The 144,179-nt window shown below is 29.3% G+C and overlaps 6 protein-coding genes and 1 long non-coding RNA gene across 23 annotated transcripts; 3 read left to right on the top strand and 4 right to left on the bottom strand.

The window, feature by feature from the left end:
- Positions 1–14,588: 14,588 nt before the first annotated feature.
- Positions 14,589–22,149, bottom strand: LOC129319903 (uncharacterized). 4 transcript variants are annotated; one of them, XR_008595549.1, is made up of 6 exons: positions 20,529–22,144; positions 17,236–17,377; positions 16,954–17,141; positions 15,500–15,720; positions 14,828–15,287; positions 14,589–14,726 (listed from the first exon to the last, which is right to left on the bottom strand). It is a non-coding gene; the product is annotated as an uncharacterized LOC129319903 (long non-coding RNA). The 4 variants fall into 4 exon arrangements; XR_008595547.1 differs by having other exon boundaries at positions 14,629–15,287; positions 20,529–22,149; XR_008595550.1 differs by having other exon boundaries at positions 14,629–15,287; positions 16,954–17,078; positions 20,529–22,148.
- Positions 22,150–26,467: 4,318 nt separating this feature from the next.
- LOC129320923 (uncharacterized) lies at positions 26,468–32,483 on the top strand. 4 transcript variants are annotated; one of them, XR_008595848.1, is made up of 13 exons: positions 26,468–26,650; positions 27,069–27,190; positions 27,477–27,548; positions 28,009–28,068; positions 28,146–28,196; positions 28,945–29,007; positions 29,125–29,187; positions 29,314–29,478; positions 29,580–29,741; positions 29,825–29,980; positions 30,567–30,634; positions 31,822–31,883; positions 32,046–32,483. XR_008595848.1 is itself a non-coding variant. In XM_054966606.1 (13 exons), the coding sequence occupies exons 1-13, from the start codon at positions 26,500–26,502 to the stop codon at positions 32,054–32,056; spliced, it is 1,176 nt and encodes a 391-aa protein (XP_054822581.1). In that variant the 5' UTR covers positions 26,468–26,499; the 3' UTR covers positions 32,057–32,483. The 4 variants fall into 4 exon arrangements, 3 of the variants coding, with proteins under 3 accessions (XP_054822581.1, XP_054822580.1, XP_054822582.1); XM_054966606.1 differs by lacking the exon at positions 30,567–30,634 and adding an exon at positions 30,460–30,518 and having other exon boundaries at positions 29,146–29,187; XM_054966605.1 differs by lacking the exon at positions 30,567–30,634 and adding an exon at positions 30,460–30,518.
- A 2,166-nt stretch (positions 32,484–34,649) lies between these two features.
- Positions 34,650–41,962, top strand: LOC129320745 (glycosyltransferase BC10-like). Its single transcript, XM_054966325.1, has 11 exons — positions 34,650–34,993; positions 36,164–36,671; positions 37,730–37,828; positions 38,951–39,051; positions 39,144–39,215; positions 39,321–39,411; positions 40,271–40,351; positions 40,840–40,899; positions 40,981–41,103; positions 41,278–41,316; positions 41,401–41,962. The coding sequence occupies exons 2-11, from the start codon at positions 36,291–36,293 to the stop codon at positions 41,527–41,529; spliced, it is 1,176 nt and encodes a 391-aa protein (XP_054822300.1). The 5' UTR covers positions 34,650–34,993; positions 36,164–36,290; the 3' UTR covers positions 41,530–41,962.
- An 8,159-nt stretch (positions 41,963–50,121) lies between these two features.
- On the top strand, positions 50,122–50,991 carry LOC129319231 (uncharacterized). The gene has a single exon (XM_054964232.1). The coding sequence runs from the start codon at positions 50,264–50,266 to the stop codon at positions 50,834–50,836; it is 573 nt and encodes a 190-aa protein (XP_054820207.1). The 5' UTR covers positions 50,122–50,263; the 3' UTR covers positions 50,837–50,991.
- A 5,390-nt stretch (positions 50,992–56,381) lies between these two features.
- On the bottom strand, positions 56,382–92,483 carry LOC129319897 (oxysterol-binding protein-related protein 4C-like). 3 transcript variants are annotated; one of them, XM_054965005.1, is made up of 7 exons: positions 92,367–92,483; positions 92,063–92,221; positions 91,212–91,457; positions 87,202–87,298; positions 57,148–57,439; positions 56,925–57,027; positions 56,382–56,777 (listed from the first exon to the last, which is right to left on the bottom strand). In XM_054965005.1, exons 1-7 carry the CDS (start codon positions 92,367–92,369, stop codon positions 56,526–56,528), a joined length of 1,152 nt encoding a protein of 383 aa, XP_054820980.1. In that variant the 5' UTR covers positions 92,370–92,483; the 3' UTR covers positions 56,382–56,525. The 3 variants fall into 3 exon arrangements, with proteins under 3 accessions (XP_054820980.1, XP_054820979.1, XP_054820981.1); XM_054965004.1 differs by lacking the exons at positions 56,382–56,777; positions 56,925–57,027; positions 57,148–57,439 and adding exons at positions 84,017–84,470; positions 85,707–85,809; positions 85,912–86,203; XM_054965006.1 differs by lacking the exons at positions 56,382–56,777; positions 56,925–57,027; positions 57,148–57,439 and adding exons at positions 84,017–84,470; positions 85,707–85,809; positions 85,912–86,203 and having other exon boundaries at positions 91,212–91,418.
- Positions 92,484–104,672: 12,189 nt separating this feature from the next.
- Positions 104,673–111,942, bottom strand: LOC129320921 (oxysterol-binding protein-related protein 4C-like). Of its 2 annotated transcripts, XM_054966601.1 has the most exons (8): positions 111,783–111,942; positions 111,498–111,656; positions 111,069–111,314; positions 108,750–108,846; positions 107,528–107,819; positions 107,314–107,416; positions 105,518–105,794; positions 104,673–104,915 (listed from the first exon to the last, which is right to left on the bottom strand). In XM_054966601.1, the coding sequence occupies exons 1-7, from the start codon at positions 111,783–111,785 to the stop codon at positions 105,543–105,545; spliced, it is 1,152 nt and encodes a 383-aa protein (XP_054822576.1). In that variant the 5' UTR covers positions 111,786–111,942; the 3' UTR covers positions 104,673–104,915; positions 105,518–105,542. The 2 variants fall into 2 exon arrangements, with proteins under 2 accessions (XP_054822576.1, XP_054822575.1); XM_054966600.1 differs by lacking the exon at positions 104,673–104,915 and having other exon boundaries at positions 104,957–105,794; positions 111,783–111,941.
- Positions 111,943–117,192: 5,250 nt separating this feature from the next.
- LOC129320479 (subtilisin-like protease SBT2.5) lies at positions 117,193–125,100 on the bottom strand. Of its 8 annotated transcripts, none has more exons than XM_054965955.1 (12): positions 124,779–125,100; positions 124,489–124,627; positions 123,600–123,815; positions 122,558–122,702; positions 122,052–122,446; positions 121,254–121,349; positions 121,091–121,163; positions 120,354–120,639; positions 119,665–119,990; positions 119,165–119,432; positions 118,432–118,713; positions 117,193–117,837 (listed from the first exon to the last, which is right to left on the bottom strand). In XM_054965955.1, the coding sequence occupies exons 3-12, from the start codon at positions 123,773–123,775 to the stop codon at positions 117,431–117,433; spliced, it is 2,454 nt and encodes an 817-aa protein (XP_054821930.1). In that variant the 5' UTR covers positions 123,776–123,815; positions 124,489–124,627; positions 124,779–125,100; the 3' UTR covers positions 117,193–117,430. The 8 variants fall into 8 exon arrangements, with proteins under 8 accessions (XP_054821930.1, XP_054821929.1, XP_054821931.1 ...); XM_054965954.1 differs by having other exon boundaries at positions 123,600–123,809; XM_054965956.1 differs by having other exon boundaries at positions 123,600–123,809; positions 124,561–124,627.
- Between the last annotated feature and the right edge of the window lie 19,079 nt (positions 125,101–144,179).

Raw genomic sequence — 144,179 nt, 5'->3', positions numbered from 1 at the left:
TTAGAAATAAGCTTTTGCCTCTTTGATCATTATCTACTCACTAATTTAGTTCAGGGGCGGAAGATGATGAAAGAGTTTTTTATTTGGTTTTACTGATCTCTTGTATCTGTTGTCTTTACATTAATGGATTTCCAGTTTTTACTAAAAAAAAAAAAAGGCCCAATGAATGTTGAATTTTCTTTTCATTGGTCATTTGTATTCTTCTCCAATTTTCGGGCTTCGTTTTCCATACTGTTTCATTTTCGGGTTGTTCTACAATTATTACAAGTAATATCAAAACCTATTTATTTCGTTTGAAACCCAAAAATAGGATGTTTTATTTATAAATTGTGTGTCACATCGTTTGAATAGGAACAACTAATGATCACTTTTTACCGGGGAAAAAAACAAAAACTAAGGATCTCTGAGGTTTCATGCTTGAATTATTTCTTTTTCAAGTATCCAAACTGAAGTTTAGATATGATTAATTATCATAATAATTGTGACCTTAGTAAGCTTTGGTCATAAACAGGATAACTGTAGTGCTTCTTCAACACGCGAGAATTATAATACTTATATGAACTATATGCCTAATGGTTTGAACAAATTGATTCCATGTATTTTAATAGAGCTAATAATTCAAATAGACAAGCTTATTTGAGTCAAATTTAATTTAGGTTAGCCTTATTTAGATAGAACTTGAAATACTTGAACATAGAAAAAAGAAATCATATGATTAAGTTTAGTCCTAAGTCCTAACACTTCAAGAGCTCGACTTATTTGAACTAGTTCAAATACTCTAATTGTCAAATTTTAGTTTTTCTTTTTGAATCAATTTTAATCTTTATTTTAAAAATTAAGGTTTCAATTGTTATTATATTTTAATTTTATTTATTAATAATAAAAATAATTTTGATGTTCAAGTTAAAATTATTTAGGTTTGGACCATACTCGAATTTCTTTGAGCTTATTCAGGCAATCTGAATAAGCTTGAAGTAAATAAAAATTTTTAAACTTTTAATATAGCTTTACAATTTTTTAACTTTATTCAAGCCAATTCATCAAGTTTGCCCAAATTACCATCTCAAATCTTGACAAGGGTCATGCGGATTTTATTTTGAATGATTGACACAAGCCATATATAATACACATTCCTAATTAAAGTTAGAAGGTATCTCAATTTTTTTTTGAATTACAAGAGATAAAATAAAACAAAGTACTAGAGTACAACTAATTAGTAACAAGAGAGAAAATTTCTCTCTTTCATCATCCACCGCTTCACTACAATAGGAAAGTGGTTGATCAAATATATACCAAGACTAGCATTTCTAGCAAGAAAATGAACACAAAAATTAGCCTATCTCAATATAAAGTTAATCATAACGTGCCACTCTCTATTGAAGAGTGACTTAACCTATTAAATAATGTCTCTGAACGAATATTGTTCCACGTTGCTTTGGTAGATTAACTTGATGACTTCAACACATTTAATAAAAAGTTTGACTCTGCAAAAGCCTCTGGCCCAGCATACCAAGACTGGATTTAACTTTGTTAAGTGTAGCAAAACCTAACCCAGTCTCAAATTTGAACGTAATGACAATATCGAAATCAATTGAATTAGGTAAAAAGTAATTGATATTAGATAAAAAATAATATTTATTAAAACTATCAACAACTATATTCTTTTAATTAGAATCCTTAATCATGGTTCAAACTAAAGTCCGTTGTCGTCCCGTAATAAAGAAGGGCTATCTTTTTTCTTTCTTTTTTTGTGATGTAACTTGACATCAATATTTTGTCAAACCACCAAATATTTCATTCTTCAATTACATATAGTGGCATGAGAGAGACACTTCATTAACAAAAAAGAAAAAAGAAAAAGTCAACGCGAATTCCAATTCATGATGATGACGAGTTTTCATAATTTAATACTCTGTCTATGTTAAATTATAAAATAATTTAAGATAATATTATGTAATATCAATATAACATAATAGGAATAACAATATTTTATTAATTTACTTTTTCGTAACAAAATTCAATTTTCTCCTCACGTAAAAAATAATATTAAAAAAATATAATTAATAAAATTTTGATTTTCTCAAAATATTTTATATGTTGAGATAAAAATTTTTTTTAATGAATTACTTAATTTGATTGATTGTAAGTTGTGCTATAGACTTTCTTTTCCTTCCACTAATAGTCATTCTGAGGAATAACTTTCCAATTTCCACTGGCATTGTATGATCTTTAAGCAACATTAATTTAGAGGTGGAATCAATATCTAATACTCCATTTAGTTTTTATTATATAACACTTTTAACTGTTTTATTTATATTAAAAAATTAATTTTTGTCTTGATATTATAAAAAAGTGATATATACTTTTATTTTTATTTTTATTTTTAAATAATAATACAACTATATTAAATATTTTTATACTAATTATGAAAAGATGAAACTGGAAAAATGATTTAATCATTACAAAATATTCTATATTTTAAATTAAAAATTATTTTTAAAAAATATCTTACAAATAGAACGGGCGGAGTAACGAGGGAAACTGAGTGTTTTTTTTTTTATTTACCCAAAAAAGTCATTTTCATCGACATGAAAAAATCATTGCACGCACTATAATACAAGCAAAGCTCGGGCCGCAAACAAAAGGAAACAAACCTGCATACAACAAATAAACTAGAAATAAACAAGGCAAATAAATCAACTCATATAACCTCAGAAAAAAAAATAGGGGCAAAAGTACAAACAATAAACCAAAGAAAAGTAGAAAATTCTATAATACTACAAAGATTTTATAAAATTTTTGTAACACACACACGATACTAAAAAAAAAAAAATTAATGATTTGGAGGGGCCTTGGCCGCTAGCTAGTCCCCTCCCTCTACCACGGAAAATTATCTAATTTTGAGATACCATGTTGATCATGTTTTGGAAAAATTTCAGTCATCCTCCATTGTCCCAACATAATTTCAGCCAATCCCTTCCAGAACTCTAAAATTGCATCATTCATTTGGGAGAGTGAAATGAAATTAAAAAGATAACTCAAATGATCTTATTATCTTTGATGAAGTTAGATGCACAAGTAACTTGTGTAGGGTGAACAATTGACTTAGATAAAATGAAAGTTGTGAATTCATATTGGTGTTATGCTATTAATAAGAGCTATAAATTACAAATATATCAGTTGTTTATTTTTCCTGCACGAGTTCTTTATGTGCGTATCTTCACTAGGAATAATAAGATCATTTGAGTCATCTATTTAATTTCATTTCATTTCCCTGAATCTGTAGTAAAATTTCAGAGTGTTGGGAGTTGACGGAAATTATATTGGGTCAAGCAAAGCTAACTAAAATTTTTCCTGCTGTTTTTCTAACAAGTTTTATAAACTATGTTCTGATGCTTTTACAGTTTTTTTGTATCCTCCTATATGTCTTCAAGTTGAATTGTAATGAACTTCAAGAAGTTTTTTTTTTCCAAGGCTAAACAGCTCCTTCATTTATCTTTACACAATATTTTATTTTATTTTTTAGTCTTTTAATACTAATACCGTTTAGTTTCATCAACAAAAAACTCCTAAATTAAATTTCTGAATATTAATAAAATATTATCAAATTTTAATATATTAAATTTAATTTTTTAAAATAATAATAATTGACATAAAAAATAATTATTTAAAAAAATTTAAATAGATTTCATTCAAAATAAAGTTGAATATCAACATCAGTTGCAGCGTTTGGTCAAAGAGGGTTGCATTAATTTGCTCTCTTTCCTCTTTCATATGACACTTATTTAGAGCTCCAATTAACCATTCACCACTGTATCTCATTATTCAACCCGCGCTTCTCAACCTACAACTTGCAGACTGGATTGTATTCTCAGCTATCTACTTATAAAATAAATAATATTTTAATATAAATAAAATGATATGATAGGATCTCACATCTATATTTTATTTTCCAACTATATCCAGATAGGATATACTACATAATACACATTCTTTTACCTTAGAGTAGTGTGCCCCCAATCCAAGTTCATGACTAATTTGTATAAAATTGGATTATAATTAAAAAAAATTAATCTACAAGTCCTTCTAGTTTTTATTGATTTTGAATAGGTCCATGTAAAATAAATAAATTTATAATTAATACTACTTCCAATCTTGAATATAAGATAATGGATTAATATATAATTTAGACCCTAAACTACAGGTATAGTAACGATTTGAATCTTAAATTCATATTTAATATATTTTAAATCCTCAATAATTAAAATTAAAATAATTTCATCCCATCGTTAAATTAAATTAAATGTTCATTATCTTTTAAAAATGGGGCTTGATGTGTAACTTTTCTCAAATTCCACTTTGCCTCTCTCTCTTACCTTCCTTTAAGTAAAATTGTACATTAAGTCTCGTTTTTTTTTTTAAAAAAAAGCAACGGATGTTTGTTTTAATTTAACAGTGAGGGTAAAATTATTTTAACTTTAATTATTTAAGATTCAAAATGTATCAAATATGAGTTTAAAGTTTAAATCATCTGTAGATATATTTTAGGATCCAAATTACGTGTTAACCCTAAGATAATTTTGAGAGTAGAGAGGTTTGTTATGGTTCAAATTAAAAGAAACAAAGGGTTTTTGTCTAGTGTATTAATATACATGATTTCAATTATACCCTTTACTAAATTGGGAGTATTAATTAAGAATAATTTATATTTATATATATATATATATATATAAATAAAGGCAGAGTATTGAAAATAAAATTGTGAGAATTTGTTAACAATTTTAAATTAATTATAAGGTGTAACAAATTTAAGAAGGATATTCACTTTTCCCAATCATAATGAGTAGTTATTTATTTCTTATATTCAAGAGCAACTGTATATTATTTTTAATGTTACGTATCAAATTAAAAACATTAAGTGATAATGTTAGTCATTAAAAATATTAAAATATCACTGATTGTAATCAAGACATATATTTTAATTGAATTAGGAATAAGGTAAATGATATTTGATAAACAAAAAAGTTATAAATAATAATAGAAAAAATTAATCATTTAATCTTTACAGTTTTGACTTAGTTATAACTCAATTTTTCAATTTTAACTTGTTAGAATTTAGTTCTTAAAGTTTTGACTTGATTATAAATCAATCTTTGAACTTTACCTCTTACAATTTAGTCCATAAAGTTTCAACCTCTTAAATATTGATTCTTATATTTTAAAAAATAAAATTATAAAGATTAAAAATATTTTAAACTTTTAATCTTTATAATATTTATAAAGATTAAAAGGGTTTAATAATTTAAAATATTAATAATAAATTTTAAAATATTTTGAATCTTCATAATTTTATCAAAACTATCACTGCGTATATTTCTTAGCCTTGCTTCAAACTTCAAGGCATTTGTCATCACCTAATAAAGAACTCTGTTTTTAATTTTTTTTTTGGGTGATGTAAACTTGACATCCTTTTAATTTTAAACTATCAGATATTTTCTTTGTTCACTCTTTTTTTTTTCTTTTCCAAAAACCAAAAAATGGTTCTTCAATTCCATATTGTGGCATGAGAGGGACGCTTCAATAAAAAGTTAATGAGTGTTCCAATTCATGATCATGATGATATTCATGTCTTTATATAATTTTTGGTACTTAACTTGACTCTAATTTGTGCTTTGTACTTTTTGTTCTTCCACCATAAATGATCATTATCAAAGAAGAACCTCCCCATTTCCACTAGCGCTAAACTAAGTCTATTTTGGGATATCACACTGCAAAGGTTGTGCAGGTGGTCCTGCAACCTAATTAAGGTCAAACACAGCTTTGTCCTGGACATTTTTTTTTAATTTTTATAAAGATTAATTGTTTTTATATGGTTCTTGCATTAACACAATTAGAATTAGGAATATGAGCCAACCGGAGTATATGGGTTTGAAAAAATATGAATTGAGTTAGATTCAATCTATTTTTATATGGGTTACAAAAAATACCAACTCAATCTTCATGGGTTGGTGGGTTAAATTTATTTTTTTCATGATTTTTTTGAAAAATTACACCTAAATGAGATGTTCTAATATGATATTCCATCAAAATAAAAAAATTCACATCATATGTGTATGAGATCGATCAATTTCACCTTAATTTATTTCAAAATTTGCTTGTCTTATAAGATCTTTGTGTTAAAACTTTTTTCATTTTAATTTTTTAATTTTTTATAAATAATATGGGTTAAATAGGCTAATCTTAATCTATTGGAGTAAACCCCCTTTGGTTTATGAGTAGTTGGTTTGAGTTAGAAAAAGATTCATTTTTATATGGGTCAGGTATTTTTCCAACTCAATCCAATCTTTATAACAATTATCCGGCCTAACTCATATAACTCGACTTGTGTTTCTAACTTTGATCAATGCCCAAGCCACATCATATTGGTCATCTAAAAGTTATTTAACTCAATATATCTATACTTAAAATTGACCCTAGTATGTGTGTGTAATTAAATGTCTAATTAATACTTTAGCATTTTTATTGGGTAAATAACTTATTTACATAAGTTCTCTAACAATTCGTAGTTATAATAGATATTTATATTTTTGAAGTCAAATTGTTTTGTACTTTAGTTATATGATACATATGAAATTATAATTCGGATCTTGTGCTGCTCAAATATACCATTCTATTTGATAAAAAGAGTGAGAAAATTAATTATGTTTGGGTTTTAATTAAATAGTGGCCCACAATTATACTGATAACTAGACATGAAAGCTTTATTGACCTTGCAAGAACAAATTCACATCGTTGATTGACAAAGTCATGTCCCAAATATTTCGTAACCAGGCAACACAAATTATAGAATCGTTCTAATTCTATTCCCACAATAGTTAATTATTGGAAGAAAATGCCGGCTGAGACAACCATCAGGACTGAAAAATCCTGACGTGTTACACATAAAATGATAATGGATTCCACATAAAAAAAAAAAGGTTTTAGATAAGAAATATATATTCCTTAGCTACGTAAGATTAAGATTATGACTTTATTTTTAAAGAGTTTAATTTTAGCGACTTTACTTTTAAAATAGAGTGCCTTTCTAATTTTTTCATGAGGGAGATTCTACTTCCACCACCATTGACATTATGTGTATAAATAGGCTTCAATGAGGCTCAAGATTAGCATATATTAGTGCCTGCTCAAGGAGTCTTGCATGAAGAGGTAGGGTGTAAATTTGAGCCAAGGATGACTTGCCGGCATCTTCTTGTCAATCGTCTCCGACTTTTGCCGGCTGGCGTTGGCTTGTCATCCTTGAGCCAAGTTTGCTCTCTTTCCTCTTTCATATGAGACTCTTTTAGAGCTTTGAGCTTCAATCACTAATCTAGAGTTTGGTTGGTTTATATTCTATATAAGAGAGAGCTCTCTTAATGTGATTTTTTTTTCCCTTCCAATCTTTAAAGTTCAAATTCAACAGGCTACTTAAATGTGTTAGCCGGTTTCTTACTATCTAACCCTATTATATCATGCCTTCGTAAGTAATATAAAAAACAATCATGTTAATTTTGCAATAATAATCGTCTCATTATGTTTATGTGGTAAACCTGATTCTTCGCATATCTTTCGATGATTAATTATGTTAATATGGAATATAATGACTATAAGTAATTTAGATTAAACCGTGGGGTACTTAATTTAATTAGTCGAAAAAATTGAATTAACTCATCATAAAATATTGTGAGCTCAAGCTCTAGAATGAGATACAATAGCCTCAAATAAATATATTAACGGCATTCACTTTGTTTGTTTATCGTGTGTTAGAAATGCTTGCTTGTGTTAAATACAAACAATGATATTTTCGAAGTTAAAAGAACAATGCTTCAAAACTCGTGTTATATATTCTAATCTATTTTATAATTCTAATATTATAGTAGGAAAAAAAAATTCAGTTCCTGGGCATGCATGTATAGGCCGAAATTGGAGTCCTATATAATAGAGGAGATTTAATTTATCTTCATCTATTTCTTCTGTCTCAAAATTTTCAGTGCCTGTTAATTAATTTGCAAATCTCATGTTAGGTTAACTAAGGAATGTATTTTCATATTTAGAAGCATTATGTTTTTCCCTTCTTCAAATAATGTAGAACAAAGAATTTCGAATTTAAATTGTCCTATTAATTTCAAGGTAAAGTTTATAACGTTCCTTTCTCAGTTAATTAATTTAATAGTTTGTTAGTGAGAAAATTAAGCCACAATCTCCCTTAAGATTCTAGGGCTTAACATCATTACATCATAGTTCATTGTGTTTATAATTGATGCAGTCTCTCATTCTATATTTGTGTTTCAAATAAAAGCTTTACAAAAAAGTTAAAGTCGTGCATAGGTTGAAAGCTGTACCTTTTCAGTTAGCTTAATAATAAACACTGCTTAATAAGTAGTATCACAGTTAAATAGTAAACTTCAACTAGCTAGGTCCTAGATTTGATCATTGTTCACAAAAATTTGGCCAGTACTTAAGAGTTGATGTCAATGCCTATATCATCCATGAATTATAGAGTAGCTTCCCAAACATGACAATTAAAGGGGGATTTTCTATCAACCTAATGTTCAAATGAAGGGACTTGAGTATATTCCTTCCAAATAAGGTCCATGTGATTTAAGAAAATAGGCTAAGATAGTTATGCTTCCAAAATAGGCTTTGGATAATTTTGTGGGGAAAGTTCAATCAAGTCAAATTTTAGTTAAATAAGCCTAAACTTCTATAATATGTTAGAGAATTGTGTCTGACTTAAAATTCTATTTTGAAAGCCTACTTACGTTTAAATAGGCTTATATAATATGCTTTAAAGGCCTTAAATATGCTTTAGACCTACTTAAAGCTTATATATGCATACATTAATTTACCAATTATTACATTATATAATAATATATGTGTAAATAAGTTGGCTTATAAAACTCATAGGTATGGTCTTGTAAGTATAAGTATGGTCTATTTATCTAAATAAGGCCTTATCAAAAGCCTAATCTTAAGATGGCTTATTATTATTATTATTTTTTAAGCCAAAACATGGCCTACTTAGTAATAGGCCAAGCCAATCTACTATAAGTCCTTGATAGGTTGTCAAGCCTACTTTTGTCTAGAGTTGAAAATATGGGTAGGCCCGACCATTAAAGACTTGGCCCTCATAGGCTCAGCCCTTAAGGGTCTAAGCTCTAAAACTCGATTCTTCATTTTTAGTTCCGTTTCTCAAGCCTGACCCTCATGTGAATGGCTTAGGGTCGGGCCCATAAGCCCTTCTTAAATAAAATAAAATAAAATAAAATATTATAAATTAATTAAAATATTTTGAAATTAAAAAAAATTAAAATTCTCATAATTTTTTAAAAATTAAACAACATACATTTAGAAGTTTAGTAATAAAATTCAAATCTTGGTTTAAAAATAGTTCATTTTTTTATAAGTACACAAACATAATAATTATAGAAAAATAAAAAATATCAAAAATTTTATACAATACACTGATATTTATTAAATTATATTAAATTAATTTTAAAATAAATTAAAATGAATAATAAGATAATACATGTAGGATCAGGTGAACAGGTTATTGGTTTCAAATATATGTTTCACCAAAGAAATAATAATAATAATAATAATAATAATAATAATAATAATAATAATAATAATAATAATATAACAGGGCTCGAAGGGCATCTAGGGCCCGGGCCCTTTTTTATAGGGTTTATTAGGGCCAAACCCTCAAACTCGATTACTTTAAAAAAAATTATTTTTAAAGCTCAAACCCTTATTTAAATAGGGTCTTAAAGCTCAGCCGTCTAGGCCCAACCCTTATTTCTAACTCTACTTCCGCCCCTGTTTGATAGTATTATATATCAAATAATTGTATTAAATAAATTTAAAGGAAAAAAGAAGAAGTTAAAAATATGTAATATTTATCGGCTATGATTGATTAGTGTAGCGTTGACTGTGATTGATTATAAATAATTAGATTTTAATTTATCTAATGTTGTAATTAATAGGGAGATTATCTCTTATATATTCTCACTATATATTTGCGTAAAATAATAATTAAAATTTCTTAGTTATATATTTGGGAAATACCTAGCAAATCCTTTAACTCCATTAGTTTAAGCTGTTAAGTACTCCCTCTATTTTTATTTATATAAAAAAAACTATCACTTTTGGCTTGTTTTTTTATCTAACTAAAATCACATTTTTTTAATAAGTATTTATTGTAAACTTTTAAAATTATCCTTCATAATTTTATCATTCATAGTTATAAGAAACAATTAATAAAGGTTTGATTAATATAATTAATGAAGGATATTGTAGTCTAATTTTTTTATTTTCAGATATAATTAATATAGTTACTTAATTTTTTTAATTAAACAATGTGATAGAGTTTTTTTTCTCTTAAAAAAGAAAGGAGTAGATTATTGTTTTCAACACCGTAACTAGAAGAAGAGAGCGAAACATCAAACGGTTCAACAAAATCAAAACTTGCCATTTTTCTCCACCTCTATAGATCCACTCTGTTTCTGAGTTATAGCATTATCTCATATAATCACAAACTTTCAAGTATCACACGCACACACACACACACATATATATATAGCCTAGAAAATCAAATGGTGCTCTAGGATTTGGATTTCATGGAGATGGAGGCATCACCACCGCTTCCACTAGACTCTTGTCCGAAGCCTGTGTCTCCCCTCAGCTCTTACGTCGCGAATAACAGAGAAGGCCAACGGTTTAGGATGTTTGAGCACAACGCCACCTTCACCACTAACCTCTTGAGCTGCCACCATTACCTTCCTTACAATGGCTTACTCCCTCCATTTTTATATATATAAAAAAATTATATCTCACAGCTTAACAAAATCAGTTAATTATAAGGATAATGTCTGAATTTTTTTTTTTAAAAAAGTGAACTATAATGCCTTATGTTAATTAACAAAACCATAAATTCATTATTTTTTATTAATGTAAATTATGAAGAATGATTTAAAAAATGTGTAATAAATACTAATTGAAATAAGTAATTTTGTTAATAAAAAAAATATAAGTTAAAACTTAAAAATAATAATTTTTTTAACAATAAAAAATAAAGGGAATATATGTTAGCTGTCATCTCAACTTCGATAGTGGGAACACTTAGCTGGCAATAGATAATGAGATATTTACTCGTCCCACCTCATCCTCCATCATGTCATGATTAAATCCAACTAGCAATAACGGTAGAAGGATTCACCAGCTTAACCTAAGAAAAAAATACAAGGGCCTAATTCCAACAAACGAAACTATGGGACCTGATTCAAAACTGACACAAACTCTAAGGACTCCTAGAATAATTTCCCTACATATTTTATGCCTTTGATTATACTTTCAAAAATATTAAATTTTTGTGTAATTATAAAATCAAATATAATCATAAGAGAAAAAATGAAAAAAAATTAAAAATACATGTGTGTGAGAGAGATATTTTATTTTTTCCCTTAAACTTATTTATTTTTATCACTTTTTTGTATTATATCTATAATCAATTCTTTTAATAAATTGAGTACGTTGAAAATCCAAAAGAAACGAAATAAGCTCATTGACTTTTAAACAAAAATTCCTAATGTTCTGTGGAGAAATATAATTAATATATAAATACAATTAAATATAACATGGAGACTCTTTTGAAAAGCAACGAAAAACTCTTTTATTCTTTTTTAGAAAGAATTATGCCTTTACCAATAGGTATGTGTTGGTTTTAGTGGAAGGATTATGCATGACTGCTTAAACATCAAATCTCAATTGAGTTTGAGTCCGTGTGAATATTTTTTTTTTTTGAGATAATTATATTTAATTAAATCCAACAATGCTCTAATTTCATTTGCAAGATAGCCATATTAAAGGGAAAAAAGTCTTCATCGAACTGAAATAAATAAACTAATTAGGTCATGACTGATTCATCAATTTATGGATTGTTGTGATACGACAGCTTGAAAAAACTTGATTGCTTTCCCCAACTAGGTACTCTTTGAACTTATTAATTAATGCAAGAAAAAGCAAATATTCTTTACTAAAGGTTGAAAGACTACAAGACTGGATCAAGAATCTATAAATATAAAGTACATATTTCCAGGAATGACACGTACACAAGCAAAAAGAAAGAAGCCTGTCTGGTCATATTCTCATTGGTATGGAACCCAATAAACAAAGTCAAAATCTGATCGGTAAGTGCTATCATTTGTGAGAACAAATATTCTATTCCAAAACATGGTGTAACCAATTTCACTGTCACACAAACAAATATTCTATTCCCCACAGCAGTTATGTCAGGAGAAATATATAATTAAATTAAAGCTCATCAGTCAACTCTTTGCTTGTTCTCAATTCTTGAAGTGTGACACGTGTGCCGAATGATTAAACATTAATGGGCCCCAAACATAAAAGTGTTTTTTGGATAAAAATTATTCATATTCTAGTAAGTTCTCAAGGGCTTATAAATAGGATTATATGTCGAGGGATGTCAATTGCAAGAGCATTGATTGAAGTGTGTATGCTTGGAATGGATTGCATGGAGAGGTAGAGAGTAGATTTGAGCCAAGGATGACTTGCCGGCAAATGTATCTGCTTTGTAAATTGCTGGATATTATATTGCGGGCAAGTCATCCTTGAGCCAAGTTTGCTCTCTTCATCTCTCATTTGATCCTTTTTAAGAGCTTTTGATTAGTTGAAAAAAAAAAAGAGAGCTTTTGATTGTAGTTTTAACATGTTGTGTTAATTAATTAACGATCATCTCCATACCAATATTAGATAGTTTATATGACGAATAAGAATTTGGCTCATAATTTATAAAATCATAGGTTCTGATCTCACTAGTGATATGAGGATCTTGTTGGTGGATAATGTGTAAGTATCTTTTTAAATATTCTTTAAATATAAAGGCATGTCTTGGTTTTGGTGATCAACTCATCTAAACTACTTTTTTTTTGTCAAAAAATGGATGACTTATGTGTTTTGGACATTTTTTTGAAATAAGGTTTTGTATCTAACTTTTGAGTTTTGCAAACTAAAAAACTTGTCGTAAGGAGAGCTTTATATGCATGATATCAAACGTATATATAATTCAATTTGAATTAGTCAGAGGATTTAATGTGACTATTTTTTACTTGTAGTCTAAAATTTGTAATTTGTCTCGTATAAATGACTTATTATTTTGTTATCACTCTAGGTTGCTTTCAGTTTTCTTTTTAAATTTTTTCTTTGGCATTATCGCCTTCTTTCCGCTGCTGATAAAAGACATGCTGCTCCTTGATTAAATGGTAGAAAAAGAGGTACTTCTGACTTAGTCCATCAACTAGCTTTTTGGAATGAAATAAAAGTCAGTTAACTTTTGCTTTGGATAAGAAGCAGCACGTTGGAGTTCATTGCTATGAGCAGCCATGCTTGCTTACTTCTGAAGAATTCCACAAGGAATAACCTCTTCAAATGCATATTTAAATACTTGCAATAATTTTGAAAACTAAGAGCTTATGAGAAGTTTATTTTTGTTAATTTTCATTTGTACTTTGTTAGAAATAGATGACTGCCATCAACATCAAGGTTCTATAAATGGAAAAAGATTGACATAAAAATAAAATAAATACATCACAATTTGAAATGAGTTGCATCATTCATAAATTATGATAGTATAACTTTTTATAGATTTTATATTATATATTAATATGTAGATTGCATAGCAATAGTGACAAGAAGCTTAACTTGCTATGTGTGAATGGCTACATAAATTGTAAAATATTATTGTGCTTTATCAAGTTTTTGAGAATATTGTTAATCAAGAGGTCTTGTTTTTTCATCCTTCTTTATAAGGTTCAAGGTTATTTATTATATTCTTCTCATTGATGCCTCCCATGATCTTCTCTGTACATGTCTAAATTATCTAAAATGATATTCAAACATCTTTTTGTCAATAAATTGCATAGCATTAACTAAAAATAAAGTTATAATTCATCCACAATATAATATAACTTGTAAAAGGTTTGTGGAGGGTCTTCAAATCATAAATGGAGAACAAAAGCAAACTAGAAATTTTATTATGCTGAAAACAAACCTTGCATTTGGAATTGACAAGCATTGCTTATTCAATTTATCGTCTTAGTTATCAAATTGTCTTGCCTTGTGACTAGTGAGTTTTGACAGTTGGGTTTGGAACATCATATTGAGCACTGTCTATGTATTATGCCTTGAATGTCACTTTCTGATATTTTTTGAAACATGACAGCAGTTAAGATTGACAGAAATATCAACACTACATCACATTTTATTGTGGGGGAATGAAGAGTAAGGACTAAAAAAAAAAAAAACAATTCATGCCAGATCAAGTTTTTTTAAAGATTTCAATACTGAATCATGGGAGGAGTTATGAATTGAGAATCTCAATGTGAAAAAATCCTAACTTGATATTAATGTTCTCATGAGATCCTTATTTGTCATTCTCTCTTTTATTTTTGCATGAAAATTTTATGAAGAATGATTTCTCTTATGAGGAATAACGACACAGGCAATTGAACAGTTATCAGCTCTTTCAACACCGTCAATGCATAGCTTTACCAAGATCTCTTTCTTTGAGACATGCAACGTTTTGCAATTTATTAAAACTCATGCTGAAGTTGTTCCATCACAAAATCTCATCCTTAACAATAAGGTCTAGATTGAACTGCACGTTTCAGTGCCTGAAAGAGGGAACATGTGTTAGTCAATCAACTAACCGTTACAGATAAAATGGATGAAGTCAACTTCTATTTGCTTCTATAATGCCTAAAGTTACACATACCAACATGGAAATTTATTCCAAAGAAGGACGGGTCTAGGAGATGCAGAGTGCAAAAGTCAATTGGTAACATGGAACTGTGTAGTTTGAAATATGCTTTTTTCCACCACACTGCCTATTAAATACACTACAATAAACCTCAAGAATTCATGCAACTGCAAGCGACCCTTAATATTTGAATGCTCTATTTGCAACTAAGTCTCCCATAATTATAATGTCATGAATCAATATTTACAACTCATCTTCTAGCAATATTTTTCAGGACCTAATTGTCAATAAATTGATCTTTCAAGACCTAAATGTCATTCCCCCAATATATTAAGATGCAGTATAGAAAACTGAGGTGGGCATCTCCCAATTAAACGTAGGTCCGCCATTGGTTGGAAGCCATCTTTGTCACGAGTTTTCTCCCTTTCCTCTTATATCAGACTCTGAAATAGCTTGTCGTTGCCCCTAGGGTGGACTGCATGTTTCAATATCAGAAAGAGAGATGTAGCGGTCAATTAACTAGCTTTTTCAAATGAAATGGAGAAAGTCAACTGCTGATTGAGATGATTCTAGATATGGATGGATTTGGATGGGAAGCATCACAAAAAAATTCATTACTGTGTGGAGCCATGCTTACTTTGAAAGAATTCCAAAGGGAATAACCTTTTCAAGCGTATATATAAATACCTCGCAATAATGCTTAAATGCAATTATGAGAAGCTCATTTCTTTGCTCGCCAGCCTTGCATGAAGGGCAGAGAGTGGATTTGAGTCGAGGATGACTTGGCGGCATCTTCTGTAAAACGTGATTCTATCTCTGGATGTTGCCGGTAGTTATTCTTGGCTCAAGTTTGCTCCCTTTCCTCCCATTTGAGACTCTGAAGGAGCTTGATTATAGTGCCCGCATAACTGCAACATATAAACAAAAATTATATTGTTACACAACTGTTCAATGTCACAACAAAGACTTGCTATTTCAATATTTTTAACCACTCGTTAGAAAAAAGATTAATTATTATTGAAAATATCTGCTAGCTTTTTCAAAAGTGCTTTGTATTGTCTGGAATACATTATTACCATTAGTCACTTAAACGCTTAGGCTTGAGTAATGGAAGAATATTGGAGACAAAAATGGAATATATCACAGCTGTTCAAATGCAATAATAATTATGTTCTCTTTTATATGGGAAAATATAAGTACATTTGCAGAGAGAACATCATTTAATAATTTGCAGGGCTAGCAAATTTTCGCTGTGATAAATCAACCTTTGTTATAAGTGATTGCTGCAGTGATGTTTTCAATTCATTTTGTACATGTATTGGAGGACGACAAGAAGTATTGAGGAAGTAAAACCAAAAGGTCAACTGTACTAGAAAGAAAACATAGAAGATTGTAAGAAAATATTGATGATTAAGAGCCCAGTTCTAGACTATTTGAAGCTAATTGCAAAGGATTAAAGCAGTAACTCCTCGAAATTATGCTCTACTTCATTCACAACTGCCACATTTACACCATAAATATATTGTTAATGAACTGTTCAACTTCAAAGCTCAAGCTATCACATCAAATACTTCTATTTAAATATTCTTAATTACTCTCTGGAGATAATCATTGTTGAAAACTTCTGCTACCTTTCAAGTACTCTGAAATGCATGACGACCATTTGCATCCATAGGCTTAAGCAATGGATCAGGAACATTAAAAGATAAAAAAGGCATGTAGCATAGTTATTGAACTTCAACAGTTGGGTTCTCTTCTAATTATTCCTTACATTAGATGCATTTATGGAAAAATAAAAAGGAAGCATATTGGCAGAAAATATGTGTCTAATGAGTTTGGACAACTAAGAAAATTCCAGAATCTACTCTAAGAACACAAGTTAGAGACGACTGAGAGGGATTAAAGCCATACTCCTTAAAATTAAGTCTATTTCACCCATAAGACAATAATTTCCAGAAAATTCGTTGAAGGCCACGAATTATATAGATGGACAACTATGAAAACCACAGGATTTTATGATACACGGAAACCTGAATCCTCAAATTAGATGTCTACAAAGATTGCCAACAATTTCTTATTAAACTTCGGAAAAAAACAAAGAACAAATGCCTATTAAACAACTTGGGCTAGTTGTTCTATACCAGGTGATTTGCATCATTCGTTAAACTGCCCTGTCTTGTGACTTGTGAGTTGTGACAGCTGAGTCAGGAATGTCATAATATTAATCATCGCTTTATCACTGCCAAAACAGCTCTGCATATTATGCCTTGGATGCCAATTCCCAATATTTGAGACGCAACAGTGAAGGTTGACAGAAATGTTAATAATGCTACATTTTTTGAGTGAAAATCTTAGAAAGGATGTTTTGTGATGAGTAGCAAACCACAAATAAGATCTTTCAACATCTTCAATTCATAGGTTACCTTTAACCATCCAGATAGATTTCTGAAGCATGCAATGCTTTGTGAATTCAATCATTTGCTCTCTTAGCTCACGCCAAAGTTATTCCATCACAAAATCTCATTCTTAATAGTAAAATCCAGAGTGTACTGCATGTTTCAATGCCTGAAAGAGATGCCATGTATGATGTATTAGTCAACTAACAAACCACTAGAAGGCAAATGGATAAAGTCAATTTCCCATAATGGCTAAAATTATGGTGCTAATATGAAAATTGTTTCCCAACAACCCTGGTTCTTGATAAGAAGCAGTATATAGAAACATGGGGCCATGTGTAGTTTGAAAGATGCCTTTTCCACTCTCTCCCTATGAATACACTACAATCAACCTCAAGCATCAATGCAGTGACTGAATTGAGAGCTTATGAGCATATAACTGAAGCTCAATGTTTTTTTTTTTTTTTTTTTGCTTAACGAGCCTTGCATGAAGGGGCAGAGAGTAGATTTGAGACGAGAGTGACTTGCCAGCATCTAGGCAGAACTAATAACCCATCTCTGGGTGTTGCTGGAAGTTTCCTTTATCTCTAGTTTGCTCCCTTTCCTCTCATATGAGACTCTGGAATAGCTTGTTCATTGCCCCTAGTTAATGCTTTTCTTATAATCTATGTATCTCGCTCATTGTCCTCCTTCTTTGCTCAGTTAGATTACAGATTTCCCAAAATTGGTTTTACCTCAAGATATATAACCCTTTTTCTTACTATAAATACATGTAAGATGAGCCTCCCTTAATATAAAGCTTTCCAATGAATTCACTATCGTTCTATTGTCAGTTACAAAGGCAACAAAAGCTAAGCAATTGGGGCAAAATAACAAAAAGAAAAGGAAAGCCACTGCATTCCACGTGCATAATACAAAGAAAATAGTTTCAAATACAGATGAACCAGCTTATTTCATGCAATGGGATTAATCTTCTTTATCTATAAAAGTTGTAGAAAGTGTCACGGTTTATAAACCGTAAGAGTGCAACTCATCTTTGGCTCCATGTAAAATGCATGAGGCTAACTCAATCACTCTACTTAAATACAAGATAGCTAACCTTGAAAGCACAAAAAACCACATTGTCCTGTTTCTTTATGAGTAACACGCATTTGAGTGATTGAACAATTGAGGGATCCAAATCCATAATAATAAATGAACTTGGATTCCCATATTTGCTCAATAATAGGGAATTGATACATGAGATTGAGAAGTGCAATACCAAAGATCATTTTTGCCTAGGCAGGTAGATCTTCTAATGTAATAAGATGCAAACTGAATAGTTTTTATCGAATAAAATTATGAAAATGAATAATTTTATTTTTTTCTCTATTGTTGACAATTTAAAAATATTTCTAATAAAAAGGAGAAAATTTAATTTTTTTATATTATGATCATTATGGTAATTTATTCATATTTTCTCCTTAATTGTAGCTTTATTTTTAATCTACCAAACACACAAACAGAAAGATATTTCCATATTCCAACACAATTTTTCCATTCTCATTTTTCTTTCCTTTGAAAATATTTTCAGTCTATCAAACGTCACAATAATTTTCCAGGGGATAAGAAAAGAAATTTTGCATTGATATCATTTTATGAAGATAGCAAGATTCTAAAAAATCATTTTACGAAGATAGTAACTACTTTATTGAGATGAAATTCGATTAAAAATGTCTTACATTTTTAACTATGTAAAGATTATATTTGCTGAAAGAAAAGTAATCAAAGTTGGCCATCATAAGGTTTACACTGGTGAATCAAACGCTGGAAGTCTTCATTAATTGATTAATTCCTTTAAACTAATGCTATAGCTTTTGACTACACCATTTTGTTGTTTGAAGTACAAACATGCACACAATAAATACATTATTGCTTTATTCTGTAAACCCAACCCTCTTCTCTTAATAGATATGCCTAAAATCCAAATTATACAATTTCCTTCTTGATTTCAAAATTGTATACTACCCTCTTAAATCAAAGATATAATACACTTTTCTTGGCCAGCGAAAGATATAATACACTGACCCTTAGCAAAAGATGAGCATTAATAGCACCTATTTTTCAAAAGAAAATCATATAACTATTATTTGTTTAATATAACAATTATTAAATGTGTATTTAGCTAATATAATAATAATAATAATAATAATAATAATAATAATAATCAATTTTTAAATTAAAACAAATTAAATAGTGCTCAATACAGAATGTATACAATACTAAAATAAGAGTTTAAAATTATATTTTAGTAAAAAGATCAATATTGCTTTTAGGCTTATCTGAAAGAGGGGGCCGGTGCATTTTGGAGATAATTAGTACATGTAAAAGTTTTGGTAAAAGTTAAATATGATCCCCTAAGAAATGAGGGTTACGTGATATGAGTCCTATGAGTCTACATAAGATAAATATTTTGGCCAAGAAAAAGAAAGAAAGAAAGAAAGAAAACATAAGATGACTATGACCTCCTAAACAATAGTCAAAGTTTGATCTCACAAACATTTCTATATATTTTTATAATAGAAAAGCAGATTATGAAGTCTAAATACCTCCGCAGGAAAAGAATAATTGTCACTCTTTTGGCCCAGTAAAAAATGCCACATCATTCTTTAAGAATTTTATTTCCACATAACATTTATATTTACAGCTTGCAAGTTGCAACAATAATTAATTTAGTTCTCTCATTAATGTTCTGTAGCAGAATATGTTCCAATAAAGTACCTCATTCTTGACAATGTGATGTCGATTCCATGGTTAAATTCCATCCCTGAAACTTTACCTACTACTTTTTTTTTTTTTACCTACTACTTTTTTCTTTTTTTGCACCAGCATGATTATTTTCAAAACAATTATCAGTTATCATAATAGGAATATTATTTATTTGTTCATATTTCCCATACAATTACGATATCAATCAACATCAAGATATCATCAACAGATCAGAGTATTTCCAGATCCTTTGACATTTGCAAGTGCAAAAAAAAGAAATAAATTCCTGGTGTCAAGTTTTATCAGTTGGGGACCTGAGCCTTTGACACACTCATATTCAGAAATCATGGCTGTTCCATTCAAGGGACATCCCCCCATTCCTTGACCCATCTTTTAAAAGATTCTATTCCCACAAAAGGAAAACCCAGAATTGAAACCTATTGATTGAAGAACAACTTGTAGAGAGCCCAAAATTGTCCTGAGAGAGAAAGAATTTTGACCTTCTAAGATCTCTCTTGCCCATTTTCAAGAGAAATAAACACAGAATAAATAAAAGAATTCACTTTTATTACCTCTTAAATGAGAAATTTCATATCTATCTTTGCTTGAAATTGTCATTGTGAGAGATTGAAAGCATCAATGCGTTTCATCAAACAGGTGGTAGGCAACATGTATTGCCATCACAGAGGAATCGGAGTCACTTGGCTCTAAAGGATTGCGAATGGTGAGTCAGAAAGAGAATATAGAAGGGACCAGAAGCATTCCCAATTTGCCACTTTTTTCTGCCTATAAAATGGCATGAAGAAGAAGCGAAGGAAGATAGAGCATGAGGTTGAAGATATATAGAGGTATGAGCTAGGCATGGATTTTCTGGGGGTCTGAGAGTCTTTCATGGAGAGGCGGAGAGTGAAATGAAGCCAAGCATGACTTGCCGGCATCAATTCGCTGCGCATGTATAAGCTTGTGCTTTCATCGCTCAGATCAGATTTCCCGGCAGGTCATCCTTGGCTACACTTGTCTTTCTTCTTCTCATGTGAGACACCAGCCCAGACACTTTTTTAACTCGAAGGCGGATCCTTGTTTGGGTGGGCCCTCATTCAGCATATTACATAACAGTGCCCTAAGTTTTTATATTTTACGCTGTCTACAATTTTGAGCCCTCACATTTTTGTTTATAAAAAAAATTTAGATAAATTAAGTCGTAAGAGCTCATTAGAGTCAAATCATATCTTCAGGCTCACAACACTTATAAAGGTCTTTATACATCATCTATTAATAATATTCTTATATTAATGGCAAGATTTAATCTCATATCTTGCTTGAGTTTTAAGTTTTGTTATTTTTGTTTTTGTTTTTTAACACTAACACACCCTACATTTTTTTTCATAGAAAAGCCCAGCCCCCCCCTCCAGAACATACACGTTATTATATATCTAACTTTAACTAATTCAAATTCACAATCTTTCGTCATCTAAAAAAAAAATTAAGACCTTTTCTACTGAAAAGAGCTTTGATGCCACTAGACTAGCAAGTCATTGAGACTGTTTTTATTAAAAAACCATCAAAATATGTATTTTCTTCTTCTTTTCTAACAAGTATTTATTTGAATGCTAATAATGCAACTTCTAGTAATAGATTTTACATAAATAATGCAAATTGCCGCCACCGCTGATTGCAAGGATTCATATAAGAGTTGCAATTTATTTAGGTGTGGATTTGAATACCATTGTAATCACTCAAATCTTGCATTAATGGCAATTTTACGTAGGGAGATCTTATACCACTCAAGGGCTAGTTAGTTGTTGAGTGGCTTTGGACCAACCTATGTTTAATTAATAGGTATCGGGGCCCTTTAATGACAATTTGCATGGTGGATGATCCACGATCCTTGACATTAATTAGAGTGCAATATAAAATATTGTTATTTCTAATTGCCATTTTTTTTCAAAAAAAATTGAGATTCATATTTTTATTTGACATATTACATTTAAAAATTATATTATATTTAAAAGAAATTCTTGCATGGCCTAGAAGTACTACACCATCTATACTTTGTCAGATAAAATTGCATCAATTCAATTCAATTATAATTAAATAAAATGTTATAGGATGTTATTATTTTAAGGATAAATGAGAAAGTTAACTTTTAAACTATAGATTTAAAAGCATATGAGTCCCTAAACTCATCTTCTCTATTTTCTTTTCAACTTTTAAAAATAGTGTAATTTGATTGTTAGTGGAGTTGAAAATAACAAACAATGATCCAAAAAATACAAAAATGACCAAGAAAACTTTTCTATAATCTTTGGGTCATTTACTACACTTTTTATGTTTTTTTATAATTTTTGAAATCTTTTTCTGGTATTTTTTACTAACTAATAATCAAAGTAACTTTTATTAATGACAAGGGTTAGATTACATAGTTTTTAAAAGTTAACGAGGAATGTTGCACAAAATATAAGTTTAGAATCTCAAACTCTTCCGGACCTATAGTTTATGGGCCAACTTGCTCATTTACTCTTGTTTTAATGACTTTATTTTTGAAATATAGTGCTTCTTTAATTTGTTGTCTCTTTTCTCCATGCTATTATCCAAGGCAAAATCAATTTATATTTACAACAATGAACCATCTTTTTTATATTATTATCAAAGAAAAAATCAATTTATATTTAAATTGCATCATCTTCAAAAGATAAATTATGCATGTTGCATCATATTTATCAAATTGTTAGGAATTATGTTAGATAATTTGATTTGAGTTGTGTTTGGGGACATTATCCTTAAGAGTTATTCTGCTACACAGGTTAAATGCAGTAACTCTCCAAAATTAAATGAACCCTTCCTATATAAAACAAGGTGCCAAAACAACAAAAATACACACGGGGAAAAGGAACTCAAGAGATGGAAAAAGGATACTTGAAAGCTCAAGAGCAATCTATACTGAACACTCCACAAATATGCCTTATATAAGTAATAGATGTACATGAATGTTGGGCACCATTACAACCTTTAAAGTTTCTAAGCATTTAAACATTGAATTTATATTAAGAAACTAATCAATAGACATTGTAAATTTCAAAAGTTTAGAGTTTTGAACAAATTATCACTAATTACTTGCAAAGTTTTAAAGATTAATACATTGAATAGTTAATCATCATTATGCATTGTAAAATCCTAAAGGTTTGAATGTTGAATTTGGTCCTTTAAAATATTTTTGAAGACAAAATATTTTGATAAAAGAGCCCAGCATCATATCTCACTCACATATAATATATGAGCACATTCATTCCTCTTTTTGGTTCATCTCACTTACTTAAATTCTCATCTTAGCATTTATACACTAAGGCTTTTTAATCTTGAAAAATGTGAGATTTCTTTTGACATACATATAAATAACAGGATTCGGATAATGTGCAGTGGCTTTTTGTGAGTAGTTTAAAAGTGGGTAATCATAATCGTACATTTTATCCAATAGTTGAGAAGAGAAAGGTGTACAAAAAAGACTTCTCATTTGCAAAATACACAATCATGTTCATCAAAATTTAATTTTTTTATTTTATATGTATTCAAATAAAAAATTATAAAGATTAAATTTTTTTTAATAAATATGTTAGTCACCAATTTGAACAGTAAAGACTAATTTGTACAGTTAAATTGAGTATTATTTTTTAAAATTTGTATGAATTAATTATCTAGATATATTCTTGAAGGTCAGATATAATATTAAAAATTTTTAAATAATTTTTGTAATTTTTTATTTGATAAATACAATATGAAAAATAAAAATATTATCCTAGCTCTTTCTAAAAAATATTTTTAAAAAAAATTATAAGTTAAAATTTAAAATCTGAACCATTGATAATAAATTTGGATAGTTAATTTATAAAAATTATTAAAATTCTAATATTAAAATTGGGCAATACAAATTAAATAGAAACTGTCCATATTAGTAATAAAACAGTTTCATTAAAAACATAAAATAAGATTGTGCTTTGCAAACAAGAAGTCTTTTTATGCACCTATTTTTTTAACCATTAGATAAAATGCATGATGATAATTACCCACGTTTCAACCACTGCACAATAAGCTATTGTACATGATCCGAATCCATAGATAATATGACAACAATTTCATGCCAGATTTGAAATTCACACCAGTTAATATGTGATAATATTAGCATATTTATCTTGTCCGAAATGATATTGGTATGTAATATGTTATACGTTTTCCTCTGAATTCTTGAGGAAATGTAGCCAATTAAAATGATTATTTCCACGTATTTCTACCAGCAATGCATAACTCAATAAAAGGTCCACCCTCTGAGGTGTCCCCTACAAAGAACTACAGACAAAATTAAGCTTCTTGTTGTGTGATATTGATTGGTGGACAAGTGGCAAATGGCAATAATCTGGGTGGGATAATCTCACTTCTTCTATTAACTTTTTTCTTTTTGCCTTTTAATGTAATTTATAGGTTAGTGTCAAATAAAAATATTCACTTTTTAATATTGAGGAAACTTTTAATTGGCAAAATGAGATACATGACTCTTAGGGAAGAAAATGATATTTTGATTAGGCTCTCAGTCTACATGCATAACTTATAACGTGTTCCTGTGTTTGTTCAGTGTTAATAGCACTTTAGAAGAGCTGGAAAAATACTCGTTCATATTCACGCTTAAAAAAAAAATGCTTGGTTAAAAAAATATATTCATGTTAAAAAAAAAAGAGCAAAGTTTTCTGATGAAAGCTAAGGCGATCAACAAAACAAGCAAATTAAAGTTGAATAAAGCACTTGCATTGATCCATTCGGAAATTTTAATGACCGCCTATTTGAGAGTTGTTCAATTGTTTGCTTGTTTGTTTTTGTTCTTATCGTTGTCTCTTATTTTTCTTGTATTATAGCCTACAGTACTCTAAACCCAAATCAATCTAAGCTGATTTGGGCCTTTTTACGTAATCGCTTTATTTTAAAGAAATTCATTCTTTTTTAATAAAAAAGTCTATACAAACACATTAGTCTTTCTTCAAAAAGAAAATATTAAATAAGAAAAATTTGCATTACCAACAACATTAAGTGAAGTAAAAATGATCCAGTTTTTTTTAAATAAAATTTCAAATTTAAGTTTTGAAAATAAAAAACTTATATAATAATAATAATAATAATAATAATAATAATAATAATATCTATTCTCATTTCATAATACTAAACATTAATGGAACTTACTTACATGAACGCACCATCACTCAATCATTTTTGTTTCACACGACGTTTCCTCCAAAATGATTTTATTCTGTAAAAATACGTGCCTTTATTTTTTATGTCATAAAAAATATTTTTTAGATCAATTTCTATAATGTCCGAGAAAATGAAATAGGTCTCTCTTTAAATATATGCTTCCGTAAGATGAAAATTGGAAATTATAGCCATCGATGTTGATTGATTTACTAATAATAAAATAATGCCATTTCTAAATTTGGTGCATGCATTTATATGTATGGCGATTATTTCTTTAGAATATTTTTTGGATTTGAATTTGGTAACTATATTTAATACAAGTATTGAGTGCTTGCATTATCTTAATCATTAAAATTTAAATCAATAATTTAAATAAATTCACTCATTTATTAATCTTAAATAGAATATAAATTCATAACTATTGATATGAATTTTAATAATTCAAATGATACAAGTATTCAATGCCTATATTAAATACAGTTACCAAATCCAAATTCATGTTTTTTTCCAACAAGACACTAGTGTTAAAAGAATGGAGGAGCATACTATGATATTTGATTTCCTTTTTTTAATTCCTTTTATTTCCATCAAAATGCAAAATAAATTACAGGAAAGCATTGGTGAAAAATCACACTATATAAAATGAAAAATTCTAAAATCTGTAAAAAAATTATTTGAATATTGGAAATAAAATTATATCTAAAAATTCATTTCACTAGAATATTGTGTTGGAAAATTATTACATTATAATATAATTATATGTTATTTTGAAAAAAAAAGTCTTAAAATGTTAAAAATAATTTTTAAATTTATAATAAACCTTTAAAATTTTAGTATAATTTTAGTGAACATAATTATTACTCCCTCCATTTAAAAATGTAAAAAAATTTTAACTAAATTTTACCTTTCAATAAAGTAGTTATTTACTTTTAAACTAACTTTATTTTTTTATATTTACCTTTATTAAACACCTTTCAATAAATACAAAGCCATTCATTAATAGGGATACTTTTAAAAAAAATGTAATGATTGCACTTTAAAAGAGTAAAAATATTTTAAATTTTTTAACATCAAACTTTTTTAAAAATATTTTATATTTTTAAATAAAAGGAATATAATTTTCTCGTTCTACCTTACGTTTACCTTTTTTTTTTTCCTTCCTGTTTTCTGGTTTGTTTTTTCCTTTTTCCTTTGTTTTTCCGCAAGAAGATTATTATATAAAGCCATGAGAGAGTCGTCTCCCTCGCTAAATTTGAATGTAGAGGGGAAAGAGAAAATAGGCCCCTCAGTCTCAGTCTCTTTTCTCCAATGACGACTGCGAAGCTCTTCATCTTCTCCATATTCTTTGCCTTACTGTTCGTTATGATTGCATCACAGAAATCATCCCTGGAGCCAGAGGATACAATTTCATCTCTGAGGATTGAATTAGAGCAACTCAAGACGAAGGTTTCAATTTTAGGTGGTTTCTATAATCTCTGTTTTTACTTTTTAGTTTAATATAGACTGTAGTACTGCAGGAAATTGACGTTTGGGTCCATTGTTCCTCGGAACCTTCCTTATGGAGGTGGCTGAAGCTTGAATATGATTAAGAAAGTTAGATGAATTATGATATTAAATTTCCTAATATTTTTGTTTTGAATTCATTGTAAAAATGGATTAGATTTTTATGATTTGTGAATCCTGGTCCGACAAAAATGAGAACTTTGAATTGCTGATTTTGAGAAATCTTGTATTTCTCTAAAATGTTTTTTGCAATTTGCTGGGGCATGTTATATCACCTTCGTTATGAGCTGTCTCCTCATTTTATCAATTGCTTATTTAACCATTTATTTCCGGCTTCTGTTTGCGATTTTGATTTGTCTTTCGTATCATGCAAGAGTCCACATTTGAGAAGAGCGATAGTAAATTGAATAAAGACGATGGCATTAAACAGATGGAGAATATTATTCCAGAGAAATCACAAAGTGCAACCCTACGGAATAAGATTGTAGCTCTTCAGGTAAATTTGGTATTTTTCTCACAACAGACTGCTAAATTTTATTATAAATCAATTTCTAGAAAAGAATCAGCCCATTGAGACAGTCAAATTTCCCTCTTTATGAGCCAAAATCATAGAGTAGCTAAGAATTCTACATAGCTAACTATAAGAAACAGTAATTTTTATCAACCTCATAGAACATTGAGAAAGGGATTGCTTGTGCTGAAGGGGAGATAAATTTGACTACATTATCTTTCATAGAGGAAATAGACAATACATGTTTATAACCATCTTTGTTTTCTATCAGCAAAAAGGGTCTTTAGATGCTTACCAGGAGCTGGAAGGATCAAATTCCCACGTAGCTGAGGCGGAGAAGCTGGTTAGTTATGCGTTCATTCCTTTATAAATACGTATCCTTGGCTTGCATGATCCATATGTAATTTTCCTTTAGGTTGACAGGTTAAAAGAAGAAATAGAAACACAAGAACCAAGAAAGGAGGGATTTTCTTGCATTCATCAAGAAGCTGACAAATTTAATCTACAGAAACAGAATAAATGTTTTTTAGTTCAACATCATCTTTTACTTTATATGATGCCCTAGAAATAAGCAAGCTTAAGATGACACTTTGCTGACCTTTTCGCACCATTGTCCATCTTCCCTAGAAACATTACATTTTCGTGACTCTAGGCCCTTTGATTTTTCATGTATCTTCAGTCTATGGTTTACAGAACTTTTTTTTTTTAATATTTCTACTTAGCATAATATTATGATTCCTTATGTTATTTATGCATGTGAATGGAGTTCCTCTAATATGCTATGCTTGATTTCCCTAATCCAGCTTCAGAAAGTTAATAATGTACGAATTCAAATGACTGAAGAAGCTCTTCAAGTGACAGAGGTTTGTTCAACCCTGTATCTTTGACTAACTTCATGTACCTTCTACTTAATGAGTACCTGTTTTTGTGGAGCTTGTAGGAAGAAATGATGAAGGAAGAATCGGAAGCCACTTTTATGAAGTCCCTGAAGGTCAGGAAATTATGAGCTCTTTTAGTGTTGTAGTTGCTGATAGGTGTAGCCTGAAACTATACCAAATCTAGTGTAGTCTGCGGCAACTGTTAGACTTTTATACTATGAAGTTGTTGACAGCATGATATCATGTGTTTGGAGAGTGGCTTCAGTTTACGGTTAACAATTTAACTATTTAGGAACGCTAATGCGTATTTTTCCAGCATGTTTCCTTTTTGTGATAAAGTGTAGTTGAGTTATGAAGTTGTCAAGGTATTTTTTTTGATAGAACAGGTTCCTAAGTTCTTATCAATTGACTAGGGTTTTATGGAAGTGTTGATAAAATATCTTATTCATTTTATAGCTTACCACTCTAGGTTTACTTTGATCGTTTCTTCTTGTCAGAGAACTTGAGCATCATATAATAGGCCTCCGGTTCCAAGTCGTTATTAATGAAAAATGACATAACACCAGTCAAGGCAAGCCTTCAATGAGAAATAAAGATGATATGAATGTCAGAACATTTCATTGTATCATTTACTCTGATATTCGATTGAGTACTCTCAACCACTGTCCACCTAGTAACATGGACCTTCAAAATTAGCTCTTGGTTTGGACTTATTTTGTTTACTGGAATCTGGATTATCTATCAAATATAGTTCTCTCATTGGCTGCTAGTCAACTTTAGTCATTTTCAGGCAGTTTTGCAGCTTTGTTGCATAGCCCTGTAGAATTTTATGTTCTTTCCATGACTGGTTGTGTCCTGCAGTCCTTAATAGCGGACCACTGGAATTATTCTTGGAGGCCTGCCTTGGACGCATTGTTTCCAAAGGTTTCTTTTTTATTAACAATTTTCATTATATGATGTCATAAATATGGTCAAGGGTACTGAAGTCTTTCACCATCTAAGAATAATTCCTTTTTTTTTTTTCACTTCTTTTACTCCCAGATATTTTTGAAATTGTCACAGGTTCGACAAGTTGGGGAGATGTGTATCGAAATGTTGAAGAAAGTAAGTCACTCGTAATATCATTGACAGTCTTTTCTGGGAATGACATAAATCAGCAATGATTTTCTTAATTGCTATATAATCCCATTACAGTCATGTTTACCCTCAATCGCTTTGTTTTATTTGAAGGAGGGGGTACCAGTTATGAAGGATCAATGGTTGTCATTCATTTCTTCTCTCGGTTCTCATTTCAAACCTTTAACTGCAAAAATTATTGAGGCCTATCATGTGACCAAGAACTCTTTGCTATCAAATACGGCCAATATACAGACAACATTTTCTCCTTTCATACAGGTACTTATAAACCTACGTTGTTTATAAGTATCTGAAGGAGTGGATACCAGCTGCTGTTTGAAACTTACGCTGCTCCCTCAATTGCTTTGTTTTATTTGAAGGAGTTACCAGTTATGAAGGATCAATGGTTGACTTTCATATCTTCTCTCTCTTCATGTTTGGAATCCTTAACTGCTAAAATCATGGAGGCCTGTCGTTTGACCAAGAACTCTTTACTATCATATACAGTCAAGATACAAACAGCTACTGCTCCCTTCATACAGGTGCTGATAAACTTACGTTGAACCTTTTTGTTTATAATTATCTAGTGACAATTTTATCAATATTATCGTTTCATATGTTACAGGAAGTATACAAGTTTGCTAAGCCCTACATCAATCAGTTTGAAACAGTGAGGAAGCCGTACACTGATATGGACGTGGTTATCTTGCAGCCCCATTCAGGAAAACCAGCGCGGGCATGCAGGATGTTGGTCACATCTATAATTTCATACCATAACCAGGTGCTCTCTTCTATTTTCTTCTTTTTATACGTCACGAAATGAATGTGACTTATGGATTGATTGGGAGCTTTCTTTCAATCAGATGTGAAGGAAGCATTTTTATCGGACTAAAATATTGGTGAAGCTAGAAGTATCTGCGTTAAAAGGATGAACCATTGAATATAATCCATCATTTCAATTGGGGGTCAATATTTACTTAAAGAATGTCGATTAGTGTTTCCCACTAGCACTTTTGAAACCCACCTATTCTTTGGACCTTTTAGGGGTTCTATGGTATAAGATCAAGCAGCGTAGTTGACCAGTTAGTTAAAAGTTAATCTCTTCATCCATTTGACAACATGACATGTAGTAGTTACCGGTCAGCTTGCTCATTAGATCAAATTGTTTTTTTACTTCGATAACCAGCAGAGTACTTGAAGCTACTTGTTTTTTTAAACTTGATGTTCCTTTATTTTTTATCAACTTTATATTTTGATTAGGTCCAACAATGGCTGAAAACCAACGAATTAACGAGACCACTTGCTTCCATAGGTTTGCCGTAAGTAATTTATATCTATATATCTAAACAACTTGATATCTTGATTAGGTACAACAATGGCTGAAAACTAGCAAATAACAAGATCAGTTGCTTCTATAGAGCTTGCTTGGCTTGCTGTAAGTAATTTTTATCCCCGAATAACTGCGTGTTTGGATACGTATATAATTGATTTTTTTACTCAAAAACCAGACACATGAAATAGTGGGTAATTGATTTTTTGGTTAAAATCCATTTTTTTCAAAAGCTAGGAATGTGAGCTTATGTGAAAAAGCAAAAGCATTGGAGAAAATTACAAAGGTTCAAGAAAAAAATTATAAAAAAGACACAAAATTTAATAAAAATAAAACTAAACTTTCTTCTCTTTTCTTTTTTTTTTAATTAAATTCAAACTTTGGATCTTCAAAAAAGTTACTAGCATAAGTTTTTATTAACTACCATCTTCTACTTAGCACTTACTATAAAACTACTCCAAATGAAATATTAATTGATAGAGAAAAATTAATTTAATTTAATTTAAAATTTAGGGTCATTGCAAAGATTATTACAAAAGTTGAGAGAAAGATTTTGCGTTATTTGTTACATTGTCAAAATTTTAAAGTAGTGTTTAATATCTTTATTAGATATGGCTAATATCTATGATGTCATTAGAAATTAATTTGTATATTGTCATCTTCATTAGTTATTGTAAAATTAATTTTTGGTATTTAAGAATTAAATCTTTCTTTTATGAAATTTATTTGAACTAAAATATAGAGTTATTTATTTATGTAAATTAAATTGTTAATATTAATATAGTTTAAATTTTTATAATTAATCTGTTATGTAATTTAAATAATATATTTTACTTCTTAAATAAAATTTAACAAATTTAATAATATTATATACAAATATATTAATAATTTAATTTTAAAAAGCAATGTCCTTTAAAATAATTTATATAATTAAAATTTATTTTAACTAAATTATCCAAACATCTTCAATTCTGTTAAAATTAATTTAAAAAAAATATCTAAACAAACTGTGTTATAACACAATCAACTATGATTAAAATCAATCATATTAATCAATTATTTTTATAATTAATTATACTCAATCGAAATTCAATCAGTTCTTAAATCTCTAGGAGGTAGCACTGTTCACAAGTTGTGATTAGTGCAACTTTTTATATGTGGCTCTGTACAATGCATGAGCCACATGATCTACGGATCTTGTTATAAGAGCTTTAGCATAACTTAATTCATCAAATGTAATTTGCTGTCCTCTTCATAAGCCTGTATCATATTTTGTTCTATTTTTCATTCAGGCCTCTGCTTTACTGTGCTTGCCTGTTGTATGCCTGTGTAGATTTTATTCAGCTATTTTTAGGTAAGTATCAATCGGATGTGAAGTTTTCCTATTAATTACCCCACACGCGTATTGTAAACACGCGCGCGCACACAGTTTTGTATTAATGTTTCACTCTTGAAATCCAACTTTAAAGTTTTATTTTATTTTAATCATGCCAACTTTAACATTTTATGTATATAGGAAAAAAGTAAGGAAGCTTGGGCGCGTTTCTCATTCAAAGAACATCCACCGCAAATTAAAAAGACCTCTTGATATTAAAGCCATGAGATCGCTTAAGCCCTTCTGGCCTCTGGGTAATCAGTCCAAGCATTCCTAGTTTTGATTTTTGGAAATTGTGAGTTCCTATTCCAAATCTCTGATCCAGTTTTTTCGGCCTTGAAAAGAAGCTATGGCCCCTTTTGTAGCTCATCCTCTTGACTGTAATATGCATATGAAAACAGTGGATAAACTGAGTTTCATGCGAGTATTAAATACATGAATAGATTCCAGTTGTGTATTGCATTTCTACTAAGGAAATATTTTTCTTTCTTGGGCATCTAGGTTGGTGGATCATTGGTCATGGTTTGTATAAATATGAGTGCTCTTTGACTTGAACTTCTAAATGACAGCCAAGTTTAACCGGAAAAATGTACTAGTACTCTTGGTTTACCTTTCTTGATACCATGATATATATATATATATATATATATATGGCACTACTTTGCTTTGAATTTCACCAGAATCTGAGTTTGGTTAATATTTTGGAATCCTAGCCTTGTTGAAAGAAAGAGTTTAGAAGACTATTTTTCTTTTAATATAAAAATCTGGTCAACCCCTCTTGTTGAACCATTAAAACTAATGTCTTAACTGGTTTAATAAAACAATCAATTTGATACGCTTCGACTATGATTTTTGTTATCAATCTTTAAACAAATGTTTTAATTGGTTTAGTGAGCAGTTTGGTTTTTAGTACTTTAATTTTCTCTCCACTTATCAATTTGTAAGAGAAGTGTTACATTAATCTTTAATATATTACATAATGGAAATGATTATACCTTTGAAAATACCCTTTATAATGTTTCATACATAGGTATCAAAAATAAATATTGCATTCAGAAATTTACACTCGCTTGCCTTAATTTTAAATAATATTTCAAGTTAACTTGTTTAATAGGAATAAAGTCTTACCCCTATGAGTTTACTTTAATTGTTCCACCGTACTTAACTGACAAGTTTGGTAAATTTATTTGTAAGAACATGTTATCATTAATTACTCATTATCATTTGTAAGGCTTACTTGTGACTCATTCATCACAAGAGCACACATATAGCATAAAAGATCTAAGTGCTCTAACTCCATAATTTCCTTGGATAAGTTATTGCATGAATCTGGTAAAAAAAAAAAAAGGTTATTGCATTGAAAATGACACTCTTCTTTGCTATATTCCACATAAACATTGATCAGTCCAATGGTACTTCACCTGAATATAATTTTTTTCTGTTAAAAGGTTTAGTTTAAGGTAAGATTTGACTAAAGAAGGTAAAATTAACCAATAATAACCAACTAAATCAATCCGAATTTAATATATTATTGAAATGTATTTTTCAAAACAAGGGGTAAAAAAATCCTTCTTAATTCTTAAGCCATGTTTATTAAAAAAATCCTGCTCAATTCGTACAATGTGATACTCACATTTTTCATCTCTTTATTTAGATGTATCATATGTATTTTATCATTGTGAAATGGAAAAGAAAAGTCATAAATAATATCAAAGTAATTCATCTGAATAATATCCTTTGTATCTTTTTTTCCCACACTGTTGTATTTGTACCTTAATACATTTGTTGTGTAAGTTAATTTGAAAATAAAAATATTATCAAGTGAAACAAAATTCATATATAAATTTTGAAAAAAACATAACTTTAGATCCTCATACTTTGTTCACGTTTTGTTATTGATTCTTATATTTTTTTGATATTTTTGATCGCTATACTTTTATTTTTCATCGTTTTGGAGCTAAAATAATGAAAAACAAAAATATAAAGACCAATAATAAAAATACAAGCAAAATACAGAAATTTAAAGTTATGTTTTTTCTAAATTTTGCTTAATTTTGTATTTTTAATTTTAAACTCAAGAAGCAATTTTACCCTAGTATTAATAAGTGGGATAGTTTTATTTTTAAATTATTTTTTTGAGGAGCAAAAAAAAAAATTCTACAAGGTGCCTAGTGCTCCTGAAAAAAATAATTCAGGGATATAATTATCCCACTTATTAGTACAAGAGTAAAATTACTTTTATAAAAAATATTTAAGAGTAAAAATATACCTTAACTCTTTAAAATTTAAACATTTAATGTTGACATTATAAGAAAAAAGGAGGGCAAATTGAAACTAAACTGAAAATATTAGCTTCTCCTTAGCTACACACACATATATAAAGTAAAAAGGATTAATCCTTAAAAAAATGCTGACAGGTAATATCTCAAATATGATTATAAGAAGAATACATAAGGAAAAAATATATATACACACTATATATACACATATACATATGTGTGTATTAGGCTGTTAGCTTCCCGAGAAAAAGTGCATAGGAAGAGACATGTGAGGATAATGGTCATAACTTTCTAATTTCGATGACTTCTATTTTCAACAACACGACAGGCTCCAAGACTGATCTTGGGCGTCCAATTGCATTATAAATCTTCAAATATCGATTATATATAGTATATATATGCATATTTGGCGACATATATTTAATTTGCGAATCTACGAAACTTTCATGAAATTAAAAGTTAAATTTGACCAATAGCCGGCAGCGATGTTTTTTGGCAAGGTGTATCGCCTGTGTCTGTGTGAGTTTCGTTTTAGAGAGAGAAATCGAAGCAGAGAGAGAGAGTGAGTGAAAGACCAAGTAAACGAATCACTGAATCAAACAAACACACCCAGTCTCTCACATCTCATCACGCCTATAATATGGTTATCTCTCTCTCTCTTTCACTCTCTGCGTGTGCATGCTTTTCTTCTCCCTTTGCCCTAGATCTTCCTCAAATATTGGTGGTGGGTTCGACAAGATCTTTGAATTGAAGTTGGATTCTCGTGAATATTCGATCTTCTTCGATCCTCTGTGCAGCTGAAACTTTCAGGTATTACTCACTCTGCTTTTAGAGTATTTGAATTACTGCGGGAGAGGGAGAGGGAGAGGCAGCGAGGGGATTCCTGGTTTGGAAGTTTTAGTTTTAGTTGGTGGTGAAGTATAAGGAAAGATAAGTGGCGTAAAGGAGCGAAAGGAATGATTTTGCATTATTTTTGTGTTTTCTTTTTTTGGGTGTTTCGCGAGCTTTCTTGGTAACTGAACAGGGCATGTTGTGGATTGGATATCTAAATGGGATTTTGAATGGTAACCGCGTTGGAATGTGCATTTTGGATTTGAATTTTCGCTGATATTTGGTGCGGATTTATTGAAACTATGAGTGCTCGGATGGGTACGACTTATTAAACCCAAGCATCCGAGTTTTGATGTGTTATTATGCTTCTTTTTCGCTTTTGGGCTACTTCAGAACGTTGAATCGATCCGTCATATTATTATGATGATTGCTTGCTAATTTGGATCTTTAATTACTTTATTTGTTGTTTCTTTATTATATTCTAACTTATTTTCTCCGGAACATTCCTTCCTGATTCCTTTTGGTAAACTAGAAAGGTTTCGAATACCCTGGAAGTCATTAAGTAATGCCTGTGTAGTGCACTGTTTGCAACTGTATATGGAAAACCCCCCCCCCCAAAAAAAAAAAAACATGTCTTGAGTCTTGACACAAACAGCTTGAGGGTGAGTTTTTCTTTTCTATTCTTGTTTCGCCGGTGCCTCTGATCTCTAAACTAGTATTTTAAGGGTTGAGACTTAAGATTAGCGTGTGGGGATTAAACTTCGTCTCCATTTTCATATAGCATCTCTTTTCCATGCTTTTAAGTTTTATTTGGAATATTGCATATAGATTTAACTATGCAGCAATTTGTTTCCTTTGCACACTGGTTCAGTTACAATGGTTTGATAAATATTTTGATATATTTATCTATTAGTTGGAAGAAACAAATAGAAACTGAATCGGATATTTTTATTGTGGATTATTTGGGCCTGAATATGGTTCTAGGACGTTGTTTCTGTGAACATCTGAATCTTTTACTGTCAAAAATTAAAATGCTGCTCTGTTACATATAGTATGCATACCATCTGGATGGGGATGTTAGAATGTAGGATTGAATGGTTACCTGTTTGTTGAGTGCTAGTATATTTACTTGATGTGTTTTCATTTCAGGTTTATCTACATCAATCTGTCAAAGGTTCATTTTAGGCTTTATATATTGGTTTCTTTGTGCTTGAGGATGCTGAATGCCGATATTAGGGAGATCTTTTGGAGGTGATACTGTGATGCCTTTACTTGGATGAAGACCGCACAAGTTTGGCATCTAGGCATTGGAGATTTGCAGATCCTGCATATGTCGCGCCACCGCCCTCCCATGAAGAAACCAATCTGGATAATTATCCTGGTCTTATTTGTGTGCATGTTTTTGATTTGTGCTTACATCTACCCACCCAAAAGCAGTTCAGCCTGTTATGTCTTTTCTTCTAGAGCATGCGATGTTGTTTCTCAGTGGCTTCCACCTGTTCCTGCAAGGGAATACACAGATGCAGAGATTGCATCACAAGTGGTTATTAGGGATATTTTGAGTGCACCATATGTTCCTAAAAATCCAAAAGTTGCCTTCATGTTTCTGACACCTGGTTCCCTTCCATTTGAGAAATTGTGGGATAAGTTTTTTCAAGTAAGGATTTCTTGTCTCTTTTATCTATCAATTTTTTAATACTTTATATCAATTTATGTTTGCTGCTAAATATATTATCCAAGTCAATTTAAGAACAAATAGTTTGTCAATAAGAAGGAAGTTGACGCTAGGCATGGTGACCTGCGTAATTATGAAGATTAATGGCTGACTAATCTATATGTCTATATATAATATAAAATCTCTACGAAACTATGAATAATGTGGTTCACCTTAGACTTGATACAAAGTACATGCCCTCAATCTAGATTGAGTGTAAATTGTGCGACCACCTGTTTCTTACTTTCTTAAATCATTGTGTATTCTATTGACTTATTAATTTTCCTGAAATTTTCTGAGTTCTACGTGACACCTCTAAAACATGTAGTCCCAAACAAGATAGCCATTTAGGTGTGAGGTGTGGATGACATCTTTCCTATTTAAGTGGGTTGTTTCGACTTACGACCACTGAAAACATCATTGCATGATGAACTGACACATGAAGAGTTACTACTATGGAAATTCAGTCTTTGTATTTGAGAATTTTTTTTATTAGAATATGTGGTTAGACAAGCATCAAGTTGTAAGCGGACTCGGGCAATTATTTTCATTCATTGTGGATCTTAAAAATTAGGTGGGAATGATTAGGTGGGGGAGTATATTATGCTTTATTGCACCCTTAGCTGATACTGAGCGAGTCTTTTGCATGAACTTTCTTGGTGGTCTCTCCTTTGATAGAGGCCTAAAGGATGAAGGAAATAAAAGCATAACTTAACTGAAATTTATTAGTGTATCATGTTGAGTGATTAATGGTGGTAGATCTTGGCTTGTTGCATCTTTGTCCAAAGCACGCCTCCTTTTTGAGTAAATTTGTATTAACGGTTCAAGTAATAGAAAAATTGTAAAAGGGGAAACTGGGGGATAATGATGTCAGATGTTGTCCTAGTTGCTTTCCTTTAGTTTGTTTTCATAATTTTCATTTCATCATTGTTGTTTATAAAGCCTATTCATCTTTTGTTTGTGTTTATTGATGTCAAAGAATGCTTTTCTCTTCTTGACAGGGTCATGAAGGGAAATTCTCAGTTTATGTGCATGCATCTAAGACTAGACCAGTTCATGTGAGCCGTTATTTTGTTAATCGGGATATACGCAGTGAACAGGTTCTTAAACTGTCTTATTATTGTTTGTTTGTTTACATTCATCAGTCAATAGTGGTTCCTTGTCTATGTGAAAGTGTGTTCTTTAACATAAATCATAGTTTAATTCTATGTGATATTTCCCCTTGCATTTATTGCGTTTAATCTCTGTTTTGGAAAGGAACTATGAACTTCTTTACTGTTGTCATGATGTCCGTTAAAGAAGCATGCTTTCAATTTTTCCTTTGTGGATATAGATCAAATCCTACTCTGAAAATTTGGGTTATCTTACGTAACCAATGCAACTGCTACATCATTGTTATTTTATTGACCACTTTGGGCTTTTCAAAATTTAAGCTGAATGTACAGTATGACTCTGATTATTATTTTGGATTCTCTAAAGGTACGGGATGAACACAAAAAAACCCTGAGGAATTCAACGCAAATAAGCTAGACATACCATTCGACAAAGCTAATATTTGCATACATCAGATAGTTGTATATATAGTCAAAACTATACAGTGGCACACAACTGCAAAACCTATGTAGAAGAATAAAAAAAATTACACCAGTTAATTGATCAGTAATGAAACTTAACAAACTGTTTATAAATAAAATACTGTTTGCAGTGTGGGTTTTATTAATGATAAAGTCATGAAATAATAATCCTTAAATTGATGTTTCTTCTATATATAGAAATACTCTCAAAATTACACTTTTAGAGTACCCAAGTCCCTGTGAAATTGACATTTTTGTTGGAAATTGTTTATTGAAATTTTACTGTGAATGCAATTTCTGATTATTGCACATATTGTTTCACAAATGATTGTAATCAGTGCTTCTGTGACTTTAGGGGGAATATCTTTTCTTAATGATATGTTTATAATCTCTGAAAATATTATACTGTTTTAATCTCTGTTCTGGCCTAACAAATTTGCCTGGGGTTGAACATTTGCTTTCATTGGTTTGTCTGGACCCTTGTTATATTATGTTGCTATTAGGTGATCTCCCACTCCTAATTATGCTGTTATGTTCAGCTCTTTCCATTCTGGTTGTCAAGATAATAGTGATCCAAATTATTTTCAGTTGGTTTATGATCTGTGGTTATCTAATGAGCAGCCAAAGTGATCACTTGTAATGTTACAGGTGATCTGGGGTAAGATTTCAATGGTTGATGCAGAGAGACGGCTATTGGCAAATGCTTTACAAGATCCTGATAATCAGCAATTTGTTTTACTCTCTGATAGGTGAATGGCTATGAGATTGTTAACTTGAATTGCTCTCATTACTGATTAATTAAGTGGTTTAATTTTTTGAATCTTCTACATTGGTTTTGCAGTTGTGTGCCACTGTATAGTTTTGACTATATATACAACCATCTGATGTTAACAAATATTAGCTTTGTTGACTGGTATGTCAATTTTTATGGTGAATTCCTCATTGTTTTTGTGTGTGTTGGTAGTTTTCTGGTCTGATCTCACATCCTCTTGCACCATTGTTTCCTTTGTCTTTTCAGTTTTAAGGATCCTGGGCCCCATGGCAATGGTAGGTATTCGGAACATATGTTACCTGAAGTTGAGGTGAAGAATTTCAGAAAGGGTGCACAGGTACATCTTGATCTTGAATACTTCGAGTACGATGTGTCAACTCTGTAGAAACTTCATCTGCTTTTAATAGAAGTTGGTTTGAATGTACTCTTGATTCCTCTAGCTTCATAAATGTTTAAATTTGATCTTTAAAAATAGACAATATTTCTTCTTCTTCTTCTTCTCCTTTTTTTTTTTTGGAAATGATTCAATTTTGTCCTCTGGTAATCCATGCAAAATTTAATATCAAAATTGACAATTTTCTAAGGCAATATTTATGTACTTGATATTATTAACAGATTTTGATGTTCAAGTCAACATATGGTTTAATTTAGTATTAAGTTTTAGATCAATTATAAAACAGGCAAAATAGAACATTTTTAAAAACTGAGGAAAAAATTGTCTGTTTCTAAACTAGGGGGACGAATTTGAATCTTATATGAAACCAAAGGAATGAAAGTGTATGAATCATAAAAATATGAAGCTAATGTGACATTTGAACGTAAATTGAGTGTTTTACATCTTCATAACACAGACCAATCATGAGACGATTGTCATATAACTAATGAGAACAGAGTTTACATGTTGCATGATTAGGTCATATAAGGTCTGGAAATACATTCTTGATAACCAAAATGAACTCCATTGGTGTTGCCTGGACCATGTTCTGTTTTTACTTCTTATATAACCTAAATGACATCCTACTGGGCTACTGACGATTATGTATCACCTAACCCATTTACTCATTGCATTTGTTCTTTTATAGTCCAACACTCTAAACCTTAGCGATGAAGGTAAATTCACCATTTAATATATAGCTCGTTGAAATATGTCACGCCTTCTAACATGCCTACTTCTCGTTATTTAAAATTTTCTGCAGTGGTTCTCAATGAAGAGACAGCATGCTATTATAGTTATGGCTGACAATCTGTATTACTCAAAATTCCGTGATTACTGCAAGGTGAAGTTGTCATTGATATTTTTTACTTTTAGTATTTATTCTTTAATTTATTTTGAAATCCTAGTGTCATTGCATGAAGTGTTTGCTTTTGTTCGATATTTCAATAAAAATTGTTCATTAGCCTTTATAAATTAAGCTTATGTATTGAAGTGGTCCTTGACATGATACCAATGTCTTTAAAGCCATATAAGTAGGAATTTGATCTTTGTTTACCTCTATTCTCGTGGTTAACTTAAGTTTCATGAGCAATATGATAAGATGTGCTTTAGATCAAGCACTACGGGTTCTTGTGGACCTGTATTAGAGATAATAACAAAATTATGTATGGGTCTTCTCTTGATAGCTTTAAGCTCTTGAGTTGAAGCGATCTTCATTATTTTTTTAATGACTAAGTATATTAGCTCACATGAAAATTCTCTCTCCATTGTGTTCCATGTTCATGGTTAACATTAGTTTAACTAATGGTGTAAAGTTCTTGATAATGGCAGCCTGGTCTGGAAGGGAAGAATTGTATTGCTGATGAACATTACATGCCAACCTTCTTCAATGTGAGAATTTCACCTAATATACTGAACAATTCTTTGTGCTTGACCGTTCTCAACCTCTCACCTAGCTTGCATCTATTTCAGATCGTTGATCCTGGCGGAATTGCAAACTGGTCAATAACTCATGTGGACTGGTCTGAGAGAAAATGGCATCCAAAATCATACAGGGCACACGATGTTACGTACGAGCTTTTGAAGAATATTACGGTACAGTTGTGCCATAACCCTTTTTATGAATTAATTATTGATATGTTTTGCCAAGTGTTGTGTATATTTTGGCTCCTTCATTTCCAATCTCAGTATGTTATCCTGTACAGTTTCCCTGAATTAATTATTGATATGTTCTGCCGTATTCATGACAATCATTTATTTTCTTTGCAGTCCATTGATGTGAGTGTGCATGTTACCAGTGACGCCAAGGTAATCTTAACGTAAAGCCCTCATCTGGTCTTGTTCATTCAAACTGGCAATTTAATGATATGTTTTTTCTACCTGCTTCTTCAGAAAGAAGTACAGAGTTGGCCTTGCTTATGGAATGGGATTCAGAAGCCATGTTACCTATTTGCTAGAAAGTTCACTCCTGAAACACTGGACAGCTTGTTGCTAATTTTTTCCAATTATTCCACACCTTGAGCCACACCTATTCTTGACTCAATTCTTTCATCGGTTCTACCAATTGTTGCTCCTTTCGGCCCTCTTGTCCCGTTGTCATCTTGGTTTCTCATATAGCAACATTATTGATAAGTTGTAAATTACAGCCATTGTTGAGGCTTGAAATTGAATGCGGCCTGTCAAAGCCTCAGATATATATGTATAGGGTGCAAGAGAAAATGGCATATTGGCATTGCAGTTAATTTGGAGAGGAAGCTAATGGAGTGAGTTTGCTTCCTTGGAGATAGATGGCCCCTTCTCTTCTGGGTTTTCAACGTTTCTGATTACATGACAAATTTTTGGGAGAAATCATGTCAGCTCATTTTATGGTTGTTGATGTTGATCTTTTTTGTACAATTTGGGACATTGTTGAGATGAAAATACCAAGGGCTACTACACTTTGCTCCTGCTGGAATTCTTTGCGTCCAACTGATTTGAACTTTTGTCTTGGCACCTACTTTCTGACTGGGGATTTTATATTTTTTTATTGAAACTATGCACAATTTGAAATGGCAATATGGAGATGCTTAGTAAGAATAGGATTCTCAGTTTGTGAATTTGATTTGAGTTATTGAGCCCCATTTGTTATGGGGGAAAATCCCATATAAATAAATATTAAAAAACAGTGATTGAGATTAAAGGTGTGCATTGAATTCATATTGTTTTTAATCTCCTGAATTTCAAAAATAATTTACAAGGAAGAGTTTCAGAAGTTTCGAAGCTATAAATGACATTTTTTTATTACCAGGAGTTACAAATGACGTGAGGTTTGAACAAATAATTTGTCGTCCTAAATTTGTAATCGGCCAAGCCCAAAACATTGTAATTATTTAAGCATGAATATGTAAGCTCTCAATATCTCAGTGGAAATAATTTTTATTCTTGCCGGAACTTCTTATACTGAAAAAAATAAAAACGTATGAGCTCGTACAATATCGGCCTGTTACTGATGGTGGTCAAGACTGAAAATGTGATTCAGATTTAAGAGATGCAGGCCTCAATAAAAGTGAGACCCGGTGTGAAATCATGGGCCAAATGAACGGCCCATTAAGCACGAAGATCTATTTGTGTTTTTTTTTTTTGTTTTTATGCTCTCTAAGAAACTATTGAAAAGAAGCGAGGTTTTTCACATCTTTCTTTCTTTCTTTTGGCCAATAGGTTTTTCATATCTATCAAGGTATGTGATTATGAACAATTCACAATATTAACAAGATTAAATAAGAAAAAAAACTGAAACTTTCAATCTTTTTTTTATCTTTTGAGTTTAATTTTTATCAATTTAGTCTCTTAAACTTAACTTATCCCATTAATTTTTTAAATTTTAAAAAATAAATTGACTCTAAAATTTGTATAATGTGTAAATTATATTAATTACTTGACTTGCCTATATAGCTAAATGAGAACAAATTAGCTTTCAAATTTGATTAATTTTTATCAATATAATCCTTTATGTAGCATTTTGTTCTTTTATTTAAAAAAATTATGAATTTTTTTTACCTAAATAATTACACTTCTTTTAGTTAATTTACATGGCTAACATCAATATTCCTTCATTCATGTCAATATATTTTAATAATATTATTTTCTCTTTAAATAATAAAAACTAAATCGATAATTAAAATAAATTTGAGAGACTAAATTGATAATTAAGAGAAATTTAAGAGGCTAAAAGTTCCACTATCTCATAAAATAAAATAAAAATTCAATCATCTCCCATTCTGGAGGACTACTAGTCCAAGCAAGGCTAAGGTTTCAAACACATAATTTTTAAACCTTGTTAAAATCAAACTGAAACTAAAAGTTGAACTAACCCATTGTAAAAATTTAATATCTTGCTTAGATAAAAGAAAAGAAAGAATTTGATATCTTGCAGTGAAATCAAGCATTAAAACGAATAAGCTAACAAGTCATTACCTTTTTTTTTTTGTTATCACATTTATAAAATGAAATCAAATGAGAACTACACCTAATAAATTTCAATGCTTTAAATGTCATGGATGAAGGTTTTTTTTTTTAGAAAAAATTAACTCACCTTTTTTTATAAATTACTTTACATAAACAGATAGATTATTAATTATTTTAAAAAATTATCATTTTTAATTTTCCATGAGCATGATAAGAGGTTCTATATATTTGGAAAATATAACTGTTTTTAAAAATGATGCATTCAATATGGATACATTTTTAAAAAAAATCAATATAAATGATTCAATTATCTTATATTAACTCTGATGAAGTAATTTAGAAGTTACTTAAAGGGAGAATATCAATAAAGGACTCAACAAAAGCAATTTAATTTTATAAAGGATTGCTAACAAATAAACATTAACAATTGACAAGTAGGGTTTTTATTTTAACAAGTATTCAATTTATTTAAATCCTTATTAAGTATTAAATTCTTTCAAAAGTTCTTCATTGATATTCACCCTACTTGTATATAGAATTGCAAAGGGTATTAATTTTGATTCCAAAGTCGCTGCCCAACAGGCTCATTAGAAGGGGCTCTGATCTGAATTCAATAAATGTCTCAAATCCTCTTGTCTAATGAGTATCCCATGTGATGTTATAGATATTATCAATTCAATCTAATGGCTACCGAAAATGTAGACACAAGATACATTATACACTAAATCGCAACTCTATCTTTTGTTGTGTCATAATCATACACACACACCCCCCTCAATCCAATTGTTCATGTGGTTCTGGGGAAATAGTTAAAATACATCTTTATAAAATTGTATTTTTACTCACTGTTTCATTGAGCTTTGAGCCTGAATTTTCAAGCGTTGTTAAAATCCGATGACTGCAGCGTCACACTAGTCAGAAGATTTCAGACACTCATGTAATCTAATTGTGATTGGAATAGAGAGTGGTGTAGTGAAATGTTGCGGACTACTATGTCAGAAAATCAATCAGCATTCACTTTGCTGCTGCTTGTCTGTTTGTGTGTCGTACCACGTTGGGATTTTAATAAACGGCGGCCCGTTTTACATTTGACAATCTGAATATCTTTGCCGATATGCAACGTTTTATATAAAGTCAATAATTCAAGCTAACACGTTAATTTAAATTTGTTCGAAAAAAATTAAAATTAAATTTAATTATGTAAATTTTTTTAAAAGGATAAAATATTTTAAACTTCATTTAAATAAACTGACCCGAATTGAATTCATTTCGAATAAGTTTAATAGCTGAAATTTTTAACTTTATATTTAATTATGTAAATTTTTTTAAAAGGATAAAATATTTTAAACTTCATTTAAATAAACTAACCCGAATTAAATTCAATTTGAATAAGTTTAATAGCTAAAATTTTTAACTTTATATAAATATAAAGTTAATAATTTTGGCTAAGTCTCAACAGTCACTTGAACTTGATCGAAAAAAGTTAAAGTCAGACTGAACTATATGAATTTTTTTAAAAAAATAGAATATTTTAAACTCGATTTGAATTAAGCCTGACCCAAATAAACTTAATCCACCTGAATTACCGGATCTAGTTTTATAACATAATTCATATTTTATTAAACTCTTTTAATTATGTTTTATGTGCATATGAAACCCAAAGTGAGTTTCTTGCCCCACCTCTCTCTCGGTTCACAAGTTGACCAAAACTATCTTCAACGTATTTTAAGTTTCTTTTAACATTTTATTGTGTCTTAATCGTCACGAAGTGTTTTTATTTTTAATATTTTTTTAATGGAATTGACCAAAACTTGGTTATTTAATTTAGAATTATATATGTGTGGCCATGAAAGGAGGGCCAACTTCTAATTTTGTCTCAATTAAGCTAGCTCTTGTGCATAGCCATGTGCCAATTTGTAACATTATTTTATTTGAGTTAATTACTAAATTATTATATATTTTTTTGAACAAATACTTAATTATTGTATTTGATACTCGTCATTACACGTTATCTTTGACAATATTTAAACGAATCCTTTGCACCAAATACTTTTTTTAAAGATAAATTCTGAAAACTCCTTTATTTTATCTCATAAGTCACTTTCATTGGTTATTTGGTTTCACACTTCACACTCTCAATGTGATTGAAAATGATTTTTTTAAAATATAAAAATTATAATATCAATTATATAATTCTAATTATTATTCAATATTTGTTGTTATTTTTTAGAATTTAAATATGATAATTACCTACGTATAACAAGCTGGTATAGGTACGTCCATATCACAATATATATTACTCTCTCCGTTAAAAAATATAAAACATTTTTTAAAGAATTAGATATTTAAAAATATAAGATATTTTAGTTATTCAAGGTGTAATTATTATCTTTTTTTTAAAAGAGTTCTCATTGATGAATATGAATGCCTTTATATTTATTATAGAATATTTAATAAGGATAAATATAAAAAGATGAATTTAGTTTAAAAGTAGATAATTACTTTATTGAAATGGTAAAATTCAGTTAAAAATGCGTTATATTTTTTAACAAAAGGAGTAAAATTTTTGAAATTTTAGAAAATAGGTGCAGAAATATAGAATTATTAATATATATATATATATATATAAAACAAATATTAACTCTTTAAAAGAAAAGGGGCATTATAAGATATTTTAAAATCATAATATAAAAGGCCAAAAAGCTTTATACGCATGCAAATTCATACAAATCTGTCGCAGCAATTATGACAGATTTGCGGCAGAACATCTAATGAAAACCCTTCGGTTATAAATTCGTCACAATTTTTTTAACAAAAAAAAAATTCACAAATCCATAAAAAATTGACAATGAAATTTGAAATCGAATAATTTGTCATATATCATTCCAAAATCTAAATATGCCGAAAATCTGTAAACACATCTCAAAATTCATGGCAAATTTACTTTTAATTTTTTTTTTGTAATATGAATAAAATATTTAAATAACTTACAAATGAAATTTCGGCCCTTCCTTCTCGACATGAAAGACGTTATTGGATAAATGTTTGAAATCTAAGCTTCAAGCATTTCGCCAGTTGCCAAGTTGAGGTCAAAGCATTTTTATGCAGTTATTGATCAAGTTGATTGAAGCATTAATTGTTGAAGCACTTTATCAAGTTGAGGTTTAAAAGTAAAATATCATAAAGTCCTCATTATAAAGTCAAATATTATTAAAGCCATTTTTCTTATTTTGGCTCCGTCATCTCAAAATGAAATGTGAAACCTCTCCATTTTTTGTTATCATAATTTTTCATCGGCTTTCCATAATTACGACCATTGACATATATGACTATACATTAAATGAATTTGTTTTATTCATAGATTTAAAATAAATGTTATGATTAGGGAAGTAGAGAAAAGAATATGATAAAAAAATGGAGAGGTTCCATGTGTCCCTCAGAATGCAGGGTGGTGGTAATGTGAATAAAAAATTATAAATTTAGCAGATATGTTTTAGTATTTTATATTCATCTCCTTGAACTTTTTAACTATTTACCCTTAAAGTTTTAATATTTTGCACCTCTCATCTACATGTCTTGGCTCCACCGCGTAGTGTGCCAATCTCTGTTTTTTCATGGGTGTTTTAGCGTAAATGATTTTTTCTTATCATTAACTTGTAGATAAAATGAGCGATGTACATGTTCTGAAATTTTGCAACCATGGAACGGTAAATTCTTGTATTTTTTTTTCCTTATGATTTTTCAGAGAAAAATAATAATAACGGAAGCCTTATAGGACTTAGCATTGTAGAATCAATTATAATCTGGCCGGTTACCAACTATTCTGACTCATTAGAATGATTTAAAAGCTATTTCTAATTTCTAACTTTTCTTCATGAGTTGTGATTTAAAAAAATAAATTCTGCAACTAATTAAATTTTCGAATTTGACGCATCAGTTTCACATTAGTTCAAGCCTATTAATTGTAAAATTATAAATTGGATACAACATACACTAGCACCTTAATAAATTATAAAACACTTTTTTTAAAAAAATTCATTATCACAAAATGTAAGACATTTTCATAAAAATTTTGTTATTAATGATGCTTTTTTAATATTGAAATTTTCATTATATTATCTCTTTAATATTTTTTCATAAATAGAGTATTAAATAAAGGATATTCCTAGAAGTTTATATTTTTATCTTAAAAAAATAAATTTAATGAATTTTATTATTATATGTGATTTTATTTAAAAGTGTTTTATAAATTGAGATGGAAAGAGTAACATATTTGCCTTTCAAGTTCAGTTTTCATTATTACAGTACTATTACACTTATTCAAATTTTTTAATTATATTTCTTTCTAAAGGTATTAACTAATATCTATATTTAGTTTCGTGAATATGGAAGATCACATTATACAATAAAATTGGCTCTAGTAAAATTGAAAACTCCTAAAATTGGCAAATCAAATTCACAACGAGTCTGCTGCTGAAGCCGAATAGATTATTTGATGATGAGTTAAAATACTAATTAATCTAACAACGTCTAATTAATTATTTAATTAATGCATGGAGTGGATATTAGATACGACAAATGAACACAGCAAAAATTGCAAGCGACGCCAGAACTGCCTCTTAATAAAGTACTAAGATGCGAGCTTGCCCAACTATATAGAACTAAATTTATGCTATTAAAATTATTTTTTTAATTATATCATGAAGTAAATAACTCATAAGTGAGAACATTATTTTTTAACTTTAGGACTGCAATTCAGATCAGAGGTCACGTTCGGTTTAGTTAGCATCAGATAGAGTGGGAAAAATTTTTAAAAAATTAACAGTAATATGCTGAATTGCTGATTGGATAAAAAGTTTTAAGAATTACTTTGTAATTTTTTTATAAAATTAAAAAAAGGAATATTTGAATCATTTGATAAATCATAGATGGCTATGGGATCAAGCTGTTACCAAGCCTCTCTAAATGTGATTGTCACGTTCATTTTAAGATGATAAATAAATATTTTCAGAAAGAAAATAAAGGGATGACTAAATTGCCTTTACAATTAAAATTATATATATAATAAAAATATTATTTAAACCCTTCCTTTGGCGTAGACATAGGGGAAGTCACGTTTTCACTGAAAGGGCCCATCCAGTGTCTGTTTATTAGTATTACAAAAAACATAGACATCAATCAAGATAAATCTAGCAAAAGGAGCCAGTCCCTCATAACTTGGCAAATTAAGATTTGAATTTCTAATAGATGATATGCTCACATTTAGTGCCTAATAAGTCTCAAACATGATTGTTTATAATAGAAGAATACTTATAGGTAACCAAAAAAAAAAAAAGACAGTCATGTGGTGCTTGGATCAGTTAAGGAATCAGAGTTGATCCAATTTAAGTGTTTAACTAGAGATTTCATGTTCAAGTCCTAGTTATGCTGAATGAATTAATCTAGCTAGTTTATTTAAAGACATGAAATACTGGAGCTCATTAACAGGAGAAAAAAAAGCATCCCAGTTCTGCCTGCCGGCTTGAGGCTAGCTGAAGGACATTAATAAGTGTGAAAATGTACATAAAGGTCCCAAGAGCCGTATTCTCATTACAAATTCATCCTAATTAAACTAAATTAAACCCAAAAATGTCACAATAATAATACAAGTCCCACCAACCGGTAGAATGATTGAAAAGGACTCGATTTTTTTAAGGCAGGCTGAGGTTCAAATATTGTAAACGAACACGAAAGACTTGCTCTAATTTAACCTAATGATACTAAGCTTAAATTTAACTCAATTAACATATAGATGTATCTGGCCAAAAAAATAATTTAGATTTTTTTCATTGCTCACATTGTTCTTTTGAGCCAATAATCCTATTCAAAACAGAGATTTAACCATTTGTTTATATATCCAATATGTTCTTGATAAACTTAAAGACAGATTTTGAACATTTCAACGATTTGTTTTATGCCTTACACGGAGTTTAAGATAAGTTACATTAATTATTTATGCCTAACTAATTTATGAATATTGTGGCTTTTAAAAATATTATGTTATAAGAGTATATGAATTGAATTTAGATATTTAATGTCTAATACTAATATCGACTAAATTAAATTCAGGCCTCATTAGATTTAAATAAGATAGGAGTCTTTCAAAGTGATAAGTGTAACTTGTAGCTTAATATTACTTCTTCTATTAAAACATATAAAACATTTTTTGAGAGTTAAATTTTTAAAAATATAAAGCATTTTTTAGTATTTTTAAAGTATAATTAATATGTTTTTTAAATACTCATAGTAAATAATTACTTTATATTTATTTTAAAGGAATACATCTTATCAAATAATGATAAAATATAAAGATAATATTAATTTGAAGATAAATAATTACTTTATTTAAAGGCAAAATTTAATTAACAATACTTTAATTTTTTAACATAAGAAGTATGAGATTTATTAATTTCCCCGTCCATTAACCTAAACTCAACATAATCACGTGTGGTGGCCGCAGCCTGAAGCCTACATACACTAGCTAAATTTTTAAACCCATGTGTGTGTATATATAACGCCACTTGTCGAGTAGATTATAGAGCAAGCATGCATTGACTTGCTCCGTTTTTCAACCATGACAACAAACCAGAAAAAAAGGCACTTCAAGTATATAATTGGTGGGGTTGGGATACCTATCTTGTGGCCTTTTCTTTATCTTAATGTTTGGATTCATTCTTTTATATATAAATATCTCACTCTTCAAATATCCTCTCACACATCTCTCTCATTCAAACCCAAATCATCCGTTCATTGAGATCTTAACTTCATTACTATGGGAGGCTGCGTCTCTTCTTGTAGATCGTCGTCTTCGTCGTCAACGACTGCGTTTAAGAACGTCCGTGTCGTTCATCTCAACGGCTACGTGGAGGACTTTCTCGAGCCGGTTTCAGTGAGGCAACTCACTGGCGATCCTCCGAAGCACTTCGTATGTACGACGCTTCAGCTTCTGTCGCCGTCGAATTCGACGACGCCGTTGAAGGCAGACGCGAAGCTCCGGCCAGGGGAGGTCTACTTTAAGCTACCGTGCTCCGTCCTACAGGCTGATGTTTCTCCGGTTGACTTGGCCTCACTCGCCAAGCGGCTCACCGCCATAGCTAAAACCACGAGCACTATCGTGAACCGAGCCGAGGAGGACGAAAATCAGCCGCGGCTCGGTCGCGTCCCTCTGTCGAGCCACCTTGCGTTGAGCCACAGAGATAGGGTTTCAGTGTCGGCTTGTGGATTACAAGGTGGAAGAAGAAGAGGAGGAGGAAAAAGAAGCCTTTATGGTCATGGAGTTCAGCCATGGAAACCAATCTTAGATCCGATCGGAGAAAGCTCGTTCGGCTCGAGATGTAGTGAGTGATAAGGTGAATCTACACGACGATGAAAATTTGATTTGTTAAGTTTCGTTATATGTATATTTTTGTCACGATGATGATCTTCAGATTCAGAAATCGTTGTCTTTGAACATAGATGAGAATTGAAGTTGTTGAATTTCGAAGACTTTTTCTGGTACTACTTTATACGACTCCTTGTTTCTCGGTTCATTATCAACCTACGTAGAACAAAAATACACGTTTCGTTTAATTATTTGAAGGATTTTTTCTCTCTCACTCACGTAACCAGCTTTGAATTTCTGATTATCATATAAAACATTGAGTTATTTAATTCCTAAGACTTGTCTGAGTTGTATACTTTTAGCTTCTAGTTTCATAAGTTACATGTATTTCTCTCTAAAATTTAAAAGATGTGTGACAATAGATTTTCTCGACAAAAAATATAAATAATAGATCCATACATATTTTGAGGAAACTATTATCATATTTATTATTTATAACTTATAGAGAATATTAATTTTGAAGGTGTGAAGTAATTAAATTCAATTTATGATTTTAACATAAGTTAAAATAAATGCTAAATATAATGTATATAAATTTCGTAATAGGTTATATACTTGCAGTTAAAAAAGGCTCTTCATTCTTATTTATAAGACAGTTTTTTAAAAAAATTTATGTTGTTATTTTAGAGAAAATGATAATAAAATCCTTTCAAATTATATAAATGACAATTTGATCTCTCGAAATGTTATAATTTCACTGAAATCTTTCACGTCAATAAATTTTAAATTGAAAAAATTATTTTATTATTATTGATAAGTTGTAATTTCTTATTCAATTCTTGTAATTATTCTTTGAATAAAACTTATTATTTCTTAAATAAAAATTGTAATTGAAACTTGTTATTTTAAGAATTTATTTTTTAATAACAAAAATTACACTTGATAAATTATGATTTTTTATCCAACTCTTGCAATTAATAGAACAAAAATTATTATTCCTTAAGTAAAATTTGTGATTGAGGATTTTTATTTTGAAAAAAAAAATTACACTTGATAAGTTGTGATTTTTTGTTTAACTCTTATAATTCACAAAATAAAATTTTTTATTTATTAAACAAAATTGTGATTGGGCCGGGCTTGTTATTTTCAATAAGAGTAAAATTATCCTTTTATTTTAAAATTTATTGACACAAAAATTTTTAAAAATTTCATTGAAGTTATAACATTTTAAGATATTAAATTATCATTTATATAATTCAAAAAGATTTTATTGTAATCTTCCCTTATTTATGAGCCATTTTGCAAAGTTTGCTAAACAATTAATCTTGTTTCTAATAATCCGTTTCGATGGTGAGAAAGGTGCTCGGCGTCATTGAAGCCAAAATATAGGAAAATGGTGTGAAAGGTCCAAAATACCCATGGCATCTTCATCTTATTTTTCCTTCTGTTGGATCTGCCCTATGCGACCATAGAGGATTGTGTGCCATTATATTAAGACTCTCTCATTTGTTCGTCCAGACTCTTTTATCTGCGAGTTCGTCATTTCTTTAATTTATAGATGATTTATGGCCTATTATTACACTTCATTATCTTTTGGGTTTGTACATATGTTGATTTTCGAAATTTTATTACAAACTATTTTGGGAGAATGACCATTAGGTCCCAAAATATTGAATTAATATCAGTTAAATTTCAAACAAATTTTTTTAAAAAAATAAGTTAAAAATATTGGTCCAAATTATTATGAATGTAGGAGTTTTAATTGTAAATAAGTATTTAAATATTAAATATAATTTTTAGACTGTAGCAGAAAATTTTATTTGTTGTAACTACTTGAATTGATATTTAAAATTTATTTTGTAAAAAAAATTTAATTTTTTAAGAATTTAACTATCAATAATTCATTCTTTAAAGACTTAATTGTCATTCTTCTTTTTTTTTTCCCCTCAGCTAGGGAGATACATGGAGGGGTTGAATATTGGGATATTTTGGGTACTCTATTCTTTTTTTATTTCATTGTTTTTTAAAATATATCATTCCATTTTTTACCTTCTCTTACTTACCAAACGTGCCATATGGAAAAAGATTGTCCCCTGATCTCATCCCTCCTGCACTCCTCCAACATTAACTATTCTAGTGACAACAATGCCACCTTTCTCGTTTAGAAAATGTTATGAGTTGTGAGTCTGGCATAAGCAAGTTTGTGTGTGTCTTTTTATCCTTTTTAATGAAAATGATTAGATTAGGGGTGATATTTTTTAAAATAAACAAGTGACATATAATTAGTAAATGTATATCTTAGATGTAAAAGCCCAAATAAATTGCAGTTTTGTAGTGTATTTTAGTGAAGTAGGAAGTATTTATAAGAGAAGCGTTGTAGTTAGAATATTTTTATTTTCCCTTTCTTTTCTTTATTTCCCATGCTTTCCGATCAAAATTCAAAACACATTCATCCTAATAATGAACGGCCTTAAATTTGTTTGTTTGTTTGCTTGTGTATGTTCAGTGGCAGAGCCAAGACCCGGAGCTAAGAGGTGCAGGATAATTTAATAAAAAATTAATATTTTTTAAAAATAATAATTATATTATAAGACTAAAATTACAATAACATAAATAGATTGATTATCATTTTTTTCTTAAAAATTATATTGAACAAGTTAATATGATCTATGTAAATATGCTTTTTATATCATAGGTAAATCATTAAATTATTTTATATCTAATAAATTTTTGAATTCAAATTTTTTTTTTAGTTAAGAAGGTGCAAAATGTCAAGAGTAAGAGGTGCATAATTGCAAAATTTACATATCATATTTCTAATATTTTTTAAGTGAGGGGGTGCATTTGCCCCCCCACTATCATGTAGTTTTGCCAATATGTATGTTCCAACAATTATGCAAATTAAAGTGATTTTTTGTCGAACATGCGTATGCTATATATTTTTCAGTTTCTTTTCAATTCTTTTTCACCTATGGTAGTCTTGCAGGCATGTCTAGTGGTGGAGCCAGGATCTTAAGTCAGGAGAGGCAAAACCAAGATTTTGGTACAAGGAAAACCTTTCTGTTGCTTTCAAATACATTATTTATCTTTCTTTCTTTTTTATTTTTATCTTTATTTCTTAATTCAACTTTTAATTATAAATTCGCAAGTGCAACGAGCTAATCAAAGGCATTCAATGAATTTACTCTTGAATATTCAATCTTCCTTCTCTATTCTCTTTTTCCTACCTAATGCTTGAGTAGTATTCTAAAAAAAAAAATAACACTGGTCTAATTTGGTTAAATTATTTTTCTTTTATTTTTTAAAAGGATTAATAAATAATATTGATATTTAAGTATAGTAAAATGATGGATTAATATTTACTAGGCTTTGAGTTAAAAAAATTAAATTTTAAAACTAAACTAAATGTAAGATTAAAATGAGCCTAACGTTTAAAATATTAAAATAAAGGGAATAAAGTATAAAAAAAGAGAGAACAAATTGCAGAAATATAAAAATACGTACGTCATTATTTTCCCCAAGTGATGCCCCCCTTCCATAACACGTAGCTTCGCCACTGGGCATGTGGATCTAGGGGTGAGTAAAATCGAAACGAAACTGAAAATCGAACCGAATCGAATTGAATTTTGTCTATTTGATTCGGTTTATTTGATTTTTCAATTCGATTTGATTTTTTTATTTTAAATATTTTGGTTGATCGGTTCGATTCGGTTAGTAAAATTTAAAATCGAATAGATTGAACCGACCGAATTACATATAATTTATTAATTTATAAATTATATTTAATTTATAAATTATTTTATTTTTATTTTTATTTTTTATTTTAATAAAGAATAACAAATAATAACATCACTTGAAACCTCATTTCAATCAGTCACTCTTATCAGTAGGTATTATGACTGGATTATGGGGCCATTATTTGATCATCGGTGTTTATTTGTGGTTGTTTATTTGATTATCCATACCTTTATAATATTTGGGCTTTATGTCATATGGGTGTAATTAGAATGAGCTCATATTGAAAAAAATGAATAAAAAAAGCCCAATTTTATAGTGTTGTTTGTTTTAATATTTAAAAAATAGGCCCAATTTTAATAACAAAAATATGAAACTGAAAAACTGAATTAACCAACCGAACCGAATTATCAAATTTCGGTTTGGTCCTTATTCGGTTCGATTGGCTTATTCGGTTCGATTCGGTTTTCATTTTCAGTGTTATTCGATCGATCAATTTTATATATTTTGAAATCAAACCGAACCGAACCGATTGATTCTCACCCCTATGTGGATCGACCAAGAATAATTTGATTAATTCGTGCGCATGTTGGCCCTTCAAATGAATGTACGATCGCCCGATGTAAAATAGATCTTAGTTGTGACTTTTGTATCTTTGTTTGCTGTGTTTCTTTGACAAGACGTGTTTAGATACTTTATTAAAAATGATAAAAAAAATAAATAATAAATACATAAAACTTCTAGACCGGCCGGATCAGGCTTTCCAAACCACCAAACACGTGTTTGACATATGGAAAGGACAGTTGGCCGAGTCAGAACAATAAAAAAAATTGCAAAGGAGACATTGGAATATGGCTAAAATAGGAAATCAGTTCTTAAAGTTAAACTACAAAAGGATTTAAATTTCTTTTTGATACAATATTTTATTTTAATTTTTAAAAACAATACAACTTGATCACTATTATTAATAAAAATTAACTTTAATGATTAATTGACTAAAAGTAATAATAAAAAAGGACCTAAAACATTATAAAAAATGACAAAAAATTATAAAAATAATCAAAAAATTACAAAACAGGATCAAAAAAATTTTATTAGTTTTTTATGTAATTTTGAAGTTTTTTTCTATCATTTTCTGGTTAACTAACAGTTAAAGTTAATTTTTATTAAGATTGTTCATATTGAAAAGGAACATGATACAAAAAATGAATTTATGATCCTAAATGTTTTGGGATCCATAATTTAGGGGTCAATGAATTTTACCCTAGAAATATAAATACAAAAAGAGATTAAGAGGTGTTTCTCCTCTCTTTTTTTAACTAACATTGGGTAAAAATGCATTTTTATCCTTCAACTTTATATACAATTTTAATTTGATTCCTTAATTTTATAAAATATTTTTTCACTCCTCTAATACTAGCACATTTAATTTCAAATGATATTGATAATTTTTTGTGATAATTATTATTGTTTTAAAAAAATTGAACTTAACATGCATGTCAACGTTTAAGAGTTCAAAATTGGCATTTTTTTTTGGTTAAGTTAAAAATGTTAGGATTAAAAAAAAGCTAGAAAAATATTATAAAATTACTAGACTGAAATAAAAATTTATATAAAATTAAATAATTACAAATTCACTTTTTTCCTTTTAAAATTTTACTTGAAAACGCATGCCTGCTTGTGCTACTCTTTCCTAATTAGAACATTAATGTTACATCCACGTACTTGACCTTGAAACAAGAAGTCTGACAATTAAAACCATAAATATATATCGATCGTACAAGGATATCCTATAAATAGAATGTAATTTTCAGTTATATATGTTCTTTTTCTTCATACTAAGTGTTTTTAGTCTGAATCTTGAGATGCTCTAACTATAATTATACAAGGTCTTGTAAATTGAAAGAAAACAGAACAAGCAACACAGATAAGGCAATAAGTGTATGCAAAGATGGAGAGGAACATCGAGACGCTAGAACTAGGGAGCAATTATGGGGGCAGGAGGGACCCACTGATGAAGAGGAAAGCAATCCCAAGAACCTTCTTTAGTGAGAGAGAGAGTGAAGTGTTTGGGAGTCCAATGGTGTCGCCTTGATTCTCTCTCTTTCAGGAGCTTCCTCTGTGTTTCCTCCACACTTCTCTTCGCCTCTGTTGCTCTCTCCCATTCCTTCCTCATTAGGGCTTCACTCACCTCTCCCCACACCATTGCTGATTCTGTGGCCCTCACACTCTGCACAACACAATATAATTTCAGAAAAAACCTTAATTAATTTAATAGTTTCGGATTTATATGATTTTCACCAATTCAAATGAACAAGCATAGATAATTATAGTGTCTCATCCTCGATATATGTATATATATATGATTTGTTATTACCTCAGAATTTTTGACAGTAGGAGCTTGGAGCCCTGAGATGACTTCTCTTGCATCATATATCACTCTCACTTTCCCATTATTTTTATCCTTAATTGCCACAGCTCTGCACATTTTGAACTTTCATATATAAAGTTAAGTAGTTAACATGCAAATATGGACACTGAAAGTGTTATACATATGTGTGTGTGTGTGTGTGTGTGTGTATTCAGCAAGAGAAAATTACCTGTCCCAATGTCCATCGACATCATATAGAACTTTGGAAGAGGAAGAGTCAAGAATCTTGCCTTCAATGGATCTGTGGCTTGCCCTGAAACCTAGAAAAGATCGACCTTTGTAACACAAGTCAGCCACCAAGCCTGTCTCTTTGCATCGGATACAAACATTGCCAACCCAGTCAACTCCAGGAATTGGAAGAAATCTGAATAACAGATTCGGAGAATTCATCTCATAAGTCTCTCCATGCTTCATCAGTTTCAACGTCCTTTTCCCCAACACTTTTGCTTCCACCGAAGTCCCTGCATTTTTTATTCACCCTCTAATATTAAATATGGTACGACGATGCAACACTTCAAATTCGACTTAATTGGGTATTATATATGAATATATATTGTTGTGTGAAAGAAGGTGTAATGTTTAATCTTTGGACATGATTTTCTTGAGGGTGATTAATTTTCAGGACTTGAACCCGATATCATGCTTAATGATGAATCCAACCATATTTCTTATAGATTTTGGCATTATAATATAAGAGTTATTTAACCAAAAAGGGCCGCTTCATTCAACTAATTGAAGAAGTTGAATTAATTTATCCTAGAGTTTTAAATTCAAGTCCTAAGATGCATAGTCATGTTAAATATATGTCAAACACATTCTTGGATACCCGTAAGGTCATTGTTAGTAATAATAATCTCAAATAGTGGAAGTTCAAATTAGTTTGGGTGGGAAGTAGCAAATTAGCAATACCTTAAAGTTTCCTAAGATATCAAACAATGAAATAAAAAAGGAATTGTTTATGTAATGTTATGAAAAAGAAAAAAAAAAAAGACAACATTAGGTTCAAGTTCGTGTAAATGTAGAAAATGTCGTTAGAGAAGCTATTCCTAATTACGTATGAATGATTGAATCTGGCATAGCTAGGTAACCATATAAAAAGAATAGAGGAAACGAAGAGAAACCATGGAACTTTGGAAGAGGTTGGTGGCAGATTATAATTTCTATGTTTTCCTTCTCGTCAGTTGCATGGAGGGCTGATACTGGAGGGTGATGTGATACCTGCAAGCACGAAACCGTTTGTTAAAAATAAATTTAAATTAAATAAATGTATCTTCTCAAGAATAGGGATGGGATCCGGCTTGGTCTTGCTTAAATAAGCCTCAGCTTGTAACAAAAAGTTAAGCATAGGCTTGAGTCTGTATCATGATTTTTTTTTTAAAAAAAAGCTTAGACCTAAGCCTGTCATAAACTTGACCAACCCTGAAGCCTTCTCAAAGGTCTACTTATTAAGTAAGTATCTAAAAAAGCTCAAGAAATAAGTTTTAAATAACTTTCACTGGATGTTAAACCTAGATTGTCAAAAAACATATATTGCTTTGTGCTCCAACCAACAAATTCTTAATGACCTCAAACTCAAGTCTAGAATCAACTTTTTAAATAAGGGAAGTGAAAGATTTAAAGCAAAATGGAACCTCTCAAAAAATGATCAAGTTAGACTTGATATCAATGATTTAACTAAAATCAATGGAGTTGTTGCTTGTAAAAGCCTCGCTCATATATACATGATGATCAAGGGATTGGATTAAGATATCTCAGGTAAACTCTTGAGCATCACTTGGAAGCTTTGTGACTTATCTAACACAATTTCTGCTAAGCTCACTCCCTTTCAAAGGCCATCAACATAATTAGAAATTCTTGTATGAGAAGTTGAATGATCACATTTGATCAAGTTTTCAAATAAATGAATAAATGTGCAGATTTTTTTATTCATCAGGCATCTAAAGATAATTTTAATATTGTAATAGACAACGATTCTTCATTAGGATGTAAAAGCTATATGGTTTCTTGCACGATTTGGTTTATGGTTTCTAATACGACCTGCTTTGTTTGTGTGTTGCACAATTTGCCTGTGATGTCGTATTAAATGGGGGAAAAAACCTGCCCTTCTTGGCCCACCCCTTCTAAAGTGACACCCGACTGCCCATTTTTGTACGGTGAAGCAAATGTGACCACAAAACTCTGACGTCTGACCCATTCAACGTGTTTTCGTCTTCCAACGTCCGTCTTGTGATTTGTTAGAACAGAGTAAAAGATCAGATGAAATAGCTGATAGATTTTATCATTATCTATTTATGCGTGTTTTTCCCTTTTGTAAAATTCTCTCATAAATTAATTATGCTGAAATCAACTATAGCTTTAAATTTTTTATATGCAAATATGTGATAAATTTAAAAATAAACTATGTTGTTTAAATTTCTAATATGCATAGATTTAACAAATTATAAAATATAATGTGTTATTTATTTAGATTTTATGATATTATTTTAATATATTTTTAACTTATTTAGCCCTAACTGTCATGTCATATTTCCTCTAAAGCTTCATGCATTGGGTGTTTAAAAAATTTGATTCAATGTCTTGGTCCCTTTTTTTTTTGGCTTTTTACTCATTTTTTTACACACTTCATCATAATTTTAACAAAAATTAATATAAGAAGAAATAGAGTTTATATATTTACTCCCTCCATTCAAAAATATAAAGTATTTTTAATCAAATCTCACCTTTAATAAAGTAATTTTTTCTTTTCAAACTAACTTTATCTTTTTATATTTATCCCTATTAAACACCCTACAATAAATATAAAATAATTCATTTAATAAGAGTATTTTTTAAAAAAGGTAATAATTATACCTTAAAATAATAAAATTATCTTACATTTTTAACACCTAATTTCTTAAAAATTATTTTATATTTTTTAACGGAGATGGTACATGTTAATTGATCACCGTCAAGACTTTATGATTATGTCTAAAAACATGGAGACTAACATCGATACATACTTCTCTTTTGGCCAAAAAACAAACATTGAGATTAACATTACAAACAGAAAAAACCTAAAAGACTTAAAGTAACAAAAAAACATATACGAATTATATATTTTTTTTTGCCACAAAATATGGGAATTATATACCAATGTCCAAAATACGATAAAAGTATTTGAACCAATATTTATATTTTCTCTATTTATAAGTGATGCCTAACATGTTTTTATCAAAATCAAGAAAAATTTTAAAACTTATTAACTCAATTTAAAAATATAATAAATTTTAACTATACCTCTATTAAGTATACATATTTTAATAATATATTTTATTACCAACATTCAAAAGAAAATAAAAAGAAAAATTTGTGATAAAAAGTTAATAGTTAGCATATGTCTCTTATAAACATGACCCCAAAATTAATGTCTAATAAGATCGAAAGAATAGACCATGACTAAGACCAAGAAGGGAAGCAAAAGGTGAAAGAGTTAGGTTTAATTAAGAACCTGCTCGAGCAAAAGGTGAAGAGAGGAGCGAGAGACGTGGTGGGTCTCACCAAGAATGGGATTGTAAGGTGCAGATCCGAAGACACAGGGACGAGTGGTAGAGATGGACCAAGCCACCACATTTATGAACCTTTCCAATGAATTACTCTCATCTCCTCTGTTGCACATTCCCAGCAAATCTAATGCTGTGCAATAAATTGATTCCCCGTAACATTGAAGCTGTGACTTTGGCATGTTAAACACTGCTGGTACCTGCTTCAACATGTTAAATTCTTATAGATTAAATATGTTGGATGCTTTATATTAAATATATATTCTAAAATAGTATATTTTGTCAAAACTACTTAGGCCATTTAATTCGATATATCTCAAGCTTTGTATATTTTTAATTTATTTTTTAATTAATAGATGTGAAATTTTTTTATTTCTGATATTCTCTCTATTACATTTTTAATTTTTGTCTTTTTGTTTGAGCTTGTACTTTTTTTTTTTAATTTCAAAGGTTTAAGGCCTGTATATAATCTTCATTCTCTTTCTTTTCCTTTTTTTTTTGATCTCTTTTTTCCTCTTCTTTTTGATGGTTTTTTTTTCTATAAGATCAACCAGCTCTGAATACCATGGTAAATTATTTATATTAAGTATGCTCTTGCGGAGAGTCCATTTCACCAAAATGACTCAAGTCATTTGGTTAAGCATGCATGACACAATCTTTGTATATTTCTAATTTACCTTTTAATTACTAAATATGAAATTTCTTTATGACGGTTGAATATTGATTTCATGCAATGCTACAACTAGAAACAATGAAACATGACATGCCTGAAAACGGGAGAGATCGGATCCGGGTCGAACATGAGCGAACAGGCTCAAGATGCGTTGAACAAGATTTGGACCTGAATAATCACTTTGCTTTGCTTCTGCTTCTATTGGTAATGGCTTCGTCAGTATCACTTTTTTCTCCTTCGTTGTATTATCAACGGAAAAAAAAAAAGAAAGGAAAACAAACATGCTACGAAGTTGTTAATTTCCCAAACTATCCATGCATCTGTGAATAATAGCGTTAGTAGGTTAAAATCTAAAAGGCCATGGGGTAAATTTGTCCTGAAAGCTTTTTCTTTGCCAAATGTAATTAGCATCTTTAACTTTTAATTGGTGCAATATTATTTTAAAAGTTTAAAAAATAGTGCAATTTTATCCTAAAGTAACGTTTCACCAAAGTTGACTATTAGTTGAAAATTTTAACTAGAATTAAAGAGTAATTTTGCCTTGAAATTTTTCTGAAAGAGCAATTAACATCATAAACTTTGTCTTTTGTTTTTTTTAGTAAATAGCATCATAAACTTTCTATTAGCATAATGTTTTATTGTTATTAATGTTCATATCAGAAGTAAAATTTAACAACCAATTGTTATTGTTAAAAATGGTTCATATTTTTGGATTTTAACAAAAAGTCTACTTGAGGTAGCTCCGATGCAAAATCAACTCTTAAACACTCCCCAGCCACAAACGTTCTTTTGAAGTTTAACTTGCCCTCTTTATACCCATGAATAATTCTCGGCTCTCACAAGCTTAAATACATACTTATTCATACCTACCTATGGGCAATATAGACTAGCTTAGATTTTGACTTAAAGGTATTTAATGTAATTTAACTTAAAATTATCTTCTAATTTTGGGTCATAACAAATTGTGTCAAATCCTTCTTTTGAGTTTAAAGTTGATAATCCAAAAATATTGCACCAATCAAAAGTTAAGGATACCAATAACTTCTTCAAACAAACTTCCAAGACAAAATTACCCTTTAACACTTAATTAAAATAACAGTTAACATTAGTCAAACATTGTTTTAGGACAATATTGCACCATTTTTTCCATTTTCGGGTTAACATTGTGCCAATTGAAAGTTAAAAATGCCAATTGCATCAGCTAGAAAACTTTCAGGGGCAAGTTTTCCCTATCCCAAATGTAAATAATAATAAATTATAGAAGACATGCATTTGGGAGCTCATAGAAAGTAGTCATAGCCAAATGAGATAAGAACGTATTTGATCGACACCGAAACATGCCAACAGGTTTTCAAACACACATGCACCATAAGTAGTGTTGTTATATTAATTGATTTAATTGCTGCTATAGGTTGAGTTGATCTCCCTCTGTCTCTCTCTCTATATAGAGAACACTTCAAAGTAAGAAAATAGTAAATATCTACTATCAAGCAATTGTTGATTTTTAGTGGAAGCTAGGGGCTGTGTTCGCTTAAACGATCGAGCACAATATTTCCCTTTTGTTTGGAGAGAAAAATAAGGAGAAGGAAAAATTCTTAAAAATAATAATTTTTTACTATTATAGGAAATTTTTTTCTTCTAGTTTTTTTTTTCCTACCTGTATTTTCTTCCCACTTTCTCTTCCATCAAAACCAAGCCTTCATATTCAAGTTTTGTGTGAATGCAAAAATTGTTTTTGTGAGAGTTATTCTTATTAGGCATGACAAAATTCATATTTGATTCAAATAATAGTGATTAATTTTTCCCATATATAAGCAAAGAGAAGAACAAAAAAAAAGTATATTTCAAGGTTATTTCCCAACTATATATTAATGCATCTCTGACTAATAGCGTTGGTAGGTTTTAACCTAAATAATAATAATAATAATAACAATAATAATAATAAATATGAAAAGAAGTTAACACACGCAAATATATATATATATATATATATTAGTGCATCCAAAATTGTGAACGCTTCCAAATAGGGGAGGAAAAATAAATTTAAAAAAGACATGCATATATTGGTTACGTACGGGAGTGTCTACATTTAGAGCGCTTTCGAAGCTCTCTAAAAAAAAAAAAAACATTTTTGTAGGCTTTTTTTTTTTTTTAAATAGCAGTAAGGATTGGTTTCCCAGATTAATTATATGTCGGGAACCAGTAATCTCTTTTTGTCGGGGAAAGACTCAAGCCACCGCTTGAGGTGGTCGGAAAACAAACAGGTAGCCATTTCATATATGGAGAGCAAAAGTAAAGAATCAAAACATATATTAGAACCCACGAATAAACATGAACAAGCTAAGTGGACAGAGAGAGAGAGAGAGAGAGAGAGAGAGAGAGAGAGGAATATATATTACCATGTTATGAAAGTTCTTGAGATGAAGAAGAAAAGGGAACCGATAGGTGGATGAAGATATTGAAAGCTTTGTTTGGTTCTTTGGCGGTCTATAGTCGACTGAAGGAAACAAACAGGTTGCTTCTCATGTTTATATAATGATTACATCTTCTCTTTCGTTTGCCTCTCTCCCATATAGACAACAGAAGTGAGCCAACCAGTACGCTCACAAAATTAAATTTTAGTACCAGTGAACGCAGACTGTGGATCCACATTTCGTATGCATATTCTCTCCAAGTTATTATTATAGGATACCTTGTAAAAAAAAAAAATCGTTAATCTTAACATAAGGCATATGAAAATTATTTATTATTATTTTCTAATTTTACTCATGTTTACATTTATTCTATAGCTCAGCGCATACTATGCATCTCCCTCCATTCTCAAATATAAAAGAAATTACCATGTGTCTCTTTATTTTTATTTGTAAACAAAATTTTAAATTTTAAAAAGTATTTATCACATTTTTTCAAATTATTCATATAAAATTAATATTTTTTTGCTAGAAATTTTTTTATTAATTATAGAGATAATTTAGTTCAATTTTTTTAATTTTAAACATAATTATTATACTTAACAAACTTTTTAAAATGTTTGATTTAATTATTTTCTTTTATATTTAAAAATAGAGGGAGTAGTATACAAATGATGTGATGCAATGTAAGAATTTTTGGTGAGGGAAATTTGACGGTTAAGTGGTTAACTGTCAAATTAAATTATACAACCATCATTTTTTTTTTTAGTGTTCAAATTAGTTGCACAACCATATTGTGGTGTGAATGGGCAAATGCACCTCCGATTTTAGAAAAAAATCACAAGTAGGGTACCTTTTTGAACTAAATAATAAATATTTGAGCTCAAAAACTAATTAAATAATTTTATATTTTAATAATTGAGATAAGATATGAATATCATATTTACATAAAAGACTATGTTAACATGTTTGATATAATTTTTTAAAAATAAAAATGAGGATCAATTTACTTATGCTATTACAACCGTAGTCCTAATGTAATTATTATTTTTTAAAATTATTAATTTTTAAATTAAATTTTCTTATACTCCTAACTCTGGTTCTGACTTCGTCACCAGTTCAAATTATATAAAATGTTAGATTTGACCGTTAATATACTTAACCGTCAAATGTTGCAATTGGTTTTTGGTGACAAATTTTGCAATTTAAAGTCAAACCTATTTTGTATAAGAAACTCCTCGTGCCTATGATGCTTCTTTCCTTTCTTTTTTCACTCTCTTATTACATATTTTGGATTTTAAAAATTTATAATTTGTATTTTAAACAATGAATATTCAATATTATAATGTCAAACCTAATTTTAAAAATTTAAAAATAAAAAAAATTCAAGCCCGACTCTAAAACCAATTAATAAAAATCAAGCGAAAAAAAAAAAAACTATCGATTTAGAATAAAACGACTTTAAAGTCAGGGTACAATGGATCGACCCATTTCCAGGCTCTGGCAAAATAAAGGGAAAAGATTCAAAGAATCCCATCACCGAGATCCCTTTCATCTAGCGTTGTAAGAAAACAATTATTTTCAAAGTGGATAAACATCTACATGATACACTATGCACATCCAAATAGATGCCAAACAAATCACTTATTCTTATCAATCCCTGTTCCCATATTAAAACATTATATTGACTTTTTCTCCAATAATTTTTCTAGACATTTTATAGAATTTTGTTATGCTTACATATTTTCATATGATTTAAATGTTAGAATAATAAGGACAATATCTTTAAGTTGAGAAGGTGTTAAGTTATCATCATCTCTCATAAAAATATCTATTTTTAATTATTAATGAGATAAATTTATTATTTATTGTTATAAGAAATAATCTCTCTAAATTCAAGTGCGATTGGTTAGTCCAAAAAAAGAAATTCAAATGCGAGTGACATAAAATTTTTAAATAATTTTGACATTTTTGTTGTATCAAAGGATTTGAATTTTATGAGATAAAGAAAAAGAATTTCAATTTTATCCTCTATTTATCTCAGTCTATACTTGTTTTACTTTATTTTAGTTTGTTCAATAAATTTGGAAATACCGGATTAATTATTTTTGTTTGATTGTTAAAATAATGGGAAAAATCTTTTTAACTGTTTAAAATTTGCATTTACTTGTTTATATTTTGAGAAAATGTCATAACATAAAGAAATATCAGATATCAATCAATTTTTTTGTTTTTTTGTATATTTTGCGACTCAGACCTATTACCAATTTAACATTAAGCACTATGTGAATTTGAACTAAGGTACGTTTTTGCCTATTTTAATAACTGATTTTAACAGCTTTCCTTTAAAATTACTATACAAATTTATATATGCTTGCGCATATATATGTTAGGATTGAAATGTCCACATAAAATATATTAAAAGACTATAAGCTTTATGCATTAGATCTAGTTGGATAAATAATAATAATAACTACTTTGTCCGTTCAAAAATATAACATATTTTTTGAGGAGTTGAATGTTTAAAAATATAAAATATTTTTAATCTTTTGAGGTGTTATTATTACATTTTTTTTAAAAATATTCCTATTAATAGTGACTTTATATTTATTATAAGATGTTTAATAAGAATAAATATAAAAATAGGGTTAATTTAAAAATAGGTAATCACTTTATTAAAAGTAAAATTTAATTAAAAATATTTTGTATTTTTAAAAGGAAGGGGTAAGAGTTTAGTAATTGAAATTTTTTTTAATTTATCTTTTTAAAAAAAATTTATAAGAATCGCATCACATGAATAACGTCTATAAATGGATAAGATCATGATACTACAGATTGATGAGCACTTGAGCAGATGTGATATTGACAGATTTTAATTTGATCTGACTCGGTGGTGGAATCGGTTTGTTAAAGTAACGTACTGTGAAACCCTTGGGTTGATTTTATGAATTTATTATTTTTATATTTTTAATTTATAAAATTATATTAATTCATTCATAAATTTAAATTAAATAAAATTTAATTAAACTTATGAATTGACTCTGTAAATTTTTTAATTTTAAGTTTTAAATTTATAAAATTATATTAATTTGTTCATAAATTTATTAAATAAAATAAGTATATATTATGTAAAATTTGATTTATAAAAGTGATACAATTCAGTTTAATGAAAAGTAAAACAAAAACTAATATTGATAAAAAAATCAAAAATAAGTTCCCCGTTTTTAAAATTTTTATATTGAATAATTTATGAATGTAAATATATTTAATTTTAATAATTTATATTTAAAATATATTTAAATTAAATTATGATCATATTTTATATTTTAATTATTTAATTATATACTTTTAAAAGCTATTTATTAATAGAAATAAATACTTATAAATTTATGATTCGAGTTCACGTTTCAAGTTTATATCTCCATCACAAGTTTATTTAAATTTATGAGTTTAATAATTTTAAATAACATCATCGTATAATATGATTTACTTTAAGAATAAGTTTTTGATGAGTATAAATTAATGCTCATAGGTACCGTGTCTCTATAATTACAGAAATAAAATGCAAGAATAACGAATCAGGTTATATTTGGGGGAAAAGAAAAACTCGAGGAGATTGTTATTGGATGCTGGGATTGAGATTTAGGAAAATTCAAGATCTTTGAAGTAAAGTGAGATGACCTAATAAAAAAAATAAAACACAATATAAGTCCCTATATTTTGATTATATTTTTTAAAATTTCTATAATTTTATTTTATTGCTTTCAGTAATTTCTTTAGTTTGATCCTTTCACAATATCAGTCTTTATAATTTTAAAAATACACATAATTAAAGGCACTCACGAAATTAATTTTTTTATGTATAATTAACTTTGTTAATCCAAGTATTGACGTGTACTTAATATTACCTTCGTCTTCCATATTGTATCTAATCCAGATATATAGTAAAACTTTTTTAATGCTGGTTGGCATTTTTTTTAATTATTCTGTTTAACCCAAATATTTTGGCCCCTTACCTTCTATTTTTAATTATACATAGTCAATTTATTTTCTTGTCATATATTTTTATCATGTTAGCAAAATGGTTAGTAGAATTACAACAAAATTAATTTCATCAGTGCTAGTTCATCGTTGTTATGTATTATTTTATGACTCTAGGGACTAATGTTACAAACCGATCAAACTAAATAAAGGATTGAGAATAACGAAATAAAATTATAGAAAATAAATTTTTTCTTAAAAAATCATTAATGAAGGACTATATTTTTTTTTTCAATCGGATTTAGGTTTCCTCGTTTCAATTTATTAAATTTCATCCAGTAACCTTTTTAGAAGTCCATAATAAATAATTGCTAGTCTCATTTTCAAGGTTCCCGAGAAGTCTAATTATTTTTTAAACAAATACAACATTTTCTTTATTTTAAAGACAAAGATACACTTCTAATTGTATTTTACTCCATCTATCTTAAATTATAGAATACTTTTAAAGAAGTTTTTTTATTTTAAAATATAAAACACTTTGAATATATTAAAGTTTCACTAAATGCTCTAGTTTCAGTATTATCTTCTCTCTCTCTCTCCATAATTAATTTTTATCACTTCTCTTTTCATTATATTAAATGATGGGTATTTTGAGAAGTTTATATTTTTTGTTTTGAAAAGATAAAGTTGTTAGGTGTATTTAATGAGTTTTATGGGTATGTAAAATTTTATCTAAAAGTATTTTATAATTTAAGATAAAGAAAGTATTTTATAATCTTCACTGACAAGTTTGTAAATAAACAATAAATACTAATCCCTATGGCCCCAAATATATATATATATATATATAAGAGCTAGTTAATTAATTCATATAAATTAAAAAAATAGGTAAGTTAATTAATCATTTGTGAAAAAAAATGTCTACTGATTTTTCCTAAAAATCATTCCTCTTAATAATCTATATGAGAGTATTAAATTTAAGACCAAGACAAAATCAACAATTAAGTCTTATATTTGGGACGGGACATAATAGAAAAGTAGACATAAGTGTACTATTTACTCCAGAAGATTGGGAGCTGAAAAAGGCTTCGTCAGTGTCACTCTTCTCACCTTATTATTCCCTTCTGTCTCCTGCATCGTTTGTTAGATTCCTTAAAACAAATCATATCTGAAATTTATCAACAAAACTGAACAACCCATTATTCAAATTAACTACCAACGTAACGAAGGGAGAAGCCAACAGAGAGAGAGAGAGAGAGAGAGAGAGAGTTGAGGAGAAGGGCGTGAAGCTGAAGAGGACGAAGGAATAATGAAGGACAGTCTGAGAAAGCAAGTTAAGGAAGCGGATACCTATTTGAGACAAAAGCAAAAGTTGTTGGTCTCTCCAAATTCATGAAGACAGTGACTCAGGCAGCTGCCAGCTTGCTATTGATGAGGATTTTTTTTTATTAAAATTAAACTTATAAGTTAGTAAAACTTATAATCATTATTTAATGGAACTATTTTGAGAAATATTTCCTCCGTTTTAAAATGTAAATAAATTTTCACCAACTTACGTAGTTTTAAAAAAAAAATTTGAATTTAACTACCCTTATAATTAATGAAATAAGTTGTCTCATCAAAATAAATTTTGATTTTAAAATGGAAATTTGGAAAAATATAATGAATACTTCTTGAATTTTGTAATTTTGTTTATAAAAAATTAATGAAGTTTGTGGTAGCTTCTTGTATAATAAAAAACGGAGGGACTATACTAGTATTAGCAATACTCCCTCATGTCATTATAATAAAGCACCTTCTAAAAGAGATGGATGATCCTTATTACTCTCCTCCGTCCTTATTATAAAATATTTTTTAAAAGAGATTTATGATTCTTAATATAACATAATTGGTAGAGTATTAATTATATTTAATAATTATATTTTTCAATATTACCCTTATACTTATTAATTATGAGAGAGAATGCAATGTAAATTTTAATTTTTTTAATTTAAATAAGGGTAGAATTGGAATTTTAATTTTTTAAGACAAAGTTAATGATCTAACTACCTTTCTTTGATTCCAATGAGGTGGTTAGAAGCGTCTTAAAATAAGGATTAAAGAAAGTGTAAGTTACTCGATGGAGTATTAATTAATTATTTTCAATACTACCACTATTTAAAGTCATTCATGTAAATATAAAAATTTTCAATTTAAGGCAAACACAAAAAATTAATGTATTTTGAGAAAAAATTAATAATTTAACTACATTTCCTTAGTTTGAAAGAGGAGATTAGAGGTTCCTTATAATATAAACCTTCCTCCAATCCAAAATATAAGACACATTTAATTAATTACTTCACAATAATTTAGAAAATTGTTTGAAGTTATTATATCATTTAAATAGAAAAATGATTATTCCTTGTTAACATTATCCTCAAATTAAAATCAATATATCTTAATTACTTTTACTTTATTTTTATTTAATCTCTCTATAAAACAATTAAAAAAAGGGACTTATGAAAAAAATTAGTTAATGCTATCTTGACTATTTGCACAGCGTGTCTTAAATTTTGGGCTAACACTAGCAAGAATAAATTACAAAATATCTTATAATTTAGACCATTGGAGTAATTCAGACATCTATTTTTTTATACGTATTCACTACTCATTTATAACTTTTCATGATGTTGAAAATTATTCATTTACTATAATATAAACAAATTAATAATATATTGCAATGTAATTAGTTTAAAAAAAGGAGTATATTTTTAGGGTAAAAGGGCAATTCAATCCTAAATTATATGCCTAAGAACATTTGAAATCCTAAATTTATTTTTTGTGCAATGTTATTCCTCCACTTTTGAGAACAATATAATGTAGCCCCTACCGTTAATACATAAAAGTTAAATTTAAATGTTAGTTGATTAGAAAATTATAGAAAAGGTCAAAAATCATTAAAAAAAATAATAACAAAATTAGAAAAAATGACTCAAAAATTACAAATAAAAACCCAAAAAATTTCAAAAAATGATTAAAAAATTTTATTAGTTCTTTTTTGCAATTTTTAAGATTCTTTTCTGTCATTATTTGGTCAACTAATAGTCAACGTTAATTTTTGTTAATAGTAAAGGTTATATTGCATTATTTTTAAAAAATTGAAGGAAGAACATTGCATAAAAAATGAGTTTAGATCCTAGATGCTCTTGCTAATTTAAGGTTTAAATTGCTTAGTTAACCCATATTTTTATAAAATAATTCATTATCTTTTTAAATCTTATTAAAAAGATTAGAAAGATTCATAATTCAAAAAGCATGTAATTACCCATTGAATATGCATAGAATTATCGAATCCAATGAATATACTGCCGTTCAAAATGGTAGTTGTAGCTCATATACAGTATCAGTTCAAAATCTTTGTACATTTTGTCTCAATAATTTTAACATTCATTTTTAAAAAAAAATTGGGATAAGTCATCAATAATTATCTGGTCATATTTACAATTCAGGCATTTTTTTATTTTTTTATTTTTTCAAATAAAAAAACTCCATCAAAAATAAATTTTATTTATCATTTACAAACATTTTATTCAGCTAAATAATATTGTTATTGACGTAACAATAAACAAACTACAAAGAAGTACGTAACTATTTGATACATGCTTAAGGATATATTTGGTTGTGAGGGATATATTCTCTGCTGTTGCTTACCCCCAAAAAAAAAAATCAGAAGTAGCTTTAACTATATTTTTGTGTAATATTATTTTTAAGTATACAAAAGAATGGTTTTACATTGCTATACAATGACATAACAATCATTTTTATCACCATCATATTTATTTATTTAAATCAAAAAAAATTTTGCGTCACATTTATTTTAAATATATAAATGCATCAACATATATCCTATAATGCAACCGCGGGGGACGACCGTCAGCTGTTTTTTTTTTTTAAAAAAAAATTAAATTGTAGAAATACGTATGCCTTTAATTATTAATTAATTAAGGCCATAGATCCACCGACACCTAGTAATACACTTGCGAAAAATATTGGACTAAACAAACGAAAGGGAAAAACAACACGTGTTTTTACTTCTCAAGGGAAAAAAATTATTTTCTAGTTAAACTTCGTTTTCATTTTTGGCCTGAAAAGTAGTCAAACGTCTACTTATTCAATCCTCTCTCTCTCTCTCTCTCTCTCTCTCTCTCTATATATATATATATATATAATAAAAGTTGATTTCTGGCCCAAAAAAAACATAAAAATTTATTTAAATTGTAAAGAGTTATTGTGGTTGTCTGGTTAGAATATCAAATAATTTTTATTTTTACCCTTATAATTTAATAGTTTTCTTGTAATTTGAGCAAGTATGTGAGATTTTTTTTAATTAATAAGGACCGTGTTGGAATGATTTTTAAAAAAAAAGTAATCTAAATTTTCAAAAGCTATTGGTTTGATTATTGCTAATCCTCACAAATCTCAACTCTTCTTGAATGATTTTTAATTAATGATGATATCAAGATGGAAAATTTCAGAATTATCTCTTCAAGGCATACGATGAACTTAATTCATGGGACTACAAATTGTGGAACTATATTGCCATAGCAAAATTGTTATGATCTATTGAGAAAAAGAAAAGGAAAAAAAAAAAAGGGAAGAAGAAGATAGCATGTGGATCAAATGAATGAATAACGTGTCATAAAAAAGGAGAAAAATGTGGTCTCTCACACAAGTGGCTGCAAGAACAAGCATTTGATTCTTGCAAGCCCCTATTGGGGTAAATTTAATGCGCCAACTACCAAGGTAATATTCCTTTTTATTTTATAGTGCAAAAAATAGACTCCTCACAAAAGATATGTTAGTATCTTTGAGAAAAAAATATCATTGTTGATCCTTATAATTATATCACATTTTGTTATTAGTTTTTATATTTTTTTTTAATATTTCAGATCCCTTTAGTTTTTCCTATCTACAATGTTAGCCTTTTTAGTTTTACTCCCTCTATGTATAAGAAGTTTTTTAGAATTTTTTTTCCTAAATATAATAGATTGTTAGCATAATTTATAATGAATGGACCATTATACCTTATTAAATTGAGAAAAAAAAAGATAAATACTCTCATTAATTTACTTTGAAAAAAAGATTCATTTTTATTTACAATAATTAAGAGCAAAATTGGATTGTTGTTATGCTTCTAATTAGATAACCAACTTTTATTGGTTTGCATTATTCGGTTAAAAGCATCTTATATATAGGGATGTGGGGAGTAAACATAAGCTAGATGGAGGATGATATGATACTAATAATAGTGCTAAATTATGTGATGTCTAACTAACCATATTAATGAGGATGCTAACATGTTTAAAACACAATTAGTTGGCAATTTGAACTGGCAATTAGGAAAAAAAGGGGACAACTGCCTTTTGGCAAAGCTTGTTCTGGACTTGTAGCGACAACACTTGTTAGTGTTGAAAAGTAATTTTCAGTTATTGTGAATTAAGATCTTATGCATCAAATGTTCTAATTTAATATCGTTTGTGTTTCATCGTCATCCCCTTTAAGTATATTTAAAAACAAAGAGATTAACAGTATAGGTGGAAAAAACTATAGGAACGTGGAATTTAAAAAAAAAAAAGTATAGCAACCGGCAACATATGATAAAACTATAGAAATCAATAATTATATTTTCTATGTACGGTAATTATTGAATCATATGTATATCATGCAATGATATAATGAGATGTTTATTATTCACTTGTGATGGGTCCAAGGAGTTTGTTTAATGGTGTTATGAATTGGATTAATGCTAGATTTATGAATAAAAGAGGAAAATAATGCATATCTTATTTTAGGGAAAATTATAAATTTGGTGTATAGGTTTTAATATTTTGCATTCACACGCACAACTTCCCTTTAAATTTTAATATTTTGTACCTTTTTTTTTTTTTTTAGTTTACAAAGTTAGCACATCCTCACCTTAAGAGTCTGAGCTTCGCCAATGGAGTCATTTCCACATTTGTTCAAACAGAACAAAACTGGGAAATATATTTTAATTTGTATGTTGTTGTAGCAGTGGCCCACTACATATTTTCTTGGCATGAAAAAACGTCTATTTTGGATAGAGTAATTATAAATTATTTGATTAATGTAATATATATATGTTTAACAGGATATTATTATCTTTTTATTCAAATTTCAAATTACACTTAGGTGTAAAAAGACATAGTTATAATCTTTAAATTTTGTGAGATTTATTTATAAATAAATCAACTCTATAAGACCTTTATGTAGTTTGTCTTTCATTTCATTTCATTTTATGTTTATTTCTTATTTACATCGTGGCTCAAGGAGTTTAGAGTAAAGGCAGTACTCCTTTCATTTTATTTTATAAGATTTTTTAGGTGATTTGTTGTCCTAAAATATAAAATATTTTTTTAAAAATAAGATTTTATTGATAATAATTATTTCATTATTATCTTGTGTTATTTCGCTATTTAAATAATTTTTCCCTTCCTCTCTTATTATTAAAGGGTAATTTTAGAATTTATAAAAAAAGTAAGATTATAAACTATATTTTATTAACTTTATTGATATGTATAGTTTTTATCAAAAAATAAAAAAAATTCTCCCTGTCCAAAAAATAAACATTTTTTTCAACTAATCTTGATTTAATATGTAAGGTATTTTACAGATACTACTTATCTGTTACTCATCGAAAGTACCTTTGATAGATATTACCAATAATTATAATTTTGTAAAATATATTTGAAACATAAGACTTTTTTAAAAATTAATGCCTTTTATTTCTTATGGAGGTAGTATTATAAGCATGTATAAAATCATAGTAAGGAAGCTTTTGTGACTTTTAGAGTTTAACATAACCACAATTTGAAATTTTGAACTGATTAATGATAATATCTCCAGTTTCAAATATTAGTTTTTTTAAAAAAAAACATTCTAAGATTCTAATAAAATAAACGTAAACATCTAAAATAAATCTCATTATATTTTATACATATTCTATCATATTTCTTTGAGTTAAATGGGATTCATAATTTTACGAAGGGATGGAAATTAAATATGATGTTTCAATTAGGAACTTCTAGCATGTTTTGACATGTGAAAGGCAGATTTGAATTCGATAACTGCACTTAATACAAGTATTAAATGTTTGTACTATTTGAGCTGTGAAAATTTAAATTAATAATTATGAATTCATACTTCACTTTAGATTAATGAGTGAGTGAGTTTATTTGAATTGTGAATTTTAATAGCTCATATAATATGTACATTTGACGTTTATATTAAATATAGTCACTGAATTTAAATCTGTAAAACGCCAAGACATTGTCATGGTCACCGGCAATAATTACGAAGAAAACCAAACAAGATATGAATTGATTCAGAAATAAGTTACAGAGGAATTCTGATATTTATCAAACCAATTCTATGAATTGTACCTCAATCAACACTTGTCTTTGTGGTGCATCCTCCAGATTACCCTGATCTTCATACATGGCCTCTTGCCCAGCTCAACAGCCACGTCTTCCATTTGCTCACCTGAGGCCTTGTAAGCATCAGCGTCAGCATTCATGACAGGCATGTGGTGCATGGAGCTCACACGCTGAAAAGAAACTTCAGATGTGTGTGGTATGTGTTATGCGTGAATTCGAGAATAAGACAATGGCGCGTGAGGTAGTGGTTGGCAATGAAGTTGTCATTCTAGGAAAAATTGAGGAGCTAAAGCAAAGGTGAAAATACGAACGAGCCCGAACTTTAAAAGTCTCATTCAAGAGATGAGCAAGTAAACCGTTTCTCATGTGAGGCAAATTCAACATGTCACGCGTTCAACACAAAATATATATATATATATATATATATCAGTATCACTTGTTTTTGAACCATATTATATTAGTCAACATTTTTTTGGCGAATAATTGATGGTTTTACTCTGCACTATAAGTTAATATTATTTTTTAGGACCATGTAAATCCTCTAACATTGAAATTTATAAATTTTTGTGATGTTTCTTAATTTGGACATTTTTGTTTATTTTATTAATTTTTATGAATATAAAATCTTCTTATTCTTCTTAACAAGACAAATTGCGATGAAATTAATATATTCTCAATTTTAAAGGATTCATTCCGCATGTTTTAAACATATTAAATAAAATCTAATTATTGCATTTTTTTTATAGTTTTCCATTTTTATGTTTTACACATATAAAAATAAAATTTAAGTATTTCAATTTTTATAAATTTACTTTTAAGTATTAATGTTTTAAAATTAATTTCACAAAATATTAAAATTTCCATTAGTATAAATATATTTTTAGTAGCACTTTAATTGAAAGTGCTACTTTTCTAAGATGCCCATATAACTTAATTGTCTGATATGCTTAGCACTAGAGCCGGTAATTCGAGCTAAGCCCGACAGGCTAGCCCGAATTGACCCGAAAAATTTTAGGGCTGGGCTTAAAAAAAATATTTTTTTATGTTTGGGCCTATTCGGGCCAAGCCCTATCGGGTTCGGGCTTGGCCCGAATACCCGAATAAAAAATTATATTTTTAAAAAATATATAAAATATAATAAATATTAATTAATTCTTTAAATTTTAGATCATTTTATACTAAAATACCATATATTTGAATCCTAGACATCATTTAAGTATTAAAAAAATATATTTTATATTTTTTATAAAATAAAATAATTAATTTCAAAGTGAAAAAATTAATTAAAAATAATTTTAAAAATTAAATTCAGGTATTCGAGCTGCCCGAAACCTGAAGAAATTCGGGCTGGGCTTAGCTATTCGAGCTTCTCAAGGATACGGGCCTGTTCGGGTCCGGGCCTATTCGGGCCGAGCCCGAATAAGCCCGGCCCGCCCGAATTCCCAGCTCTACTTAGCATTACCTTATGAAAAAATGCCCAATCCAGTCCAAAGAAAAGTAGTTTGAAATAATTTAGACATTTTTAGACAATGTATGTCATCCTTGTCCACTTAGCCTAGCTCGAGATTTACACATACACATCTCACCATGTACACGCATTTCATATGCATGTATATAATACTAACATTGTTTAGGATCAATTGAGGAGTGAGGGGGTTTAATTTTTATTTTCAATTTATATTGTTCATTTCTTTTTAACTTTAGCTTGTTCATATGGATTTCTTTTGACTTAATTAAAAACATGCACAATATATTTTAAGACACAAGAGTTTTTTTCATGTCATCATAAGGAAAGTAGCAACACCACTTGAAGAAGGGCAGTCTAAGGTTGCCCAACCAACTGAAATGCTTTTACATCCAACAAGTACTGGATGGACAAAAGAATGCAAATGTAGCTCATTCATCCTTTAAGCTGGGCATTAGAGAAGGGCTCTATGCAATCTGTCCATGTATAGCCCAACTACTTTGTATTAATTTGTATAGGTTCGTCCCATACATATATTGGGCATTCTAGGTTGATGTCTCCTTTCCCTTAGATATGATTCTATTAGAATGATTCCTAGTGTTGGATGTTTTGGGGGGCTAGTGATAGTGTGGAATAGCAATCACATAAAGCTTCAAGTTTTGGCTGAGGATTGACAATTCTTTCATTTTCACTGTATCCTACTTGAGCATTGTCCCTTTTTGGCAACAACAGCCTATGCCCTTCTACACTCTGGTTTTAAGGAAGTTTTGTGGTGGAAGCTCTTACAAATTTCAACTGAAATTATTGAACCATGGATAGCATTTGGTGATTTCAACGACATTACAGATGCTTCTGAACAATTTAGTGGTAAAACTGGCAATCTAACTCGATATGGACGATTTAAGGACAGAATGAATGATTGCAATCTCGTGGATTTGGGCTTCTCAAGGTCAAAATTCATATGGAAGGGCCCTCGACTACATGGTTGCTCTCACCTCTTTGAACACCTTGATAGAGCTTTGGGTAATGGCTTGTTTATGTCCTTATTTCCTAATTGCTTCATTAAAGTTATAACTAGAATTTCCTTCTTTAACCATAATCCTCTTTCAATTTCACTACAACATAAGAATAGTTTTATGGGTACTTCTAAACCCTTTCGATTTGAGGCCATGCGGTTATCCCATGAGAACTTTAAAACTTTCCTCTATGAACAATGGTGTAAGAGTAAGGATCCAGAAACAAATTTAAATAGCATTTGCAGTGCTGTTCAAATTTGGAATAAAGATTTTTTTGGCATGGTTGAAAAGAGGAAGATGAATGTTTTGGCGAGATTAAATGGGATCCAAAAGTCCCCTACTTATCCATACTTTAAATTTCCAAGTAATCTAGAACGAATTGGATGAAATTTTGACGAGAAAATTAAGTGGTTTCAGAAAGCTCATACAGAATGGATTAATAGTAGGGATAGAAACACTAGATACTATCACCTAAAAACCACTATACGAAGAAGAAGGAATAGAGTGCTAGCTCTTAAAAATGATTTTGGTAGAATTATTGAAGATGAGTTGGAATTTCAAGCTCTGGTTATTCATTATTTCAAGAACCTCTTTAGCCTAGAGGATACGATTGAGACTCGGTTAATAACCAATACCTCCTTCCTTGCTTTGGATACAGAACTTACTGCAAATTTGGTTGGTATTCCTTTTAAGGACGAAATTAAGAGAGCTTTATTTTCTATAGGCCCCCACAAAGCTCTAGTTTATGATGGTTTCTCTCCAATTTTCTTTAGAGCTAATTGGGAAGAAGTGGAAGAATCGTTCAATTAGTTTGTAATTGTTTTCTTTAAAGATATGATTTCAATGGAAGAAGCAAATAAGACTCTTATTTCTTTAATCCCCAAAAGAGATAAGCTTGATGGAGTGTTTCATTTTCGACCTATCTCTCTGTGCACTGTTCACTACAAGTACATTACTAAGATCTTGAGTCAAAGACTAAAAACTTGCTTGGACAAAATCATCTCTCTGTTTCAAGTGAGCTTTGTTCCTAGACGCCAGATTCGAGATAATATTATAATTGGACAGGAAATTGTACACATCATGAAGAAAGCTCAGAGGAAAAAAGGTTTCCTTGCTATGAAAATTGATCTTGAAAAGGCTTATGATAAAATCCAATAGGACTTCCTCAAGCAAGTTTTGGAGGAGGCGGGTATGAGTAATGATTTTATTGCTTTAATTATGAAATGCATTACTAATGTATTTTATAATGTATTATAGAATGGCTCACAAATTAAGTTTTTCTCCCCCCAACGAGGTTTTCATCAAGGAGATCCGATCTCACTTTTTTTGTTTGTGTTTTGTATAGATAGAATCTCTTATATTATTAGTGATGCTGTGGATTCAGGTCAATGTGTAACACACTAAATTTCTTTTTTTTTTTAATAATTTAACTCAACCATAGTTGGGTTACAGCCGGTCCCAAGCCCGGGTAAAGGAGGAGGGTTGTGTTAGGCCATCAACAGCCAATGTAAAAATTTGTTGAATCTATCATGAACATGGACAATAGACGTTATAATGTTAATGCTAGGTCGTTGCCCGTAAGTAACGCGCTGCATGGCTCGAGTACAGTGATAAGTGAGTTAGAGCCGCTGCATCGGCGCCCGGATGTAGTGTTAAATGAGCAAGGGCTACCGCGTCATTTTGGACGCACGCGGCTAAAGAAGTTAGTCCATAAGAGCAAAATTAGATTTGGTACTTGGAATGTTGGGACATTAAATTGTAAATCTGTAGAGGTTGTAGGGGTTATGATTCAAAGGAAAATCAATATCCTTTGCTTGCAAGAAACAAAATGGCGTGGAGAAGAAGCTAAGGATATTCAAGGTTTCAAACTTTGGTATACAGGAAAAGTAAGTGCACGCAATGGAGTAGGCATCATTATAGATAAGGAGTGGAAGAAGAACGTTGTAGAAGTTAGCAGAATTGGAGATAGAATTATTTCTTTAAAAATGATAATTGGACGTGAGACTGTTAATATTGTTAGCGCTTATGCGCCGCAAGTCGGGATAGAAGCCAGTCTTAAGGAATTATTTTGGGAGGATCTGGAGGGGTTGATTCGACACATACCACAGAGTGAAAAGATTTTTATTGGAGGAGACTTTAATGGGCATGTCGGGAGGGAAGCTGGTCAGTATGCGAGGGTGCATGGTGGTTTTGGTTTTGGAGAGCTAAACAATGAAGGGCAAACTCTTCTTGATTTCTCATTGGCGTATGATTTTAAGATTGCCAACACTTGTTTCAAGAAGAGAGATGAGCATCTCATCACCTACAAAAGTGGAGCCTCAAGGTCGCAGATTGATTTTCTTTTGGTTAGGAACACAGATAGAAAACTTTGTAAAAATTGTAAGGTGATCCCTGGAGATGCTGTAACGACACAACATAGGGTCCTAGTCCTTGATGTGTGTATTATGAGTAAAATCCAAAAACGTCGACAAGTAGTAACACCAAGGATTAGGTGGTGGCAATTAAAAGGTGAGAAGCAAGATATTTTCAAGCGAAATCTTTTGGATAAAGGAATTTGGGATTCTCAGGGAAGTGCTAACATCATATGGGAGGATATGGCTAAAAAGATACGGGAGGTTGCAAAAGTAGTTTTGGGAGAATCGAAAGGTCCTGGTCCGAGAGATAAGGAGTCTTGGTGGTGGAATAATAGTGTACAGGACAAAATCAAGTATAAGAAGAACTGTTTTAAAGCCATACATTTGTGTAACAATGAGGAAAATTGGGAGAGGTACCGTATGGCTAAGAAGGAAACTAAGAGAGCTGTGGGTGAAGCTCGTTCTAAAGCTTTTGAAGAATTTTATAAGAACCTTGAGACGAAGGAAGGAGAGCAAAATATTTATAAGATTGCCAAGAGTAGGGAAAGAAAATCAAGAGATCTAGAACAGGTAAGGTGTATTAAGGATGAAGAGGGAAGAATTTTAGTTACAGATGATGAAATTAAAAATAGATGGGAGACTTATTTTTCTAAACTTTTCAATGATGGAGAGGATTCATCTAGTAACTTGGAGGATTTAGTAACTGGTGAAGGAGAACAAAATTTGTCATTCTATCGAAAAATACGTGATAAGGAGGTAAAGGAAGCTCTTAAGAAAATGGCAAATGGTAGAGCTAACGGACCTGATTGTATATCTATCGAAGCGTGGAAATGTTTAGGTGAAGAAGGGGTGAGATGGTTAACTAAGTTATTTAATGTGATTTTACGGTCCAAGAAAATGCCTGATGAGTGGAGGAGAAGTACATTAATTCCTATTTATAAAAATAAAGGAGATATTCAGAATTGTACTAACTATAGAGGGATTAAACTCATGAGCCACACAATGAAATTGTGGGAGAAAGTAATTGAGCACAGGTTGAGATTGGAGACAAGTATTTCTGAGAATCAATTTGGTTTTATGCCAGGTAGATCAACTACAGAGGCGATTTATCTACTAAGGGGATTAATGGAAAAGTATCGTTGTAAAAATAAAGATCTACACATGATTTTTATTGATTTGGAAAAAGCTTATGACCGTATACCAAGAGAAGTGCTTTGGAAAGCGTTGGAAAAAAAGGGAGTACGGATTGCTTATATTAAAGCCATACAAGATATGTATGAGGGGGTAAAAACTAGTATAAGAACGCCTAGTGGTCAAACAAAGGATTTTCCTATAAAGATTGGGCTACATCAGGGATCATCTCTGAGTCCTTATTTGTTCAACTTGATTTTAAATGTTTTGACGGAACATATTCAAGAGGAAATCCCGAAATGTATGCTCTTCGCGGATGATATAGTTCTTATAGCAGAGACAAGAGAAGAGGTTAATTGCAAACTTGAGTTATGGAGGAGGACATTGGAGTCGAAAGGTTTTCGTCTGAGTAGAAGTAAGACGGAATATTTATATTGTAAATTTGATAAAGGACTATTCGAAAATAATTTGGAAGTGAAATTGGGAGATCAAATTATACCTCAAGTGGAAAAGTTTAGATATTTGGGAGCCATTATCCAAAATGATGGCGAAATCAGTGGAGATATTTCACATAGAATTCAAGCTGGGTGGTTTAATTGGAGAAAAGCTAAAGGAGTTATTTGTGACCGTAAGGTGCCTAATAAACTTAAAGGAAAGTTTTATCGTACTGCTATCAGACCGGCAATGTTATATAGTAGTGAATGTTGGGCTCTAACGGGACAGCAAGAGCATAAAGTTGGAGTAGCAGAGATGAGAATGTTACGATGGATGTGCGGACATACACGTAAAGATAAAATTCGAAATGAGCACATACGTGAAAAAGTGAGGGTGGCACCTATTGAGGAAAAAATGGTAGAAAATCGGTTGAGATGGTTTGGGCATGTACAAAGAAGACCAAGGGAGGCACCAGTGAGAAGAGTGGAACATATAACTTTGAGTCCGATTAAGAGAGGTAGAGGAAGGCCTAAGAGAACACTCTTGGAAGTTGTTGAACGTGATCTCTTAATTAATAATATTTCTAAAAGCTTAATAAATGATAGAGCACAATGGCGTCTTGCAATCCATGTAGCCGACCCCACCTAGTGGGATAAAGGCTTGTTGTTGTTGTTGTTGTATAGTTGGGTTACAGCCACCCAACACATTTTTATATCAATAATTTCGATATAAAATATTTTATAATTGGCTTCAACTCACACACTATAACATTTCAGATAAATTTTTACCTCCCACATGCCATTAGGCTAAATCACATTTGTCCATCCTTATACTCCCAACAAGTAAACTAAATCACATTTGTCCATCCTTATACTCCCAACAAGTAAAATAAGCAATTTAGTCAATTTTCAACACAAGCCAGTTATTTGGCCTTATAATCATGCCATTTTAACCAATCCAAAATAAATCAAATATTAAAATTACAGTCATCCAAATTGTACCAAAAATAGAAATAGTTTGAAAGGCATGATTACATTTATATATTCATATAATTGACAATAAACAAAAAGCCCTAATATTGGCAATATAATACATTATAAATCATAAATTAAATACCCAATTAACATGAAGTAACACTAATCATAAATTAAAAGCATGGTTACCTTGTGGCTTTTTCAATAAATTATTCCTTAAAATTTCTCTCTCACCACAATCTTCACCAGTAATACAATCTACAAATAACATATTATTTATAAATATTAGTTTCAATTTTTGAAACTAATAAAATAATTCTAATAATAGAATTAAAAATATAACATAATTCCTAATCTCAATCTTAATACAAATCTATAGTTAATACTATTAAGTATAATTTTTAACTCCTCTTTTAATTATCAATAAACATTAATAATCTAAAAATCAACTTCTAAACTAATTTCTATTATCAAAATTTTCTTTTTATTTCATAAATTCGTACCTAAAATACTCAAAAATTAAAAATTAAGTCTCTAGCTTAGAATCATAATCCTATAGCCATAATAATTCATTTCTCATCCCAAATAATCATCTAAACCTCAATAAATCAACATATATTTTCAGATCTAGTCTAGAATTTGATCCATAAGCCACAAATTCAAAGATCACCAATAAATTTATACTCTAGAATATTTATTATACTACTAACAACCTCAAAAACCATATTTATTCAACATAAATTCATCCCTCTTCCAGATCTTAAATTTTCTACCACTACAAACTCAGAAACAAAAGAAAAAGGATGACTAAGAAAGAAAAAATTTTAGAACACTTACTTAGTCTTGAAAAGCTTAAAATCACATCCTAAATATCCTATTAAAAACTCTTACCTTAAAACCCTGCACCGGTGAATTTGGCTCACAGATGCTCTCTCTGCCGAAGCTCACGCACGAAAAAAGGAATGAAGAAATGAAGAAACAGGTGAGTTTTTATAAAAATTCAGTGGGTCCCACATTTTTTTTAATTATTTTCTCTCTCTTCTTCTTCTTCTTCTTCTTCTTCTTTTTATTATTATTTTATTACTGTTACTGTTGAGGCGGCGGACGAAGCAAATTCGTTTTCTTCTTCTTCTTCCTTTCTTTCTTGTTTTTACGCCTCTTTTTTTTATTATAATAATAATTTAATAATATTATTTTATTATTATTTTTTTATTTTTTTTTTAAATTATTTTTTTTTAATTTTCTATTAACCCAAATTAACTATTAAAATTTATATTGGGATGTTACACAATGGGTTCCTATTAATGTTACTAAACAAGGACCCTCAATCTCACACTTGATGTTAGGATTCTTGAATAATTCTTATGCAATTATAATTATCACAAATTACACATAAATCTAGCTAGAGTAGTTCAGCTCATTACATCTTTCTTATGTATTTGTACATGTCATCCTTCATTGCATCTTTCTAAATCTGTTACTGGGAGAGAAAAAACATATTTATAGTCATCATCTAATAAATGTAACCAATTAACTGCCTCTCTTTATATAAAGTTCATATATAGATATATATATATATATATATATTCAAATTAAAGGAAGTCGTATTAGCCTAGAACAACTAGGCCACAATTATTTTAAAAATGAAGTACAATGATCGCCACCATCGTCTCTATAGTCGCCATGCGCATGCATGATGATATATATCCTTTGATGAAATAGATTAAATCATACATGATGAAATTAAGTAGATACGAGATGATATATGATTCTCACAATATCTCTTTTTCCAATTAACCATACCTTAGTTTTCAGTCAAAGACAGAAGCTAGAGTGCAATGATGGGGGCAGGAGGGACCCACTGTTGAAGAGGAAAACATTCCCAAGAACCTTCTTCAGTACGAGAAAGAGTGAAATGCTTAGGTGTCCATGTTTGTCCTCTTGATTCTCTCTCTTTGAGGAGCTCTCTTTGTGTTTCTTCAACACGTTTCTTGGCTTCACTTGCTTTGTCCCACTCTCCTCTCATTAGGGCTTCACTAACTTCACTCCACACAGCCGCTGATTCGGTCGGCCACACACTCTGATGAATGATAATATATCCACACAATAAACAGCATCATCGTACTCATCACACACTCACCAAAAGTGCACGCATAATGTAATTAATTTCCCAGCTATGTCTTAATTATCCATTTGATTACATTTCTAATAAATCTAATAATGAAACATTTGTATGATATTTTCCTTTTTGTTTTTGAATAACCCAAGCGAGAAAAATAATATAGAAGTTAGGATATATTGTACTCCCAGTCCCTTTTGTAAGTCATTCCTACAATCCTCACTAATACGGGTGCAAAAAAAAAAATAGTAATAAAAGTGTGTAAAATTCTAAATATGCTTTTATATAAAAAATTTAAAAAGTAATGTTATGTTATTTTTTCTTTTTCATAAAAGGTAATTTTAAAAATATTATCTAAAAAGCCATATCATAATTTATAAATAGGACTAAATATACTTTTTAGAATGTATCCTATAAATGAGACCATGTATTGTGATGCATGTGCAATAGATGCGTATGTATTTACTTTTTTGAAAAAATTAATGTGCAAATCTTTCTAGTTTCTCTCAATTTAACTTTAAATTAGATCCCAATAGTTTATTTTACTTTAATTGAGCATTATTATTTGATATGTTAGATTTGTCAATTCTTATAAGTTAATTCAAAATTGAGAAAAACTATAAAGATATGCAAATTATATGTGATGTTATAAGTTATAAATATTATATGTATGATAGTCCCACATCAAATAATTAGAGAATTAATCACAACTATAGCACTTAGTGAGTCCTTCCAAAGTAGTTTAAATTATTTTGGTATAAGCAAGTGACAAGTCTTAGTTCATTAATTTTTAGGAGTAAAGGGCAAATTTGCTCTTAAATTATAGATCAAGTAGTGTCTATAATTTTAAATTTATTTTTTTATATAATATTTTCTTTTAAAATTTCAAAATGGTGTAATATTACTTATACTATGAATAAATATTAACTTCGAATGTTAATTGACAAAAAAATCACAAAATTTATTTTTTTTTGTACTTTTTTTCATGGCACTTTTATATAATTTTTTAGGTTTTTTTTATATTTTTGTATCAACTAACAGTCAAAAAAGAATATTGTATAAAAAATGAGTTTAAAAAGTTTCATACGTCATTGAATCTATAGTTTAAAAGTAAATTAATTTTTCATTTAACCCTTATTTTAAATGTAATATTCTAATAAAGACATAGCAAAACTTAGATAGAGAAAAAATTATTACCTTCAAATTCTTGACAATAGGGGCTTGGAGGCCTGAAATGACTTCATTTGCATTATGGATTACTTGAACTCTCCCATTATTTTTATCCTTAATTGCTATAGTTCTGCATTATATGAAATTTCATTAGATAATATGTATATATTTAGCTTTATATGAACAATTTTTTTTTTCAAAAGATTGACTTGTATGAAATAAAAATCATGACCTATCCCAATGGCCATCAAGATCATACAAAACTTTGGAAGACGAAGAGTCAAGAATCTTCCCTTTCACGGATCTGTGATTTGCCTTGAAACCTAAGAAAGACCGACTCTTGTAACATAAATCAGCCACAAATCCTGTCTCTTTGCATCGTACACTAACATTGCCAACCCAATCAATTCTAAGGAACGGAAGGAATCTAAGAGAGACATTTGGAAAATTCATCTCATAAGTTTCTCCATGCTTCATCAGTTTTAACGTCCTTTTGCCCACCACTTTAACTTCCACTGAAGTCCCTGCATGATCATCATCATCATGATTTTGTTTCCATAAATTTATAACTCTTATTAAATTTTATCTGCATTCGGCTTACTTACTATGGTTAGTCTTAATTATTGAGAGTAAAATATTTGAAAAGAAAAATTCCCATTCCCAAAATTCATCAAGCATGAAATTCTTCTTAATGAGCGTCAAATTTCATACCACAACCATATTTCTTACAAAATTTGGCATTAGACACTTGGTTAATGCAAGAGTTATATATATAAACATAGAAAAATAATGGTAAAAATTATGAATCAGTCCATATAAAACAAGTACAAATTTGTGAAAATACACCCTAATCTCATGAGACTTAGTTGTGATTAACTTACCATGTAACATAATACAAATGCTCTGGATTCTTATCCCTTTGATTGATGTTGATTGACCATTGTAGTTGTTGACTTGTGATCGTTGACCAGTCACTAGCTAGCTTTGACCAATGATTAGTCAAAAAAAAATTTAAACATATTTTATTGAATTATTCATATTTTAATATTTATAAGTCAAACATAACATATTTACAAAATAAATTCTTCAAGATTGACAGTTCAAACTTCTTACATTTACAAGTCAATTTCTTACAATATTAATAGGTTGATATTTACAAGTTAACTTCTCAAATTTACAAGTTAAACATCTTAATTTACAAATCTAACTTGTGTATTTGTTAATATGTTACGTTAACTTGTAAACATTAAAGTATTAAGATTTTAGTAAAAAAGTTTTCATATAGTCAATGCTAGCTAGTGATTGGTCAATGATTGTGTGGTGGTCGATCAACATGAATAAAAGGGATGAGAGTTTGAGGACATTTGTGTCATTTTACATGATAATTTAATTATAATTAAGTCCCATGAGACTTGAGCAGATTTTTCACAAATTCATGAAACTTATGTATAAATATTTTTTTATATGAGACTTGTTTGTAATTTTTCCAAAATAATGTTATGAAAAATAAAAGAAGAGATACCATGAAACTTTGGAATGGCTTGGTGGCACCATATAATTTCTATGTTTTCCTTCTCGTCAGTTGCATGGAGGGCTGATACTGGAGGGTGGTGTGATACCTAAAATGAAGGCAAGAAATCATTGGTATAAAACGAAGCTAAATTAAATAAATCAATAATTTTTTTTATCCAAGGAAACCTGCAGACAAACAAAGCAAGTAAATTAATAAATATCCCCTCTCATAAGTGATACTCATTCGAGGAATCGTGGTAGAGGCAAGTTGGGTTTGGGCCAATGCCCACTAGATTTTACTTCTTGGACTTTTCCACAAAAAATATTCATTCTGTGCTATGTTCATCACTAGCAACAATTTTATGTGTTTTTTTTTTTTTCCCTGTCAGAAGAAGATAGTTATGCTCACATAAATATTAGATCCTGTTTGTTTTCTATTCTTAAAAACAATTTTTTTATTTTAATATTTTCAAAACAATAAAAGTTGTTTGATTAATGATTTTTTAAGTTTTGAAAACAATTTTTAATTTTTTGTTTTTAAATACAAGAAAACTAAAATGACTTTTAGCTATTTCTATTCTTATTTTTTTATTTTTACCGAGTAAAAGAGGGAAACAAAAAATGTTATTTCTGTTCCCACACTGCTAGGAGGACGGTTTTGGTGATCACTGATTTAAACATTTGTGTCTTCATCAACCTCATGCTACTCTGCTATTTGATTTCTTTCGATTCAATCTCCCCGTGATTAGGTTTATGTTAAGGCTTTCTTCTATTTATACAAAATGATTTGTTTATAATTTTTAATTGATTCTACCCTATTCTACTTAACTATATCTCTATCTCATTTATTGTAATAATTGTATATTCTTTTAGTATTTATTAGAATATCTCATTTCATTATAATATAAATTTCTCATTTCTCTTTTTCTGAAAAATGTTTCTGCTTTTGTTAATGTTTTATTACACACACAGATATATATATATATATATATATATAAAACAAACATAACTTTATATTCTTAACATATTTTTATCTAATTAAATTAAAATAAATAGATTTTTATGTGCTAATAATATTAAATAATTACATGTCTACCTTGGTTTAATTAGAAAATTAAACAAATAATTTACGTATATAAATTTTTATGTTCTTATAAATATTACTCAATTTGTAAATTGTAGGGAAATTTTGAAAAAAAATATACTTTATTGGCAGCAACATATAAACTAATTCTGCCAAGCAAAATAACATCCAAAACAATTTTAATCAAATGAGTTTTATTATATTTTAGTTTTTAAAATTTATTTTTAATATTAATTTTGCCAAGCAAGTTTTTTTTATTTTTTAATTCTAAAACTGTTTTTGAATTACTGTTACCAAACAATTTTTTTTATTTCTTCTCAAAAACAGTTTTTAAAATTGTTTTATAAAATAATTTTTGAAAACAAATAATGAAAACAATAACCAAACAAGCCCTACGATTCTAGATTTGAAACCATGTAAATTCAAAAGATATTTTTAAAATAATAATTATCTTTAATTAAGTTCAACAATATTCAAATTAGATTTGACCAGTTAATCATATAAAAATTTATTAAAATTGTGGTTGAATAAAGGGAAGGAGCAGTGGCAGTGATAGGATCCTGAGCTCTGAGGTGCAATGTTTTAAAAATTAATAATTTAAAAATAATTAAATATTTATGAATTCAAAATCTTTAAAGTTAAGTTAAGGGACGTAAAATATTTAGGTTAAGGAGTACAAAATATTAAAATATATAAGGTTTTTTTTTTATAATTTTCTCCAAGGGGTGTATATGCGCCTTAGGTTTTAATGTAGCACTGCCCATAGAAAGGAGCTGGTTCATCTTAAACAGAACCAAAAATTCAAACTTTGTATATGAAAAATATTTTAAAAAAACTATCTTTAATTAGGCATAACAATAAGGGTTTGTTTATCTATCTACGAAATAAATTTACATAAATAAAAATTATATAAATATTTAATATACTTTTAAAATCCATTGTCATCCTCAAAAACCATTCACGTTCCTTTCTCTTTCTTAATGTCGTCTTTGGCTGAAAATCCTCTTTGAAGTTCCACCATAAGGTCGGGAGAGTATTTAAAATCTTTTTAAGTAACGTACATGGATTAGTCAAAATAAAAAAAAATAAAATTAGATTGACGACATCCGTACATGAGATATTTAGAAGCAGCTACGGGCACCAATTGATCATGCTGACGTGGCGTCAGAATAACCATCAAAACGCACAGTTTTAGTGGCAGGTTCAGCCAAGCTTACCTCGTTTGGTTTTCAAATATAAATAAATGTTAACTACCTATTTAAATTTAAGAAAATTGATTAATTTTAATAATCATGTCTAAAATTAAAAAACATAGATTAAAACGTCTTTATGATTAATCCTTCGTTTTTTTAATTTAACGACATTATCATTCAATGAAAGGCAATTGATAAAAAAATGTTACAAGTACTTTTTAAAATTATTATTTTGCTTATAAAAAACAATAAATTATATTAAATTTCACTTATCTTTAAAATGAAGGGAGCACATGTTGATAATTATTCTATTCTTGACCATAGTCAAAAGACCGAGAAAGATACTCACTCCTTTTACTCTTTTTATTCTTTTTTTAATAAACAAAAATTCAGGTTAGTGGGATCATAAGAACTCATCAGGATATGCTTTCAAATTCAAAAAACGCTTATAAAGATACTTAAAAATGGTTTGTCAACAATATCAGTAGCAAGATTTGATTGTATGACCTTGTAGATTATAAATAAATCTTTTACCAATTAAACTAATTTTTGTTGATTTTACTTTTACTTAATATTTATAAGCCTTTTCCTAAGCCATAATGGATACCTAGTTAGAGTAATTAATTTTCTTTTCTAATTTTATCCTTATTTATTTAGCATATGATGATTTGAATTTCTAGATAATAATTTAATTACTATAGTCATTAATTGCAATGAAAGATAAAATTAGAGAGTTATATTATTTTTTTTTTATAATTTTAAGGTTTTGACTGACATTTTTATTAAGTTCACTTATTTAATAAGTATCTCAATTACAGTGCTATTAGATTTTATTAATATTTAAAAATTATTAATATACATCTCTATCCAAAAATTTAAAATATTTTTTATGATTAAAACATTCTTCGCATACGTTATGCCTTTCAAAAGTTTAAAATCAAACACTTATTATTGTGTTATGTTGAACACTCATTAGCCCCTCACTAGATCAAAAGTATAACCAAAAAGAAAAAGCATTGGAAAAATCATTCCAGAAGTCCCCCACAACAATTATATTGATCTTGAAGTATCATAAATTGCACATCTTTTTATTAAGTCTCTTGAGATTTAAATATAATTAAATTTTTTTAAAAAATGATAAAAACACTTGTGTGAAGTCTCTGGAATGTTTCAACATTTCTCATTCTTCAACCCTCTCCCTCCCTCTAAAACTGAAATACAGTAGCATCTCTTCTAGCCTCTCTATAATCCAATCGCATTTATCTCACACAAATCCCTAGAAGCTTCCTTACCCTAAGACCTATCATCAACATTGCACTCTCCAAAACCAACTTTCCTTTCTTTGAAACTAAAATTCCTCAACAATACCACCAGCTGCTAACCAACAACAGCCTTGAAGCTAAGATGCTGACAATTGTCACCACTAGCTATGGCTTTACCGTCGCTAACATCGCCAAAGCCAACAATACCTCCAACATCGAGAAGATCAAGGAAGCCTTCTTTGACTCAAGTGTTCTATTTTTGACCGTTAGGTGTGCATTACAGCAACCGGCATGAGATGGTGGTCAAGGATGCCTAGAACCTTATATTGGCTTTTTTGTCATTTCACACTAAAATTTAACTATAGTTAAGTTCCCAAAGACCTTATAAGCATTTGTACAATTAGTGGGACTCCAGGACAATTGTTGTGGGGGGGACTTTAGAATAATTTTTTCAAAAATATTTTAAGAACGTGGTACGTACCTGCTCGGCTAAAAGATGAAGAGAGGAGCGAGACACATGGTGAGTTTCACCGAGAATGGGATTGTAAGGAGTATCTCCAATCACAAGAGGACGCGTGGTAGAAATGGCCCAAGCGACCACATTTATAAACCTTGCCAATGGGCTCTCTCCACCGTTGCATTTCCCCAGCAAGTCCGTTGCCGTAGAGTATATCTCTTCCCCATAACACTGCAGGCACGACTTTGGGAAGTTGAACGCTGCTGGTAGCTGTAATCAATCGTACATAAATGAAAACGGCTTTTGTGTGTGTGTGTGTGTGTGTGTGTGTCTGTGTGTCTGTGTGTGTGTAACATGCGATGTAACCCTGTTGACCACTCAATTTCAGTGCTTATCATAATACTCATCACTTCTGGACTGTATTTTTAGATTTTTATTTTATATTTATTATTAAAAATTATAAAATTTTAATAAATTTACCTTATTATTAATGTGAATAATATAAATTAAATTTGAATAGTCTAATTTCATATTAAATTTTTTATAATTTTTATAAATTAATTATTCAGATATATTATGTTCAGTTTGGATTTAATATTAATTTTTTAATAATTTTTTAGATTGATAATAGGGTATATTTATTAAAAATTATAATTTTTATTTTAAGAAAAATAAAAAATATACAAATAAAACAAGTACGTTTATCTTGAGCAGAGGTATGCAAGTGGAAAAGATTGATATAAAAACCATGCCAACATTGTTAACCTCGCACTTCTATTAGTTCACATTTTTGTTGCAGGTCATATATAAATGTTTTGCATTTTTGAGGAAAAGATGTATATAAGGAGAAAAGACTTGTTGTGTAGAAGACATGCCTGGAAATGAGAGAGGTCGGATCCAGGGCGGACATGAGAGAAAAGAGACAAGATGCGGTGGAGAAGATTGGGAGCTGAATAATCATTATTAGCTTCTGCTTCCAGTGAAAAAGGCTTCGTCAGTATCACTTTTCTCACCTTATTATCCCCTTCTGTCTCCTGCATCGTTTATTAGCGGATTCCTTAAAACAAATCATATCTGAAATTTATCAACAAAACTTAAAGAAGCCATTATTCAAACAAGCTACCAAAAAAAAAAATCAAGAGAGAGAGAGTGAGAGAGAGAGAGAGAGAGAGAGATTACCATTAGAAAGTTGAGGTGAAGCCGAAGAAGACGAAGGATTAATGAAGGGCAGTTTGAGAAAGCAACTAGTCAAGGAAGGACGCGGATGCCTATTTCAGACACATTTATCTGATGGCAAAAGATAGGAAACAAGGAAAGAGTTTTGGTCTCTCCCGAATTCATGACAACAGTGACGACGTACTCAGGCTCAGCCTGTTCACAGCTTGCCATTAATGAGGGCTGATGGCTCTCGTAAATATACGAAATTACAGTAATAAATTATTTAAAATATTTTAAATATTAAATTTATAAAAACGTGTTATTTTTACTAATTTAAATAATTAATAATTTAAAAAAATTAATAAAATGAATAATTTTGATAAAAATAAAAAAAATAAAAATAAATTGAGAAAATAATTATGATAAAAACACAATCACTTGAAATATTGGAGTGTAAGATTTATTTTATAGATTATTAGTTTCTATCCTTTGAATTGACTCTAATCACTTATAGTGATAATTATTCCTAAAGTATTTTAATATTCTTCTGAATTATTAATCTCTTTTTAATTAGCGTTGAATTTATTCTCACAATACTCAAGCAATTAGTTAAACGAAGCTATAGTTTAAGTCACTATAAATTTCTAGAACTATCCCTAACCTAGTTATTTATATCTATTTCTCTAAATCTAGATTCTCTCTTCACCTCCTAGTCCATCAAAATTACCTATAGATTTGATTAAATGGTAGCGAATCATTAAATTAATATGAAAAATAAAAAAATAAATATAATTCAAAAAAGCAAAAATATTTATAAATATAGATGTAAAGAGTCAAAACAAAAAAAATAAAAAATTAGTTCTCCAATTGAGCTACATCCCTACCCAACCAAATAATTTAAAAATATATAATAAAATCAAATAAAACCATTCTAAAATCCCTAATCATGAAAAATAATCATAAAGAAAATTAAGAAGTAAAAAAGAAATAATTATAATATGTAGAACTCCTTAATGATCTCGCTTTCAGCATTTAAAATGCTTCTACATGTTCCAAATATCTCAAAGAGAATTCTTGAAGTATTTAGATAAGTGATTGAATACTTTATCTCTTGATGGAGAGAAGTATTTATAGTTAAAATGAAGACTCTTTTTTTTATTCTTTATCGATGTGAGATTCTTATATATCTATATATATCAAGTACGTGTCTCTCTTTATTCCTTTCTTTAAATATCACGTGGATCCTGCCCTAAATATCTTCATATGCCAACAAGTGTGCGTACATAAGATTTCAATTACTTCTTTCCTTTATATATATATATATTTTTTTTTTTCTTCTATTTAGTTTATCTTTTTTCCTACAATATATGAAAAGATACAAGTAGATTTTATATTAAAATTCCTTTCAATCTTATAATTAAATGATGAAGGAGAAATATATAAATATTAATTAAATAGATATGAAATCTTAATAGATATAATCAAATCTAAATCAAAATCTATACCTATTTAATTATAAAATATATACTTATCAAGAACTTTTTTTTTCTTATTAAGATTGAACTTATGAGTCAGTAAAACTTATATAATCATTTAATGAAACTATTTTGAGAAATATTCCCCCCTTTTTTTTTAATGTAACAATAAGGGTTTGAGAAATATTCACTTAATAATAAACTTGTGAAAAATAAAGGCAAAAACACCCGTGTTTTCAAAAGGAAAAAATTAAGAAAAATAATAATAATTTTTTTAAATTATATAAATGATAATCTTGTCTTTCAAGATATCATAATTTTAATGAAGTCCTCAAGGATTTCTTTATCAATAAATTTTAAAGTGAAAAAATCATGTTACTTTTATTGAAAATTACAAGTCCCAATCAAAACTTTTTATTAGGAATTACAACTTTTATTCTGTGAATCATAAGAGTTAAATAAAAAATCATAACTTGTTAAGTGTAATATCTGTTATTAAAAAAATAAAAATCAATAATAACTTTTATTTTGTGATTCACAAGAATTGAATGAAAAATTATAATTTATCAAGTATAATTTCTATTATTGAAAAACAAGCTTTCAAAATAAAAAATTTCATTCACAACTTTTGTTTAAAGAATCACAACTTTATTCAAAGAATCACAAGAATTAAATAAAAAATTATAACTTATTACTAAGGGTAAAATAACTTTTTCAGTTTAAAATTCATTGATAAAGAAGCTTCTAAGCTTTCAGTGAAATTATGATATTTAGAAAAACTATATGGTTATTTATATAATTTAAAAGAATTTTATTATTATTTTTTTAAAAAATTATTTTTCAAGTAGTTAAACTTTTTTTTATTTTGGCCTGAAAAGTAGCTAAACGTCTGCCGATCCAATCCCATGAAGATACTATATATCAAAAGACATGGTCCCTACTGTACCTTCTATAAGGTGTATTTGAAAAATAAAAGTTGATTTCTGACAAAAAAAAAATATAAAAGTTTATTTAAATGATAGAGATGTATTGTGGTTGTCTGGTTAGAATATCGATCAAACAATGTTTTATTTTTCCACTTATAATTTTAATAGTTTTCTTGTAATTTGAGCAAGGAATATGAGATTTTCTTTACTAGTAAGGATATAATTGCAGTATTGGAATGATTTTTTTTCAAATAAAGTAATCTAAATTTTCAAAAGCTATTGGTTTGATTGTTGCTAATCCTCACAAATATCAACTCGTCTTGAGTGGTTTTAATTAATGATGGTATCAAGATGGAAAATTTCAGAATTATCTCTTTAAAGCATACGACAATGATCTTAATCCACGAGACTGCAATTTGTGGAACCAAATTGCGATAGCAAAATTTTTACAATCTATTGAGAAAAAAAGAAGATAATATAGGGATTAAATGGGTGAATAATGTGTATATAAAAAAGGAGAAACATGTGGTCTCTTACACAAGTGGCTGCGAGAACAAGTATTAGATTCTTGCAAGCACCGTATGGGGTAAATTTAACGGGCTAACTGCCAAGGTACTATTACTTTTCATTTTATTGCTGGTCACAAAAAATATACTATTTACAAAAGCCGTGTTAGTATCTTTTAAAGAAAACATGGTTATTGATTTTTATAATTTTATTATATTTTATTGTTGGTTTTTATAATTTTTTTAATGTTTTAGATTTTTTTAGCTTTTTTTTGTCTACAATATTAGCTCCTCTACTTTTAAAAATATTCAGATGGATAATGATGCGACACTAATAATAACATTAAATTATCTAGTAACTAATAATATTAATGAGGACACTAACATATTTAAAACACAAGAGTTGGCAGTCTAAATTTACAGTAGGTAAAAAAGGCAAATGATTGCCTTTTGACAAAGACTGATTTAGACTTCTAGCAACAGTGCCTGTCAGCATAAAAAAATCATTTTAGGTCATTGTGGGTAAGTATCTTACCTAATTCAATACTGATTGTACCACATTATCATCATATCTCATCATATATTTAAAAATATAAGAATTAATATAATGATAGGTGAAAAAAACTATAAAAATAAATAATTATTTTTTCTCTATCTGTTAATTATTAAGTTGATTCATATGTATGTAATGCTTATCTTTTTGCTAAAAAAAAAGCTAATTTTATTAATCACAAAAAAAAATTACAAATCAAAACAACATATTAACCAATGCCTCCTTTATTATGAGAGGAACCAGTAGAAGCAAAAGAAAAATTAATGAGATGTTTATAATTCACTTGTGATTGGTCCAAGGAGTTTGTTTAATGGTGTTGTGACTTGGATTAATGCTAAATTTATGAATAAAAGGGGCGAATAATGCGTATATCATTTCAGGGAATTATAAATTTGGTATATAGGTTTTAATGTTTTGCATTCATCTGCCCATTACTGATTTTTATGTTTTAATATTTTATATCCCTTGTTTTTTAGTTTTAAAATTCTGCACCTCCTCAACTAGACGTCTGGGCTTCGCCAATGGAGTCATTTCTACGTTTGTTTGAAGCAGAACAAAAAGGGGAAATTTATATATATATATATATATATATTAAAAACTCAAAAACAAGGGATGCAAAATATTAATATATATATATATATATATATATTAATTTGCATGTTGTTGTAGCAGTGGGCAGAAAAAACCTTTTTTTGGATAAAAAATAATTTGAATTTAAGGATAGTAAAATTTGTTCAAAAGGTTGAAATGTGTTAAGAGTCTAATCTTGGCTATCAAGAAAATTAAGTGTATGTTTGATTTTCAGTTTACCAAAAGTTCATTTACTGAAAGTTTATTTAATAAAAGTAAATTTAATAAAAGTTAATTGTTGTAATGAAATTTGTGTTTGGATACAATTTTTTAAAAATCAGTTTAGTAAATTTAAAATTGTTGGAATTATAATAGTAAAATTTACTTTTGAATGTACAATTACTAAAAAGAACATTAATTTATGATATTTTAAATTTTTATTATACAAATATAATATATTTATAATATTTAAAAAATATGATAAAGACTTTAAATAACATAAAATTTGATCTATAATGCTAAAAACTTGATCTCTAATTATTTATACTTTTTTAATTTATAATTTTAAAAAATGTGATAAAGATTTGTAATTTTTATTATAGATTAATGTTAAAAATTGACATGGTTAATTATTCAATTTATAATGTGAAAAACTTGATATCTAATTATTATTATTTAAATGATAATTATATTTTTAATAAATTAACCATTTTTTAAAAAAATAAGAGAATAAAATAGCATCCACATTTCAAACCCATATTTGAAATCCACCAAAAAATAGGGTTTCAAAATTCACATTTTAAACTTATTTCAACCCACTTTTTGAAAGTCATTTTGCTCTTTAAAAAATTACCCAAACAACTTTTAACAGTCCAAAAGTTTAAAAGCTCATCCCAAATGTTGAGTGAGAGAAAACCAAATGCACCCTAAGTCCAGTAAAAAAAATTTTTTTTGGGATAACAAAGATTGAGGATTAAGAAAGTTGAGGATTAAAAACACATTTTTGTTAGTTAATTGAAAAAATTGCTATTATTATAAATAGATTAATTTAATTTAATGTAAGTATTTTTTATTAGATAAATATTTTCTATGTCAGTTTGAAGAAGCTTAATGAGCAAACGAAAATATATTTCTCAATGCAATATATTTCTCTCCTCCCTAATTTTTCTTGCTCAGCCAAGCTCGATGAGAAAAAATTACATCTCTTTGCTTTTTTTTTTTTTTATCTTCATTTTCTTTTCTCTCATTTTCTTTCACTCCTATTTTTCTTGCAAGCCAAGCACAACATTACATAGTTGAGTTGAAATTAACATGTTTGAAATTCTTTATGTCTAAATCCATTTCAATCAAACAAAGTTGAAAAAACAATGAGATATTGGGAAAAAATATGAAAAAAAATCTCCTGTTCAAAACAAATTCCAGCTAAGGCTTCCAAAAAATTTAACTTAATTTTTGAGATTTTCAACTTAACCTTTAAGAATTTCCAACTCGCCATAATGAATTTGAAGTTTATGATATATATATTTATATAGTCAGGGGTAGATAAGCAAATAAAATGTATTTTAACATAAATTTCAATGAATAAATATTATTTTAGTATCTTTTAAGAATATTTCTAATTGTGTTAGTAAATTAGACTAAAGTATACTTTCTAAGAAATAAATTGTATAAAAAATAAATTGGATATTTATGTGATTAAACCAAAATAAAAAGATAGTTAGAATTTTTTTACTCTATAAAATAATATATTTGGTGATATGATCATCATTAAATATTAAAAATTCAAATATATATTCATGGACATTAGTTAAATTATGTATATGCATGATTTATTTGGATATTTCTTGAAAAATTTTGTATGATTTCTTTTATATCTGTGCAGTCGATTATTAATTCTAAATATTTTAATTGAAATAATGTAATGAAAAATCAATATTAAAAAATAATGTAATGAAAAATTGAAACTTAATAACTCAAGTGTGTTTATAATTAGATTCTATTAAAACATTGGTTTTTAGATATATTTACACTTTAACAAAATTATTTGACACTATGCTAACTGGAATTAATATTGTAATTTGATTTGTTTATTATTCGTACAACGCACGGGATCTAGGCTAATTTAACATTGAACCACAATGGTTTCAGAATTTAAATTTAATAACTGTACTTAATACGATACTTGTATCATCTAAACTATTAAAATTTATATCAATAATTTTAAATTCATACTTCACTTAAAATTAATAAATAAATAAATTTATTTAAATTATTAATATAAATTTTAATAATTTAAATAATACATATACTTAATAATTACAATTATCGAATTCAAACCCATAGCTTCACACGAGCATAAACCCACTGACACTTAAATAACACTTGCTGAAATTATTGGACTAAACAATCTAAACCAAAAAAAAAAAAAAAAGTTTGGCTAAAACTGAAACATCATTTTCAGCTTTAAAGAGAGTAGCTAAACTTCTGTTTGTCCAATAAAGATATTAGGCCCACCTCAATCAAGGTTTTATTAAAGATTTTCTGACTTACCACGTCAGGTAGATTCAACGTATCAGGTGTTCAACACAAATGTGTGTGTGTACCAGTATCACTTATTGTTGAACCATATTATATTAATCAACATTTTTTTGGCCAATTATTGATGTTTTTACTCTACACTATAAGTTAATATTATGTTTTAGGACCACGTAAATCCTCTAAAATTGAAATTTATAAATTTATGTGATGTTTCTTATGTTGGACATTTTTGTTTATTTTATTCATTTTTATAAATATAAAATCTTCTTATTCTTCTTAAAAATACTAATTGCGATGAAATTATTATATCCTCAATTTTAAAGGATTTATTCCGCATGTTTTAAACATATTAAAATAAAATTTAATTAGTTCAATTTTTATAAATTTATTTTTAAGTATTAATGTTTTAAAATTAACTTCACAAAATATTAAAGTTCCATTAGTATAAATTTATTTTTAGTAGCATTTTACAAGTGCTACTTGTTGTCTAATATGCTTAGCCCTACCTAATGAAAAATTGCTCAATCCAACCTAAAGAAAAGTAGTTTGAAATAATTTAGACATCTTTAGGCGAGCTAAGGACCTCTAATGCACTTTTTTCTAATACATTTTATAATGTTTCAACTTTTTAATTTCATTTTTCATTTTTTTTATCATTGACTTCTATATAATAGGAGATATTTGGATATCTTAATGCCCCTAGCACTCTTTAGGCAATGTATGTTGCCGCTGCCCATTTAGCCGAGCTCGAGGTTTATACACACGTGTCTCACCATGTACACACATTTCATACGCATGCATATAATGCAACATTGTTTATGATCAAATTGAGGTGTGAGGCGGTTTAATTTTTATTTTCAATTTATATTGTTCATTTCTTTTTAATTTTGGCTTGTTTATATGGATTTTTTTTGACTTAATTAAGAATATGCACAATATATTTTAAGACAAGAGTTTTCTTCATGTCATCATGAGGAGAGTGGCAACACCACTTGAACAGGGGCAGTCTAATGTTGCCCCACCAATTGAAATGCTAGGACATTTAATGTAAGGTCTCCTTTACTATTCTCCGTTAACTCCAAATTTAAGGCAATCAAGGTATTATCCTAAATAAGATTATCAAATTTGTAAAATTTTAAATTAGGATCCCAAGTTTTTCAAAATTTAAAACTCTCCAAAATATCTTTGTAAGTCAATAATTAGAGTTTAATTAGTATGCAGAAGAATGAGAATCTAAAATGAGTTAAAACATTTGCATAAAAGTTGAAAACAATAAAACATTACAAAAAATAGACGTGTGTCATGACTTGTCATACATGCTTCACAGCACGTTTGCCTTTATGCCATGCGCGATAGCGCATTGTACATTTTTGACAACTTTGCTGCTGTCATTTGATAACAACACAGGTGAACTTTTAATGTGTTTTATTTTTCATCCAACATCTGATTGAGGCGATCTAAGTGTTTATAAAAAGTTTTCTCATAACTTTAGCTAATAGTACTAATTTTACAATCATAATATTTTACAATAAAAAACTGGACACCCATTTTAAACTTCCTCCTCCTTAATCATATTACACAACTTGAGTGCCCAATACACATTTTGAGTGCCAAAAGCCAAATTCACACCATAGACCACACTCAATAGACCATAACAGACCTGTGCAATGCACCATATCTTATAAATATCATATATAACATGTTTCCAATGCTCAACCCTTTAATTACAAAATAGAAAGGGAAGCCTCGTTATCATAATCATCATAAATCATTCAACTATAATCACATTTTTACTCGCTTCTTACTTGCATTAGTATTTTGACCCTTTCTAGATTTTACAATTCACACATATACTCAATCTAGGGCCCAAAATACATGTTTTAACAAAAACAATACATAATGCAAGCAAATACACATGTAAACTCTTAGTTGGCAACGCCATCAATAAGTATACACATGTAATACTTAAAATAAAGAGGCTTACAGATTTAAGATCAAAGTTCTATGCCTTAGTTTGTTTCTCTCGGTCATGTCCCAATGAACTAACTCCTACAATATTGAAGATAAAAGGGTAGGTACAATCACTTAATAACTAATATATTTGTAACGCATACTAAGCATGTCAACTAATCTAAATGCAAGTGAAAATTGTTATCATACCCACATCAAATTGAAAAATTTATCACATATAAATACAATGTTCATCAACAATAACCATAATCATGATTCACAAATTACATTTGTTCATAATTTGTAACATTAATCGTAAATAATATCATGTGTTCTCAATCTAAGCAACACAACACAGAAAACCATGTGCCCCTTTTACATTATGCATGATCACATCTCCCTTATATTCTCTTTATGCCTCTGACATGAAACCGTGGGTTATAACTCATTGGGATCATCTATGATATGATACTACCTTAGCTATTCACGCATGAGGGGCTACTCAGACAAGGTCACTTAACTCACTTGTAGGTCACAATTTTTTTCAAATCTCATACTATGGTTTGTCATTCACCCTAAACTAACTTTCTCGTTGAACAAGTGAAAAAATTAGTTAGTTTCAAATCCCTCGTTGAACAAGTGAGACAATTTCTCATTAAACAAGTAGAAGGATAAATATAAACAAATTCAGGCAAACCATTAATCTCTGATGGAAACCTCACCACATAGATTTTAAACTCATTACTCCTCTTCTTATGCGAACTCCCACACACATGATCATGCAATGGATAAAATGCAATATATCATAGTATGCAAATATTCATTATACATGCATGCACAAGTTTTATCATTGTACTCTAGTCATAAATAGACATCACATAACACACACACAAGTCTATTGTTGAACTCCACTTCATTTCACATCATCGACCTCTCACTTTACTCATTCATTGAACTCCATAAACATTATAGCGTTGAACTTCATACATCATATCATTGAACTTCTTTCATCATATCATTGGACTTCATACAAACACATCATTGAACTCCACAAGCTATGTTGTTGAACTCCATAAAATTAAAATATTAAATTTGTAGATATTTCATGCTACACTTGCATGAAGAAATTTTACACATTTCAATTGTAACAAATAAATCAATAGATTAATTAACACACAAAAATATAAGAAAGAATTTCACTGATCATCTCAAATTTTTGAGAAGTCAAATGTTTACCTATTAATTAAACATTTTCAAAGCTTTTCACAAATCTTGAATTGTGCTAATTATATTCATTCTACATTTAATTATAATATTAATCATTAATATCCTTTTTTTGGTCATTTTCAACATCTAGCTTAACACTTAAACATTCTCAAAATTCAATTTTCTCAAATATAAAGGTACTCATAGGGTTTATTAGCTTTCTCTAACTTCCTTTAACTCTATTGAACTCCTAAATAACTATTATTGAAGCCATATTGCTCTAACCACCTCATTAATAGTGGAAATTTCGAATATTTATGACTTCCAACAATAAAAAACATATAGAATCATAAAAGTTAGGTTTAAATAGCTCAAAAAACTTTCATTAACTCTATTTAAGTTAATGAATTTAGATCCATAGTCTTTATAGATTGAAAATCATCTTTCCCAACTAAACCCTAACTTCTAAATTCAAGAAAATGCATGAGGAAGAGAGGGAAAGAGCTTAAAAGTCTTACCTATAATGTTAAGAAGCTTCAAAACACTCTCAATACTTCTAAATCCAAAGCTCTAGCAAAGGTTTCCACGAGCTTCTTTATTTATCTTTGTGTTTCTATTCTATTTTTTTGTCTGTTTTCGTGTCTTATTTATGTAGAAAATATACTATGTGTCATGGCGCCTATACCACACTCCGTGGCATGTGATATAGAGAGGGGATTCTTATTTTTTGATGGCCCATGGGTCGTGGCATCTCGTGCATGTGCTGCATCATGTGACATAGAGTTATTTTTCTTTGCTTTTCTTATTTTTTGATATTTGAATGACTCAACTTCACTTTGACTCATTCTTAGTGGTGAAATTATGACCTAAAACACTGGTCATTTCTCTATAACTGTATATTATATTAATTTACTTAATTAACTTTATTTATTCAATTAATTAAGGATTAAATTCTTCAAGATATTATATTCATCAAGTACGGATGGACAAAAGGCTACATTTCATCCTTTAAGTTAGGCATTTGATAAGGGCTCTATGCAATCTGTCCATGCCGAGCCCAACTACTTTGTATTAATTCGTAGCATGCATTGCCTTTGATAATACTATACATATAGAAGTGTTGCCGTAAGTAACAAATAAGCATATTACCAAAACCATTGCTTTGATGTTAGGATTCTTGAATAATTCTTATGCAATTATAATTATCACAAAATTAATATTGTTTTAGGGCTACGTAAATATTCTAAATTTAAAATTTTTAAATTTACGTGATTTGTTTTTTTTAATATTTTTGCTCATTTTATTAATTTTTATAAATATAAAATCTTCCTATTCTTCTTAAAAAGACCAAGTTCAATAAAATTAATATATTCTCAATTTTAAAGGATTTATTCCGCATGTTTTAAACTATTGCAATTTTTATCATTTTCCAATTTTATGTTTTAAACATATAAAAATAAAATTATATTCAAGTATCTTAACTTTTATAAATTTATTTTTAAGTATTAATGTTTTTTAAATTAATTATACAAAATATTAAATTTCAATAGTATAAATTTAATTTAAATAATATAAATTAAAAGTGAAAAAATTAGAGAGGATCAAGTTAAGGATTGTTAAATAAGTTTAACCTTTATTGTGAAGAAGCATAAAATTCATTATTAGATTAGAGGACTCAAAATTTTTTGACCATTTTATATTCTTAAAAATATCATATTTTCCTCCTCTTTTAATTTTACGCGCTTCCTTCTCCCATGCACCTCAATCTACACTTAACAGTCTACACTCGTAAATAAGAAACACTGACAACCTTAACCCTTAAAGCCAAAACACTTGTATTGCGACTCAACAATCTACACTTCAACGTATCACAAATGTAAAAGAAAACATTTAGAATCATAAATTTATACATTGCTTGTGATTATATTTAATATTCATGACTTCCCAAGTGATACCTTTGCCTTAAAGTGCTACTTTTGGGGCGTTCATCTAACCCGATTATTTGATGTGCCTAGCCCTGCCTAATGAAAAATTGCCCAATTCAACCCACAAAGGAAAGTAGTTTGAAATAATTTAGGCGTCTTTAGATAATGTACGTTGCCTTGCCCATTTAGCCTGGTCCCATCACACACACATTTCACATGCATGCACATTATACAACGTTGTTTACGAATTGAGGAGTGAGGGGGTTTAATTTTTATTTCAATTTTTATTGTTCATTTTTTTTTCACTTTGGCTTGTTTATATGGATTTTTTTCTACTTATTAATTAAGAATATGCTCTATATATTTTAGGATTAAAAATTATTTTTATCTCTGAACTATACGAGAAAGGTCACACGTGCCCTAAACTCAAGTAAATAGGTCAATTTTACCTCTCAACTTTAAAAATTTCCTCTGTGATTACCCTGCTATATTCTCACTATTAGTTGACCATTAATAAGCCTCATATTATTTTTTTAATATTTTTTAGAATAAAATATTTGCGTCGAGGAGAAAAAAGAAGTTGGGAAATAACAATGACCCTTAATATGATAAAAATATTAAAAAATAATTAGACCCACTAATGACTAATAAATATTAAATGTTTTTAACGTTATAGTGATGATAAATAAAATCTTTAAAATTGAAGGACAGGACTAACTAATAATTAAATGTAGTAGCATTTTGTAACCTTTTATATACAGATTAGGGATAAAAATAACCCTTAAACCTACATCTTAAGACCTGAGTTTTCTTCATGTCATCATCATGGACACGGTAGCGACACCCCTTAGATAGGGCAGTCCCATGATGGCCGGCCGGCTGAAATGCTAGAACATCGAACAAGTACGGATGGGTAAAAGGCTGCAAATGCATGCACGTTCATCCTTTAAGCTGGGCATTATATTAGACAAGGGCTCTACGCAATCCGCCCATGTGCAAACTAACTACTTTGTATTAATTGGTAACATGCGTTGTATATAGAGAAGTGTCGCCATAAGTAATAAATAAGCATATTACCAAAACCATGCATTGTTTTGATGTTAGGATTCTTGAACAATTCTTTTCCAAATATAAATATCACAAATTACGCATAAATCTAGCTATAGAGTAGTTCAGCTCCTTGCATCTTTCTTATGGATTTGTACATGTCATCATCCTTCATTGCATCTTTCTGAATTTTACAGTCACGTAATAAATGGAACCAATTAACTGCCCGTCTTTATATAAAGTTCATATATATCCAAATTAAAGCAAGTCATATTAACCTAAAACAACTAGCCGCGATTATTTCAAGAATGAAGTGCAATGATCACTTCCATCATCTCTATAGTCGCCATGCGCATGCATGCATGATGATATATATCCATTGATGAAATAGATTAAAACATACGTGATGAAATTAACTAGATACGAGATGATACGAATACGAGTCTCACAATACCTCCTTTTCCAATTAACCTTACCTTAGTTTTCAGTCAAAGACGGAAACTAGAGTGCAGTGATGGGGGCAGGAGAGACCCACTGATGAAGAGGAAAACATTCCCAAGAACCTTCTTGAGTACGAGAAAGAGTGAAGTGCTTAGGTGTCCAGGTTTGTCCTCTTGATTCTCTCTCTTTGAGGAGCTCTCTTTGTGTTTCTTCAACACGTTTCTTGGCTTCACTTGCTTTGTCCCACTCTCCTCTCATTAGGGCTTCACTAACCTCACTCCACACAGCCGCTGATTCGGTTGGCCACACACTCTGATGAACGATGATATATCCACATAATAAACAGCATCATCGTACTCATCACACCCTCACCAAAAGTGCAATCATAATGTAATTAAGTATCTTAAATCTAATGGTGAAACATTTGTATGATATTTTTGTTTTTTGTTTTTAAATAACATAAGAATTGATAGAAAATCGTTTAAAACGATTTGAACATGTTTAAAAAAGACCACATGAGTCATCTATAAAGAAAATGTAATAGATAATTTTAAACCCTGTCAAAAGGGGTAGAATAAGGCTAAAGAAAACACTTTTAAAAGTTATTGATTAAGACCTCTTAATTAATAATATTTTTAAAAGTTTAATAAATGATAAAGCACAATGACATTATATAATTCATATAGTTGACCAAACCTAATGAGATAAGGCTTCTTGTTGTTTTTGAATAACACATGTGAGAAAAATGATATAAAAGCTAGAATATATTGTGCTCCCTCTTATTCCTTTTATAAAATCATTCCTACAAACCTCTTCAATACCAATGCAAAAAAGGAAAAGAAATAAAAGTGTGTAAAATTTTAAATATGTTCATATATAAAAAAAATATTTAAAAAGTGAGGCCATGTTACTTTTTGTCTCTCATGAAGGATAATTTTAAATTTTTAAATATTACTCAAAAAAATGCACCCTAAGTTATAAATAAGATTAAATGGACTTTTTAAAATATACCTTATGAATAGAATCAAAGAAAATAACTATATATTGTGATATATATGCACTAGGCGTGTGTACATTAACTTTTTCGGAAAAATTAATATGCAAATCCTTCTAATTTTTCTCAATTTTGAATTAGGTCCTAATAGTTTATTTTACTTTAATTGAAGCTAATTTGATCTATTAGATTTGTTAATTCTTGTAAGTTAATTCAAAATTGAGAAAAACTATAAACATCTACATATTAATTTTCCCTTCTTTTTTTGATATGATGTTATAATTTATAACTATTATATGTATGATAGTCCCACATCAAATAATTAGAGAATTAATCATAACCATATAAGCATGCAAGCCTTAGTTTATTAATTTTTAGGAATAAAGGACAAATTTGCTTTTAAATCATAAGTTTAGGAGCGTTTATAATCCTAAACTCATTTTGGTGTATTGTTCCCTTTTAAAATTTTAAAATGGTACAATATTATCCATACAATAAACAAATGTTAATTTTGACCATAGACTAAAAATTTAAAAAAAATGACATCAAAATCATAAAAAAAGTTATTACTTTTATTATAGGGTCCTTGTTTGTAATTTTTTAAGTTCCTTTTTATAATTTTTTGATCAACTGACGATCCAAATTAATATTTATTTAATGGTAATGGCAATACTGCACTATTTTAAAATGTTGAAGGAAAATATTATATCAAAAATAGTTTAGAGACTCTCCTAAACTTATAGTTTAAGAGCGAATTAATTTTCTATTTAATCCTTATTTTAAATGTAAAATTCTGATAATAACATAGCAAAACGTAGATAGAGAAAAATTTATTACCTTCAAATCCTTGACAATAGGGGCTTGGAGGCCTGAAATGGCTTCATTTACATCATAGATTACTCGAACTCTCCCATCATTTGTATCCTTAATTGCTATAGTTCTGCATTATATGAAATTTCATTAGATAATATGCATATATTTAGCTTTATATGAGCAATTTTTTTAAAGATTGACTTATATATTAGGAGAAACATAAAAGAAAAATCATGACCTATCCCAATGGCCATCAAGATCATACAAAACTTTGGAAGAGGAAGAGTCAAGAATCTTCTCTTTGATGGATCTGTGATTTGCCTTGAAACCTAAGAAAGATCGACTTTTGTAGCATAAATCAGCCACAAATCCTGTCTCTCTGCATCGTACACTAGCATTGCCAACCCAATCAATTCCAAGAAATGGAAGGAACCTAAGAGAGAGATTTGGAGAATTCATCTCATAAGTTTCTCCATGCTTCATCAGTTTCAACGTCCTTTTGCCCACCCCTTTAGCTTCCACTGAAGTCCCTGCATGATCATCATCATCATCATTTTATAACTCTTATTAATTTTGATCCGCATTCGGCTTACTTATGATGATTTGTCTTTATTATTGAGAGTAAAATATTTGAAAAAAAAAATTCCTATTTGCAAAATTCGAACATGAAATTCTCCTCAGTGAGCGTCAGATTTTATACCACAGCCATATTTCTTACAAAATTTGGCATAAGACACGCGGTTAATGTAAGAGTTATACATATACACATAGAAAAATAATGGAAAAAATTATGAATAGGTCCATATAAAAAAAATTGTCTATAAATAAGTCTTACAAACTTGTGAACATATACTTAGTCTCATGAGATTTGATTGTAATTGATTTATCATGTAATATAACACAAATACCCTTGGACTCTTGTCCTTTAACTAATGTTGATCAACCACTGTAGTCATTGGCTAGCTTTGATCAATGGCTAGTCAAAAATAATTTTTTTAAAAAAAATATTTTTATTGAATTATTTATATTTACAAGTCAAACATCACATATTTGTAAGTAAATTCTTCAAGATTTACAGCTCAAACTTCTTACTTAGCAAGTTATCTTCTCAAATTTATAAGTTAAACATCTTAATTTATAAGCCTAACTTGTATATTTGCTAATATGTAATGTTAACTTGTAAACATTAAAGTATTAAGATTTTAATAAAAATATTTTTATCTAATTAATGCTAGGCAGTGACTGGTTAATGACCACATGGTGGTCAGTCAACACTGGTAAAAGGGGTGAGAGTTCTGGACATTTGTATCATTTTAAATGATAATTTAATTACAATTAAGTCCCACCAGATTTGAGTATATTTTCAAAATTTTATGAAACTTATTCATAAATAATTTTTTATATGAGACTTGTTTGTAATTTTTCCAAAATAATGTTATGAAAAATAAAAGAAGAGATACCATGAAACTTTGGAACGGCTTGGTTGCACCATATAATTTCTATGTTTTCCTTCTCGTCAGTTGCATGGAGTGCTGAAACTGGAGGGTGGTGTGATACCTAAAATGAAAGCAAGAAAACATTGGCAAAGAACGAAGGTAAATTAAATAAATAAATACTCCTTCTACTTAAAAATATAAAGCATTTTTAACAGAATCTTACCTTCTAATAGAGTAATTACTTACTTTCAAACTAATCATACTTTTTCATATTTACCTCTATTAAACACCCTATAATAAATATAAAGTCATTATTAATATGAGCAATTTTGAAAAAAAAAATAATGATTGTATCCCAAAAGATTAAAAATGTCTTATATTTTTTAACATTTAATTTTTTAAAAATATTATTTATTTTTAAATGGAGGCAGTATTTTTTATAACCAAGAAAATTAGGAGACAAAACAAAGCAATTAAATTAATAAATATACCCTCATAAATAATACTCATTCGGGAATCGTGGCATAGGCAAGTTGGGTTTGGGCCAATGCCCACTAGATTTTACTTTTTGGACTTTTCCACAAAAATATTCATCATGTGCTGAGTTCATCGTTAGCTATAATCTTATGTGTTTTTTTTTTTAATAGTTATGCTCAGATAAATATAAGATTTTGAATTTGAAACCATGTAAATTCAAAAAATGTTTTTGAAATGATTACCTTTAATTGAGTTCGGAAATATTCAAATTAGATTTGTTCATATAATCATATAAAAAAAATTAAAAACTGTGGTTGAATAAAGGGAAAGGAGCAGGTTCACCTTAAACAGAATCAAAAATTCAAACTTTGTATGTGAAAAATATTTTAGAAGAACTGTCTTTAATTAGGCATAACAATAAGAGTTTGTTTATCTTTCCACAAAATAAATTTACATAAATAAAAGTTATATACATATTTAGTATACTTTTAAAATTCGCTGTCATTCTCAAAAACCATTCACATTCCTTTCTCTTTCTTAATGTCACCTTCTGCTTCGAACCTCTTTCAAGTTCCATCACATAGTCAGGAGAGTATTTAAATTTTTTTTCTAACTAACAAATATTTTTAAATAATGAAAATGGATTAGTCAAAATGCAAAAAATTATTAGATTGACGGCAGCCGTACATGAGATATCGAGAAACAGGTACGAGAACCAATGACGTGGCGTCAGAATAACTATCAAAACGCACAGTTTTAGTAGCAGGTTTAGCTAAACTTTCTTCATTTGGTTTTCAAATATAAAGAAATGTTAACTACCTATTACAATTTTTAAAAAATTGATTAATTTTAATAATCATGTCTAAAATTAAAAAATTCAGACTAAAATCTCTTTATGATTAATCCTTCATTTTTTAATTTAATGATGCTATCATTCAATGAAAGGCAATTAATAAAAAATGTTATAAATACTACTTAAACTTATTATTTTGCCAATAAAAAACAATAAATCATATTAAAATTTTATTTATATTTAAAATAAAGGGAGTACATATTGGTAATGTATTTTATTCTTTACCATAGTGAAAAAGACCGAGAAAGATAGTCAATCCTTTTACTTTTTTTTTAATAAACAAAAATTTAGATGAGTCAAATTTTGGGAGCTTACCAAGGCATGCATTCAAACTTAAAGAGTACTTATAGAGATTTAATCCAACAATCTTTTAGGTTGTAAGCTAAATTCTTATTAATTAGGCCAACTTTTATTAATTTTCCTTTTACTTAATATATAAGCTTTTTCCTAAGCCATAATGGATACTCAGTTAGAGTAATTAATTTTCTTTTCTAATTTTATCCTTGTTTATTTAGTATATGATTTGAATTCCTAGATAATAATTTAATTACTATGGTCATTAATTGCAAGGAAAGATAAAATTGGAGAGTTACATTTTTTATATAATTTTAAGGTTCTAACTAACATTTTTAATAACGGAGAAGTTGATTAACATTACTTTATATCAAGGATAGGAAGGGAATTGGGATTATGTAAGTAGCGAAGTCCACTTACTTAATAAGTATTTCAATTACCATTTGAATTTCATTAATAATTAAAAATTATTAAGATATATTTCTTTTTAAAAATTTAAAATAATTTTCATGATTAAAATATTCTTGACATATGTTACCCCTTTCAAAAATTTGAGATTTGATATTTTATAAATATTATATAATAAAATATTTTATAATTATTTAATTAAATCAAATGATTATTATTGTGGTATATGGAACACTCATTAAGCTGTTTACTAGATCCAAATTCGATAAGAAGGAGTATAACAAATATAATAATAAGAAAGAAGGAGGTACCTGCTCGGCTAAAAAATGAAGAGAGGAGCGAGAGACATGGTGAGTCTCACCGAGAATGGGATTATAAGGAGTAGCTCCAATCACAAGAGGACGCGTGGTAGAAATGGTCCAGGCCACCACATTTATAAACCTTTCCAAGGGGTTCTCTCCACCGTTGCATTTCCCCAGCAAGTCCGTCGCCGTACAGTATATCTGTTCCCCATAACACTGCAGGTGCGACTTTGGCAAGTTGAACGTTGCTGGTAGCTACAATCAATCGTACACAAATCAATCCTCCGTACGTACATTACGCATGCAAACATTGCTAACCACTCAATTTCGGTGCTCACCAGGTTGTTCATCGCTACTTCTGGACTATATTTTTAGGGATATATATATATATATATATATTTATATAAGAAGAATATAGACTTGGGGTAGAAGACATGCCTGGAAGTGAGAGAGATCGGATCCAGGGCGGACATGAGAGAAAAGAGACAAGATGCGGCGGAGAAGATTGGGAGCTGAATAATCATTATTAGCTTCTGCTTCCAGTGAAAAAGGCTTAGCCAGTATCACTTTTCTCACCTTATTATCCCCTTCTGTCTCCTGCATCGTTTATTAGTAGATTCCTTAAAACAAATCATATCTGAAATTCATCAACAAAACTTAAAGAAGCCATATTATTCAACTTAACTACCAAAAAAAAAATCAACAGAGAGAGAGAGAGATTACCATTAGAAAGTTGAGGTGAAGGTGAAGAAGACGAAGGAACGAAGGAGAGTTTGAGAAAGCAAGTAGTTAAGGAAGGAAGCGGATGCCTATTTGAGGCATTATATATTATCTGATGGAAAAAAATATGAAAAAGCCAAGAGTTGTTGTTCTCCCAAATTCATGAAAACAGTGACGACTCAGGTTCAAGGCAGTTGATAGCTCGCCATTAAGGAGGACTTTTTTTCTGATTAAGATTAAACATTTTTTTTATACTTATTATAAAACATTTTCAATTATTTCATACATTTAAAAAAAATTAATATTATAAAAAGTGAGATATACTCTCATTTTTATTTTGACTTTAATTAATAAATAACTATATTAAATACATTCATGATAATGAAAAAAAGGATAAAATTAAAAAAAATTGATTTAATTACTGTAAGGTGTTATATATTTTAAACTAAAAATTATTTTTAAAAAGTGTCTTATAAATAAGACTTGAAGGATTTTAAGTTAGTAAAACTTGCAATAATTTAATGGAACTATTTTAAGAAATATTCCTCCCGTTTTTAAAAATGTAATAATAAGGGTTTGAGAAATACTCATTTAATAATAAACTTGTGAAAAATGAAGGCAAAAACAACCCGTGTTTTTACTTCTCAAAGGGAAAAAAAATATTTTCCAAGTAGTTGAACTTCTTTTTTCATTTTGGCCAGAAAAGTAGTTAAACGTCTACTAATTATCCAATCCTACAAAGATATAATATTAAAGGAAATGGTCCCGACTGTACCTTGCATAAGGTGTCTTTGAAAATAAAAGTTGATTTCTGGCAAAAAAAAAACATAAAGGTAAGTTGTGGGTGTAAATGCAGAATATTAAAACTTACTCTTTTCATTCAAAAATATAAAATATTTTTTAAAGAGTTAGGTGTTCAAAAATTTAAAGTATTTTTAATTTTTTGAGATGTAACCATTACTTTTTTTTATTAAAAGTGTTTCTATTGATAATGACTTTATATTTATTGTAGGGTATTTAATAAGGATAAATATAAAAAGATAAAGTTAATTTAAAAGTAGATAACTATTTTATTAAAGGGTAAGATTTGATTAAAAATATTTTATATTTTTAAATGAGGGAGTATATACTAAATCTATAATTTTTTTCTAGAATGAGATATGTATTATTAAAAAAATTTATTGGTACATGAATTATTATTAAAAGCTCCTTGAATGTATTTTGGAGTTGAGAAAGTATCATGTAGACCGGGGGATTATCTTGAATGGCTATCAATATAGCCACGCATATCTTAAACAGAGTGGAGATAAAGAACTCATTTGGACAGCTTGAGAATTAACAGGTTGGAGCCACATGGGCCCCACACTTGTGATAAACAATTTATTGTGGAACCTATTTCCCTACATTTGAATGCTTCGTATCTCTTTTAAATATAACATTTTTTAAAATTGCATATTTTAATATTTTAGGTATTTTACGGATACTATTTATCTGTTTCTAATAGAAAGTAACTTTGATAGATATTACTAGTAACTATAATTTTGTAAAATATTTTATATATTGAAATATAAAACTTTTTTAAAAATGTATATATTCCTTATAGAGGTAGTATTATAATTATAAGTATGTATAAAATCATAATAAGGAAGCTTTTGTGTTTTTACAGTTTAACTCAACCCCAATTTGAAATTTTGAATTCATTAATGATACTATCTCCAATTTTAAATATTAGTTTTTTTAAAAAAATTCCAGGATTCTAATAAAATAAACATAAACATCTAAAATAAATTATATTTTATACATATTTTATAATTTGAGAATGATAGATAGGTCTTAAGATGATCAATTAATTTAAATTATCAAGTATTAAGCTCTAAGAATTTAAAAATTTGTATCTTAATTTTATAACTTCGTTATGATAAATTTATACTTTATTTTATAAACTTTAACATGGATGAAAAATAAATAAATTTATTTTTATATTAAAATTTGAAATACACATTATAAATTTATCACAATAAAGTTATAAAATTAAAGTAAAACTTATAAATTTTTAAATTTTGATACTTAATACTTAATTTAAATTATTTTTTTGAGACTTTTTTTTCATTCTCCCATTTCTCTGCATTAAATTGGATGCACAATTCAGGGAGGCATGGAAATTAAATATGATGTTTCAATGAGGAACTTCGATCATGTCTTGAGACGTGAAAGGCCAAGACGTGTGGTGCATCGAGCCCACACACTGAAAAGGAATTTTACATGTAGAAATATGTAAAGGTTGGGTGTATCATATTATTTATAATTCATTTAATTAAATATTTTAAGTAATTTAGATAAAATTTTATGTGACTTTTTTTAAATTTATTTTATTTAAATAACAAAATATATATTTAATTTTTTATCTTTTTTTCTACTATTATTAATAGTAAATTAATTTATATTTAATGCCATTTAAATATTATATTTTTATTGAATAGATTATAAATGACGTGATATTTTTAATTTTTTTAAATATTTCTCTTTAATGTGCTGGTATTTGTTATGTGTGAATCTGAAAATGAGATGATAGCACATGAGATAATGGTTGGCAATGAAATATTTGGGGGCAATGGCAAGTAGGGGTTCCCTTAATGGTAAAAATGCACCAAGCTTTTAACAAAAGCCTATAACTTGATTTATATCAAGTCCAGGCTAGCCTACTTACTAAATAAGCTCAAGTTAAATTTAAATTTTTAATTAAACCTATTTAGTTAAATAAGTTAAACCTATTTTTTTAAAACTTAATCTATGAGTCCAACAAGCTGACTTATATATAGATATATATATATATATATATATGTAATATATTACATGCACATCAATTTCACTATTTAATTTTTAATCAATCTATCATTTTTTATTTCTAGTTATTTTTCAATCACACTTATATATTAATTTTAATGGTTTTACTTTAATGTTATATTATATTGTAGTTGATAATTGATAAATCTTTACATATTATATATTATAATAGTCTTAAAGTATATTTGAAATACTTAAAATAAAATGTAAGCCTATTTAAAAAGCTTATTTTTAAATAGACTCAAGCTTGAGCCATGAAAAGATTTTATATAAGCTTTAGGTAAGTTAGGTATTTGATTTATCATACAAACTCAGGCTTATTTGACTAAAATCTAGCTCCTAACCTATTTTGATCCTTAGTCCACCCCACACACAAAACAATACCAAATTTTTTATGAATTTGCGTTGTTTTCATTTGCTAAAAATACTAATGTTAATTTTGGCCCCCATTATAATATAACTTTACATATGAACCCTTACATTGAATTGGTTCTAAATACGTCCCACGCTAAAGGTGATGGTGGTGGGGCTGTGGCTGGAGTCCAGACAATTGTAAACAGACTATGGCGATGACGTTAGAGGGTAGAGTTTGTGTGTGTTAAAAGGGAAGTAAGAATTTGGCTGTAATAGCAATTGATATGAGATGGGAAGGGTAGAGGAGGTAAGAATTTGGCTGTAATAGCAATTCATATGAAATGGGAAGGGTAGAGGGAGACGAGGGAAAGGAGGAAGAGAGGGAGGGAAGGTAGGAAAAATGTGAAATATTTATCCAATACATTCCGGATGGTTACCAGTGAGAAATACTAGGACTATTTATTGAGTCTTAAAAATTAAAAATAATAATAAATCAAATTCTAGAAAATAACAAATACAATCCAGATTTACTTAGATATCCTATTTTATAAAAAATAAAAAATTTAATTAAATCTTAAATAATTTATTGAATATATTAAATGTCCTTATACACATCCAAATAAAATAATCATAAACATTAAAATAATCTTATTATATTTTATCTATATTCCATCAGTTGGCCAGCTCGCAAACTGCCTCTCGGTCATCAAAAAACTGCATTTATAGTATAATTATTAACTCAAAAATTGTAACTATTAAATCATATAATAAATGAAGACATATATAAAATAAAAATTTTATTTATTTTCTAATATTTTAAAATATATTATTACTTAAAATGCAAAAGCATTTGTAGTCCACACATGATAAATTATAAAGTAAGATACAGTAATCTCCTCATTTTCCTAAAACTATAGAAACTTTGGTCTATTTTAAAAACATATACTTTACCCTAATTTTTAACATTATTAGGAATATTTTGCTAGAGATTATAAAATTTGAAACCCCCATCCGTTACGAATATTTGTAATCATATTTAAAATCTTTAAATTATTAATTCATACTTACAATCTAATTGTCTACTCTCTTTATCCACCAATTTAAAGAATTTTAAATAAATATGATCATATTTAAATAAATAATTTAAAATATCGTGTTAAGAGTAATAAAATTATAAAAAATATCTCTTATTATATTGAATCCCTATTTCATCAAGCTTTTACTTTACATACGTGTTTAGAATATATTTTAGCAAACTTATGTACTTAAAATTTAAAATTATTAAATAAATAATTTTTCTTAACTAAAAAATTTAAAATATAAATTTAAAAGTAAAATAAATGTGTATTAAATTTGTTTTTCAGGTAACTTGAATGAATTTTAGACAGCTTCTATATTTAAAGAGTGGTATTTGTGATTAAAAAAATGAAGTATTTTGGTCTAACACATGTAATTTAATAATTGATTAATAATTGAGTAGATAAAAATAAAATCTTAACAGTAGAAAGAAAGATGTGTTTTATCACTATCAATTTTAAAAGAGATTCATATAGATTTTAAAAATATGTAAGAGTATCTGTAATTAAGATAAAATAGAGGAAAAGCTAGTATGTTTTACTCTAAATAATATGATTTAATGTAAACAAATATAATTAGTCAATTAAAAATGAACGAGAGCGTCTTAAAACTTTATCATCGTAATTTATATATATAGATATATAATTGCATAAAAATGCGAAAGGTGAAGAAAAATAAATAGATGGTTTCATTAAAAAATAAACAGAAAAAAAAAATTAAAATAAAATATTTCACTCTCTCTCAACCCTTTCATTTGCTATCCCTGACAATCTCGCATAAAATGAACCACATATCCCTAACACCTTTCTAGCAATGCGTGTTTCTTAGGTCCACAGTTACTAACATGATTATCCAAAACCAGGTCCAGGGGGTGTCGACCGGCACAACCTGGCTGATGTAGCCAATAGCTTTTGTGACAGAATGGTCTACCACTACCATCCATACCAGTGAACAACATGGCATCATCTAGTCATGGCTATAAATTTCCATTGATGTTTTCAGAAAAAAAGTTGGACATAGTGTGTATGGGTCACAAATCTTGTGTCCATCCGAAATTTTCAGAGAGAAATATTTGAGGATTCAAGTTCTTACTTTCAAGATTACACCTGCAGTATGAAAAAATGTCATGGGCAAGAGATTGATACATCAAATAAACCCTTTTCTCCAAGCATTTCATCAAAATCACAAGACACAATTGGCATAACTTTAGAAGTGGAAAAGACAAGAAACCTCCCCCTTACACCAGCTTACCTTTACACCCTATTCCATGCTATATATATCTCTTGGACTAATAATAAATCTACCCACATAAACCTTATTTCCAAAAGTTACAAAGAATATTACAAGCATCACTTCCCTCTTCTGAGCAAACTAAGCTAATGTGGGAATCCATTGGCCAGAACAGGAATCCTTACCTTGTGTCCTCTGCTTCCTTTCATTAGAATCTCCCCAAAGCTGTAGGTTCCTGTCACTGAGCGAACCGTGAGTGTCACAGAGAACGTACGTGACGAACCGGGTTTTATAGTCATAGCTGGAGGGTTGACTTCAATAGCAACAGCTGGTCCCATTCTGGCTGTGATCACGTAGGTTTCTTCCTCAGCAACATTTGTGACAGTGCGAGTGACGGTTCGCGTTCCCACGAGATGGGAAATTGTAATTGATGGAGTGTTGAAATTTGATGGGTGACCCATGCTACTGTTGCATGGCGTGCGCGTGTAGTTCTTTACCTCATTAACATCAATGCCAGGCGTGGTGCACAAGAACCCCAAGTAATCTTCGTATCCTACAAAATGAATGGTAAAATTAATGTTGGTTCTTCCACCTTCCCTCTTTTATTTCAATGTTAAACTTTTGTCAAAGGAACTCGGATTCTCAGCAGCAAGAAAACAATGCAGAAATGGGAATAAGTGGTTCCGAATTTGAAGTTTATAAAATCATTAAAATTATCTTTTGACTCCATCTTATATGCTGCTGTTTCTGTGACTTTTGACAAACAATAATCATTTTGATATCCAATGTCATGATCACGAACCGTTCTGCCACTGTCTGCCTTGCTCAATATTGTGCCATGCATCATAAAAGCCAGTTGAGAAAGGGTGCGAGGATGGGTAAATCTGTTGTTTCATGAATTTTGCAGATCATCTAAGATTCCCTGGCAGGCACTACCTTTATGTCTAATATCTAATTCCATAATTCAAGATGCATTGTTTTAACTTTTTTGTTTCACTGATCCTCCATACTTGGTTCATAGAAACTCATGAGTTTTACCCACACTCATTCTTCTTCCAGAAATCATGCTTTCAAGCTAGCTCGTCATTCATCTATAAATGTGACTGGACAAACATAGTAGTTGTAAGGAGGGAAGAAGAAAATAAACCTGCATCAAATATGAGCCCAGGGTCCAAGGCAGCTCTAGGATTAACATGTCCACCCCCATAATCAAAAGGAGTAGCCGTGACCAGTTTAAAAGCTTCTGTGTCAGAACTCTGCTGTGCTAGAAGAGGCCTTCCTGCTCGGTCTAGAGTGGATGAAGTTGTCATCAAAGATGACTTGATGGCAGCAGGACTCCATTGAGGATGCTTCTGCTTTATAAGAGCAGCTATCCCAGCAATATGTGGTGCGGCCATGCTAGTTCCAGATATCATTGCGAATCCATCCCCTGCTCAGATAGCCATTTAATAATTTCCATGACGTAGTTCAATGTTTTCCTTATTCTTCTTTCACCCAACCCTTTATATTATGCAATAATCCTTCCACTAATGACTCGGGAGACAGAAATTAAGAAAACCTACTAATTTTAGGAATCCCCAACATATTTTCCATTATTTTCACTGGGGAAAAAATCCAAGAAATTATATAACGCCGGTTCCATGCTGCCTTGTAAAGAAGAGGAAGGCTCGATCTTATTTGTAAAAAGATTAATTAAACAGTTCATTGGTATGCATCCTCTTCATTTCTGCCAGGAGGACCTCTCATAGTCCGGGTTTATTTCTGAGTTACAATCCCTTGGTTTAGCCCAAATTTACTTCTTTTTATCCAAAGATTTGATTGACGGTTTTCATTCATCAACAATTAAGACAAAATATGCAGCATGATCACAATTTACTTACCTACATAATTGGGTTCATCAGTCCCATTTGGAGACCAAGCAGCCCAAATCAATGAACCAGGAGCTAATATATCTGGTTTGAGAAGATCTGCTTCTTGGAAGCTGAAGTCCTTTATATTTGGCCCCCGAGAAGAGAATAATGCCACCTGTGGTGCAGATTTATGGAGAATAGGCACCAAACCATCCCCTATATTACCTGTACCTTTGAAACTCTTCACACGCCCTGTCCAGTCTCTTGGTGTAGAGATATTATAATAATCTATAAGTTCCTGAACAATAATGATTTCAAGCAACAAATCACATGATTAGTAGGGAAAGATTGGATTTTATACACTTCAGAAATTAAAAAGGATCAACAAAAGGTAGAAAAAGTGAGACAAGTGCAACATTAACTCAATAAGTGGCAGAAGACATATGAATGAGATTGTGCATATAAGAGTCAGTGACTATCTCATTATATCCACATCTACGTGACTAAGGTTGATAGGATGAGTCAATTACCTTTGTGTTGCTGACATCAGTGATAAGAATCCCAGGGATTCCAACAGGAACTGGATCAAATTTTGTTCCGGGAGAAACATTTTCCACACACAGAACAAATCCAACAGCACCGAGGGCCTTGGCTGTTTCTGAGACTTTCTTTATTGATGCAGTGCCGGAAACAAAATTGAAAGAATAGCCACAGAGAAGAATATTCCCCTCCACCAATTTCTTGTTTAAGACTTCTGCTCTCTGGCAATCCGTGGGGCTGTACTTCATAACTGAAGAATCTAGCAGCACATCATTGGCAGCAACTAATTTGTATGTTTGGTTTGGATGTGTAGAAGCTGCTCATTGCCATTAGATGTACGTCAGTGGCACTCACAACATGCATACATGGAAGAATAGCAGACAACACCTATAACGTGGACAGCCATATATGTGTTTTTTGATGTAGGAGAAAATCAGAAGAATAAAAAAGACTATTTTTCTTTTTTTCCTTTCCTTCTCTTTTCCCAATTTTTTGTGGGGTGGGGGTCAAGCTAGTTTCATAAGTTTACTCACTACATAGGAAAACAATATTTGACACCAAGTGCTTTTTCTGGATTATAATTGTCACCTCAATCTTCAACATTGTATTTCCAGGAAGCATCACTTAAACTATTACACCATATGTCCAAGGAAACATATCATCAAGTCAGAAAACTCACGTGACAACCCAATTCCAGCTAACATTTTTCCATTTCCAAGGGTCAGATGGTTCTTATATCTACGATCATCAACTGCAGCTGCCACAGACGTTATCCATGGACTATATGAAACCAAGGTCTTAGGAAAGGGACCACCATTTCCAGCAGCCTGTGCAACAAATACACCTGCTTTCACAGCGCCAAGAAGTGTGGCATCAAAAGGGTTTAAATATGTGGTTTTAGTCGTTGCTGGAGGACTATTTGGTCCAACTGAAAGACTCAGTATATCCACCCCATCATGCACTGCCTGTAAGCAATCAAATTTTAACAGTTAGAAATTTGAGATAAACCTGCCAACCAAGAACCAAGAGTCATATCACATGATAATGTACAACAAATTGGCAAGATGAAATTTTCAATTTTAAATTAACTTGTGATTGAACTTCTCCCCAAGAAACTTGAAATGAACATCTTTCAAGACATTCATGAAGGCGGTAGGACGTAGAGACTTTTCATCTAGATTCAACAAGTCTGTAATATATACAATTATGCATGAACAGATTTTTTACTCCGACCCATTTTCTTCCTCAAAAGTCTACCACAATGAAGAGATAAAAAAGGTGACTTGTAGACTCATGGTTGAGTAACTTTACAATGAAAGTCCCATCACAATGCAAGGAAGAATGTAAGTAATAACAGGCAAAAGGACACAGAATGGAAAGCTACTACGTTGTTTTATATTAGATTAACATATATACCTGATCAATTGCAGCAACTACATCTGCCACATAACCTCCAAAAAGTCTATACAGTGCCTTGTACACAGCAATCCTGAACACGAACATGTCAGGTGTCTGATGCAACATATACTATAGTTATGAGTTTGGGGGGGGGGGACAATTAGAAGTTATTCTTCTTCACCTTGCACGGGGAGCCATTCCACTTGCTTTCCCAAATTCATACCCATTCATCCTCACAGGAATTCCATTATTTCCAGCTGCAATAGCAGCAGTATGACTGCCAGATGTAGATGCAAGGAATACAGAAGAAATATTAAAAGCTATGAATTAGAAGATATGGCCTTAAACAAAAGTGCTAATACTCGGACTTTGAATACTTTGAATGCATACAATAAAAAACTACTGGCCACATAGTTTCCTCAATTCGAGAAAATCCAACAAGTATGCATGATTTGTCCATAAGCTAGAGCATTCATTTTTCATTACTTCGTGCTAGGCCGCAAGGGACTTAAATACCAAAGTGAGAGGGGAAAACTTGATTGTCATTACTGTTCCAAATAATACGGAGATCTATGAAAAGAAAAATCAACAAGGATGCCTCTACGCTCTGAAGAATTTTAAATTAGTTCCTTCCAGCCAATATAATTTCCACAGCTAAAGAACTACTGCCAATATGAAGTAAATGACTAAATGTCACATTCAATTTGTTGTACATAAGATGAAAGATTCCATCAACCCATTAAAAATGGGCAAGTTAAAGAGTAGAATTTTATTTTATCAACATACATTTATAGGCAAACCTCTCAACAAAAATTTCCTTCAGACAATGAATCCCAGAAGGTCATGAAATAAAATCAAATCAAGTGAGCTTTTCCTTCATATCAATTAAAGGAATAATTATAAAGATAATATAACAAAAACAACAACACCTGAAGGATTCAAAGTAACGATGCAAATAAAGAATGAAGCAAGGCCCAACCTTCCATGTCCATCCCCATCTAGGGGAGAGGCAAAATCAATAGACGGATTAAATGCCCCAGCAGCTATAGCAGCTTGAGCAAAATGTTGTGCTCCAATAATCTTCCCATTGCAGAAGTCCTTCTTTGTATCCAGATCTATTTCACATTTTCCTCGGTATCTTGGAACTGGTCCATATGGTTCAGTATTGTGACTGGCAAAGCTTGGGTGGTGTGGATAGATCCCAGAGTCTACAAATCCTATCACAATATCTTCTCCAGCCCTGTCAAAGCCACCTCCAGTTGGCCATACCTCTGTTGGAAGCCCCAAAAATTGTGGGGTATGTATTGTAAGTCTCTTTACTTTCCAGTCTCTCTCAACAGATTTCACTCCAGGAGTGCGTCTAAGGGTTTCTGCCTACTAATATAAGAGGTTAGGGCAAGGGGATTAGAGTGAAAGGATGCATATAAACAACTCACACTTAAAATGTAAAAAATGGAATAGTGAAAGAATTATACAAGAGTTCACCTGTTCAGGGGAAACGTGAACAGCAAATCCATTTATAAGATGACTATAACTATAGAGTTTCTTGTAGGTCCCACCCTCAAACAGCATCCCAAGAAGCATGTCATGTTTACTCTCAAGGTGATGAGCATAAGAAGTTACCAATTCACTGAAGAAAGTTGAAAACTTATAAAATGTGAGCAAGGACACTTGTTATAATATTCAGTTCTTCGTCTAAAGTACATAAGAGGAGCATAAGACAGCCAAAAGACTTTTTTTTTTTTTCTTTTTTTCTTTTTTTTGGGGGGGGGCGCCGTACAAACAGTAGGGGATTGGGATGGTGGTTCAACATATAAAAGAAAAAAGCACTAGCTGCAGACCAGTCACTGGCAACACTGACTAGAACAGCTTTAACTGAGAAATAATTGACAACATTTCATTAGGATAATAATTATAGCATTTTCTTCATTTTTCTCAAAAATTTCTTCATTTACTTAAGCACAAATTTAAGTAGACTCTTCACCAGTTTTTCCCTCTCAAGAACAACTTCACAAAAAGCCACTAGGTGGCAACCTAATAGTGAGGGCTATGGGTGGTTTAGCAGTGGCCTTAGTCCTTAGCGAACCCTAAGTCCTTCATGTACTCTCAAAAAAGAAGAAGAAGAAGAATAAAAGTAAGAAATCTCACAGTCCATCAGAGGAGAATAAAACAAGTTATAATGAAAACATATTGATGAGTTTGCTTCAGGAGTAAAAATTCCTAGACTCAAAGGGATAGATATCTCACAGATCAAGAAGCACATCAGAAAAGTAGTATACCACAGCATATATTGCTTCCAAAGTCCCCATATGAAATAAAAAAAGAAAAGGACAAAGCAGACAAGAAGTGAATGCCAATTGGCCCACAAATTCGTAACCTAGAATTTTCCAACCTTTAGATTGGCTTCGTTGAAAAATGATGGTTAGGATTTGGGTATATGTCTATGGCCAAATCAACAATGGATGGAAGGGATGCAGTACATTTATTTCTTAAAATTTCAAAACCCACAAAGGAGGATTGCAAATACCTTGTGGTATCAATCTTCCCATCAGATTCCACAGCAATGGCTTCAAACCCATCAATACCTCCAGTGTAACTTATGACAGGTTCACCTTCAATAGTTACTATATAGATCTCTGCCTTTGCAGCAACCAAAAGAGATAATAAAATTATAAGGATGCACAGGAAGTCTGACAGCATCATGTTCACTAACGTCAATTACGATGGTTCATAAGATCTGTTCCTTCATCCAAACAATTTCAGTCAGTTGCATAAGATATCACTTCCGTTGCTAAATTGAAAAAGCAATTTGTCAACTAAAATCAGAAATAAATAACTAAAGCTAAAATCAAACATAAAAATGCTTGATCTACCCTGAGATCAAAAAGGGCGGGAAGTAACAGTTTTTTTCCCCTAACTTTCAGTATGAAAATATGAAGTTTTTCTGGTGCCAAATATATATATATATATATATATATGAAGTTTTTCCCCCAAAAAAACTTACGAGGTTTCATCTAAACCCAAGAAGACACTGGTTCATAGGAAATAATGCTAGCAAGGAGGAGTCGATATTTTCCATTTTCGGAACTAAATCTAATTTAAAATAAATAAACACAAACGCATATTTTATTAAAGTGAAGTAGACCAGCGTGCAAAACTCTACTAGCAAAACAAAACCGTAAGGAACACGCACCAAAAAAATAAAAAGATTCCAAGAGGAAGAAAGCACAGTAAACGCAAGTAAGGCAATGAAAAACAAAATATAGCCTTGGAGTGAAAACAGTCAGTGAATGTATCATTCACAAGTAAAACAGGGGTATAAGACTGAAGAGCGAAAGAGCAGAAAACATATAATTAATTAATTATCTTAGTCATTCATTAAACAGAAAGAAAGCGAACAGAAGAATTAAACCTACATTCTAAAGTTGAAGCAGTTACTCAAACGAAATCAGCTATTGTCGGAATTCAACCCAAGCGATGAAATTTACCAATGTCGCTTGGATCCGGATAGCTCCAACTCACATACAGTCACCAAAACTAGAACAGCACGCAAAGCTGCGAATAAAGCCAACATTCATCGGAACCCAAAAGAAGAAGACAGGGAAAGCTCTCCAGAGAAAAGCAAGAAAAGGGAACAGTAAGAAAAGCAGAAGATCGTACTAAACCGGGGAAAAAAGAAGAAGAAGCAAATGACACCACCACTTACAATCACAGCAGTTACAACGCACCAAATCAAGGGACTTCGTCACTCTGGCACTGGGGGATAAAATGATAAAATCGCAGAATCGCCGGTGACGATCAGAGGTGGGATCAGGCAAATAGAGTGTAGTTCGGCATTCACATTGCCATGATCGGAGATCCAACGGCCACCATTAAATGCTAGAGAGAGTAAAATGCACGAGATCCTACTGAAAGAAGAGTTGTAGAGCAAGAGTGAGAGTGTTAGGGTTTTCCTTCAAGGTAGTAGCAGTAGAGAGAGACTGAGAGAGACAAGAAGGCGAAGGAGGAGGAGGAAGCCATAGATTTAAGGGAATTAATTAATCTTTTTATAAATAAATCATATCAAAAAATATGTTTTGGAGGACATTAACTCATCGAACTGTGGAACCAATAATGCCCTAATTGATGTACTTCTTTAAAATTTTTAGAAAAATTCTGACTTTTCCGGTTCAGATTTACCTTCTCAGACCAGGAAAATATATTATTATTATCATTATTATTATAATGCATTGGCGCGCAAGTTGTCGGGCGGTTGAGGTGAAAAGACGATATTGCCCTTACAGTTTGATCTGTGGGCCCTGGTTCCTCTGCAGTCACGTTTACGCGTATCCGAAATCAAAGGAAAAGGAATCTAATAATTGAAATTGGATCGCTGGGTCGGGTGGGTCACCCGGATAATTATTCCCTTTATTTCCTTAATTAATTAATCTATCCAATGGCAGTTTATTTTTTGGCCCTGCAATCTAAGGTCACGCTAACGCATGGTTCTACGACTCTTTCTCTCATTTTTTCAACTTAAAATAAATAAATATATTATTTTTTGAATAATATTTCTGTTGCTAATTTATCCTTCAAAGTTTAATTTAGTTCAAAATAAATTATGGTTATGGTTGTTAAAAAGAATCCAGGTTATTTTTAAAATTGATCTATGTTTTGATTTAATCGAATCAATTAATGATAATATTTTTTAAGTCGATGAAAACAAATTTTTACATATATTAAAAAAAGTTGTTATAATGTTAAATTTGTTAAAAGAAAAATATCTGAAATATTAATTTTTAATCTTGTTAAATACAATACCTTTTGGATTATGAATATCTTCTAAAAACATCTTATTAATAAGATCAAAGAATAAATGTCCATTACCCACCTCAGGCTGATTGTTATTAGCATCGTCAATTAAAATATCTCTCATTATGGAACCACCGTCATATGGTTTTGATGAGATTAGATTTTGTGGGCATAAATGTTGAACAATGAAATTTGTAATGATTGTGCCTCTAAGATCATAATTATTTGGGGAAAACGATTATGCATAGTTAATTCAATGTGCTTGTGTGTGTCATACAATTACCCGTACACACATTAACACACAAAAATGTTGACTCAGATGGCTAAGGATTATTTTAAAGAGGATATAATGCTAGTCTCATAATCTACAAGTCTACTCTCTCCGATCCAGTTTATAAGTTAACTTTTAGAAGGATGAAGTGATTTACTTTATAAGTCATTAAATTGATAGTAATATTTTGTTTCAAATAAAATATCAAAACTATCCTTAAAAAATAAGAGAGAAAATTAAAAAAATAATATTATATAGTTTATTTACTTTTTGAGGGTCATGTTTGTAATTTTATAAAATTTTATTTTTTATACTTTTATCGTATTGGTATTGATGAAATTGATAAAAATAATTTATAAATAGGATTAAAAGGAGTATATGTTTAAATTCTCCCAAATCATCTAGCACCTCACTTCATGTGCTCTCTGTCACTTTTCTTGAAAGATTTGTAATCACGTATTCCCTTCGTTTAAAAATGTAAGGTATTTTTTGAGGGGTTGGATGTTAAAAAATATAAGACATTTTTAATTTTTTGATGTGTAATCATTGCTTTTTTTCGAAAGTGTTTTTATTAATAATAATTTTATAATTATTATAGGGTGTTTAATAGAGGTAAATATGAAAAGATAAGATTAGTTTAAAAGTAGATAACTATTTTATTGCAAGTGAGATTTGGTTAAAAATGCCTTATATTTTTAAATAAAAAAATATATATCTTGCAATAGTGTGTAACATATAAATATCTACAAATGGATAAATTTAAAATTTTATTGCCAATATGAAAATCTCATAGTAGTGTGTAACATATAAATATCTATACAAACCTTCTGTAAGTCATAAAGCCTGTATTGACCCAGATAAACTTGTGGAACAATTTATGTATCCTTTTTGCTCAAGTAATTCCCCTTACAATGAAGGCTAATCTCCTCATAATACTGAGGGAAAAAAAAATTCTAATAAATATTATATTGTTACATACATGAAGGTATAAGATTTAAACTCTTTAAATCTCTTAACAGTTAAGACTAATCTCCTCACAATATTGAGGGCAAAGAGTAAATTTCTTTTAACCAGACTATATTGCTACGTGCATAATATAAGATTCGAACTTTGTTTAAATAAAGAGAAAATAGGAAAAAAAATAGAGGAGGAGGGAAAATATGAGGAAAAAATTGCTAAAAATGGTAAAAAAAATTACTATTTTTGGCAATTTTTCTTTAAATTTTCTTTCCTCCCTAATTTTTTCTTCCATCCAAACAACCAAGGGTTAGACTTGGTTTGGAGGGGAAGAAAATTGAAAAAAAAAAAGGATGAGAAAAAACTATTAAATTTTTTTAAAAATATATTAAATTTCTTTACTATTTTGAAGAGTCTTACTTTCATTTTCTTTCCTTTTTAATTTTCTCTTCATCAAATAAAGAATTAAAGTCTTCCAACAGCAAAGACTAATCTTATAGTAGTAAAAGCAAAAAGTAAATTTCTTCTAATTAGATTGCTATATATGTATACGAGTATAAGATTTGAACTCTCAAAGTCTCAATCACATGATTAAGTGAAAATAACCTAACAACTTATATTTTATAACGATATTAGCCAATATAATAATACAGTTAGCAAGTAATATGTAAGCATGTTTACAAATGTTACTGTAACATCTGTTGGGACTGTAGTCAACTTTCAAAACTTAGTTAATTCATCTTAATTTCATATGAGGAAGAAGAGGAGGAGAGTTAAGATCATCGTTGTTCACTATGATTAATTTTGTATTAAAAATAACAATATGATTAATTTAATGATTTAAATAACAAAAAAAGTCAATGAAGGCGTTCACGTTCTCAATTTAATGCCCTCTCTGATAAGGAAAGATACATGACTTTCATTGTCTTGGCCAGAACAAAGTGTTTCATTGTCAATAAATTACTATCAACTGCAATTTAATTGGTAAGTTGGATATCATAACACTTCTTTTGTTTGTATTGTCGCTTTAGTTAATGTTGGACCATTCTTTTTTTTTTTGGCGAAACATTTTATGTTCCTTTAATTTAGACAACTGGATCAACACTCAAATTTTTTGGGTATTTACTTCCTTTCGTTATTTTTTTAAAAAATAATTAACAGTTTTTGGGCATTGAAATTGAGTTCTTGGTCTTGTTTGGTTGTGAAGTTCACATGTTAGGGCCCCATCGTGCTTGTCCTTAAGCATATACAAGCATGTGATAAAAGATCCCTCAACTCCGCTGCTTTTATATATATATATATATATATACTATCTTATATATATATATATATATATAAGATAGTATATATATATATATATAAGATAGACATACTTCTTAATCAATACCAATGTTAATAGATATAGAATATTTCTATTTAGTAAGCTGTAATACTAATAAGTTATTGACAATGCAGTTTGTTATTGGAATTTTATACAGGGCATAGACCAAATATTTTAATTAGTGGATGAAAGTGAGAGGTAAGTTTCAATTAAAATTCAAATGAATAATCACCTAGTGTTTGAATTAACTAATAATCAAGGGATTGTTTCAGATTAACCAATAGTATCATGAGTTCTAAAAATGTAAAAACATTAAAACTTTATCGAATAACTTGTTATGTAGATTAATTAAGTTGCAAAAATACTTAATCCAAGTAAAAATGGATATTTTAACTTGGATCGTTTATGCGATGAACCAAATAGGTCAACCCATATGATTTATAGTTAGCTTGCTTAACCCATATTTTCTTGAAAAAGTTAAAAATATGAGGGAAAGAAGAAAGGTCCAAATTTCTAGCACAACTTAATCAAAAATAAGGGAAACAAAAATTGGGGGGAAAAAACCTATATCCTGAAGTTACATCCAACACCTTCCTCCCTCTTCTATTCAATTATTTGTGTTATCTCTGCTTCTAAGGTAGTCTAAGCTTTGACTCCTCGCTTCTCACTTGTATATTTTGATAGACACAACATGACTCATGTTTGTTTTGAGATTGTGATTAGTGGATCATAAATTATAATAAATAATTATATATTTATTGTGATTTGTTTTAATAATTATTTTTATTAATATAGATAATTATTTTATAACGTGAATAATTTATCGTTTAACAACTCAAATCATCCAAAACTAGCTCAGGCGATGATGATAAGAATAGATAACTACGTAGGAGGTGAATATCTAAATAATCATATTACAAAAGCGCATCGTTCAACAACTCATATAAATTCAGGTAAAAAAAAAAAACAACTCATATAAATTGACATGCCCAGAAAAAAAATGATGGTGGGGATGATAAAAAGTTTTATTCCAAGCAAATAAATTGAGAACAAGAATGCTTGAAAACTTTAAATAGATATTTTTTACTAAGACTATTAGTCATATGAAAATCAAAGTTAAATTGAGTTTAGGAAAGAGGTGAAATTCTTTCATCTTATTGACAGAAAAACAAAACTTGAGACAATACTTTAAAACAATTGATCGTTTAACAATTAAATCAGCATGCAGCGGTCAATTTAATTTTTTAAAAATATTGATATGATCATTAGTCTACTTATTAAGAGTTTTAGGCAAAAATAGTATATATTTCATATGATATGTGTGTGAGAGAAACATATTCAAATGCATATCATATTACACACAATATGCTATTCATATAAGAAGCTGCTACACTGCTCATGAAATTATAGCTGGTCAAAACAATACACTATTCATCGATGATAAATAGTATGCATATTTATATTTTCTTACCTCCAACTCCAGATGATTAACATAAGTTACTTCTTTCATTTTAAATTATAAAACACTTTTAAATAAAATCTCACATATTAATAAAGCTTATTAAATATATTTTATAATCTTACTTTTTCATGATAAAAATATAAATTTTTAAAAATGTCCTTCATTTAATACTTCATTAATGAAAAAATATTAAAGAGAGAGAATATATAGAAAAGATAATATTAAAAAATTATCATTAATAAAACTTTATTTTTATCAAAATATCTTATAAACCTTAAATTTTTTTAAAAGTGTCTTATAATTTGAGACAGAAGAAGTAATTTATATTTACATACATACATATATTAAGCATAAAACTTTTAATAAGTTGCACTTTTGCAAGACATGAGCAATGTGGCTCGTTGTCTAGACTCCATGCGATATGCTAGCGCACAAGACTCATAATAGTTTGAATTTCAAAATAACGACATTTTTTTGGAGATAATAAAATTTTCAATTCTTCAAATTTGCTTTAGCTGTTGATTAAGTCTCTCAAACTTAATTTTTATCAATTTTATCATTTATGTTTTCTTAAATTATCATGTGAGTCCTATAATTTTTAAAACATAGATTAACTTTTAAAATAATATAATATATAAAGCATAGTGATGACTTGGCAAATATATGCAGTTAAATGAGGTCAAATTAACCCTTCAATTAGTTAAACTTTTATCAATATAATCCTTACACTGTATTTTGTTTTTGAGTTTTTTTAACTTTAATTTTTTTCTAACTAAATATTTACACCTTTTTCATTAACTTACATGACAGTCATCAATATATTATTATTCACATAATCAAATCTTAACAGTGTTACCTCTTTTTTAAAATAATAAGAACCAAATTGATAACCGATATAAATTTAGGAAATTAAATATATAAAAAATTAAATTTCAAAAATTAAATCGATAATTAAGACAAATTAAAATGATTAAAAGTTGTATTATCTCTTTTTTGATATTCAAAAGTTTAGATGGGTTAAATTTTGAAGGTTCACTAAAAGTAGGACATGCCTTCATATTCAAAAAATACTCATGAAGATATTTATAAATCACATACCAATAAAATCTTCATAGAATTTGAACCCATAATATTGTGCAGAGGGGCCAAATTATTGTCAACTAGATCAATATTGATTGAAAAAAAAAACATCATTTTATCTAATAAAAACATGATGCGACGTAATAAATCAAAAGCTTATGAAGTATCTTGAATCGGCTTTTGTATAATTGTATGTAAGCAAGGTCTTATGCATGGCATGACTTTTCCATGCATGCAACAATATATAGCCTCTTTAAATCTATTAATAAATAAAAAAGGCCCCACCCACGAACTTGACTCGATCAATGCACATAGTCTAAGATTCCATACACTAAATTCCAAACTTATATGAATTAACTAAAATATATTCACCTTATCACCTGTGAATCAAATATAATATGTAGAGATGCGTGACATATCTTTGAATCAAAGGCCTTTTGTAATTTATTGATCCTCGTTCTCACAATTAAACCACACCGACTTTATTTATTGGAGAGAAGAAGAAAGATAAAAGTGTCTGGAAAAAGATTTCAACTTTCTAAATTGCCAGCTGATAAAGTGGACAAAAGAGAATCATTATGTTTACTATCATTCAAAGTCCCATGATTATCGAATTTGGGTGCAAGATTTTGAAAATTGTCATGGCCATTATTGTAATTGAAACATCAGCGGCTCTTTGTTTTTTTTTTTTTTTGAAAAATGATATTTAAGTCTCTTCTAAGAGACTGAAAATTGTTATATAGAGTATATTATAATTATCAATTTTGAAATCAATTATTTGGATTAATTTCTCACAAAGGACTCAGATGTCATTTTTCTTCTTTTTTTCACATGCGCTAATAGTAATACCAGATATCAAGTTTATAGGCACTCGGATTGTGTCTAGCAAAAGTGACTTTCCAATTCTTCTTGGTAAAAGCTCTCATATTTAAAATTTTGTTCTGGAAAGGAATAAAATGACATGGGGTAAAGAAATAAACACAAAAAGAAAATGATTAAGATGTGAAGAGAATGAAAGTCAAACAATTCAAGGAGAAGAAAGAATAATTTTATTTATAAAATCATGTGTCATAATTCATTAGGTTGTAAGGATAGTCATAACTCAATTTAAAAAACTTTTAAAATATTTTTACCTCTTAACTCATTAATTGTCATATTCATAATTGCAACTTTATAACAGTCATTCAATCCCGATGTAATATATGGAGGCCAACTTAATAAAATATATATAATTTTCCTTTTTTTGGTAATATCCATCAATTCCATGTACGAAGAAATTAAAATTATAAGCGGGATTGAATTCTTAACATTTCTTTCACAAGCAAGCTTGTATGCCACCAAGTTACAAGATGATTATCAAATTTTATTATTCACAGGTGTGAGTAATTTGACCTATTTCATAAAATTTTATACAAAATTTTTTTGTGCTCATGCGTGTGAAGACTGAGAGCCCTTTGCTGATGACTTGTTGAAAATGACACTCACTTGCACTCATTTTTCAGTTATAAATTAAGCGGAGACAAAACTAGTTGTCAGTGTGATAAAAAGGTGGTATACTTTTTGGTGCCAATTAAGGGCACATAATCACTCTTAACCAATTCACCTTTTCTTCCTTTTTAATTACTTTTCTTAGAGTTTACTTATAAAAAATGAATTTAACAGCCTAAGTATTATAACTTATAACTTGAAATATTTTAAAAATTATCATTATTTTCAATAACTAAATTTGCTATTGAATTTCATAGAATGTATTGCTATACCTTAAAAAAACTACTATAAAATTTTAACAAATTGTGAGCTTTAAACAAGTTTTAGAGTTATTTTTTCATAGCCAAACTTAATGGTAAAAGTTAGTGTTTTAAGTAATGTCACTAATAGTACTGTTATTTTTTCATATTCAATTATGGAAACTTTATTAAACTTAGATGTAATTTTTTGAATACTTAATATTAATTTAATTTCTCAGAGAATACTGATAATCTTAAAGATCCTTTAATATAAAATTTTTTAAATATTTATCTCCAAATATAATCCCCCCCCGTTCATGGGATGTAATGATATGTTTAAACATACATAAAAATATCAACAAAATTGAGTTATATCAAATAAATATGTAACACATTGATATATTTGTTTAAAGAAAAAGTAAAATTGAGAATTTCATGTTGCCACAACAAATTGAGAATTTTAAGTTAACACACAAACACACTAAATAACCTTTAATTGTAAAAAACTAGTTCTGAATGATCCGAGAAAGTTTGGTCGAAAAAAAAAAATTAATGATCCGAGAAAAATTGCACCGAAAATAACAATTCAGGATAATATTTTACAATTATTTCAAATTTATTTATTTATTATAAAGTTCGTTTTGTTTTTCATTAATAGCAGGCATCTATGGTTACAGGGTTGGGTGGGCTCTGAATTTCATTATTATAACTGAGAGAATCACGGGGAAAGTGAAAAAAAAAGGGGGGGAGGTAATAACTTCACACACACACACACACATATATGGGTGCCAATTATTTCATTTCCCTTCGTTCTTCAAATTCTCAAAACGTTTGAGTACCAATCAAATCATAATTTAAATCAACATTTAAGTGAGGACAAAAACAATTAAATGATCTTTTTATTAATGATAATGGAAATAATATTTTTAAGAATGCTGCTGGCATGCGCAAATTAATTTACACATTAAAATATATACCATTTTTTTACTATCAAGCACAATCACGAGACCAAAAAACTATAACTGTGGGTTATTGTACTTTGGATAAATGGACAAAAATATTTATAAAGTAATTAATTAGGGATATTCAATAACTTCAAGTTAGACAAAAAAATAAAAATACACATAACGTTATCAGAGTTGATATAAAAGTGATCAAATAACTAATTTTGCCCTAACATTGTTAGTTTTCACCGTTAAATGTTGACCGTGCTTGCTATGTGTTAGTTTTTGCTAATGTAGAATAAAAAAGAGGCAAAAATACTTACAAAGTTGTCATCGAGAAGCATTCAATAACCTAAAATAAAAAAATGGGCCAAGATAACCTTTAACATTAACAAAATTAGTATAAAAGTGACCAATCCATTAAATCTCTTAAATATTTAATCGTTTAACTGATACATAAATAGAAGTTAACTATTTTTCCGCCGACGTGGGCAAAAAATATTTTCGGGTGAAATTTTATAAAGGTTGATTAGTTATCGTATGAATATCATATGAGAAAATATCATTTTGACATAACATCAAGTTAAATCACTCACTTTTTTGCAGCAATAACAATGAGCGAGGAGGTGTGCTTAGTCTTTAGGGACATCAAGTTAAATGTGCTTAGTCTTTGCAACAATGATGATGAGCGACAAAAATCATTTGAAAATTTTGAACCTATCATAAATAAAATTGCTTAAAATTGTGATAATGTTATTAAGGTAAGCAGCGTTAGAGGTGTACTTAGTCTTGGTCTTCAATTATGTCTAATATATCTCACTATATTGAATATTAGGTTTTGCAGATAAAAAAAAATGAGTGGAAAGGGAAGGAGGGAGGGGGTAGGATATGTCAATGAAAAAAATAATATTTGATGGAATATATCATTAATCAACTTCTGTAGAAATTATCTTGAGAATATTTTTTATCTATATCAATGAAAAATGGTCAACTTTTACTTAAGTGTTAGTTAAACAGTTAACATTTAAGGAATTTGATGGATTGACCACTTTCGCATCAACTTTAATCAAGGTACTGAAAACCGGACCGGTCATTGAACCGGCCAAGCTCAGGGGTCAGGGGTCATGGGTTCAACCGGGGGTCAAACCGGAGTCAGACCGGTCATAATAAAATAATATAATTTAAATAAAAAATGTATTAATTCTCAATACGTTCATACATATCCAAGTCTTAATATCTCATATAACATATAACAATAATTGTAACAATAATAAAGTATAACAACATTTCTATATTTTTTTAAAATAAGGTTAACTAAATGATAAAAAAATTTCAATGAGTTAAAATAATAGAAATAAAAATTTATTTTAAAATAAAAGATAATAAATGAAAGTGATATATTTTAAAAATTATTTAATTAAATAATTCAAATTAAAAAATAATATAATATAATATATATTTATACTTTTTGATTTCTTTTTACTTGTTTCATCCCCTTATCTGACATAAGTATATTTTTTTTACCCTATGACTCATATTGACCTATCATTAATCATTATCATGTTAAAAATAAATATATATCTTAATTAATCATTATTATTTTTTTTTTAAATTTCAACCCGCCCAACCCGCCTGAACCGAGGGGTTGGGCGGGTTAATCCGGGTTAATCCCGGGTCACCCGGGTTAACCCGGGTTAACTGAAAACAAAAAAAAAAGAAAACCGGACCGGACACATGGCCGGGTCACCGGTTCACCGGTCGGACCGGCCGGTCCGGTCCGGTTTTAAAAACAATGACTTTAATAATGTTATGGGTATTTCTTACTTTAGTCTATTAAATGCTCCTGAATGATAATTTCATGAGTATTTTTGCCTCCTTTTAGTATACAAAAACAAAGACTAACACATGGCAAGCACAATTAGCATTTAATAATGAAAACTAATGACGTTAGGATAAAATTAACGATTTGGTCACTTCTGCACTAACTTTAGTAACGTTATAAATATTTATACCTTTTTTTTCTCACTTTAAAATATCGGATACCTCTGACTGATCACTTTATAAATATTTTTACCTCTTTACCATTGCATTTTTTTTTTTTAAATCTTCCTAAGAGGTTATGCCAATTATCGGTGTCATGGGTTGACACTTGGCATGAGTGGTGGTGCTACAACCTTATATTATGAAGTGCAACATTTTTTAAATTAATAATTTAGAAATAATTATTTTTTAATTTAAAGTTTTTAAAATTGTATTAAGGGATACAAAATATTTAAATTAAAGGGTGCAGAATATTATAATATATGAGTCTTTCTTGTAATTTTCTCCAAACCCAAATGACACATTTGCCACCTAGCTTCAATGTAGTGCTGCCCATTCTTGGCATGTTAAACCCATCTAACTATAAGGAAGATATTGGCCAAACTTCTTCCATCAATCTCCCTCAACGACACGCAATGAATTCGAACCCATAATCTTGCTCTAATATAAAATGTAGAATTAAGTACAACCATTAAGTTAAAAGTTATAACTGTTAATTAGGGTGTAATTTCATTTTCACAAGCCTTCCCAATAAGGTGCGCTAATTGTCGTGGACTGACATATTAAGCCCATCGAATCATAAAGAAAACGTTGGCCAAACCTTCTTCGGTATTTTCATCTTTGATAAAAGCAAAAAGATTGGCTCAAGTGGTAATATTAACGAAAAATGATGAGCAACTGTTTATAATTTAATTTGAACTCTTCTTGCATGAAGAACATTTAAATAATCAATAATATTTATATTCAATTTTAGATTATTCTTAGAATATATAAATATATATGACATTAACTATTTGTCCTTGTCATCATTGAATCATCCTACTTGAGAAAAAACCATTAATATTATTAAAAATTACTCTCGTCACTTCTGACTTAGCTTTGTGTAAATTTTGTGTAAAATAAAAAATGTAAAACGTCTTGCTTGAAGCACTAAATCTAGACTTTTTTTTCCTCCTTAATAACCTTGCCATTGACTTTCCATGTAAAAAAGAAGACACCGGTAGACATTTTAATGTATAGTTAGTTTGAGCAAAGTGGAGAAAAGATTGCAAAGATGAGAGGTTGAAGCTTTTGAGCAAGACGCCTTACCTTTGTATTTCATATACAATTCACAAGGTCGAAATGGTATTCACAAGAGTATTTTTTAATTATGTTAATAATACTTTCCTTTGTCACATAAGATGACTTATTGATGAAGGACAAATTTATAAGTGGTAGAAAAGTTAGCGAGTGAATTTTAAACAAGCCAAGTACAGGAACTGAATTATAGTGAATCATATTTAAAAGAATAAATATTAAACGAGTCAAAACTTATAATTATAAAGATAATTTTTTTTTAAATCATCTTAGTTTTCACTCCTTTTTATGAGGAGAAAAAAATCTATAGCTTCAATGGAAGCCCATGTGATGAACATAGAAAGCCTATTTGTCCTCTCCTTTCCTTCTCTTGGCCCAAAAGTCTGGTTTCTCTTTTTTCCCTTTCACTTAAACCTAAGCAATCCAAAGACTGTAAATGATTTTGAAAACACTAAAGGGAAGGCCTCGAAGGCTTACAATTTTTGAGCTTGGTACTAATCTTTTTTTTTTTTTTAAATATAACTTTTATCTTTACATTTTGCTATACATCCCCACATTTTTGTTGATATTTTAAATCTCTATATTTTTTATTTTTTAATGTTTTAAATTTTTTAAAAATATAAAATATTAAAATATTAAAAAAAATAAAATTACTAACAAAAAATAAGTAAGGTATAGAAATTAAAAATTATATTTTTTTTTTTAACATGAACGTTTGAATTTAATCCTTGGTTAAGATACAAATTTACATTCGAAATTTTCAACCGTACTCATATCATAATCTCAATCTGCTAGGATTTGAGCGCATTGACATTAGTTTGACTTGACTTAAAATTTAAAATAGAAAGAAGGAAAAAATCCTACTCGAATATGAATTCGTCTTCTCCCTCATTGATCGTTCTTCTTGTCGTTCCTGCGAGCCACGAGTTTATCCTCGCATGAAACGAACTCTAACTCAAAAACAACGGACATTCTAGCATTTATCTCCTGAACAGAAATATCCATAAGCATCTGCGAAGACCCCCCCCCCCCAAAAAAAAGGACTGAATCCAAAAAACTGCCAAAAAAAAAAATACTAGAATGTTGAGGAATTGCGCCAGAACCTTCGAGGAATTGTTTAAATCCAAAAAGGACGACTGAATCAAAAGAAAAAAATTGCAAACAAATAATTATGCCATCCTTATTCTTCTAAAAAATTAAGTATAACCGAAGGACCTTCGAGGAATTGCGCCAGAACCTTCTTTAGAATGTCTCACAGTAGATTATGCGAAAAAAGAAAAAAATTATGCGTGGACCAGAACCTTCTTCTTCCACAAACCAGAAATATGGGTAGTCAGATGGAATCAAAAATATTACTGGAATCTTGAGGAATTTAAGTTACAAATTTGCAAATCCAGGCTCCTCCAACACCTCGAACAAAAAATCTGATGGCAAGACCGTGCGGTGGCTCCTTGAAAAAGTGGACAGGCTCCTCTTCTCACGAGTTCATCGCTATGCTCCGCTGCGAGATTCTCGATTCCTTCTTCGATCGAACCCAGGAACCCAGAATCAAACGAACATAATGGCAAGACGAAAGGATCCGATTTGCCTGTTGATTGAATATGTAGACGCTTGGTTCTCGCCTGTTGATTTGCCAGAGATCAAGTTGAGGAGGAGGAGGCAGCTACTGTGAAGATGAGGAGGAAGGGGAAGAGGGTGAGGATTCATGTAAAAACCAAAACATAATTTAAATACATTTTAAATACATTTTTGTTTTAAATTGAATAGTTTATTCATTTTTTTTAAATCTGTCTGTTTTTCATTCAAAATCTGTGTCATAATTTAAAAAATTCATAAATCAAAATTTACATATCTAAATGATTTGATTTAGAACTTGTTAAAAATATTTATATGTGTTTAGTTTTATCATAAAAAATTCTCATAAATATTGAATATGAGTTACTATACGTTAATCAATAAAATAATAACCCTTCCTAAATTGAACAATTTCAATTATACATATTAAAATTATGATTTTAACGTTAGTTTAGGACTCCAAATTGACCTTCATACATCAACACATATCACTTATACATACCAAAATCTCATCATAAATTTACATAGTTTATGAATTTATTTATATAGTTTTCATCTCTATAAAAGTAATACCATCAGAAAAATCATCTCCTAGTCCACTTACATCTACTATTTACTCTAATTCTTCCTTTGAAAGCTTATAACCTAACATGATTAATCATTGGATGTGAGATTCGAGGAAACCTCAATAGTAAATAATACCATTTAAACATACAAGGATAAATTTTATACATAATATATATTTGCATTACATGACTTCATAACTAACATATTGAAATATTACATGTTCATATATAACACATAGACTATGAAATACTCAAAAACAGAGCTTCAAACATTCATTCATGATTCATAAAATCAAGGAAACTAATCATACACATCATCATACAAGCATAGATACTAAGTATGCAATGAAGGGTAAGTTCATTGCCTTTTGGCTTTATTATTTCTTCTTTATTTTTCTTGCTTCCATTTGATCTCCCATGACCAAACCTCCAGTTCCTTTTTCATGACACTCATCGACCTTAAATATTTTTCATATAATATTTATGACAATTGTTAAAGTCAATAATCACATTGTCAATATATTACTCAAGTTTTTACATGAATTTTCCTTGGCAATAAAATTTATATACCTTCATTTTTGCATTTAATTTGTCATAAGGAACTCATTTTTAAACTCAAATTTGACAAATTCCAACTCTTTCCCTTTGAACCAGCCTTGACAGCAATTATGGGTATTTGAGACCTTAGATTATGATTACTTCCAAGCAATTTTCATGTTTCATGTATACATGTCTCAAGGCTATGTTTTAAATCATATTTCATAAACTTAAATGCTTAACCAATCAGTGCTTAATTCGTTGGAAAATTGGGCAGCATTTTTGTTTAAAAATTAGCCATCCAAAAATTACATCAAGCTTAAAACCGAGCTATCCATTCATTAATAATCAATAAGTAACATCTCTGTGATTATTTCTATGCCCTTTCCTACCATTTAGTCATCAAAATAACAATGTTATTATTTCTAATGAAATCGTGCAGCATCTCATTCTTGCAAAAATTCAAGCAAAATTATAAAAAATAGCTCAAAGTGAAATTCTTTCATTCCTCTTCTCAATGCACTAATTTATTCTTGCCTTCTTCATTACTTCCTTCATCTATGCCACTTCAAACTCATCCTCTCAAAAAATTAAAACCATAAAAAAAAATTTCCTCTTGATGAGAGGAACAACTTTTATGAAGGCATTTTGAGGTAAAAATGGGGTTTGGATAGAAATTTCCCTTGACTTCCTCTCTCCCTAACTCTTTCTTCATCTTCTTGTCTCCCTCACGCGCACACACTCTTTCCTCTTCTGCATGTTGATCGAAATGAGCAAAGGGAAGAGGATGAAGTGTTGAACAGTAGAAGTGTAAACCTAGTTTAATGATATTTAAAGTCCAAAATATCTAATTTATCATTTATCTTTAGCAACTAATTTTGATCAACTTTGGACCAAGTAAAATGCCTAAGCTCTTCTTCCATTCAGGTCCAAAATGACGCCATTCACCATCATAAATGGGCTCAAGTGGCCTGTCATTGTATTTTAATCTTGGGTAGGAATTTTGGGCATTTTCTAGATCAAAATGAATTTAATTTATATATAATTAATAATTAACTCTTTGGGAAAATTCTTAGCTAATAGAATTGGTATTACTCTTCCAAATATTTCTCTTCATATACTAATTTTCTTTAACCTTTCCACAATTTTGGGTAATTTTTTGTAATTATATTTTAGACTCAAAACTTTTGGAAATTATGTTTTGGCCTTAGTTGGGCTTGACATTTTCATATTAACATTCACTTTTGTTCATTTTTAACTTTAAGCACTTTCTCATAATCTCGTTGTATTTAATTACATATGATTACCCTTAAACATTAATAATTATTATTTGGCCCAAAGAGTTAATATTATTGGTATTACTCTTCCAAATATTTCTTCTTCATATACTAATTTTCTTTAACCTTTCCAAAATTTTGGGTAACTTTTTGTAATTATATTTTAGACCCAAAACTTTTAGAAATTATGTTTTGGCCTCAGTTGGGCTTAACATTTCCATATTAACATTCATTTTTGTTCATTGTTAACTCTAAATACTTTCTTATAATCTCATTATATTTAATTACATATGATTACCCCTAAACATAAAACATTAATAATTATTATTTGGCTCTGGATATGCTCTTATTTTCACTCATTTTTTTTTCTTTTCTTTCTTGGCCTTAATAGTAGTTGGGATATCTAAGAGAAGTCAAGATACTCTCTCTATAATAGTTGTCCAAATTTAAGAAGTTTTGGTATTTTAAACTCATCCTATACCATTGTCTTTCTAGAAAATCATCATATACACTGTGGCTCAATAACTTTCTACTGGATTTATTGTGATCATAGATCTAACTGCAATCTTACTAAATCCTTTTTGGATTTACTATTATCCTTAGGATCTAACTGTAATTTTCTCTAAAAGATTTAGGATATAAGGATAAAATTGTTAATTAATCTTAACTCTATTTAATTTAGCAACTTTATTGATTATTCTCCAAAATTGATCTTACATGCCTCTGTTATCCTCTTAGACATTATTTATTCCCTTTTTAGCATATCTTGCACACTTCTAAAATTTAACTTGCTCATTTTTCAATTCTAGACACTTCCTTAAGGTTTCTAAAAATATTACATTTTCACCGAATAAAAATTTTAAAATTATGATTTGATCCCTAAGAACCCTTCTTTATTTTCATATTACTTTAAAAACTTTTGATTAATTTGGCCTAGTAAATTATTGAATTCTGGCATATTCTTGAGCTTTTAAACCAAAAATTCATGATGTTGCAAAAAAGTTGTAAAGTCAAATCTGTTGTCAATTTTTACCCCCAAAAAAGTATCTATTGTCAATGGACAATTTGTAAATACATTTGTAGTTTGTAAGCACTATTTAAATTTATAGGCATATTTTAATTGTGAGCTCAGAGGATTTTACCTACTTAAACTTTTTTGTATAAAAAAATCTTTTATATTAGGCATTTTGGAGTGTCTGGTAAAATAAAATCGTACAATCTTTTATTTGGTAGCCTGTTATTGTTAGTCAAGTTTTTTTGTAATGCCTATTATTAAAGAAAGGGGAAAATATATTGAAAGGCACATTTTGTAATATTTAATAACTGAGTATTTTATAATATTAAAATACCTAAAAGATTTGTACAAAGCCGCTCAAAGTTAGTTTTGAACAACGCAAGTTTTGGTCATGATTGTAATAGTTGTCCTGTAGTTGGCTTCTTTTGAAAGTCCCAAATTCAATATAGAAAATGGTAAAGTGAACGACCATGAGGTACTTTTGACGACCCCACTCACTTTGCGAGAGAAATTAAATCGTTAGAATTCACCACAGATACTTAGGATAGCTAAGTCGTGCTGCATATAGAATGGAATCTCGTTTCCACTAGACACTTATATAGTGGACCCATAGGACATACATAGCCCACTTCTATACTTTAAGAAAGTTTTTACCAATGAAAATTAAATGTAGTGAAAATAGTTATTCTTTCATAAAATAATAAATCAATGTTTAAATTTTTATTAAAAGAAGTACTCATATTCAATATTTGATCGTATCTTGAACATGATCGACTTCAATAAGAATATATATGTGAGCAATAAAAAAGAAAATAAAAAAAATTATTGATGATTTTAAGTTAGAGGCAAGAATAAATACAGCCGTATTAAGATAAAGAATATGCCTTTAAGATGGATCCCAAGTTTCCAACACTAATTAACTGGGTGAGGTTAGATGTCAATCCAATGGTTTTCCAAATCAAAAAGAGTTATAATAACATGGTGGTTTTATTTGAAATGAATGTGGCAATTAGATAAATGTTTTTTTTTCAAATATGCTATAAATATTGTTTCTTAAAATGTTAAGAAAATTCAAAGAAAAACAATATTAACCACACAAAATGATAAACCTTCATTAATCAAGTCAACCGTATGATAATAAAAAGTATACCCTACTAAAATGATTACAAAACAACCTAACACTATCTTGAAGAGTGAACCAACTCCAAATGCTTTTCTTTGATCAACAACCAATCACATAAGAAAATTTGACAAAGATGGAGAAGGAGATTGGCTTGTTGATCTTCAATTTGAGAGTCTTGCTAACACAAAGGAATTAAAATAGCCAGCTCAAAAAACCCAACAAAATTTTAGAGTTATATTTTTTAAAGTTTAGCTTAGCCCTTAAGGTTGAAAGGTTGATCTTATTTTTTTCATAATTCAAATACTTAATAAACACATTTATAATAAGAAAAATTATTATACATAAGATTGAGTTTAGAAAAAAAGATTTTAAGTAAATTCACAAAAAAATCAATAACATAGCAACATTATCTAACTATCATCATTTAATTATAAGGCTTAAGTATTAGTTCATCCAAATAATCATCATTAGTTCATACTTGTCCATAGAAAAATCATCTATGCTTGTATAAATATCTTGATAATCTTGCATAATAATTTGTAAATGATTAAAGAAATACACTTAAATGCTAATAAAGTAAAACAAGATTTAAAATAACAAACTTGATTGACAAAATATTTAAAACATACATCAAATATGTCATTATAAGTGATTGTTGCTATTTTGAGACGCTTAAAGTATGGAAGCACAATGAGTTGTAATAGTTGAAGTTCTAGATCTTGATTCAACTTCAAGATTTTTAAATGATGTCTTCGTATTTTTTTTATTTCTTGTACTCAAAATAAAAAATAATAATAAGGTTGAAAGGGTTAACTTTTTTATTTTCAAGCCCGTTAAAACTGGCCTTTGTAAATTAGAAATTTAATTATGTCACCTAAATCAGAAACCTAACCCTAACTACTTCAAACTAAAAAGGACTTGAATTTCAATTACCCCCTCCGTTCCTATATATAAGGGATGACAATGATATTTTTAAGTAATTAGACAATTTTACTTTATCTTAAAAAATAAAATAGATCATGAATTATATATTTTTTGCTACTACTATCATGATATTAATTATGATATTAGTAGGGATAAAATTAAAAAATTATTTTATTATTATGTGAGTTCAACTAAATAATAAACTTTTATTAATATATGATATTTAATTAAAAATATGTTGTATGTTGTATATAAGGACGAAAGGTTTAAGACCTTGCAGAGATAAGAAATGCATTGAATTCAATATTTACAATGATCTGACTGAAATTTAATGCCATCGAAAATAATCAATTCTTGTATTATCTATTTATTAATATTATTGAGAAATTAGATAACTCATCATGCGTGACTATGTTGTTA

Source organism: Prosopis cineraria, unplaced genomic scaffold, assembly GCF_029017545.1.
Source record: "Prosopis cineraria cultivar Desert tree isolate PC_DT_omini unplaced genomic scaffold, ASM2901754v1 PC9, whole genome shotgun sequence".
In the NCBI taxonomy this organism is placed as follows: Eukaryota; Viridiplantae; Streptophyta; class Magnoliopsida; order Fabales; family Fabaceae; genus Prosopis; species Prosopis cineraria.
Note: the sequence above shows the minus strand (reverse complement) of the source record. Positions and strands in the feature narration are given on the sequence as shown.

Excerpts from the sequence above, each read along its gene's own strand:
- LOC129320923 (XM_054966605.1), top strand. The coding sequence starts at position 26,500 with ATGACGACTGCGAAGCTCTTCATCTTCTCCATATTCTTTGCCTTACTG. Across the intron at positions 27,191-27,476 it reads ATAAGATTGTAGCTCTTCAG|CAAAAAGGGTCTTTAGATGC; the intron begins GTAAATTTGGTA and ends GTTTTCTATCAG. Across the intron at positions 28,197-28,944 it reads CTTTTATGAAGTCCCTGAAG|TCCTTAATAGCGGACCACTG; the intron begins GTCAGGAAATTA and ends TGTGTCCTGCAG.
- LOC129320745 (XM_054966325.1), top strand. The coding sequence starts at position 36,291 with ATGAAGACCGCACAAGTTTGGCATCTAGGCATTGGAGATTTGCAGATC. Across the intron at positions 40,352-40,839 it reads AATTCCGTGATTACTGCAAG|CCTGGTCTGGAAGGGAAGAA; the intron begins GTGAAGTTGTCA and ends TGATAATGGCAG. Across the intron at positions 41,317-41,400 it reads ATGTTACCAGTGACGCCAAG|AAAGAAGTACAGAGTTGGCC; the intron begins GTAATCTTAACG and ends CTGCTTCTTCAG.
- LOC129320921 (XM_054966601.1), bottom strand. Across the intron at positions 111,315-111,497 it reads CCGATCTCTCTCACTTCCAG|CTACCAGCAACGTTCAACTT; the intron begins GCATGTCTTCTA and ends GATTGATTGTAG. Across the intron at positions 107,820-108,749 it reads AGCCGTTCCAAAGTTTCATG|GGACTTCAGTGGAAGCTAAA; the intron begins GTATCTCTTCTT and ends ATGATCATGCAG.
- LOC129320479 (XM_054965955.1), bottom strand. The coding sequence starts at position 123,775 with ATGATGCTGTCAGACTTCCTGTGCATCCTTATAATTTTATTATCTCTT. Across the intron at positions 118,714-119,164 it reads TGATGAACCCAATTATGTAG|GGGATGGATTCGCAATGATA; the intron begins GTAAGTAAATTG and ends CTATCTGAGCAG. Across the intron at positions 117,838-118,431 it reads TGGGCTCATATTTGATGCAG|GATACGAAGATTACTTGGGG; the intron begins GTTTATTTTCTT and ends TTCATTTTGTAG.
- LOC129319897 (XM_054965005.1), bottom strand. Across the intron at positions 87,299-91,211 it reads TTCATCTTTTAGCCGAGCAG|GTATCACACCACCCTCCAGT; the intron begins GTACGTACCACG and ends CCTTCATTTTAG. Across the intron at positions 57,028-57,147 it reads GTCGATGGACATTGGGACAG|AGCTGTGGCAATTAAGGATA; the intron begins GTAATTTTCTCT and ends CAAAATGTGCAG.
- LOC129319231 (XM_054964232.1), top strand. The coding sequence starts at position 50,264 with ATGGGAGGCTGCGTCTCTTCTTGTAGATCGTCGTCTTCGTCGTCAACG.